At 42.4% G+C, this 143747-nt stretch overlaps 6 protein-coding genes and 1 long non-coding RNA gene across 19 annotated transcripts in view; 2 read left to right on the top strand and 5 right to left on the bottom strand.

The window, feature by feature from the left end:
- Positions 1 to 2022, bottom strand: part of tesmin (testis expressed metallothionein like protein) — a 12618-nt gene extending 10596 nt beyond the window's left edge. The window contains exons 1-3 of one of the 4 annotated variants that reach the window (XM_046353920.1): positions 1807 to 2022; positions 928 to 1363; positions 502 to 630 (exon numbers count right to left, since the gene is read on the bottom strand). In XM_046353920.1, coding sequence (XP_046209876.1) covers positions 502 to 630; positions 928 to 1363; positions 1807 to 1880 — 639 coding nt within the window. In that variant the 5' untranslated portion in view covers positions 1881 to 2022. Of the gene's footprint in view, positions 1 to 501; positions 631 to 927; positions 1368 to 1685 lie in introns of all 4 variants that reach the window. The other 3 variants (XM_046353929.1, XM_046353941.1, XM_046353947.1) reach the window with 3 other exon arrangements.
- LOC124038295 lies at positions 1901 to 6066 on the top strand. 2 transcript variants are annotated; one of them, XR_006839337.1, is made up of 5 exons: positions 1901 to 1949; positions 3241 to 3370; positions 4645 to 4800; positions 4974 to 5073; positions 5202 to 6066. It is a non-coding gene; the product is annotated as an uncharacterized LOC124038295 (long non-coding RNA). The 2 variants fall into 2 exon arrangements; XR_006839338.1 differs by having other exon boundaries at positions 5178 to 6066.
- On the bottom strand, positions 5611 to 9977 carry LOC124038287 (galanin peptides-like). 2 transcript variants are annotated; one of them, XM_046353960.1, is made up of 7 exons: positions 9841 to 9977; positions 9657 to 9737; positions 9142 to 9196; positions 7332 to 7403; positions 6351 to 6437; positions 6120 to 6191; positions 5611 to 5849 (listed from the first exon to the last, which is right to left on the bottom strand). In XM_046353960.1, exons 2-7 carry the CDS (start codon positions 9735 to 9737, stop codon positions 5788 to 5790), a joined length of 429 nt encoding a protein of 142 aa, XP_046209916.1. In that variant the 5' UTR covers positions 9841 to 9977; the 3' UTR covers positions 5611 to 5787. The 2 variants fall into 2 exon arrangements, with proteins under 2 accessions (XP_046209916.1, XP_046209925.1); XM_046353969.1 differs by lacking the exon at positions 7332 to 7403.
- Positions 9978 to 12017: 2040 nt separating this feature from the next.
- LOC124008437 (sodium/hydrogen exchanger 10-like) lies at positions 12018 to 42848 on the top strand. 2 transcript variants are annotated; one of them, XM_046319753.1, is made up of 29 exons: positions 12018 to 12148; positions 20982 to 21047; positions 21350 to 21518; positions 21704 to 21804; positions 23593 to 23721; positions 23879 to 24044; positions 24130 to 24246; positions 24342 to 24503; positions 24619 to 24718; positions 24805 to 24945; positions 25058 to 25229; positions 25354 to 25435; positions 26019 to 26200; positions 26393 to 26533; positions 26993 to 27090; positions 34567 to 34686; positions 34811 to 35006; positions 35131 to 35325; positions 35995 to 36144; positions 36369 to 36420; positions 38262 to 38410; positions 38560 to 38685; positions 38801 to 38899; positions 40617 to 40769; positions 41204 to 41341; positions 41619 to 41807; positions 42046 to 42175; positions 42422 to 42462; positions 42652 to 42848. In XM_046319753.1, exons 3-29 carry the CDS (start codon positions 21374 to 21376, stop codon positions 42709 to 42711), a joined length of 3534 nt encoding a protein of 1177 aa, XP_046175709.1. In that variant the 5' UTR covers positions 12018 to 12148; positions 20982 to 21047; positions 21350 to 21373; the 3' UTR covers positions 42712 to 42848. The 2 variants fall into 2 exon arrangements, with proteins under 2 accessions (XP_046175709.1, XP_046175788.1); XM_046319832.1 differs by lacking the exon at positions 20982 to 21047 and having other exon boundaries at positions 12039 to 12148.
- Positions 42849 to 48892: 6044 nt separating this feature from the next.
- Positions 48893 to 66111, bottom strand: ppp6r3 (protein phosphatase 6, regulatory subunit 3). Of its 6 annotated transcripts, none has more exons than XM_046353865.1 (26): positions 65882 to 66111; positions 61978 to 62127; positions 61612 to 61845; positions 61176 to 61362; positions 60906 to 61043; positions 60741 to 60806; positions 60546 to 60658; positions 58912 to 59025; positions 58704 to 58833; positions 57057 to 57209; positions 56660 to 56812; positions 56514 to 56578; positions 56231 to 56346; positions 56032 to 56117; positions 55771 to 55857; positions 55388 to 55485; positions 53576 to 53630; positions 52780 to 52910; positions 52525 to 52640; positions 52194 to 52401; positions 51893 to 51990; positions 51627 to 51801; positions 51303 to 51320; positions 49979 to 50101; positions 49771 to 49854; positions 48893 to 49653 (listed from the first exon to the last, which is right to left on the bottom strand). In XM_046353865.1, the coding sequence occupies exons 3-26, from the start codon at positions 61836 to 61838 to the stop codon at positions 49602 to 49604; spliced, it is 2793 nt and encodes a 930-aa protein (XP_046209821.1). In that variant the 5' UTR covers positions 61839 to 61845; positions 61978 to 62127; positions 65882 to 66111; the 3' UTR covers positions 48893 to 49601. The 6 variants fall into 6 exon arrangements, with proteins under 6 accessions (XP_046209821.1, XP_046209830.1, XP_046209836.1 ...); XM_046353874.1 differs by having other exon boundaries at positions 55388 to 55467; XM_046353880.1 differs by having other exon boundaries at positions 55388 to 55434.
- Positions 66112 to 69126: 3015 nt separating this feature from the next.
- On the bottom strand, positions 69127 to 125912 carry LOC124038240 (low-density lipoprotein receptor-related protein 5-like). The gene is made up of 24 exons (XM_046353854.1): positions 125679 to 125912; positions 116881 to 117075; positions 116401 to 116617; positions 111516 to 111713; positions 108486 to 108682; positions 107502 to 107633; positions 104649 to 105045; positions 104202 to 104373; positions 81281 to 81497; positions 80796 to 81085; positions 80372 to 80598; positions 79596 to 79780; positions 77373 to 77696; positions 76431 to 76627; positions 75916 to 76130; positions 74075 to 74265; positions 73039 to 73248; positions 72757 to 72882; positions 72396 to 72632; positions 72119 to 72229; positions 71714 to 71962; positions 71445 to 71587; positions 71153 to 71250; positions 69127 to 71041 (listed from the first exon to the last, which is right to left on the bottom strand). The coding sequence occupies exons 1-24, from the start codon at positions 125761 to 125763 to the stop codon at positions 70780 to 70782; spliced, it is 4875 nt and encodes a 1624-aa protein (XP_046209810.1). The 5' UTR covers positions 125764 to 125912; the 3' UTR covers positions 69127 to 70779.
- A 2711-nt stretch (positions 125913 to 128623) lies between these two features.
- wu:fa25f02 (uncharacterized protein C11orf24) lies at positions 128624 to 143437 on the bottom strand. Of its 2 annotated transcripts, none has more exons than XM_046353831.1 (4): positions 143255 to 143437; positions 140400 to 140635; positions 130528 to 130653; positions 128624 to 130326 (listed from the first exon to the last, which is right to left on the bottom strand). In XM_046353831.1, the coding sequence occupies exons 2-4, from the start codon at positions 140536 to 140538 to the stop codon at positions 129386 to 129388; spliced, it is 1206 nt and encodes a 401-aa protein (XP_046209787.1). In that variant the 5' UTR covers positions 140539 to 140635; positions 143255 to 143437; the 3' UTR covers positions 128624 to 129385. The 2 variants fall into 2 exon arrangements, with proteins under 2 accessions (XP_046209787.1, XP_046209794.1); XM_046353838.1 differs by lacking the exon at positions 143255 to 143437 and adding an exon at positions 141926 to 142107.
- Positions 143438 to 143747: the final 310 nt, after the last annotated feature.

The following is a 143747-nucleotide window of genomic DNA, read 5'->3' as shown; positions in this document are numbered from 1 at the left end:
TTATAATAAAATGCCTGGCATTTCATAGCTAAATATGCATATCACTGAGAATCCACACAGTAATGATCTTGAGTTATGGTTGTTATGAAAGGACCTTCACATATCCTCGTTAGAATTATTGCTTAACACAAACTAACACACCATTTGACTCTTGTAAGGTCATTGCGATCATGTTTATAATACTGCTCTATCTTTTGACTAAGAGAGCCCTATTCAATAATAACCATTCAATTAGGTTTCCAAGGCTAGATAATTTATATGATTTTATCTTTGCTATGCAAGACTGCATATTAAAATTGTCATACTGACATTTAGCCTGTTTTTCACAATCAACCCCTTTTCATTGATCACATGAATCAAAGAATGTGTCTATTCCTGCAGTGCAAAATTTATGAAATAAATGCTTTCTGGTAAAGGTTGTATATGGTCCTGCATTATACATTATTTGTAGGTTACATGTACACTTGTACACATCAGACAGTAAGTTGGAAATCCTCTCACAGACTGACTGATGTCCATTTGATTCTGAGGCATTAGCTCGGCCATAGTCTCCTGTTTGCGATAGGACTCTGGTCCGTGGTCATCCTTGCTGTCTGGGCAAATGCTCGCCACAGCATCATAAATTTCACCCTGGACAAAACAAAATAATATGAATATGTAACATAACACAAACTTGAAATAGAGCAATATACTGTACCACCTCAATAATTGATAGTGATGTCAAAATATCCAATAAAATATCAGTGTATTGGGTAAGTACATTCTGCATCGCCGGATGCCCCGGGTTTGCACCTTTTAGACCATTCTATTGGTAATTTAAAAAATCTCCACCCACTCGGGGTGCCAGGCGTTGCAATACGAACTCACCCATATTGAGGATTGGAATGTGATTTCTAAGGTTTGTTTTTGGTTTGAATTAGCACTTACTGACAACATATTGCTGTGGACTGGGCCCTCAGATGACCACTGGCCACCAAGTGAACTGAGATGACTGTTATTAGCTAAACTGGGGTTCATTAAATGGAACGGGCTAGACTGGGGGAGCACATAATCTCCATGAGTAGCAAATTGGTATTGAGGGAGTGAGGGCTCAGCATCATGTGGAGGTGGGTAGAATCTGTAGTTGGTACAGTGGTGGTCCATCCTGCTGGACCCAGCTTCTCTGCTGTACCCTGACCACTCTCCACCTGAACAATGGGGCATCACTCCTGGCACACTGAAGTCAGTGTGATCGCCTGAATCAATGTTGACGTCCAATTTTCTTAGGTGGCGACCATAGTTCTCAGAGGAATAGACAGCGGAGGTTTCGGATCCATTGTCCAAACTTCTTTGGTTTTGGCAACTCATTCTGAAAACAAGGCTCCTACCTGACAGAAGCATAAATCAGTGACAGTGGTGTTAGCCTGGATAGTTAGTAAAACACTGGCCCAGAGATGCATTTTAGGCTGACTTCATGGTTAGAATCAATGAGCATGGTTCTAACGATTAAATTTAGCCTTAAGATGCTTTTGGGAAAGCAGCAGTTAAATTAGCTAGAGAATCAGTCAGTTCACCATTCAATAATACATTTGACATATAGCTTTCCTTCGTCATGATTTTAAGCGTTAGCATAGCTAGAATAGATAGTTGAGCTAATTACTGTAGCTAGCTATCTTAGTACAATACTATTCATATAAATATTTTACGTTTTTTTCTCGACCTCTCTTGTTCCAATAGCTATTAGTTGGACAGTTCACAACAAATAACAATATGCTGGTGTTTCAAAGCTAATTAGTATTAGCTAGCTACCTCCACCAATAACTTTACCTGACAGTCAGCTGTGGAAGAACCTTTCCTGAGGCGAAGTGACTGGAGGGAGGGGCGGTGCGAGCCACATCCATCTTTCAAAATGGATGCGTTCGATGGTTTGGCTAGTGCCATGGGGGGATGTTTTGGATTTGCACTCTGGGGTTAGTAATAATGTTATATAATTTAAATGAGTAGTGAATAGGGATTGGACTGATTTAAGAGGGAAATCATTTTTGATTGGCTTGTATTAGTTTACTAATTCTTTGGGGTTTGCCAAAGACCTTTGTGTTTTTACACATCTAAATAGAATAGATCTTTGTTATTATTTAATATTATGTTAGTGTCCTATGGCGGGCGATCAGTGTCAGTTCGAAAATGCATTGCTTAAACGCTAAATATTAATGTGAAAATTGTAAATGAGTTTGTATTTTCAAATCAGTGTGCATGATTCATGCCACAATTAAATTGAACCTGCTCTAATCACCCTACCTGTGTATAAAATATATTATATATTATTATATTATATATTCTTTCAAAGTTGCTGAAAAATTAAATAAATAAAAATGACACATTTAGAAGGCAACAGGCAGGTCAAACTGACATTTTTTTCTGTAAAAATGGCAAGAAATAAGAAGAGCTGACAGACACCCTTCATTGGTTCAGTCGGGTTGTTTTATAACCACACCTTCAGATTGTAACGCTACTAAAGTTCTGTCTGGACAGGCCTATCATATTTCCTAATCATCAAACAAAGTAAACTGATAGACATATTATAAATAGTATGAATCGACATTTTTGAAAATGTCATTCTGTACTAATTACTGGGGCGTGCAGAGGCCTTGGTCTACAAATGGTGAAGGACCTGGCTAGAAGCATCGAGCGACCGACCACAATAAGTGACTGCGCGCAAACCACCCCGCAGCACAAGTAGGAGAATATCATGTTCAACTTGTTTTATGAATTCCATCTAATGGGAATACACGTGTGAGGATATGTCTTGACTGTAAACCTAGGGATGCATGATAAAAGTTGTTCTTCATCGGGATCTACATAACATTGCCAAATCCTACAAAGGTGTTTATATTGTACGGCTTGGTGAGTAGCATAGCCGACATAATTACATAAAAGAGAGCGCAGAGTAATGCGGATGGATTCATTATTTTGTTGGGGATATGATCCATGTGCCATGTTTAGTATTCCAGCAGATGGCGCAAGAGGCACTGTATTGGGTTTTGGCTTGAGGTTCCTCAAAGGGCTTCTCTTTAAATTAAAACATTCAAGTAACTTTGATTACATGCTCAATTTTATGTTTCAAGTACTCAACAGAACATGAAGAGATGCCAAACTGAAATAACCATTAGCTAATTAAACCTTATCCTCTTAAATAAAAACAAGCAACAACAAAAATGGTTTGTTTCTTGTTTTAAATGGTCATGCTCTCTTTGTTATCAGATGTTGTCAGCCAGTCATGTATAGACTCAGCATTTCACGAGGTGGCATCCATACTGGGAGGTGATGGGCTCAACTGCCTCATAAACAACGCAGCTGATCTGAAGACAGTGACACCTGACGACTTTCGAGAGTAATACTGTTTCTATTATTTTTGCCACCAAGGTTTAGTTTAGTTTATTTTATTTTTACAGGGACAGTGCACATTAATCAACGTTTCAGTAAAAGTGCCGGTTTTAGCCAGCCGGCTAATTTTCAACCGCAGTCCCTGGGCAGGTTATTAAAAACAATTACAATATAGACAATAGCACCATAGAACAAGCAAGACATAGCAACATAGGACAAGCAAGACATAGCATACAGACAGAGCAACATAGAACAAAAAGCAGCAAAACAAAATTCATAAAAGCAACAAAGTGTTTCCACACCTCACAAGCTACAGACAACAGACAACATGGAAAGCGGCAACACACAGCTAGGGACCATGTTCACAAATCTGATTGACCTTTAGCCAGGTCTTCAAGCATTTTGTGAAAGTGTGATATGTGGTGCAGTTATGTGTGTCTGATGGCAGTGTATTCCAGACATGGGAAGCTCTCACAGAGAATGCAGATTTACTAAAGGTGCTTTTCCTTAGGGGAACTATACAGTCACCTCTCATGGCAGACCTTGTGGATCTGCTGCCATATGTCTGGGTTTTCTGTTTAACAAAAATATTGAGTGGAGGGGGAGCCAGGCCATTAAGGATCTTGAATACAAGACATGCGTCGGTGTATTGCACAAGATTTTTCCAACTCAAGAGCTCATGCTTTCTAAGGATGTGACAATGATGATGGCTATTGGGCTTCCTATCAAGCACTTTGAGGGCCTGTTTGTAGACAGACTGAATAGGTTTTAATGTTGTACAGCAAGCTTGGGCCCAACTAGTCAAGCAGTATGTTAAGTGGGGGAGTATCATAGAATTGAAGTACAGTTTTGCTACCTCTGTAGTCAAACAATTTCGTATAAATCGGAAATTAGCTAGGTCGAATTTGGTTATTTGAATTACCTTTTTCACATGCTTTTTAAAAGAGAGGTTGGAATCAAGTATGATGCCAAGGTACTTAAAATCGGATACCACCTGGAGCTTCTCCCCTGACACATAGACATCTGGCTCAGTAGCATCTGTTGCCCTCTTTGTGAAGAACATGCAAACAGTTTTTTTCACATTGAGATGCTAAATGTATTTGTTTCACCCCTAGAAGAGCATGAATGAGAAACCTCTTAATTTTGTTGGAGTACAGAGGATCTTCACATACCCAAGTTTTATGACCGGTTCCCTACTTCATCTAAGAAACCTACATTGTAACTGTCCAGATCACATTGTCATGTTTTTGACTGAGTTGTTTATGTTGTTGGCTCTTGTAGGCATTTCTGCCATTGCTCCAGGCAGCTGCTGCACGGACCACTGTAATGGGGATCAATAGGGCAGCTGTGATAAACATCTCTTCCATACTGGGCTCCATTAAGGCCAATTGGGGAGCCGGAGCAGCCTTCAAAAGCTATGCTTACAGGACCTCAAAGGTGAACAGCAACAGTAATTGTCCTTTCAACAGAGCCCATATAAACATTACAGATCATCTCCGGTTGCAATATTGGCCATAGGATGTTTGGGTGTGAAGATAATTAATCTGACTGTTTGTATGTGTACACAGTCATTACATGTCCTATCCATCTCATTTTGTTTACATATGTAGGCTGCCTTGAACATGGCGACAAGTTGTCTGGCCATTGACCTGGAATCTGTGTATAGCCCTTCACCCTGGCTGGGTGCGCACTGATGTAGGTGGCCCATATGTGAGTGTCTCATACTCTTGGTTGAGGTGTTTTATGATTGGGTCCTTAATATGAATACATTATAATATATTTCTGTGTATCTCAATAAATTGACTGTTATGCAGCATTTCCTGTCTATTATGGAATAGGCGGATTTGAGTGCGGAGGATCATCTTTGCTGTCTCTGACAGAAAAGCATCATGGAGGATTCTTCAACAACTCTGGAAACAAGCTACCATGGTGAAGCTCAACTTTGAAACAGTAACTTGTGTAATGTGCAGTTGTACTGCCGACAATTCACTGGGACAAAACACTGTGCAGAGATCATAGAATACAATGCACAATTGCAACATCATGCTGTTAGGTTGCTCTGCAATCTCTGATTTCTTTGTATTTAGTTGGCGTGAGAGAGAAGCTGGAGACTTGACATTTTAAATGTGGGATTTAAAAAACAAATCTGAGTTGTTTGGGTTGTTGCACTTTCTAAGGTAATCTCACTGTTTGCATAGAACAACTATATACTGTATAATCAATATATAGAAACAAAAAAGTCTTGCCATTCAAAAAGTTTTATTCAATACATTTCTTTCAAATTATAATAGGAACATGTTTACTCTGTATAGGAGATTGTTGTAAATCATGACACCAGTATCCAGTATAATGGGATATGCACAGACAATGTACTTTGCAGGCTTTTGAAGAGATGAGAATAGATCAATGAATGTTGAAGTTGAACTAGGGCTGACTCATCTCTTCTGATGTGAGCAAGGAAGGCAGGGTATCCAGAGCTCCGATTTCTGGAAAGTAGATGAAAAAACATTTGAGTGAGTACAGTCAGATGGTTATATCTGATCAGTACTATGCTAGTAAGTTGTTCTGTTCCAAATATGTTTTTTAACTATATACTGCCAGGAATCTGACTACAAATGTAAATACTACATCAAAATATGATCATTTTACTCTGGAACATGTCAACATAACCGTTTATGATATGAATAAAACTCCTGATGGAGTACGCAGTCATATATTTTGCTGTAATTAAACATTCATAACAGACATCAACTCACCTTTAAGTTGCATGTATGATAAGAAGTCAATGACATTGTGTAATACATCCTCGTCTGTTATTCTCAAGGAACCTGCAAAATTAGAGATCCTCATGAGGTGTAGAAGACGTACACTGAGTAAAGCAGACTTACTGTACTGCAGCACTCTGAACGTTGGATTCTCCCTCTCATAGGGTCTATAAACTGTAGGCTACAAGCCCCAGGTTTTACATGGCTGTTAGAGCCTCTCACCTGATTTGAAGTCATAGTCCCGGGGCATGTCTCTCTTACCAGCAAGGCCATGCTTGTCACTGAGCGTCCGGTGACCATCGATGCCATCTGAACAACAAGACAAAATCATAGTTTGCACAGCTGACTTTCACCCATTCCCTAGATGAAATCCCCTTCATTGCACACCACGCACAAACACCACAGCCCTGCCTAAAGCCTCAAGGCACCCTTGTAATTTAAGGGGCGTGCGTTTTTTCCTTTTATCTGTCATGAGTCTGAAAAGCAACCTGCAGGGCTTGAGTCTCGGAATTGCTTTACAACTTATATTCACCAATGGAATAAGTGAAGGATAGGCACATACACATTTGAGAATGGATACAGAACCTAAAAAGGAAATAAATATTAAGGAACAGTCCAACCACATGATAAGAAAAAATACAAATAAAAACCAAGAAAGCTAGGCTAAATGAACGTTTGGAGAGTAATTTAATTCACTGTGCATCTCAGAGAGCACATTGCTTATGTTTTTAATTTATAGCCAAAGGGGCAAGGTGCAGACCAGAAAATGGTTGCAATACCACTCCCCTTTCACAACTTTAATAGAGGTTTAAGTCAAGACGGCTAGGAAAAATGGACTGAACAATCATGTAAGTGCACTAATTATCTGAATTGTAATCCTTGAATGTTTACCTTAACCCATCGCCTCAGTCATCACACATCAAGTAGAATTAAATACTAAAATAACATTAGCATCATTGTCTTTGTTCTCACAGTGCCTTTCTGAGATTTAAGCTCCTGTATGACAATTTAATCATTCATAAACAGGTAGAAAAATAAACTAACAAAGGGACCATGGCTGTGATAAAACACCTCTGCTTGGTTGTTTAATACATTATGAGACATGAAATATGCTTAATCTGGAAACAGTAAATAAGCACACAGAGCGATGCGTCACAGAGCAATTCCTCCGTTGACTCCAATGTCCTGCAGGAGCTATCTTACATTGACTTAGCAGTTCTTCTCTCCCCCTTACGCTGGGATTATCCTTTATCTGTATTAGGTGATCAATACGACCTGAAACACAGGGATGATGGCATTTTACCTGAACTTACAACACTGACCTGTGTCTATAAAGTAGTGTACACTGAGTATTGAGATATTTAAATTAACATTGTGCAGTTAACCACTTACCATCATTGGCATTCAGCAGACAAATTGGATTAAATGTGATATTTAAATAAATCCTCAGTTAAAAGTACAAAGTTGCATATGACAGAGGTACTGCATATTGCATTTGTGTTTGAAAATTAAACTAGTTTAGGACATATCCTCATTCTTTGTTGACAAGAATCGATTAACCTTTGGAATGAATAGGTTATCCTGTTTAAAGCAGATACCTTCCAAAATATTATAATATAGTGGATATAGTCAGGGATGACAACTTAAAAGTCCAATAATTACACAGAACAAGTATGTTGGAAACCATCATGCCACATCACACAGCCAGGTGAAAGGTGAAAAAGTATACAATGGGCAAACAAATATGAGGTTCAGACGAGGAGAAAGGAGTTGACTGTTGTGATTGAGAGGCTGTACATGTATATATTGTTAATAAGTTAGAAGCGGGGTTGGGTACTTTCTAAATGTAATCCGTTACTAGTTACCTGTAGAAATTTGTAATCGGTAATTTAACTTTTGGATTACCCTAACTCAGTAACGTAATCTGATTACATTCAGTTACTTTTAGATTACATTCCCCTTAAACTGCATTAGAAGAAGACAAAAATGTATGTTACCAATTGAACGACATCTATTGCAGGATAAATTATTGTTAAAGTTTACATAGCTGGCCATACATGGATGTTACATTTTACTTTATGTGTTGGTTATGTATACTTCTTCTAACCCATCGCTTTCTACTGCATCTTTACATTAAAGTATATCATTTATAAATCCAAAAATTGATGTAGCAACTACAAATTGCCCCTTTTAAGTCTATCAAAAAAAGTGTGTGAGTTTGAGCATGTGTCCATTAGGCCTATGGATTTTTTTTTTAAATCAGCATGGATTAGATTGAGCAATAAAAACCCTACATTTATCCATAGGCTGGGATCCGCACTATGCAGCTGTTGCAAGAGCGCATTTTTCACTGGCTGTCCACTGGTTTCAAAAACAAAGATTGATAGGCAGCTTACATTTATTGAATTCAACCATTGTTGGGTTCAAATATACTTTTAGATTTGTGAACAGCCATCCTCAACAACCACAATCCGCAAGGCGCAAATCGCTAAATGAGAGCAGCAGTGTGATTCACATCACTGCGCAATGTAGATATCATTAATAAGTGATATCCGTATCGCCCTAGACTACACCACTGCTGTCATCCTTACCTCTAAACATTATTCAAATTGGATACTCGTTGGATGCCGACAGCAGTCGCACCATTGGAAGAAATGTTTGGACTGTAGCCTACAACAACCTATTCCTGCTCTTTTCCCGCGATCCATCAAACACCGTGTGTCATCACAGTGGCATCTGACTTGTGGTCAGACTCCCTCAGGTGGAACAAATTGAAACTTGAGCCTTTTTTCGATGCTGATTTGAATGTCATTGAGCAATCAGAAGTGTCAAATAATTTTTTCGCAAACATCCTTTGTGAATTTAAAAGTAATCGTCTATTTTTCCAATAGTATCTGTCATTACAATATGTTTTGTTTGTATCGGATTACAGTTACCGTTTTTTGTAATCCCTTACATGAAACGTTACATTATGTAATCTGTTACTCCCCAACCCTGGTTAGAAGTCACTTACGAGGACCCAAAAGGTAGCCAGCACTGTTCAGTGTCCATCCTCGCTTCTCTTTAGCCTGCGATCACACACACACACACACACACACACACACACACACACACACACACACACACACACACACACACACACACACACACACACACACACACACACACACACACACACACACACACACACACACACACACACACACACACACACACACACACACACGCTTAAATCAGATTCCTTATACACACTGTATACTCACTCATCAGTTAACTCAACACACACCTCACACTACAGTATTTCACTTGTTAATAAATTACATTTTTGGAATGCCAATTGCTCAATTTAACTATATTGCAATAACTCGATTCTCTCAATGCCACGTTATGGTGTTAATTAAGTCATTAAAACGTTAATATAATTTGTATGTTGTTTGCAATAGCCTATGCCTACTTCTAGTTAAAACAACGAGAAAATCACAGCATTTTAGACAACATTTTTCCAAATACAATACAACGTTGACCTACCGCAATCACTAATCCAATTGTTTCTGACAGAGCTGCGCAGAAAATGAGTGATATGCAAACTACTCCAATAGACTTCTGCATCTAAGGCAAGATATAAAAACATTTTAGTTGTAGAAAACCTAAAAATGGTAGAAGTTGAAAGTCGCAAAACAAACATTTATAAAGAAGTCTTAAATCTGCTTACCTTTAAAGTTTTGTTCAACGGTGGAAGAGAAAATATAATGTAAACGTCTATAAGGCTTTATTCAAAATAGGTATGCTCATAGATGAGGAGAGAACTTCAATGTCCATGTAGTGATTCTCGTTTGGGTTAGGATGATTCTGGTAGCCTTTTATAATCCCCAAGCAACTACAAAAAAGTGTAGGGGGGATAAAGCGTAGGGGGGTCCTACCTGTTCCTCAAATTCAGACGTCACAACCACCTACCCCCTCCTGTAGGCTTAGTTGTCATGTCACGATGAAATTACAATAACATCGTCATGTACTTTTTGCAACCTGAAACATTGAGTTGGACAGTAGTTCTGAAAGTCGGATCAATTTTCTCATTAACAGAATCTCACGTGATATAATTTGTAGAAAAAAACATTTATCGTGTATGTCTAAACTAAAACTGCTATAAGATCAGTGAATCAATAATATTTATTTTAGAGCCTCTCAGAGTGGTTAAAATGTCAAAATACAAAACCCTTACAGACAAGGAGAAAGTTAGAATCTTTCCATGGATTTGTGGACTGGTCCATTTCAATTATGAAAGCAGGAAATCCTGAATCAAAGGGCGATATCTATTTTGTGACAATAGATTGGAACTTTTCTGTAGCCTTTATCCATAGATAGTTGCCATAAAATATTAGCTTGAAGGTGTTGAAATAACACTTGTCAGAAATGGTTATAGGTTACATGTATATGAGATCAATAAGAGGGATTTAAATGAAGTTATTTCTTTAATGAACAGATCTGAAATAATGAGAGCATGACTTATATGAACATGTTATTCTATCATTGAGATTAACTAGTCATACTGGAGGATGGTAGTCACAAGCTACACTAGATAACAGACTAGAAAAGCCACTCTCAGGGCACCATGACCTTCCATTCCAATGACAGTACAGGTCAGCAGCCACCAACAGAGAGCAAAATGGGACAAAAACAGTGTGTAACAAAGGCAGGAACCTTAGGGCTCTTTGTAAAATGGTTTGTCCGTTTTTAGATGTTCGGTCTGATTCTGCAACAGGCATGGGCAGTTCGGTAAGTTCTTCTCTCCATTTGTCATTGGTCTGTGTGGGAAATCCTCCATTGTAACAAGCATCACACCTTGGGCAATGTTCTGATCCATTATGACATGAGGAAGGAACTCCATCCAAAGAACTCAGTGCTGAAGATCTATGGCTGTCTCCTTTCACATTGATGATCGGAGTATTTATCACACCACCACACAATCCATGTGTTGATGTTTTCTGCAGGGAGAGGTTGCTGAATAGAAAATCACGTTTTTATGAGCACTGTTCTGACCCAACACCTTGTATTATACAATCTACACTCCATCCTGTACCAACCATACAGGACAGATCTATTTGGATACAACCACTTTTCCAGCTAAAGTCCAGGCCTACCTGCTTTCGATGTTCTTTCCTTGCCTTGTCTTTAATTGCAAAGTCCTATCACAGAATGGCCTTAGCTCCTGGACTCCAGGTAGGGCTCTTGCACAGGTAGGGTTCTTGTCTGGAAGAAACAGTGCTATAACCCCATCCTTGGTAATTGCAACACATCCATATCTGCCGTCACTGTTTAACTGGACTACGCATGGTTGTGCTTTAGAGAAACGTGCAACTTCTGATGCAGGTAATGGTCTTTGTTGCTCCGAATCAGAGGTCTCTCGCCGTAGTTCACAATGCATTCTTTTAGCAGACAATCCATTGGGCAACATTTCAACCTCTGCAAGTTGACCATTGAAGCCTGACAGTTTTCTTCTGACTTTCTACAATATTAAATATCATAGATGAAGTTAAGGAAAGTTCCTAACTCATTTATAAAGTAAAGTATTCCCAAAATACATGATTTGCATCAATGACGTCACGTGAGTCTGCATACATTTGCACTAACCCTTATTTTCTTTGAGACTCCATGCCCTCTGTGTCTGCAATGATCGCACATTTTTACAGTTATCTTACAAGGGCTAAATTAATTACACAAATTCTGGATTTGTGAAAGACAGCTTATTACAGATTATAGCAGTGGCTAAATGTCTATTTTCGCAATGTAAACGGACAGCGTACTAGCCTTGCTTGTCCGAGACAGCTCCTGTGTGGAGCGCACTGTCGCGTAGCGCACTGGCTGTTCAACCAAAGGTGACCAATGACGTCACGCGATCATAAAGCTCGAAACATCGTTCTAGCCTAGCAACGTTAAATTGAAACGTTTACACTGGTCTCTCGGAAATTTGGATGAACTTGGAGAAAAAAACGTTGTCTCAAATCCCAAAATAAATCCATGAGGTAAGTTTATTTGAGTAGTGTGTTTAGCTTGCTAACGTATGCTAACATAGCTAACGTTAGCAAGCGTATTTTGCCCACAGAAGCCGTTGATCAGCGCAGTGGGAAAGGGGCTCGATCTCGTATGTTTGTGTTTTCATAGCTACTGTAGCTAACTGCTGCAGTGGTTGGCTAGTTTCTGGCTTCGTTGCCACGCAAGTTAACCAGCAGTGTCGTGTAGTAGCTAGTGATCTAAAGTTAGCTAACTAACGTTACATGTAGTTTAACTAGCTAACGTTAGCTAATATTAGTCATTTCTGTAATTAGCTAGCTAGCTACATTTTTTGTAGCTTGGCGGTAGTCAGTATTGAGGAAGCTACCCACTGGGCAGTGGCACACCACTTCATTTCAACGTGGATAATTGGGTAATATTTAGTTGAGACATTGTAGATCAATGCGATTACAACCTATATTCACCCACTCAAAAAGCTAGTTGAATTTCCAATTCCAATGTGTTATCACTATGCTTTCGACCACCTAAAAGCACAACCAAATTCCAATGGAAAAACAATGTCTGATTTTTGGTTAGTTGTTAACATTACCCAAATGTTTATCAATGCGCGTTTTGACACAACCAAATGTCAGCATTTTAAAGGATGTGCTTAATCTAGTGCTTGAATAGTACCATCTGTGCCACATACTTGGCTTGCTTTAATTCCAGTTTGTCTACAAATTAATCAAATCAAATTGTATTTGTCACGTACATGTGCTTAGCAGATGCTATTGCGGGTGTTGCGAAATGCTTGTGGTTCTAGCTCTAACAGTGCAGTAATATCTAACTGTAATATCTAACAATTTCACAACAATACACGCGCATCTAAAGTAAAGGAATTAAATTAAGAATATTTCAACATTTGGGAGAGCAATGCCAGAGCGGCATAGACTAAGATACAGTAGAATAGGATAGAATACAGTATATACATATTAGATGAGTAATCCAAATTTGTAAACATTATTAAAGTGACTAGTATTCCATTATTAAAGTGGCCAGTGATTCCAAGTCTATGTATATAGGGCAGCAGCCTCTAATGTGCTAGTGATAGCTATTTAACAGTATTTAACAGTCTGGTCTTTTTGGCCTTCCTTGCGACATCGGGTTTCGGTGTCCTGGAGGGCAGGTAGTTTGCTCCCGGTGATGCATTGGGCAGAATGCACCACCCTCTGGAGAGCCCTGTGGTTGCGGGTGGTGCAGTTGCTGTACCAGGCAGTGATACAGCCTGACAGGATGCCCTCAATTGTGCATCTGTAACATTTTGTGAGGATTTTAAGTGCCAAGACAAATTTCTTCAACGTCCTGAGGTTGAAGAGGCGCTGTTCCACCACACTGTATGTGTGGGTGGGCCATTTCAGTTAGTCAGTGATGTGTACGCCTAGGAACTTGGTCGACCGATTATGATTTTTCAACACCGATACCGATTATTGAAGGACCCAAAAAGCTGCTGCCGATTAATCGGCCGATTGAATATATATATATATATATATATGATTTTACATTTGTAATAATGACAATTACAACAATACTGAATGAACACTTATTTTAACTTAATATAATACATCAATAAAATCTATTTAGCCTCAAGTAAATAATGAAACATGTTCAACTTGGTTTAAATAATGCAAAAACAAAGTGTTGGAGAAGAAAGTAAAAGTGCATTATGTGCTATGTAAGAAAGCTAACGTTTCAGTTCCTTGCTCAGAACTTGAGAACATATGAAAGCGGGTGGTTCCTTTTATCATGAGTCTTCAATATTCCCATGTAAGAACTTTTAGGTTGTAGTTATTATAGGAATTATAGGACTATTTCCCTCTATACCATTTGTATATCATTAACCTTTGACTATTGGATGTTCTAATAGGCACTTTAGTATTGCCAGTGTAACAGTATAGCTTCCGTCCCTCTCCTCGCTCCTCCCTGGGCTCGAACCAGCAACACAACGACAACAGCTATCATCGAAGCAGCGTTACCCATGCAGAGCAAGGGGAACAATTAGTAGAAGGCTCAGAGCGAGTGACGTTTGAAACGCTATTAGCGCGCGCTAACTAGCTAGCCATTTCACTTCGGTTATTTCACAGCCTCATCTCGGGATTTGATAGGCTTGAAGTCATAAACAACATAAGTTTAATGCTAGCTAGCAACTTACCTTGGCTTACTGCATTCGCATAACAGGCAGTGTCCTTGTGGAGTGCAACGAGAGAGAGGCAGGCCGTTATATTGAGTTGAACTAGTTGTAAGATTGGATCCCCCGAGCTGACACGTTGAAAATCTGTCGTTCTGCCCCTGAACAAGGCAGTTAACCCACCGTTCCTAGGCCGTCATTGAAAATAAGAATGTGTTTTTAACTGACTTGCCTAGTTAAATAAAGGTACAAATATTTTTTTAAATCGGCGCCCAAAAATACAGATTTCCGATTGTTATGAAAACTTGATATCGGCCCTAATTAATCAGCCATTCCTATTAATCGGTCGAACTCTATTTTTCACCTTCTCCACTGTGGTCGCATCGATGTGGATAGGGGGGAGGCTCCCTCTGCTGTTTCCTTGACATGTTTCCTTGATATGTTGGATTCATGTCTCAATCAAAAGTCTAACTTAAATGATAGTACTAAATAAAATCAAACTTTAAATTAGACTTTAACTTGAATCCAAAATATAAATTATTAATATGTAGGCAAACTGGAATTAAAGCCAGACTAAGTCAGTGGCATAGATGGCACTATCCAAGCAGAAGATACATCTCCATCAAATGTTGATATTTGGTTGCGTTAAAACCCTGGATGGGAGACTATTTCGAAATTTGGTAACCATGATGACATAATTACGTTGAAACAACGTTGAGTCTGTGTTTGTGCCCAGTGGGTACTCTGAAAATATAGATAGCTAGCTAGTTCAAAGTAATGTTACATGCTACCAAAAGAAGTTAAGCTGCACCAGAGAGGAAGAAGCAAAGCGAGAGTATTTACAGTACTCTGGCCAGTACTCTGTTCGCATGAGATAAGCAGACCAAGTGGGGATTTACATTTTTATTATTCTAATATTTTTTTCTACACTTTACCCTTTTTTACCCAATTGGTAGTTACAGTCTTGTCCCATCGCTGCAACTTGAGTACAGACTCGGGAAATGCGAAGGTCAAGAGCCATGCGTCCTCCGAAACACGACTCTGCTACACCGCACTACTTCTTGACACACCGCTCGCTAAACCTGGAAGCCAGCTGCACAAATGTGTCGGAGGAAACACCGTACAACTGGTGACTGTGTCAGCGTTCATGCGCCCGGCCCGCCACAGGAGTCGCTAGAGTGAGATGGGACAAGGACATCCTTGCCGGCCAAACCTTCCCCAAACCTGGACAACGCTGGGCCAATTGTGCTTCTGCTCATGGATCTCCCGGTCGCAGCCGGCTGCAACGCAGCCCTGGATCAAACCCGGATCTGTAGTGACACCTCAAGCACTGCAGTGCCTTAGACTGCTGCGCCACTCGGGAGGCCAAGTGGGGATTGTTTTGTATGGAGGTCTATGAGAGAGTTTCCAATAACATGAGGCTTATTTGATCTAATAGAGGTTTCATAATGTTTAGCTGTTACAAATAATGTACGTTAAGTGGATGCATGTGGCTTTCTGGGCAACTTTGAGAAAAATGACTTAGTTGTGCCTGTTATTCACACGTGTATCTGCCCTTTCATTGGCTAGAATGGTCCTATCTGATCTCGCCTCTCGTCTGCCTTCCATCTTTGTGGACATGATTTTCCATTGTTGAATTTCTTGCCAATATAATAGATATTCCGATGGAATTGAGGAGTACACCACATCAGTCACTGGCTTCATCAATAATTGCATCGATAATGTCGTCCCCACAGTGACTGTACGTACATACTCCAACCAGAAGCCATGGATTACAGGCAACATCTGCACTGAGCTAAAGGCTAGAGCTGCTGCTCTCAAGGAGCAGACTACAAAGGGAAGCACAGCCGAGAGCTGCCCAGTGACACAAGCCTACCAGACGAGCTAAATAACTATTATGCTCGCTTCGAGGCAAATAACACTAAAACATGCATGAGAGCATCAGCTGTTCCAGACGATTGTGTGATCACGCTCTCCGCAACCGATGTGAGTAAGACCTTCAAACAGGTCAACATTCAGACGGATTGCCAGGACATGTACTCCGAGCATGCGCTGACCAACTGGCAAGTTTCTTCACTGACATTTTCAACCTATCTCTGTCTGTCTGTAATACCAACATGTTTCAAGCAGACAACCATTGTCACTGTGCCCAAGAGCACTAAGGTAACCTGCTTAAATGACTACCAACCCGTACCACTCACCTCTGTTGCCATGAAGTGCTTTGAAAGGCTGGTCATGGCTCACATCAACAGTATTATCCCAGAAACCCTAGACCCACATCGATTTGCATACTACCCCAACAGATCCACAGATGATGCAATCTCGATTGCACTCCACACTGCCGTTTCCCACCTGGACAAAAGGAACACCTATGTGAGAATGGTATTAAATGACTACAGCTCAGCATTCAATATCATAGTGCCCTCAAAGCTCATCAATAATCAAATCAAAGTTTATTTGGCACGTGCGCCAAACTACTTACAGGCCCTAATCAACAATGCATTTTTAAGTAAGAAATTGCTATTAGGTGAACAATAGATAAGTAAAGTAATAAAAAACAACAGTAAAAAGACATTGAAAAATATTAGTAGCGAGGCTATATACAGGCACCGTTTAGTCGGGCTAATTGAGGTAGTATGTACATGAATGTATAGTTAAAGTGATTATGCATATATGATAAACAGAGTAGCAGCAGCATAAATGAGGGGTTTGTGGGGCAGTACAATGCCAATAGTCTGGGTAGCCATTTGATTACCTGTTCAGGAGTCTTTTGGCTTGGGGGTAAAAGCTGTTGAGTAGCATTTTGGTCCTAGACTTGGTGCTCTGGTACCGCTTGCCATGCAGTAGTAGAGAAAACAGTCTATGACAGGGGTGGCTGGGGTCTTTGACCGGATGGTGTAGAGATCCTGGATGGCAGGCAGCTGCCCCAGTGATGTACTGGGTCGTACGCACTACTCTCTGTAGTGCCTTGCAGTCGGAGTCTGAGCAGTTGCCATACCAGGCAGTGACCACTCGCATTAACATTTGCTAACTATGTGTATGTGACCAATAAAATTTAATTTGATTCGATGCAACCCATCACGATTCTCTCTGTTGCAGCTGTAGAACCTTTTGAGGATCTGAGGACCTATGCCAAATCTTTTCAGTCTCCTGAGCGGGAATAGGTTTTGTCGTGCCCTCTTCACGACTGTCTTAGTGGGTTTGGACCATGTTAGTTTGTTGGTGATGTGGACACCAAGGAACTTTGAAGCTCTCAACCTGCTCCACTACAGCCCCATCAATGAGAATGGGGGTGTGCTCAGTCCTCCTTTTCCTGTAGTCCACAATCATCTCCTTTGTCACTAAGCTAAGGGCCCTGGGACTAAACACCTCCACCTGCAACTGGACTCCTGTGCTCCCTGTTCACTCATGACTGGACGGCCAGGCACGTCTCCAACACCATCATTAAGTTTGCCAATGACACAACAGTGGTAGGCCTGACCACCGACAACGACAAGACAGCCTATAGGGAGGAGGTCAAAGACCTGACCGTGTGGTGCAAGGACAACAGCCTCTCCCTCAACGTGATTCAAGACAAAGGAGATGATTGTGGACAACAGGGAAAGGAGGACCGAGCACGCTGCCATTCTCATCGACGGGGGTGTAGCCACTTTAACGATACCTACGTGTACATACTACCTCAATTAGCCTGACTAACCGTAGCCACGCTACTGTATATAGCCTCACTACTGTTATTTTTCACTGTCTTTTTACTGTTGTTTTTATTTCTTTACTTATCTATTGTTCACCTAATACAAATCAAATTCAAATCAAATCAAATGTATTTATATAGCCCTTCGTACATCAGCTGATATCTCAAAGTGCTGTATAGAAACCCAGCCTAAAACCCCAAACAGCAAGCAATGCGGGTGTAGAAGCACGGTGTCTAGGAAAAACTCCCTAGAAAGGCCAAAACCTAGGAAGAAACCTAGAGAGGAACCAGGTTATGTGGGGTGGCCAGTCCTCTTCTGGCTGTGCCGGGTGGAGATTATAACAGAACATGGCCAAGATGTTCAAATGTTCATAAATGACCAGCATGGTCAAATAATAATAAGGCAGAACAGTTGAAACTGGAGCAGCAGCATTCTAGCAGCCGTATTTAGCACTAACTGAAGTTTATTTAGGGCTTTATCCAGGTAGCCGGAAAGTAGAGCATTGCAGTAGTCTAACCTGCATTATTTTTGGACAGAAAGTTTCTGATTTTTGCAATGTTACATAGATGGAAAAAAGCTGTCCTTGAAATGGTCTTGATATGTTCTTCAAAAGATAGATCGGGGTCCAGAGTAACGCCAAGGTCCTTCACAGTTTTATTTGAGACGACTGTACAACCATTAAGATTAATTGTCAGATTCAACAGAAGAACTCTTTGTTTCTTGGGACCTAGAACAAGCATCTCTGTTTTGTCTGAATACCTATTTCTTACTTAAAAATTGCACTGTTGGTTAGGGCCTGTAAGTAAGCAAGGTTTACACCTGTTGTATTCGGCGCACGTGACAAATAAACTTTGATTTGATTTAGTGGAGCAGGTTGAAAGCTTCAAGTTCCTTGGCATCCACATCAACAACAAACTAACATGGTCCAAGCACACCAAGACAGTCGTGAAGAGGGCACGACAAAATCTATTCCCCCTCAGGAGACTAAAAATATTTGGCATGGGTCCTCAGATCCTCAAAAGGTTCTACAGTTGCACCATAGAGAGCATCCTGATGGGTTGCATCACTGCCTGGTATGGCAACTGCTCGACCTCCGACTGCAAGGCACTACAGAGGGTAGTACGTACGGCCAGTACATCACCGGGGCCAAGCTTCCTGCCATCCAGGACCTCTATACCAGGTGGTGTCAGAGGAATGCCCTAATTGTTGTCAAAGACTCCAGCCACCCTAGCCATAGACTGTTCACTCTGCTACCGCACGACAAGCGGTACCGGAGCGTCTAGGTTCAAGAGGCTTCTAAACAACTTTTTAACAAATCAAAATACATTTTATATTTGAGATTCTTCAAAGTAGCCACCCTTTGCCTTGATGACAACTTTGCACACTCTTGGCATTCTCTCAACCAGCTTCACCTGGAAGGCTTTTCCACATATGCTGAGCATTTGTTGGCTGCTTTTTCTTCACTCTGCGGTCCAACTCTTCACAAACCACCTCAATTGGGCTGAGGTCGGGTGATTGTGTCATCTGATGCAGCACTACATCACTCTCCTTCTTGGTCAAATTGCCCTTACACAACCTTGAGGTGTGTTGGGTCATTGTCCTGTTGAAAACAAATGATAGTCCCACTAAGCGCAAACCAGATGATATGGCGTATTGCTGCAGAATGCTGTGGTAGCCATGCTGATTAAGTGTGCCTTGAATTGTAAATAAATCACAGACAGTGTCACCAGCAAAGCACCATCACACCGCCTCCTCCATGCTTCATGGTGGAGCACACATTTGGAATTAATCCGTTCACCTACTCTGCGTCTCACAAAGACACGGCGGTTGGAACCAAAAATCTAATTTGGACTCATCAGACCAAAGAACAGGTTTCCACTGGTCCAATGTCCATTGCTTATGTTTCTTGGCCCAAGCAAGTCTCTTCTTCTCATTGGTGTTCTTTAGTAGTGGTTTCTTTGTAGCAATTCGACCATGAAGGCCTGATTCACACAGTCTCCTCTGAACAGTTGATGTTGAGATGCGTCTGTTTCTTTAACTCTATGAAGCATTTATTTGGGCTGCAATTTCTAAGGCTGGTAACTCTAATGAACTAATGAAATTCCACAAATTATTTTCTAACAAGGCAGACCTGTTAATTGTAATGCATTCCAGGTGACTACATCATGAAGCTGGTTGAGAGAATGCCAAGAGTGTGCAAAGCTGTCATCAAGGCAAAGGGTGGCTATTTTGAAGAATCTCAAATATAAGATATTCTGATTTGTTTAACATTTTTGTGGTTACCACATGATTCCATATATGTTATTCATATTTTTTGATGTCTTCACTATTATTCTACATTGGAGATAATAGTAAAAATAAAGAAAAACCCTTGAATGAGTAGGTGTGTCCAAACATTTGACTGGTACTGTATATATTTACTTAAACCAAGCAAATATATACAACCATTAAAAGATATCTGCCTGCTTCACCTATATTTTGTTTACCCACTGGTTGAATCAATGTTTTTTCCACATCATTGAAATGAAATTACGTTGAACCAACGTGAAATAGACGTTGAATTGACATCTGTGCCCAGTGGGTAGCTATGTAGTTCCAGTTCTAGTTAGCTTACTAACTACACCCCTACATGGCAATCAAGTAAGCAAGTTAGCTAGCTAGCTAATTGACTAGCTAGCTAACTACTGAAAACACTAGCTACCAATATTTTAATTTAGCTTGTTGAACAACCACCAAGCTACTGCAAAATGTAGTTAAATTACTAGCTTGTTGAATAAGCTTCATGTAGTTCACTACTCCCCAACACTGAGTAGTTGAACTAAATTCAAATCTAGGTACTGTTTTTAGTAACCTAGTTAATAAATTTTTTGCCATGTAGGGGTGTAGCTAGGCAATGTACTACATACTACTTTTTTGTACAAAAATACATAAATATCAGAGAAGTGTTTAATAGACTAAATGACAAAATGATCTGTTCTTGCATTTCAGATTTACACTGTACATGTGATACTTTTCAGGAAGTAGTTTGGATGTATTCAAAGTAACTTCAGTTAAGTAAGCTATATTTGTCTTGAGGGTAGCTTTAGTGTAGCTTAACTTCTTTCATTGTGATGTACCTGCTAGCTTGGAAAACTATAGGCCTATTTTCAGAGTAGCTTCCCCAACACTGCTAGCCACACCTATTTTGTCTAACCACCAGATATCCAAAAGAAGCCTGATGTCTTTTGAACAGTTTGACCTGGCTGAGTATCTTTAACGTTAGCTAGTGTGATTTGTAACCCGTCCGAGCCCGCTGACAATGCCCACCCGTTGTCAACGATGGGTGCAATAACCTTTTTCCTGTCCCTCCCTCCCAGTCTACATTCAGTTTGCATGCAAAAATGGCTTTCCTACACACCGAATCCCATTCAGAAATCAGCAATATGATGTCTGATAATGACACCAGCCTCATGCCCTGGATTCTTTTAAGTGACCAGAGTCAACCAGGGATCATACTCACTGTGTTTGGAGCATGTCTCTTTGGAGGTAAAGTTAGATAACTAGCTAGACCGTATACACTAGACACTTCTTGTGCACAATCCAAAACTAAATGCAATATGTAATTGCAAACCATGTCAGTGCCGTACAATTATACACTACCCCTACAATTACCCGTGTTACCCGAAATCCCTCACAAACATGACAACTTTTTTTCCCTCTGGTTTCTACAGCTGTTGTCAGAACCCTCTTGCAGACTCTGAAGCTGCCATATACTGTACTATTAGCCCTTTGTGGGATGTTACTAGGAACACTCAGTTTCCAGTATCCAGAGGTATGGACATACATTTGAACTTGGTAGTTTACATACACCTTATTTGGCTAAGGTGTATGTTTTTCACAATTCCTGACATTTAAACTTAGTAAAAATTCCCTGTCTTAGGTCAGTTAGGATCACCACTTTATTTTAAGAATGTGAAATGTCAGAATAATAGCAGAGAGAATGATTTATTTTAGCTTTTATTTATTTCATCACATTCCCAGTGGGTCAGAAGTTTACATACACTCAATTAGTATTTGGTAGCATTGCCTTTAAATTGTTTAACTTGAGTCAAACATTTCGGGTAGCCTTCCACAAGCTTCCCACAATAACTTGGGTGAATTTTGGCCCATTCCTCTTGACAGAGCTGGTGTAACTGAGTCAGGTTTGTAGGCCTCCTTGCTTTCACACACTTTTTCAGTTCTGCCAACAAATGTTTTATAGGATTGAGGTCAGGGCTTTGTGATAGCCACTCCAATACCTTGACTTTGTTGTCCTTAAGCCATTTTAACACAACTTTGGAAGTATGCTTGCGGTCATTGTCCATTTGGAAGACCCATTTGCGAACAAGCTTTAACTTACTGACTGATGTCTTGAGATGTTGTTTCAATATATCCACATAATGTTCCTTGCTAATGATGCCATCTATTTTGTGAAGTGCACCAGTCCCTCCTGCAGCAAAGCACCCCCACAACATGATGATGCTACCCCCTTGCTTCACGGTTGGGATGGTGTTCTTCGGCTTGCAAGCATCCCCCTTTTTCCCCCAAACATAACGATGGTCTTCATGGCCAAACAGTTTTATTTTTGTTTCATCAGACCAGAGGACATTTCTTCAAAAAGTCTGATCTTTGTCCCCATGGGCAGTTGCAAACTGTAGTTTGGCTTTTTTATGGTGGTTTTGGAGCAGTGGCTTCTTCCTTGCTGAGCGGCCTTTCAGGTTATGTCGATATAGGACTCGTTTTATTGTGGTCCTTTGCTGTTGTTCTGGGATTGATTTTCACTTTTCATACCAAAGTACTTTCATCTCTAGGAGACAGAACGTGTCTCCTTCCTGAGTGGTATGATGGCTGTGTGGTCCCATGGTGTTTATACTTGCGTACTATTGTTTGTACAGATGGAACGTGGTACGGTACCTTCAGTCATTTGGAAATTGCTCCCAAGGATGAACCAGACTTGTGGAGGTCTACAATTTTTGGCTGATTTCTTTAGATTTTCCCATAATGTCAAGCGTAGAGGCACTGAGTTTGAAGGTAGGCCTTGAAATACATCCACAGATACACCTCCAACTGACTCAAATGATGTCAATTAGCCTATCAGAAGCTTCTAAAGCCATGACATCATTTTCTGGAATTTTCCTAGCTGTTTAAAGGCAGTCATCTTAGTGTATGTAAACTTCTGACCCACTGGAATTGTGATACAGTGAATTATAAGTGAAATAATCTGTCTGTAAGCAATTGTTAGAAAAATTACTTGTGTCATGCACAAAGTGGATGTCCTAACCGACTTGCCAAAATTATAGTTTGTTAACAAGAAATTTGTGGAGTGGTTGAAAAACAAGTTCTAATGACTCCAACCTAAGTGTATGTAAACTTCTGACTTCAATTGTATCATATTTATCCAATTATTTAATATCTAAAAGTCTAAAATATACTGTTGAGAAAAGTTGTGTTTTATTATTTTTTTTTATGTTCTGCCTTTATAGACTGGCTACAACCCAAAATTCTGATGTTAATCATAGGTCATATGATCAGAATCAGAATTATGATACCTTTGCTGATATGGATTTGTATTGCTGTCCAGGTCAGTTATTACACAAAGGAGATTGCACACATCAGCCCCAAACTGTTGATTCACACGTTTATGCCCGTGTTGATATTCAGTAGTGCCTTCGAAATTGAATCCCACATCTTTTGGAAATCTTTAATACAGGTGAGGTCTTCCCTGCACTGTTGTTATTATGAACAGGTTGCAATACAATTCATTTTGTGGTGTTTAAAATAAACATAAGTTAACAACACTAAAATACGTCACTAGAAATGACTAAATAAATAACATAAACAGATTATTTAAACTTTGTGTTAAACAGGTACTACTGCTGGCAATACCTGGATTTTTGCTCAGTTCTTCTATGATTGCATTGCTAGTTGTGAAAGTGTATGCTTACAACTGGGACTGGTATGTTGGCATGATGTTTGGAGCCATTGTAAGCACCATTGACCCTTTCATATCAACGGCTTTGTTACGCAGTCTCGGTAAGAATACACATCTTTCTGCAGAAAAATGCAATTTAATGATATCAGCTGTACTGGTAGGAACTCACTATGTCCCTCTCTACAGGAACAGCCAAACCCCTCATACTTCTGATAGAGGGAGAGTCATTGTTCAGTGATGGCGCCTCTATCATTACATTTGATGCATTCAAAGACCTTGCCACTGATCTTAGTCATTTTGAAGGTACAATGTACAGTATCTGTGAAATTACAGTTGTATCTATTTTGGGGTTCAAAGAAGGAATATTCTGTAATCATGTGAATGTTTTCATCCCACAGCAACAACTTTCACCATCAAGCTGATATTGAAAGTCTTCGGGAGCCCTCTGTTAGGGTTCATCATGTCTAAAATCATTATGTTTTGGCTGTCCTACATCTTCAACGATGGACTGATTGAAATAACCATCAGCCTGGCAATGACGTACATCACATTTTACTTCGGTAAGGGAGTTTTTGTTACGTCCTTTTAGAAATGACGTAATTTTGTTTGTTCAATAGCAAGAAATGTATCTTAAATAAATAGAATTTGTTTAATGAACATTTTCATGTCATTTAGCTGAATGGCTAGGCATGTCTGGGGTCATAGCTGTCCTCATTATGGGGCTTCTCTTGGACACTGTCAACTTCAGCCCGGAAATTGAAGTGTTTCTTTTACGGTGAGTCTAGATAATTAAATCCACTTTCTGTGGTGTTTTCTGAATTTAAAATAGTTTCTAAAGACAAGATTCTAATTTTTCTATAGGTTCTGGGAGATGCTGACCTATTTGGCCAACACCTTAATTTTCTTCATTGTTGGTATTGTGGTAGCCAGAGCATTTCAACACGTGGGAGTCAACGATTTTTTCAACATTGTAGTGCTCTACTTTGCTATGTACATCATAAGGTAAATAACATCACTGTTTTAATGAGTTTACATCAGGCATTTAACCAGTTTTTCTACCATGTGCTAATGTTATGTATCAGTTTGGTTTGGGACTCTTCTTTCTCTATTACAGACTTGTGACTGTTATTGCACTGTCACCCTTTCTGGTACGCACTGGCTATGGCTTCAGCTGGCGGTGGGCAGCAGTCTGTGTCTGGGGCGGGACCAAAGGGGCCTTTTGTCTAAGTCTTACACTCATGGCTTTTCAGTCAGACGATTTAGATGAAGAGCAAGTGAGAGAAAAGGTAGGGATTTTTTTGTATTTGCTACTTTCTACCCCTTTAGCAGGCTACCATGATGATAGCAGTGTCTTATGGCCCCGGTTAATGTAATTGCAATCTTGACAGTTGAATATCATCTCTGTTACAGATTTTGGTCCTGTCTTCTGGAATGGTGGTCCTAACACTTCTTATCAATGCATCATCGATGACTTGGTTCCTTAGACTATTAGGTGAGGTATACTGTGTCAAGTAGTTTCTCTTCCTTGACAGCTTGTAGTCCTCTCAAATCTGGTTCGGCCAAAAGAAACATCCAAAAACACCATTCATTTTCCTCGTAGGCTTTGTCCAACGAACCATGTTTGTGAGGCCAACTAAACTGCACTTAGGAGCACCTAGGCAGCAAGAGGTTGTCTCTCTCTGACAATGCATCTTGTGTTCCCAGGCCTGTATTATGTGTTTGTGCCCAGGCCTATATAATGTCTCTTGTGTTCCCAGGCCTGTATGATGTGTCTGTGCCCAGGCCTATATAATGTATCTTGTGTTCCCAGGCCTGTATGATGTGTCTGTGCCCAGGCCTATATAATGTATCTTGTGTTCCCAGGCCTGTATGATGTGTCTGTGCCCAGGCCTATATAATGTCTCTTGTGTTCCCAGGCCTGTATGATGTGTCTGTGCCCAGGCCTATATAATGTATCTTGTGTTCCCAGGCCTGTATGATGTGTCTGTGCCCAGGCCTATATAATGTCTCTTGTGTTCCCAGGCCTGTATGATGTGTCTGTGCCCAGGCCTATATAATGTATCTTGTGTTCCCAGGCCTGTATGATGTGTCTGTGCCCAGGCGCATGGCCATGTATAGTGCGGTGCAGCGGGTGCGGGAGAGCTCGCAGAACACTTTCAGTTTGTTGAAGATTGACAGGTTTTTAGCAGATGCTAACTGGGAAATGGCAGAGCAGAGAGTCCTCATAGAGGACCCCTATAAAACACCCAATGAAAAGGTATTGTGTGTCTCTTTCTGTTTTCTTTAACACGAAGAAGTAACCGATTTGAAACAAAGACGACATGCATATCATCTGTAGTCATTTGGCACTGTGTTACAGTGTAAACACCCAAATCAGTATATCTATATTTTACTCCTACTTTGACATATGAGTGAAAATATATGTCTTTGCCTGTGCCATTTCTTCCAGGTTAGCATTGAAGAGTTCTCTCCCACAGCCAGGATGACTAAGTGCCCAGACTGTGACAGGGACATTCCCTATACACCATCACCACAGGAGCTGGAGGACATGATGGAGGAGGCTCGCATGCGCATCCTGAAGGCTCAGAAGGTATGGTTCACCCCACTGGATCCTATTGACCACAATGTTCATCATAGTCACCCTGACCTTGCGTACAGAGATGGGGCCTAATCGCTCATTCAGCCTGTTCAATGTACAACACATGGAAGCAATGCTCACCTAAAAAGAGGATGAGGTCGAATGTTCTGTTCTTTTCAAATATGTAAAATCAATGTGGTCGTTCGATAGGATATTACGTTAGAAATGGTTTTTGTTTCTTTAATCACAGCCTGTACCTCTGCTTTTCCTCACTTAGTTGTAGCCTTGTTGATACACTTCTACAATTTGGTTAGGATGACCCATAAGAATATAATTAACTTTTTAGCCCACAGGGAAAGAACTATTGACTTTGGTGAATGTAATGGGTTTAGCATGAAGTTGACCGATGAATCATTAAGAGTCCAGAATGAATGGTGCTTAAACTGGAAACTGATGTTGGTTTCCTACCAGACAAGCTACTGGAAGCAGTACAGCGCTGGAATGCTGAACCGAGAGGCAGCCAGGACCCTGATCAATACAGCTGAGAACATGACAGACCACAAGGGAAAGTAAGTGCTGCTCTCATTGACCTCACTCAAAAAGATATAGGACCACTTGGTTCAGTCCGGGTCTATGTGTTTATGATGAGCATCTTCCATTGTTTTTATAGTAATTGTGTAAGTGTGTGGCACCCTTTGGAAAAGGGGGCACCACTTGGAAGACTCTAACCTCAGTAATTGCACCTTATTATGTACTTAGATTAAGCACCCCTTAAATATTTGACATCTCTCTGGGTTATGATTCTATTATTGTCCTAGAGGTTTATTGGCCTATGGCAATGTTAATAGGCCAAGTAATATACAGTGCATTCGGTAAGTATTCAGACCCATTGACTTTTTCCACATTTTATTACGTTACAGCCTTATTCTAAAGTGGATTAAATAGTTTTTTCCCCCTCGTCAATCTACACACAATACCCCATAATAACAAAGCCAAAACAGGTTTTTAGAATTAAAACATAAATCAATAAAAACGGCCAAAATCTGTTCACATGAGATAAGCAGACCAAGTGGGATTGTTTTGTATGGAGGTCTATGAGAGTGTCGAATAACATGAGGCTTATTTGATCGAATTGACGTTTCGTAATGTTTATGCTGTTACAAATAATGTACGCACATGCTGTTACAAATAAGTGGATGCACATGACATTCCCGCAACTTTGAGAAATATGACTTAGTTGTGCCTGTTGTTCACACACGTATCTGCCTTTTCATTGGCTAGAATGGTCCTACCTGATCTCGCCTCCTCTCGCCTATAATAGATCATCTTTGACTGCGATAAAGTTACCATTAAGATACATATTGGTAACATTAGTTTACTTAGCTAGCGAACTAACGTAACTTTGAAAAGTAGCCAGCTAGTTCACTAACATAGTAATGTTAGTTACTTCCAAACTACTTTTTGATAAATTATCATATCTAAATGTGAATTGTTAGCTAACTAGACTAATGTTAGAAATTGCAAGTACAGATCACTATCAAGTCAAATGTTACGAGAATGTGTAATTTAGTTTATTAAACACCAAACTGTTTCGAGTGAGAATTAGGCAGGTCTGATGCTGAAAAACATATAATAATTTATTCCATTTGTAAAGCGATTTTCATTATACAAGATTCTCAAAGTGCAGAAAATAAAAGTATTGACATTACCAGTCAAAAGTTTTAGAACACCTACTCATTCAAGGGTTTTTTGTTATTTTTTCTATTTTCTACATTGTAGAATAATATTGAAGACATCAGAACTATGATGTGGAACACATCTGGAATCATGTAGTAACCAAAAAAGAGTTTAAAAAAGACAAATATACAGTGCCTTGTGAAAGTATTCGGCCCCCCTGAACTTTGCAACCTTTTGCCACATTTCAGGCTTCAAACATAAAGATATAAAACTGTATTTTTTTGTAAAGAATCACCAACAAGTGGGACACAATCATGAAGTGGAACGGCATTTACTGGATATTTCAAACTTTTTTAACAATTCAAAAACTGAAAAATTGGGCGTGCAAAATTATTCAGCCCCCTTAAGTTAATACTTTGTAGCGCCACCTTTTGCTGCGATTACAGCTGTAAGTCGCTTGGGGTATGTCTCTATCAGTTTTGCACATCGAGAGACTGAAATTTTTTCCCATTCCTCCTTGCAAAACAGCTTGAGCTCAGTGAGGTTGGATGGAGAGCATTTGTGAACAGCAGTTTTCAGTTCTTTCCACAGATTCTCGATTGGATTCAGGTCTGCACTTTGACTTGGCCATTCTAACACCTGGATATGTTTATTTTTGAACCATTCCATTGTAGATTTTGCTTTATGTTTTGGATCATTGTCTTGTTGGAAGACAAATCTCCATCCCAGTCTCAGGTCTTTTGCAGACTCCATCAGGTTTTCTTCCAGAATGGCCCTGTATTTGGCTCCATCCATCTTCCCATCAATTTTAACCATCTTCCCTGTCCCTGCTGAAGAAAGGCAGGCCGAAACCATGATACTGCCACCACCATGTTTGACAGTGGGGATGGTGTGTTCAGGGTGATGAGCTGTGTTGCTTTTACGCCAAACAAAACGTTTTGCATTGTTGCCAAAAAGTTCCATTTTGGTTTCATCTGACCAGAGCACCTTCTTCCACATGTTTGGTGTGTCTCCCAGGTGGCTTATGGTAAACTTTAAACAACACTTTTTATGGATATAAATAAGAAATGGCTTTCTTCTTGCCACTCTTCCATAAAGGCCAGATTTGTGCAATATACGACTGATTGTTGTCCTATGGACAGAGTCTCCCACCTCAGCTGTAGATCTCTGCAGTTCATCCAGAGTGATCATGGGCCTCTTGGCTGCATCTCTGATCAGTCTTCTCCTTGTATGAGCTGAAAGTTTAGAGGGACGGCCAGGTCTTGGTAGATTTGCAGTGGTCTGATACTCCTTCCATTTCAATATTATCGCTTGCACAGTGCTCCTTGGGATGTTTAAAGCTTGGGAAATATTTTTGTATCCAAATCCGGCTTTAAACTTCTTCACAACAGTATCTCGGACCTGCCTGGTGTGTTCCTTGTTCTTCATGATGCTCTCTGCGCTTTTAACGGACCTCTGAGACTATCACAGTGCAGGTGCATTTATACGGAGACTTGATTACACACAGGTGGATTGTATTTATCATCATTAGTCATTTAGGTCAACATTGGATCATTCAGAGGGGGCCGAATACTTTCGCAAGGCACTGTATTTATATTTGAGATTCTTCAAATAGCCACCTTTCGTCTTGATAACAGCTTTGCACACTCTTGGCATTCTCTCAACCAGCTTCATCTGGAATGCTTTTCCAACAGTCTTGAAGGAGTTCCCACATATGCTGAGCACTTGTTGGCTGCGCTTCCTTCACTCTGTGGTCCGACCCATCCCAAACCATCTCAATTTGGTTGAGGTCGGGTATTTGATATTTGTGGAGGCCAGGTCTTCTGATGCAGCACTCCATCACTCTCCTTCTTGGTAAAATAGACCTTACACAGCCTGGAGGTGTGTTGGGTCATTGTCCTGTTGAAAAACAAGTGATGCTCCCACTTAGCCCAAACCAGATGGGATGGCGTATCGCTAAAGAATGCTGTGGTAGCCATGCTGGTTAAGTGTGCCTTGAATTCTAAATAAATCACAGACAGTGTCACCAGCAAAGCACCCCCACACCATAACACCTCCACCTCCATGCTTTACGGTGGGAAATACACATGTGGAGATCATCCATTCACCCACACAGCGTCTCACAAATTTCCAATGTCCATTGCTCGTGTTTCTTGGCCCAAGCAAGTCTCTTCTTATTATTTGTGTCCTTTAGTAGTGGTTTCTTTGCAGAAAAAGGCCTGATTCACACATCTCCTCTGAACAGTTAATGTTGAGATGTGTCTGTTACTTGAACTCTGTGAAGCATTTATTTGGTCTACAATTTCTGAAGCTGGTAACTCTAATGAACTTATCCTTTGCAGCAGAGGTAACTCTGGGTCATCCATTCCTGTGGCGGTCGTCATGAGAGCCAGTTTCATCATAGCGCTTGATGGTTTTTGCGACTGCACTTGAAGAAACTTGAAAAGGTCTTGAAATGTTCCGCATTGACTGACCTTCATGTCTTAAAGTAATGATGGACTGTCATTTATCTTTGCTTATTTGAGCTGTTCTTGCCAGAATATGGACTTGGTCTTTTACCAAATAGTGCTATCTTCTGTATACCACCCCTACCTTGTCACAACACAACTGATTGGCTCAAACGCATTAAGAAGGAAAGAAATTCCACAAATTAACTTTTAACAAGGCACACCTGTTAATTGAAATACATTCCAGGTGACTACATCATGATGCTGGTTGAGAGAATGCCAAGAGTGTGCAAAGCTGTCAACATTTACATTTACATTTAAGTCATTTAGCAGACGCTCTTATCCAGAGCGACTTACAAATTGGTGCATTCACCTTATGACATCCAAGTGTGGCTACTTTGAAGAATCTCAAATATAAAATATATTTTGATTTGATTAACACTTTTTTGGTTACTACATGATTCCATATGTTATTTCAAAGTTTTGATGTCTTCACTATTATTCTACAATGTAGAAAATAGTAAAAAATTAAGAAAACCCTTGAATGAGTAAGTGTGTTCAAACGTGTGTGTATATATATATATATATATATATTTACTTATACGAAGCAAATATATTTAACCATTAAGTTTGAGTATGCAGTGCATTCCGAAAGTATTCAGACACCTTGACTGTTCACATTTTGTTACGTTACAGCCTTATTCTAAAATGTATTCAATTGTTTTTTTTTCTCTCATCAAACTACATACAATACCCCATAATGACAAAGCAAAAACAGGTTTTTAGAAATTGCTTCAAATTTATAAAAATGTAAAACCTTAAATATCACATTTCCCTAAACTTTCAGACCCTTTACTTAGTACTTTGTTGAAGCACCCTTGGCAGCGATTACAGCCTTGAGTCTTCTTGGGTATGATGCTACAAGCTTGGCACAGCTGTTTTTGAGGAGTTTCTCCCATTCTTCTCTGCAGATCCTCTCAAGCTCTGTGAGGTTGGATGGGGAGCATCGCTGTACAGCTACTTTCAGGTCTCTCTAGAGATGTTAGATTGGGTTCAAGTCCGGGCTCTGGCTGGGCCACTCAAGGACATTCAGACTTGTCCCGAAGCCACTCCTGCGTTGTCTTGGCTATGTGCTTAAGGTCGTTGTCCTGTTCGAAGATGAACATTCGCCCCAGTCTGAGGTCTTGTTGCGCTCTGGAGCAGGTTTTCATCAAGGATCTCTCTGTACTTTGCTCTGTTCATCAGGGATGCAAACTAGTCACCTTTCAGCGAAATTCGCCGTTTTGAATCCAAAATAGGTGACCTACGTGAATCATGTAGATTCGATGAGAATAGTTTGAGGGGGGGGGGGGGTCACTTGGAGCACTACTGGCTGGAAACAAACGAGTGATGCGCGTTTGTAAGCAAACAAGTGATGCGCGTTTGGAGCAATACTGGCTGTATCCAAGGCTCAGCCAATCTTTCACATGACAACAGAATGCAGCACGCGACTGAAGAGAGAAATGACAACCAGTTTGCTAGTTACAGAATCAGCGCTCACTCCGGAAAGACAGCAGTAGGGTGCAAAGGCAGTTTGCCAGTTACAGCAGTTCGTCCCTGAACGATAACGAAGTGGTAGGTGAGACGCCTGACCACTGAGACGGGGGTGAGAAGGTGATGAAGTGTACTTCATGAGCTGTAACCGAAAAACAACGGGCATTTGGAAAGTTTGAGGTGAAGGAAAAAGTGTGTATTGTTAGCATTGAACTCATGTTTTCCCGCTACAGTATGTGGTTAATTTTCAGAGTGAGAGAATTACATAAAAAAGAGGCGTTGCTTGTTGGAGGAGCCGACCCTTTCACATTTTTTTTGTTGCCTAAAATGACATACCCAAATCTAACTTCCTGTAGCTCAGGAGCTGAAGCAAGGATATGCATATTCTTGATACCATTTGAAAGGAAACACATTTTGAAGTTTGTGGAAATGTGAAATTAATGTAGAAGAATATAACACATTAGATCCGGTAAAAGATAATACAAAGAGAAAATCTGTTTTTTTAGTTTTTTTTGTTGCCATCTTTGAAATGCAAGAGAACAGCCATAATGCCTTATTCTAGCCCAGGCGCAATTTAGAGTTTGGCCACTAGATGGCAGCAGTGTATCTGCAACGTTTTAGACTGATCCAATGAACCATTGCATATCTGTTCAAAATGTTGTATCAAGACTGCCCAAATGTGCCTAATTGGTTTATTAGTTGTGCACTCTCCTCAACCAATAGCATGATATTATTTCACTGTAATAGCTACTGTAAATTGGACAGTGCAGTTAGATTAACAAGAATTTAAGCTTTCTGCCCATATCAGATATGTCTATGTCCTGGGATTTTTTGTTTTTTTTTGTTACTTACAACCTCAGGCTAATGTGATTAGCATATGTTAGCTCAACCATCCCACAGGGGGGACTCCAATCCCATAGAGGTTAAACAAGTGGATTCAGGTATCAAGTGGAGCTGGGCCTGGCTTATGCTGGATGCCAATACAGGTGCCAATACAGGTGAAAGAAATGCCACACACTTTCCCTCTTTCAATACAGTGGATAAAAGGGGTATGCCGGGTGTACTCTCTGCCTGAAAGAGATCAATTATGCCAACAAAGGATATCATGCTCTGCTGGAACATTGTAGAACAGATGTCCACAGGCAGAAAGTGAACAATGTAATAACGTGCAGTGTAGCCCAAAGATATTGCTTTTATTGTGTGGAACTTGACAGTAACACTTGTGTGAGTGAGGGTGGATTATTACATTTTTTACTCAGTGCACGTTATTTTTGTAGCCTTACAAAGTGGCCACTATGATAGAGCAAAAATAGAATGACTGTTTGTTTCATTCTATATCTATTTTTCTTTCTTCCCCCAAGTGCAATATTTAGATGTGTGTGTGGTCACAAGCATTCTATAATAAAGGCTGTCATGGCTAACTGCAATATTAGTGTATTGTTTTTTTCTCAAGACTTGAGTGTCATTTGCAGTCTAGCCAACAAATAACATTGGATTGATTTCCTTACATTTTTTGCTGTGAGATAGGTTCACATTAACCACTTTTTTATTTTACATACAGAGACTGATCATGTAGATCACATTATTTGTTGTTTAATCAGTTAAAACCTGCATTTCCCCCTAGCAGGGATTTTTTTGCATGTTTCAGTGAGGAGGGAAAAAAGTGTCACTTTTTTGGGCCTTCACCAGTTTGCATCCCTGGTTCATCTTTCCATTGATCCTGTCTAGTCTCCCAGTCCCTGCCGCTGAAAATCATCCTCACAGCATGATGCTGCCACCACCATGCTACACAGTAGGGATGGTGCCAGGTTCCCTTCAGACGTGATGCTTTGTATTCAGGCCAAAGAGTTCAATCTTGGTTTCATCAGACCAGAGAATCTTGTTTCTCATAGTTTGAGAGTCCTTTAGGTGCCTTTTGGCAAACTCCAAGTGGGCTGTCGTGCCTTTTACTGAGGAGTGGCCTCTGTCTGGCCACTCTGCCATAAAGACCTGATTGGTGGAGTTTCGAGTCTCATAGCAAAGGGTCTGAATACTTATGTAAATTAGGTATTTCTGTTTTTATTTTTAATAATTTTAGTTTAAATTTAAAACCAAAATTTTTTTTTTTTTCATTTTGCCATTATGGGGTTTTGTGTGTAGATTGATGAGGACCATTTTTTCTTTAATCCACTTAAGAATGAGGCTGTATCGTAACAAAATATGGAAAACGTCAAGGGGTCTGAATACTTTCCGAATGCACTGTAGCTATGATGTGTGGTTTATTTTTAGAAAGTGGAAATATGAGTTCATATGCAGGTACATGATATACATTGAGGACTGTTTAAGTATAGAAGAAGATATGTTTGCAAAAATTGGGAGAGCAATGCATACGTTTATGTCTTTGTTTAGGTTCATGAGTGTTCAGGATGTCAAGAAATACTGGGAGCTGAAAGGGTTTTTTGTGTCTCTTCGGAGGAGTCTAGAGGACTGGCTGTACAATGTCAAGCTTGATAAACTTAAACCATCAAGGTAAGAAAGCACAGCTGAAATTTACTGTAAATTAATTTAGACCACCAGGTAACTCAGTGAAATAATGGTGTTGTATAACTGCTCTAATGACACATAATGTACGCAACGATATGTTGTATTTCAGGAATGCGATGCTCAAGCGGTGCTACCAGGTTGTCTTCAGCCTCCCCTTTGAGTATTTCATCTACGCATTGATTGTCCTCAACATCTTCCCCATCATCCTGGAGTTCATCCCAGCGATCAGTGACAAACATAACCTAGAACTCAGTATTATCAACTACATTTTCTTCAGCGGCTATCTTGTGGAGGCTATACTGAAGGTAGGACATAGGCCTACACTAAAATACATGTAAACTAAAAATAATCTAATACACAATGCCCTCACATAATGTCAAACATTTGGGTTTTAAGACCCTCTGTGACACATTTCCTCTTGTTCTACAGGCTTTGGCCATGAGGAAGGCCTATATCTTCAATCACTGGAACCAGTTTGACCTCTTCATTATCGTCTTGGCTTGTGTTGACATATTCCTGGACCATTATTTAGAAACCACAGCATATGTTGTCAATATTCACATGATAAAAATTGTGAAGGTGTCTAAAATGATCCGCCTTACCAGGGCACTTCGTTTGGTGAAGGTATGCTATGCTTTGATGGGACCATAAAATCTATGATCAGTGATATACACTGAGTGTACATTTTTACATTAGTAACACCTTCCTAATATTAAGTTGCACCCCATTTTGCCCTAAGAACAGCCTCAATTTGTCAGGGCAAATAATTCCACAGGGATGCTGGCCCATGTTGACTCCAATGGTTCCCACAGTTGTGTCAAGTTGGCTGGATGTCCTTTGGGTGGTGGACCATTCTTGATACACACAGTAAAGTGTTGAGCGTGAAAAACTTAGCAGCGTTGCAGTTCTTGACACAAACCAGTGAGCCTGGCACCTACTACCATACCCTGTTCAAAGGCACTTAAATATTGTCTTGACCATTCACCCTCTGAATGGCACACATACACAATCCATGCCTCAATTGTCTCAAGGCTTAAAAATCCTTCTTTAACCTGTCTCCTCCCATTCATCTACACTGGTTGAAGTGGATTTAACAGGTGACATCAATAAGGGATCATAGCTTCCACCTGGTTTCACCTGGCCAGTTTGTCATGGAAAGAGCAGGTGTTCCTAATATTTTGTACACTCAGTGTAGATTTGACATAGCTTTACAGCACATTTTGTAAGGTTATCCAGTTACATTTAGCAAGGCTGTGAATCTTAATAATCTATTGTTGAATGTATATGTTTCAGATCATCATTCCCAAGCTCATAGAAATCATAAACCGGCAGATCCATAAGCAGCTCAGCTTTGGGTATGACATCGGGAAAGGCTATGTCATCGGAGAGGAGCACATAAGCAAGATCATTGACCATATCTCTGATGACAAAAGCATATCTAAGGTGTTTTTAAATGACATTTACAATACAGTATACAACAACAGATGTTGATCTTTTCACAACATGATATCATGTTTAGTTCTCTCATAGTAAAGAAATCTTAGGTACTTACCTTTTTTTGTGTGTTTTGTTTTGCAACACAGAGATGTATCTAGCCAAATAATAATTACTCCATAGCCCTATAATGTGTTGGGATCATGTACATCACACCACATCTTGTGTTGCAGAAATTGAAAATAATACTGGAGAGAAACTGCCAGCAGGCTGTCAGGGAGATTGGTAAGAGAGTAGGGGAGACAGACAAGCAATGTTACTGCATGTACACTGTGTCTTCAGTATATCAGTCATGCTGAATAAAGGCCGTCACTTTAACCAGGGTCACTGAGATCACAAATATAGTATAGTTAGTTGGCTTTAACTCACCTACATCTTTCACAGCAGCAATCCTTCAGTCCTATTTACATGTCAAGTATCCTACATTAAACCTCCCCTAAATTGATATAGATTAAAAACATATTCAATGAAACAATGACAGAATCCTTCAATGGACTGATGTTAATACTCTTGAGTGGCCGGTATAGTAAGTAAGGGATAACCAACGAGGGGCTGGCTATCAGTTCTATCGAAAATAATGAACAACGTGTAAAGTGTGTTCCGCTATACACTAGCAGAGTGGAACTGACGTGCATTATTTTCCAGAGAACGCATAGAGCCCCCAGTTTATTATCCCTTTTATACCATGGCTATAATTTAACACATGTGCCGATATAAATGTGTTCATATTCCTGTAGAAATGTGTTCAACATCCAAGAGTAGCTAGCAAGTTTACTAGATACCTACAGTAGTTGCCGTGGTAAACAAACATACCTGCTAGTTTAGCTAACCATACCATCCATCAGTCCTAGCTTGCCATTATTAAAATCTAATTCAACAATGCCGATAATGTTTTCAATTTGAATTTTGTTTTCAAAAGCAACTCAAACATAGAACATGTAAGAATAAATTACAGCCATTGAATTCTACAGTACATTATAGGCAAATAATGCACGCTCTACAATGCCCATCAAGCCAATTCAGAAACAAGTATTCATCAATGCCATGGCGATTTTTTTCCCGAACTATTGCAAAGGCGAAAGTCTACAAAACTTAGTCCACTCTGTTCATAACAGATTCTCGTTTTGGGAACAGAAAACTATTGAGATCAAATGTTTCATCGATGAGAAAATGTGCAGAATGTCAGCCAAAATCCATCGCGTTCCATCTTCTCATACCCGTGGTATACGTCTGATATACCACAGCTGTCAGCCAATCAGCATTCAGGGCTCGAACTACCCAGTTTAGAATGTGTGATATTCTAATTGTGTACCTTGGTTAATGGAGGAAAATGCACTGCTAGCCAATCATGCTTTAAAGACGTACAATCATTTAAACGTATGTATAGTTGAAGCTGTTCTGGTCATGCTTGTAGTGATTCTACGTACCTAAGTTCTGACCAAACTTACTTGAGAGGGAGAAAAAGGGAGCAGGCTGGGGGATCAAGTCTGTGTACTTTTAGAGCAACTATCTTTTTAGATACAACCATCAAAGGAAATGGGACACATCAGGAAATACTAATGATTGGGCCGCTGGTAACGGGAAGCTAGCAGGGCTTCGGAGAAAAGGTATGGGATGTAACTACCAGTCCATTGTACCCCATCAAAGACAGAAACAGGACATAGGTGACTCCTCAAAGTAGGGGACCTAAATGTGTTCTGGGAGAACACAAGGGCTCAGTAGGATACTGGTAATAATACCTCATGGAGTCATTTTCTCAGATTCCCAGCATGCTCTCCTGCTGGACGAGATTGATGCTTCTTTCTGAAAACTATATAACACCTTTCATTAGCATTTAGAAAGAGCAGATCTGTGGTGACCTTAGGGAGTCTTCACAGACGCAAAGCAGGATTACACACTACAAGTATATGTAAAACAGCTTGATTTTCTATTTGTGAAATAGAATTCTGTAGCCCTCAGTGCATCTCAGGTTCTTTTTGTTATTTGATGGCAAGCTTACGCACAGTGTGCTAAGTTCACAACTGACAGGAGTGTGACTGAGGACACCGTGTGGGATATTTTCTCAGGCTTGCTGCAGAGAGACCATCCTGAGATTGCCATCTCGGTGAAGACCAGACAGGCCATACGAGCCGTGCTGAACAGTGAGAGAGACGCCATCCATACACTCGTGTCCGGGGGGCTCTTAGATGACATAGAAGCATCAAAGCTGGAGAAGGTGCTTTCAGTTTGCTCCTCCTGCCATTTACAATGCCTCCAATGAATTTCCTCAAATATATACACATATTGTTACCTCTGACTATACAGAGAGTTAGGTTTATTATTGACAAATTAAATGAATGAATGTTACATTTTTCCCTTTGGCAGATGATTGAAATAAAAATGAAGAAATTGATCAAATTTCCACCAACAATCCCAGCAGCAACAGCAGAGGAGCTTCTGCAGAATTTGCCTTGGCTGAACAAAGACAGCACCCAGATTCAGTTCATCAAGGTAGAGCACACATCTCCCAGACCCTTGCCTTAGAATGACAATCGTTTTTATTTTCTGTATTATACCAATGTTTCTTTCATGCCATTTTTTCCTTCTATTTATCGTGTTATTTCAGACAGTGGCCAAGCTTCTTTTCTTTGACTTTGGAGACACCATCATACAAGAAAATGATGACCCTCAAGGAATACACTTGATTGTCTCTGGCCTGGTTAAGGTATGTACTGATACGCACAAATAGTAAAAGGGATAACTTACTACTGAGCTGAAGTTGTGTTAATCAGGGGTTACTGTTCTGAAAATGCATTCTCGTTTTTGTATCGAGCGGTTTTCATTTGCAATATGATCAGACACAAAGACCACAAACTTGAAACATCACTGCTAGATGTAATAGTTGGGAATGAATGTCTTTGGCATGACACATTATTTTCAGAGCCAACAAAATAATGACTGGCTGATATTCATCTGCCTACTACTCACCAGTAGTTTCTTTCCCAGTCTTCACCACAAACAAATTACCTCACTCCGTCACATTGTAGCTCTGTAGAACACAACATCAAGTATACAGTCAATGCTATTAATATTTGGAAATTACACTTAATCACTTGTCATTTTGGTCACCTTAAAATGGAACACAATGTAAGCTATTTCAACACATTACAGTGTGACAGTGCAATTATGGGTCATTTTGAAAGGCAGGGGATAATTGCGCTCTCTTTGTACAGACACCTTTACTTACCTTGTGATCTTACGCCGTTGTTCAAAATCAGCTCATTTTCTATACCAATTCTTGTTTCTTTGCCTCTGAATACAAAACTGGCCTTTTAAAATATTTTTTAAGTCATTGTCCCATTCATGTTGTTAATGCAGTATAAAGCATTGGTTTCAGGACCTGATATTAAACAATATTCAGAAACATTGATGAACACGTTTCCTACATTTTCTTTATATCGAATTTCTCATTCGGTAGATACAGTAAGCCAAAGTACCTTCAGGGACACTTTGTTTGTTGAAGCTTTATTAAGGATAGTAGAAAACAAACTAGAAAGGGACGTCTCAAATAGAAATATTGAGTGCAACAACAATCTCTAAGTAGTAGAAGGAGGGCTGTAATTGTACAGTATTTTATTCAAAATTATTTTTGTAATTAGCAAGGTCGTAAAATTTTAAAAGCACAAACATCCCTTTGTTACTTAGGGCTCTATTCAATCTATAACACTGAAGCTCTACAGATTCCGCGATAGAAATTTAAAGGGGATTTTCCGATTGAAACGACATATGCAGCGGTTACCGTGAATGCAGTCTCCACTAAGCGGGAACATTGCCTTTTACATCTCAATCACGCTGTAAAGCTGAACTTCCGCAATTACTGTATTAAGAAATTGTCTTTTGCTACATTTTTTTGTTTGATCTCCTCATCCTAGAATGGTTTAAACTTACCAACGTCACAGGTCATTTTCACATTGTATGAAGACGGAGTGTGTAATAAGCTCTATGACTCTGTGAGTCATGGAGCAGCACGATGGGCATAAAAGCAAATGCTTTGTTACCTATGAGGTAGACCAGCTGTCACACTTACAAACTGCAGTATCCTCTTCTCAGAGCTCCCATCCTTATTCCCCGGGTCACATTGATGACGCTGGTTGATGCATCTTCTTCAAGAGGTGTAATTAAATGTACACATCCCCAGCTTATGTTTTTACATTATACTTTACATGGAAGGGTTTCCGGTTGTTGAAATGGAAGCTGTACCTTGAAATGATCTCTTATGTTGATGCTATTTGTATTTTTTATGAGGTAATTTAAATCAAATGCTGGTCTTATAGCATAAGCTCCCCTAATCATCAAACAAGCACAAAATCACCTGATTGACGCTCTGTGGTCATAACCTTATACTGTATGGATGTGAATCTCTGAACCGTACTGTATCGCAGATGACTGGAGGAAGCCCAAACCTTGGAGGCAAGAGGCCCAAGGAGAAGACCAGGCTGACAGACTACAGGAGCTGCGGGGCCATCATGGGAGAACTCAACTGTCTCACCCAGCAGTCTATGGAGATGACGGTCACCTGTGAGACAGCCACTCAGGTCTCTTTACAGTTCATTTACTAAACTTTGTTCGCATGAAATTGCCTACGTATGTCAGTGAAGACAAGTGTTTGAGAACCTTATTCAGTCTCAAAGGTCGGATCAGTACAAATGTAAAGGAGAATAATAGTATGGACAAAGTGGGCAATATTATCAAGGCTCTTTCCAGAATGGCCCTGTATCTGATGCAGGGTTTTTGGAGAAAGCCCAAGTAACTGAATATCCACTCCTCTGTCTGATAATAGCTATGTCAGACAAGGGTGTGATCTTTCACGACATAGATAATTGTGTGCAAAAACGTCACTGTGAGGTTGATAAACCAGCCATAAGGCCCCTTCTCCAACTGTTCCATGTAACCATGGAGACAATTGTTATCTGCCATTTTTTCCACTGTCTATATTTTTCCTGATTGTTTGTCCATGGTTTCTCCCCAGACCTGCTTCATTGCTATTGAATCCCTGTTTGAGGCGTTTGATGTTTTCCCCGAGTTCCCGTCTCTGGAGTATATGATCTGGCGCTCCCTGGCAGTGAAAATCAGCACCAGCACTTTCATGGAGCACATTATCTATCAGGTACTACCAACTTAGCGCTCTATGGTGCAATATGTAGTAAAGATCCAAACTGCTTACGCCCCAGGTTTCATTGAAATAAATGAGTCTCACACTCTGCAAGTTACACATCCACTGTAGCATTCCTATAAAGTTAAACAACAAAGAAAATGGCCCATAAATCGCAGCACAGATTGAGAGCGTGAGTTGCGTTACTTTGCATTCTGTATAACCAGCGGACAACAGACAGTTTTGTTAGACAGTTCCAAAATCATTTGAACAAAATCATTTTCCCTCACAGGGCTGGAGTTACCACAGGATTTGTTCTCATCTGGCCCGGGCCTATCTGGTAGACGTGGAGGTGAACAGGAAGTTTGACGTGTACGACGGCACCATGGAGGACGTGGTGGTGATCTATGGGAGTTGTGATGACCTCGCATCCCAGTGCTCCTACAACGCCCCAGCTCTCATCAGCAGGACTACTCACCAGGTTACTATACAACTCAGATGTCACCTTCTCATACTGTGGCTACACTAGTCAACTTGACATTCACTGACTAGGAAATACTGCCACCTGCTGGAGACATTATAAGTGCAACAAGTGTCATGTTAAAAATGGCCGACATCCTCAGATAAGTTGCGCTATTGTATGTCTTTCTATTGTTTTTACCTCTTCATTCAGATGCAGAAAGTGTTAACTTATTTTGTTTTAACTCAACTCGGTATAGGTACTGGGCACAGCAAACACCACCAAACTGTTGATCGTGCCAAGTGAGCATTCTGAAATGAAGCAGACCGTCTCAGAGCTTCCAAGACAGGACAGTGTTCCCTGTCTGAGACATGCAGCTCATAGGAGAGGTGAATGAGGGCTTTACAGTCAGCCTCAGGGTGATTACGTGGGGTGTCCCTGCTCTCTTTTGAACCTAGAATGATGCACGTCTTTGTAAGATGGGCAGAATGCTAAACTAACATTATGACCAAGCCCTTCAGTAGTATTATTTCAAATGGGCTTGATTGATATTTTAAGTACAACGACCAACGCTGCTGGCTTTACAAGTATTGCAAGTGAATTGACATCGGACTCTCCTCTTTCTCTCCCGGCAGCATCTAGAGATGATCGATCAGGGCTGCTGAGAACAGTAAGCGTAAGTTAATATAATGAACTGTATCTTATTTATTTTACCTTTATTTAACTAGGCAATTCAGTGACGGCTTAGGCTTAGAAACAGTGGGTTTCTAACCACTAGGCTACCCTGCCGCCCCTTATCATGTTTAACACATTAATGAAGTGAAATAGTGGCCCCAGAGAGGAACATCCGTCTTTCTTTGTGAAGGTGACGTCTAAGGAGGGTTCTTCAAAGAGAAGTTGTTCATCACTTGACAAGCCCACGTGATGATAGGGTATGACTGTGCAACTGTTGGCCATACAGGCCCAGACACAACCTGCCAGGCAACCTGAATCTGTAAAACTTATATAAGCAAATATTTTCAAATGTATCATACTGATTTAATATTAAACATATTTATTTCATATAGTGTTTGTGTGTTACTGTTTTAAGCTTAAACCTACTTGTCATCCAAGCTGTTCAAGGCTCAACTATTGTGCAGTGGCTATACTAACTGCCGTTTGATTCATCCAAAATCGACTCTGGGAAAATAACACTGTACTAGCAAAGCACATGAGCATTTGAACACCTAGATTAATTGAACAGAAAAGGCCCCCAGGTTTGTTTTGAATTGAATCCCTAAAGACCGTTGTCAAACTCTTGAATCAATGTCATGTTAGGAGTAATTATTTTGAGATTAATATCTGAGAAAATAGGGTAGAATAGTGCTTATATAAACAGTTTATCCCCTTTCCATTGCTGGCACAGATACCATCTACACTACATGACCAAAAGTATGTGGACACCTGCTCGTCAAACACCTCATTCCAAATTCATGGTCATTAATAGGGAGTTGGCCCCCCCTTTGCAGCTATAACAGCCTCCACTCTTCTGGGAAGGCTTTCCACAAGATGTAGGAACATTGCTGTGGGGACTTGCCATGAGAGCATTAGTGAGGTCGTGCACTGATGTTGGGCGATTAGGCTTGGCTCGCAGTTGGCGTTCCAATTCTTCCCAAAGGTGTTCAATGGGGTTGAGGTTAGGGCTCTGTGTAGTCCAGTCAAGTTATTCTATGACGATCTCGACAAACCATTTCTGTATGGACCTCGCTTTGTGCACTGGGGCATTTTTTTATGCTGAAACAGGAAAGGGACTCCCCCAAGCTGTTGCCACGAAGATAGAAGCAATCGTCTAGAATGTCATCCAATGTATGCTGGAGCATTAAGATTTCACTTCACTGGAAACTAAGGGGCCTAGCCTGAACCATGAAAAACAGCCCCAGACCATTATTCCTCCTCCACCCAACTTTACAGTCGGCACTATGCATTCGGGCAGGTAAGTGTTCTCCTGGAATCCACCAAACGCAGATTCGTCTGTCGAACTGCCAGATGGTAAAGCGTGATTCATCACTCCAAGGAATGCATTTCCACGGCTCCAGAGTCCAATGGTGGGGAGCTTTACACCACTCCAGCCAACGCTTGGCATTGCGTATCTTAGGCTTGTGTGCAGCTGCTTGCCTGTGGAAACCCATTTAATGAAGCTCCAGACGAACAGTTATTGTGCTGACGTTGCTTCTAGAGGCAGCATGAACTCAGTAGAGTGTTGCAACTGAGGACAGATGATTTCTGTGCTTCAGCGGTCCTGTTCTATGAGCTTGTGTGGCCAACCACTTCATGGGTGAGCCGTTTTCGCCCCTAGACATTTCCACTTCACATTAACAGCACTTACAGTTGACTGGGGCAGCTTTAGCAGGGTAGAAATTCGACGAACTGACTTGTTGGGAAGGTGGCATCCTATGACGGGACCACGTTGAAAGTCACTGAGCTCTTCAGTAAGGCCATTCTACTGCCAATGTTTGTGTATGGAGATTACATGGCTGTGTCCATTTTATACAACTGTCAGCCTCAGGTATGGCTGAAATAGCCAAATCCACTCATTTGAAGGGTTGTCCACGTGTGTGTGTGTGTGTGTGTGTGTGTGTGTGTGTGTGTGTGTGTGTGTGTGTGTGTGTGTGTGTGTGTGTGTGTGTGTGTGTGTGTGTGTGTGTGTGTGTGTGTGTGTGTGTGTGTGTGTGTGTGTATATATATAGTACCAGTCAATTTTGGACACACCTACTTATTCCAGGGTTTTTCTTTAGTTTTACTATATTGTAGAATAATAGTGAAGATGATCAATATTATGAAATAACACATGGAATTATGTAGTAACTAAAATTGTTAAACAAATCAAAATAAATGTTATATTTGAGATTCTTCAAAGTAGCCACCCTTTGCCTTGATGACAGCTTTGCACTCTTGGCATTCTCTAAACCAGCTTCATGAGGAAGTCACATGGAATGCATTTCAATCAACAGGTGTGCATTGTTAAAAATTTCCTTAATACATTTGAGACAATCAGTTGTGTTGTGACAAGGTAGGGGTGGTATACAGAAGATAGTCCTATTTGGTAAAATACCCATATTATGGAAAGAACAGCTCAAAAAAGCAGAGAAATGACAGTCAGTCCATCATTAAGGCAATAATGAACATTTCAAGAGCTTTGAATGTTTCAAGTGGTCACAAAAACCATCAGGTGCTATGATGAAATTGGCTCTCATGAGGACCGCCACAGGAAAGGAAGACCCAAAGTTACCTCTGCTGCAGAGGATACATTCATTAGAGTTACCAGCCTCAGAAATTGCAGCCCAAATAAATGCGTTACGGAGTTCAAGAAAGAGACGCATGTCAACATCAACTGTTCAGAGGAGACTGCATAAATATGGCCTTCGTGTTAGAATTGTTGCAAGAAACCACTATTAAAGGACACCAATACGAAGAAGAAACTTGCTTGGGCCAAGAAACCAGAGCAATTGACATCAGACCAGTGGAAGTCTTTTGGTCTGATGCGTCACTTTGTGAGACGCAGAGTAGGTGAACGGGTGATCTCTGCATGTGTGGTTCCCACTGTGAAGCATGGAGGAGGTGGTGTGATGGTGACAACGTCTGTGATTTATTTAGAATTCAAGGCACACTTAACCAGCATGGCTACTACAGCATTCTGCAGCGATACACAATCCCAGCTGGTTTGCGCTTAGTGGGACTATCATTTGTTTTTCAACAGGACAATGACCCAACACACCTCCATGTTGTGAAAGGGCAATTTGACCAAGGAGCGTGATGGAGGGCTGCATCAGATGACCTGGCCTCCACAATCACCCGACCTCAACCCAATTGAGACGGTTTGTGATGAGTTGGCCCACAAAGTGAAGCTAAAGTAGCCAACATGTGCTCAGCATATGTAGGAACTCCTTCAAGACTGTTGGAAAAGTATTCCAGGTGAAGTTGGTTGAGAGAATGCCAAGTGTGCAAAGGGTGTCAACTTTTGAAGAATTAAAAATACATTTTGATTTGTTTAACACTGACACAATACCTCATGACAAAGCGAAAACTGCTTTTTCAAAATATTTGCAAATATAAAACTGAAATACCTTATTTATATATTCAGACCCTTTACTATGAGACTCAAAATTGAGCACATATGCATCCTGTTTTCATCGATGATCCTTGTGATGTTTCTACAACTTGGAGTTCACCTGTGGTAAATTCAATTGATTGAATATGATTTGGAAAGGCACACACTTGTATATAGAAGGTCCCATAGTTGACAGCGCATGTCAGAACAAAAGCCATGAGGTCGAAGGAATTGTCTGTAGAGCTCCGAGACAGGATTGTGTCAAGGCACAGAGCAGGATAAGGGTGCCAAAAAATGTTTGCAGCATTTAAGGTCCCCAAGAACACAGTGGCCTCCATCATTCTTAAATGGAAAAAGTTTGGAACCACCAAGACTCTTCCTAGAGCTGGCCGCCCAGCCAAACTGAGTAATTGGGGGAGAAGGGCCTTGGTCAGGGAGGTGACCAAGAACCAGATGGTCACTCTGACAGAGCTCTGGAGTTCCTCTGTGGAGATGGGAGGACCTTCCAGAAGAACAACCATCTCTGCAGCACCACCAATCAGGTCCTTATGGTAGAGTAGTCAAACGGAAGCCACTCCTCAGTAAAAGGCACATGACAGCCTGCTTGGAATTTGCCAAAAGGCACCTAAAGACTCTCAGACCATGAGAAAACAAGATTATCTGGTCTGGTGAAACCAAGATTGAACAATTTGGCCTGAATGCCAAGCGTCATGTCCGAAGGAAACCTGGCACCATCCCTGCGGTGAAGCATGGTGGTGGTAGCATCATGCTGTGGGGATGTTTTTCAGCAGCAGGGACTGGGAGACTAGTCAGGATCTAGGGAAATATTAACAGAGCAAAGTACAGTCGTGGCCAAAAGTTGAAAATGACACTAATTTTCACAATGTCTGCTGCCTCAGTTTGTATGATGGCAATTTGCATATACTCCAGAATGTTATGAAGAGTGATCAGATGAATTGCAATTAATTCATGCAAATGAACTGAATCCCCCCCAAAAACATTTCCATTGCATTTCAGCCCTGCCACAAAAGAACCAGCTGACATGTCAGTGATTCTCGCTTGTTGACGAGGACAGGGCTGGAGATCACTCTGTCATGCTTGATTGAGTTCGAATAACAGACTGGAAGCTTCAAGGAGGGTGGTGCTTGGAATCATTGTTCCTCTGTCAACTACGGTTACCTGCAAGGAAACACATGCCTTCATCATTGCTTTGCACAAAATGGGCTTCACAGGCAAGGATATTGCTACCAGTAAGATTGCACCAAAATCAAACATTTATCGGATCATCAAGAACTTCAAGGAGAGCTGTTCAATTGTTGTGAAGGCTTCTGGGCACCCAAGAAAGTCCAGCAAACACCAGGACCGTCTCCTAAATTTGATTCAGCTGCAGGATCGGGGCACCACCAGTACAGAGCTTGCTCAGGAATGGCAGCAGGCAGGTGAGTGGATCTGCATGCACAGTGAGTATAAGACTTTTGGAGGATGTCCTGGTGTCAAGAAGGGCAGCAAAGAAGCCACTTCTCTCCGGGAGAAAGATCAGGGACAGCCTGATATTCTGCAAAGGGTACAGGGATCGGACTGCCGAAAAGCGATTTTCTCTGATGAATCCCCTTTCCGATTGTTTGGGGTATCCGGAAAAAAGCTTGTCCGGAGAAGTCAAGGTGAGCACTACCATCAGTCCTGCGTCATGCCAACAGTAAAGCATCCTGAGACCATTCATGTGTTGGGGTTGCTTCTCAGCCAAGGGAGTGGGCTCACTCACAATTTTACCTAAGAACACAGCCATGAGTAAAGAATGGTACCAACACATCTTCCAAGAGCAGCTTCTCCCAACCATCCAGGAACAGATTGGTGACGAACAATGCCTTTTCCAGCATGATGGAGCACCTTTCCATAAGGCAAAAGTGATAACTAAGTGGCTCAGGGAACAGAACATTGATATTTTGGGTCCATCGCCAGGAAACTCCCCAGACCTTAGTCCCATTCAGAACTTGCGGTCAATCCTCAAGAGGCGGGTGGACAAACAAAACCCCACAAATCCTGACATACTCCAAGCATTGATAATGCAAGAATGGGCTGCAATCAGTCAGGATGTGGCCCAGAAGTTAATTGACAGCATGCCAGGGCAGATTGCAGATGTCTTGAAAAAGGGTCAACACTGCAAATATTGACTCTTTGCATCAACTTCATGTACTAGTTAATAAAAGCCTTTGACACTTATGAAATGCTTGTAATTATACTTCAGTATTCCATAGTAACATCTGACAAAAAATATCTAAAGACATTGAAGCAGCAAGCTTTGTGAAAATTAATATTTGTGTCATTCAAAACTTTTGGCCACAACTGTAGAGATCTTTGATGAAAACCTGCTCCAGAGCACTCAGGAACTCAGACTGGGGCAAAGGTTCACCTTCCAACAGGACCATGACCCTGAGCACACAGCTAAGAAACCATAGGAGTAGCTTCGGATCGAACGTCTCTGGAGACCTGAAAATGTGCAGTGGCTCTCCCCATCCAACCTGACAAAGCTCGAGAGGATCTGCAGAGAATGGGAGAAACTCCCCAAATACAGGTGTGCCCAGCTTGTAGTGTCATACCCATGAAGACTGAAGGCTGTAATCACTGCCAAAGGTGCTTCCAAGTACTGAGTAAAGGGTCTGAATACTTGTAAATTTGATATTTCAGGTTTGTATTTAAGAAATGTTCTAACATTTCTAAAAACCTTGGGGGGGGGGGGGGATTTACAATCCATTTGGACTAAGGCTGTAACTTAAAACGTGGAAAACGTAAAATGGTCCAAATACTGTCCAAATGTACTGTATAAAAATAATCAATGGTTGATGCATGATTGAAGCAATAACAAGAATATTCATTACACACGCATCATTTTGCAGGTAGAATGTTTGACTTGAGTGGTACTGTAACAGTTGTAAAATGGAACCCATTTACCACAAAACTTCAGACAGTTAACACTCACTAGATACGTGCAACTGGAAACCATTTTCTACAGGTTTTCACCTTGGGTTTGTACAGTTTAATGTTGTCAAGGGGGAGAAAACATGTGTATGGCACTAACAGAACATTATCTACCTTAATAAATTAAGTTAAAAACTATACCAAAGGTTTTCAAATCTTGCTCATGTTGAAAGTATACAAGAAACATTTACAAATAATAGCGGTGGCAAAATAAACCTTTGAATATTTAAAATTATTTTGATTCCTACCAACAAGCATACTGATAAACATACCAACATGGGTTGCCGATTAACATTGCATGGTAGCTGGAAATAAAATTCTGATTTTGTGCAGAAGGAAAACCCTATCAAAATCACACCAAGTTTTCCAATTGGTATATTTCAGTTATCGTCTGTTTCTGTATACATTTTCTTTTTATAAAATATTTTATTCATACAATCATTTTAACTATAGCAACATTACTATTTAACTTGGAGTGGCAAAATATCAGACGGATCACCTCATAACAATAGTATATAAACGAATGCAAAAAAATAATAACTGTATCCATTAGAGTATCTCTTCATTCAGTTCCAACTTCCTGTACAACTGTCTGTAATAGCCTAATATTAATATTGCTGGTCCTGATCTGGTGAAGTTAGTGCAGCAGCAGCTCTGACTCTGGACTTGCACTGCCCTCTACTGGTGGCCCAGGGAGAGAGCTGTGCGTGGCAGGAACAGGCTGGCAGGAACAGGCTGGCAGGAACCACACATCACCCTGGGCCGTTAACAGCTGCCACCGGTGAGGCCACGCTCTGCTCTGTTCTGTAGGCGGGCAGACAGAGGACACAGTGTAACATACTGGATGACACACACTTCACAAGTGATAAGACATGCCAGACTGGAACCCCACAGCACAACCTCATTCTAGCTGACACTTACTTGGCTTCGTCCATTGCTGTTCCTTCTAGGGGACCATTAACAGCGTCACTGGGGACTTTTGATTTCTCATCTGAATGGTGTGCACTGTGGAAGGGAAGAAATAAAGATAGGTCATCATGAGAGAACCGGTACAACAGCATGTCTGTAAATAGCTCACTAGTACGAGACAGTTCCAGTGAAGGCATAAGTTGACAACATGGAGCCAGACCCTGGTTTGGAACAGTTGCTGACAGGCTGGACAGATGCAGGGACCCTCTTCTCTGGTGTTCCACTCTCCCTCACCACGTACTTTGCAGATGCGTCCTCTGACGTAGACAACTTCACATCCTCACTGCAGAGAAAAAGGGGACATTTACAGAGCTCTTGCCATTTCAAACATTCAGAATGACAATAGACAGAAACCCACCACTGTTTAGACACAGAACGGAGAAGACTAGCGCATGCAGAATGGGAGACAGACAACATCAAAGCATTGGGCAAACGAGTGTGTCGAAATGCGTATGGCGGTTTAAAATGGATGCAAGGAACAAAATGGACAGCAAATGGACAGAAGCAGCAAGAGTCCATTTAGATTTTCTGACCATCCACTTACAGCAGTTTCCTCTTTTTAAGAGTGAGCTTGTTTCGAAGAGCAGAACACGAGGAGATGACAGTTTTGAAACTCACCGAAATGATTCAAAGTTTTCAGCCATCGGTCTTGATTTGTCATTAAAACCACCACGACTATGTCGTCATAATTACTAGGCAAAACTAACGCACTCCAGGATATTTGGGTATTTTTACAGGTCTTATTCATTTTCTGTTTGAGGCAGCGGTTATGTGCGATTTATTTAACCTTTAAGAAGGCAAGTCAATTTAGAACACATTCTTATTTAAAATGACCTGGCAAAGTTTTTTACATTTACAACTACCTAGATGGCATTTTGAAAGTCTGTTGGACTTGAGATTCAAGCTTAAAAACAAAGCTCACTGCTAGTAGAGCTGAATCTTGCATGACAACAGGACTACTGCTAGTAGAGCTGAGTTTTGCGTGACAACAGGACTACTGCTAGTAGAGCTGAGTTTTGCGTGACAACAGGACTACTGCTAGTAGAGCTGAGTTTTGCGTGACAACAGGACTACTGCTAGTAGAGCTGAGTTTTGCGTGACAACAGGACTACTGCTAGTAGAGCTGAGTTTTGCGTGACAAGATTCATCTCTCTCCAGTTTATTCCAGCCACCTCACAATGCCATGAGCTACAAACCAAAGCCAATGAGACACCAGCACAAGGAGGTGGTGGATAAATTTTGAAGACTGCCTCCACCAATCCACACCTGGACATCGACAGAAAGGAGAACAAGGCCAACTCAAAGCCTGGGAGTGGCTAATCCCGAGGGCTGATGGCCAATTCACGACGAGCGACGACCAAATCAATACATCTGAGATATACATGCAAATGGAGATGGCAAAATAATTCATTTAAAAAAACTCAGTGGCTGACATGAAAACAAGAAACGGCAGATGTCTGCCACCCCCGACTGGCTGTACATACCGATAAGATTTCAACACTCTGAAGCCACACGCACGCCAGAGAGAAAGAGGAAGCTCATGTTGTAAGTGTTGCAGTTAAAGTGAAGGACAGTTTCTCAAACACAGACAGCAATGTAGGTTTGGTGATACATAAATGGTATATAGATATTTATACAAGTCTACTGGAGTGTCCCTGCCTTGCATGGATTTAAGTCACTCAGTGCAGGAGGGGGAAAACGTGGCAAGACACAGAGGTCAATTCCACATGCTCTGAGGTGAATGGCTGTTGTAAAGGAAGGATTGGTGACCAGAGGAACAGGGTATGGTGAGTCATCAAAAGCCTTACCTCTTGAAAATGGCAGTTTCAGTTTTGGCATCTACAGTAAGGCTAACTGTTTCCTTCATGGATCCATTGGTGACCGTCTCAGTGGTGACGGACTCCTCTGCATCCGAGCATCCGGCTTTCCCTCCAGGGGAGCTGGCTGGCTGGGCTGCCTCATCCCCTGGCCACTGGTCAGAATCTGCGACGTCACACAGGGACAGCATCATAACAGTGACCACAGAGTTGGCCGTAACACACTTATTCCTGAAAAGCTCAGTGGAAAACCTCACCTTCATGCTGCATTGGTGCGTTGACACCCAAGGGGTCTCCTGTCTCTATACAGGTCTCCATTGCTACTGGGGAATTGCTCCTCAAAGGATCTTTGGGTCTGGAAGAAAAGGTCTTGAATTTGTCCTCTTAAAATAGCCAATCTCGAATATTAGACATGGGAAGCCAGGGGAATGAACAGAACACCTGTCACCCACATCCTTATTCATACTACATGGAAGGATAACGCAATATGGAAATGTGTGGCAATAGTGTCACCTAAGGCCTTGGGAATGAGGGTGGTGTGATGATATGAAACCTTACCTAACTGGTGAGAAGTTGCTAGAAAAGTCTGCCCAGCCCATGGCTTTGCCAGGGGAGGCATTGGGGGAGCTCCAGCCAGCAGACTCTGGTATAACCGCAGGGGTGGAGGGGGAGGCTGGGGCAGCAGAGGCTGGGGCAGATTCACCCATCGCCGTAGAACTCCCGGTGTCCATGGGTATGTCGTCAAAGTTAGCTGTCCACAGAGGCCCTGAAACAACAGGGCAGCCGTCACAAAAAAGCAATGCATCATCTCGAAAAGATCATACCAGACCGACCTACCCAACGAACCACTAACCCAACCCCAGTGCGCAAACCCGGAACAATCACTCACCAGTGTCCACCTCCATTCTGTCATCAGAGCTGGCGTTGTTGGGGTCAAAGGGATCACGTTTAACATCCTCCTCCTCAGAGTCTGTGCTCTCCTCACTATCTGTGCTGCCAGAGCTCCTAATGGGAGGCACAGAATGGACAAAAGTCAAGAAAATGTATCAAAATCACCCAAACTGGTGCTTTGAACCAGCCTCAGAAGATATGTTAGTCATTTAAAACATGTAATTTACATATCCGCCAAGAGGCGCTGCCGTACCGAGGACGTCTCTGAGCGTCTGGTGCGAAAGTAACATCTTTCTCGTCCCAGATGTCCTCCTCATCAGAGCCTGCATCTTCAAACTGCTGGATCTTCTCCTTACAGCAGGCCTCAAACAGAGCTATATTCGCCTGGAAGACAACACCAGTACCAGGGTAAAGCACATGATACACAAAAAGATACGCTGTGATGCCTCCACTTCCTCATTACTGTAAATGGAAAAGGGAAGAAAATATGTATGTGCATCATTTTCATAGGTAACAGAACTTCAGACGTCTAGAGTGCAGCATTAGTTAATATGTACCAATCCTTTTCAGGATGGTAAAACGTTTTCACTGTAAACTTAAAAACGACTAAAACCAGAAAGATTGTTGAAAAGATAATGGAGCAACTTTTTAAAAAATCGGATTATCCTTGAGAACTAACAATTACCAAAGTAAAAACTAGTCTGGGAGAATCTGAAATTCCAAAAATGTCATGTGTTTGAATCACTTAGACAGCATAAGAACAAGAAATAAGCCATAGCAAAATGTGTAGGCTTGCAGGAAATTAGCTTCAAAACAGACGTTCTGTCGCTGAGGCTGAAAAAAAATTCCAGGGTAAAGACTAACAGCATTATAAAAATGGTAAACTTTAAAACTTAGGGAGATAATAAAGTAGCAGTTTGAGGAAAATTATCTTACTAATTTCCACTAGAATTGAACAGATCTCCAGTACAAATGGAAGACAACATGGCATTCATTTTAACATCCTTTCACTACCTTTGAAATGCATTAAATTATATTAAAATACTTACACTTTCATTTGTATTCAAGGAAAAATTGATGTCTGATATTCTATCAAAGGGAATACTGAAATGTTAAAGAAAAGAGTTTAGTTTAGTTATATTAATTAGACAATGACTACAAACAATGACTAAACACAATGGCTTCAGGACGCCTACCTACAGAGGCCCATTAACAGGAAGAAGAATGTTATTGACATGAAAGCAGCTTTATGCAGAAACTCCAGCCAGCCATTCCCACCTGGTCATTCTACTCAGGGGCCCAGCCACCAGCAGATCACCCACATAACAAGAAGAGCCAGAGGCACAGAACAGGGTTGAAGTGCGCTACTTATTCCAAACTAACTGAATTATGCAGGGTTTTTACACTGCATAGAAAAATCTTGTCCAAACAGTAAAAAAAAAAAAATACATAGAAAGACGTTTCAGTGTAAACAAAATACTAAAACCAGATAAAGTAAGTAGGAAAGATAACGGACCTATATACTTTTAAATAAGATCTTTGAAAACGATCAACCCCCTAAGTAAAAGCTAGACAGTCAGGGAGAATCAAAAATTCCCAAAATGATGATTGGTGATTTTAGAATATTCTGCTGCTTTCACACAGATATGGTATTTAAAATATATATTTTTTATTTAACTAGGCAAGTAATTGTATCCTAAACAATATTCAAAACAGATTTTAAAAGTTGATTGATTTACCAAGATGAGTCCCCACACTTGTCTCAAAGCAGAGCGATTATGCCGTCCCAATCAAAACAGTGCTGAAATTAGAATCGAGTAGGCTTTTGCTTCAAATTTATTACAAGAATTGGATGACTTTGGGACGTTTCAGTAAGCAACAACTTGATACATGCCTTCAATTGCATGTACTTTAATCCAATAGTTTCATCATTCAGTGATATTTATTCCCACAGTAATTCTTTATGTATCCATCCGGTTATGTTTAAGAAAACAGTGCATGTGGTGGGCTATGAGAAGAGATGGGTGAAGTGACATGTCTTGCAAAATGTATAACTGGCTGTCTAGCAACCATCAAGAGTTTAAGAGTGTAGTGCGTGCCAAAAACCGCCTCAGCATTACAGCTACGTTTCATACTATGCCGTAGGCAGAACTTTACTGAAATGATTAGTAGATCGTTTGGCAGAAAATAATTTGGGCTTTGATACAGGCAATACCTTTCAGATAAAGAAGAGGGGGTAAAAGTTGGCAGGATAAGGTTGGCGGAAAAAAAGGGAAAAGGGATAGCAAAATGTGTAGAATTGCAGGAAGTGAGCTTTAAAACAACTACATTGTCAATGTGGCCAACAGGAGGGCCTCTAAAATGTTTGGTCAAAGGCCACCACACCCATACCAACCACAAGCCCCATTTTGATCAATAAAAAATAAAAATAAACTGTTTTGCAATTACCAATTACAATCTGGACTCTGGTCCAAGCAAAGCATCAGTCTTGATTGACAGTGACACAGGCAATCTACTTTAAAATGGTTTATAATATGAGCAACTTAAATGTAATAATAATATTTGACATTCATGGGTTGCTGAATTCAGACTGGCATCCAATTAACCTACCACTTACTTTCCCCAGACTAGAGATATCATTATCCAAACAGTGGCATTTTATTTTCATATGTAAATGTTAATTGCAAACATGTATGTAACCTAAACCTTTGTACAGAGAAAGAAACTGATTCCCAGTCCTTTGTTAAGGAAGCAAAGAATGTATTAACAGAACACCAGTCTAGTCACCCCACACCCTTATTGAAATCCCCAAACCAGTAGAATAGCAGGTTATGAAGAAAACATGCAGGATCAGTACTCACTCCACAACATCATCCTGATCGGCAAACTCTTCGTCATTGAAGCCAAACTGCTCAATAAAATTGGACGTCATTTGTTGCATCTGATAATCAGAAAAGGCCTGGCAAACCCAGGACCAACGATAATGATATAGTCTTGGCACTACAAAAAACTTCAAGTACTTCAATTCAAAACAATTGACTAATACTGTAGCTATAGGTTCATCGTTTAAAGATTAAGAGCACAAGCATACTTACAATTGGAAGACACATTTAATATTCACAAAATCAGTACTACTATTACTAGACAAGTATAATAATGTTAACAATTTTTTTTATTTTTAAGTATCAATATGGAGACTTTTATATAGGAGCATTTATATAGTCTCATCCAGTTACAGACTTACTTGTTGTAAAGAGGAATCCTGGTGGAATCCGCTGTCCTTGAAGTCTACCTCGTCATCACTGGATGAGTGAATATGGTGTGTGTTCACCTAGTGCACAGTGCAACCAACCTTATTACTAAGAGGACAACCACGAGACATCCTTCAAACAGCTTCGGCATTACTGGCACTTCACCTTCCAGTACGTCAGTGTAAATACTGTGTAACAGTGTACTCTGAAAACATTATGACATTAAGTAACTGAGGTGTCTGTATCAGACTTACTAGGTCTACAGTGTTTCTCTTGTTTGTGTCAGCTAGCTGACCAGAAATAAAGGTCTCCCATCTCTCTCTGTCTTCTTCTGTGAGCTCTGAAATAACAGAGAAATAACAAGATGAGTCTATTCCACCTCATTTCAGGATATAGAAAGGATTGTTTTCGCTCCAACAACCTCATTCCTTATGGGTGTCAAAGCCCACTCACCTGAGATGAGCTGCTGTATCTGTGCACCATTGGGGCCCTTGTCGCTGTTGTGCACTATTGAGTTGGCTATTCTGGTCAAGTGGCCCATGTAGCCCTGTCTACGTCCACCCTCAGCCCTGCAACAGGAAACACTTACTGAAGCCTACCGGCACATTGTGGTGACTTTTTTGTGCGCCGTCGCAAGGGGAAAAACCAAAGAGCTCACAAGAGATTTAAAAAAAACAAATCTGCAATGGTCTAGTAACAACTAGACACATATATCATTAATAATAACAGTACTTACTGCACTTTCTCATTGGAGCTCCATGCATCAAGAATTCTCTGTATAAACTGGCACTTCTGAAACAGCTAAAACGCACAAAAAGAGTTGATTGACTTGTCTGACATGAGTACCATTCTAGATGTAAAAAAAGGGTGATGAAGTCTCACATGATTGATGAGGTGGCTTTCTCTGACAGGCTCCTGATCACTGTTGATTTTGAGGTTTTCACTTTGGGCTGGGGGCATCGCTAGGATCATTGCAGTGCATATTTCAACTTGTAAATGCAGGAAGTTATTCCATATATATTTGAAGTACATGTCCTGAGAATAAACAGATTGTTTTTTTTTAAAGCATACATTTATTTAATAAGAAAATGTTCCAAACCAAGTTGTTGAAGTGAGCATCATCCCTGTTGACCTTAGTTATGAGAAGGGGGTAGTAAAGGAACTAGTGTCATGAAAGACAGAAATCCCTGTGCACAGCAGTCTAAATCCAGATGCTAATTAAGACAGGAACAACTAGTACTAAAAACCATGTGTAAAATATAAAAGACAGGCAACTTACAAGTATGACACCTAGAGTGTTGAGGTTAATCAGCTCCATGTTGATGATATGAGTGTTGGTCTGCAGGAGGCTGGCCACTAGACGGACCACATTCAGCCGGGTGTTGCCCACTGGGGGGTCTAGCACTCCCCATGTGGTTTTCATGATATTCTTCTGCAAATATGGGGATGAAAGGAACAATCAGGCTCTCATTCAGTTGGTAACTCAAACACAACCGCCATTGGAGTGAACTTGTAAAGTCAATTTAGAGGAAAGACCACCCACTCTGAAGATAAATATGACTCAAAGTTAAACCAAGATTAAGATACCAGGATCACAACAAAAACAGAGAAATGTAGTAATAGTTTATTTAAAATATTGTGGTTGTCATATTTATTTCAAGTTAATAACAAAGAGAAAAACCTATACTTAGCTCACTGAAATATCTGCAATGTTTAGTGTGTGTGTAAGACGATAGGTACACTACATGACCAAAGGTATGTAGACATCTGCTCGATGAACTTCTCATTCCAAAATCATGAGAAATATGGAGTTGGTCCCCCCCTTTGCTGCTACAACATCCTCAACTCTTCTGGGAAGGCTTTCCACTAGATGTTGGAACATTGCTGCAGGGATTCCCCTCAGCCACAAGAGAATTTGTGAAGTCGGGCACTTATTTACATTTACATTTAAGTCATTTAGCAGACGCTCTTATCCTGGGCAATTAGGCCTGGCTCGCAATCGGCGTTCCAATTCATTCCAAAGGCGTTCGATGAGGTTGAGGTCAGGGCTCTGTCCAGACCTGTCAAGTCCTTCCACACCAATTGACAAACAATGTCTGCATTAACCTTGCTTTGTGCACTGGGGTTTTGTCGTGCTGAAACAGGAAAGGGCCTTCCCCAAAAGGTTGTCACAAAGTTGGAAGCACAGAATCGTCTAGAATGTCGTTGTAAACTGGAACTAGGGGGACTAGCCCGAACCATGAAAAACAGCCCCAGACCATTATTCTTCCTCCACCAAACTTTATAGTTGGCACTGTGCAGTCGGGCAGGTAGCATTCTCCTGGAATCCACCAAACCCAGATTCGTCCGTCAGACTGCCAGATGGTGAAGTGTGATTCGTCACTCCAGAGTCCAATGGCGGTGAGCTTCACACCACTCCAGCCGACGCTTAGCAGTGCGCATGGTGATATTAGGCTTGTGTGCGGATGCTCGGCCATGGAAACCCATTTCTTGAAGCTCCCGTCGAACAGTTATTGTGCTGACATTGACTCGGTAGTGAGTGTTGCAAACGAGGACAGACGATTTTTACACGCTACGAGCTTCGGCACTTGGCGATCCCGTCCTGTGAGCTTGTGTGACCTACCACTTCGCGGCTAAGCCGTTGCTGCTCCTAGACGTTTCCACATATAGTTAATCGGGGCAGCTATAGCAGGGCATAAAAATGACTTGTTGGAAAGGTGGCATCCTATGACAGTGCCACGTTGAAAGTCAGAACTCTTCAGTAAGGCCATTCTGCTGCCAATGTTTGTCTGTGGAGATTCCATGGCGGGGTGCTCGATTTTACACACATTTTAGCAACAGGTGTGGCTGCAACAGCCAAATCCACTAACTCGAAGGGATGTCCGCATACTTTTGTATATATAGTATATGTAAAGTACTGTATTACCTTTGGGGGTTCCAGCAGCAGTTGATGGAAGTCTTTGAGCCTAGGTCTGACAGCCTCCAGAATGCTCTGATTGACTGAGAAGGACGGGTGGCTCATACCAGGAGGACAGATTTCCAAATGGCCTTCGAACCTGCAAACGACAGAACCGTACATCAGAAAAAGTCTCCCAAAACAAATAAAACTTTAAAATGGGATATCGTTAACTTACGCTGGTCTTCGTGTCTCAAAGAGTGTCAGGAGAATCTGAATTACACTGACTATTGCAGAGTCATTTTTCTCTTTGTCAAATATGTTGGACAGCAACTGCTCCACAGTCTCTTGTCTGAGAGAAAGGAAGGGGCATGTACAGTACCAATCAGAAGTTTGGACACACCTACTCATTCAAGGGTTTATCTTTATTTGGACTATTTTCTACATTGTAGAATAATAATGAAGACATCAACACTATGAACATACGGAATCTTGTAGTAAGCAAAAAGTGTTAAAACCAAATATATTTTTAAAGTAGCCACCCTTTGCTTTGACAGCTTTGCACTCTTGGCATTCTCTCAACCTGCGTCACCTGGAATGCTTTTCCAACAGTCTTGAGTTCTCACATATGCTGAGCACTCGTTGGCTGCTTTTCCTTCACTCTGTGGTCCAACTCATTACAAACCATCTCAATTTGGTTGAGGTCAGGTGATTGTGGAGGCCAGGTCATCTGATCCAGCACTCCACTCTCCTTAGTCAAATAGCCCTTACACAGCCTGGAGGCGTGTTGGGTCATTGTCCTGTTGAAAAACAAATGATAGTCCCACTAAGCGCAACCAGATGGGATTGTGTATCGCTGCAGAATGCGGTGTTATCCATGCTGGTTAAGTGTGCCTTGAATTCTAAATAAATCAGACAGTGTCACTAGCAAAGCACCCACCTCCTCCATGCTTCATGGTGGGACCACACATGCAGAGATCTGTTCACCTACGCCGCGTCTCACAAAGACACGGTGGTTGCAACCAAAAAGCTCAAATTTGGACTCATCAGACCAAAGCACAGATTTACACCAGTCTAATATGTCCATTGATCACGTTTCTTGGCCCAATCAAGTCTCTTCTTCTTATTGGTGTCCTTTAGTAGTGGTTTCTTTACAGCAATTCGACCATGAAGACCTGATTCGGAGTCTCCTCTGAACATTTGATGGTGAGATGTCTCTTACTTGAACACTGAAGCATTTCTTTGGGCTGCAATCTGAGGGATATTTAACTCTAATGAACTTATCCTCTACAGCAGAGGTAACTCCAGGTCTTCCTTTCCTGTGCCGGTCTCCATGAGAGCCAGTTTCATCATAGCGCTTGATGGTTTTTGCGACTGCTCTTGAAGAAACTTTGAAAGTTTGTACATTTTCCAGATTGAGTGACCTTCATGTCTTAAATTAATGATGGATTGTCGTTTCTCTTTGCTTATTTTAGCTGTTCTTGCCATAATATGGACTTGGTCTTTTACCAAATAGGGCTATCCTTCTGTATTCCACCCCTACCATGTCACAACACAACCGATTGGCTCAAACCCATTAAGGAAAGAAATTACACAGATTAATTTAAGGCACACCTGTTAATTGAAATACATTCCAGGTGACTACCTCGTGAAGCTGGTTGAGAAAATGCCAAGTGTGTGCAAAGTGTGTGCATTTCATGGTTTTGATGTCTTCACTATTATTCTACAATGAAGAAAATAGTAGAAAATAAAGGAAAACCCTTGAATGAGTAGGTGTAAGTTAGTAATGACTTTGGCACAACAATAAAATATGATGACAGTAATAGAGTATTCCTCCTTGAAAAAACAAACAAACAGGTTGTAGAGACTTACTTTTCTAGTGTGGCCAGTAATGGGTCAGGCTCTGAGCAGCCCTGCACTTGGAACATCTGATCTCTGCTGAGGCGGATGATTTCACACAGAGACTGGGATGCGTTGGAGTGCCTCTAGATGATGAACAGAGAGACTTTAAATCACTGTAAAAGAGCAACAGAACACCAAACAAACTGCTGATTAAATGTGACTTACATCCTCATCCTGAGAAGGCTGGACCATATCAACAAGCCTCTGGATCACCTTCTCCTCGTTCAGCCACTGTGGGAGGAGAAGATAGAGGTCGGTAATTGAACACACACACAAAAAAAAAAAAAGACCTAAATGCTAAAACAAAGTAAACCACATAACAACACTGACATTTAAGACATCTTGTCTGAGCTGCTGTGGTTCAACGCAGGTCAGCATTCTGAGCAGCAAGTCCATGATGGCGGAGGTCCCTATGTGTTTAATCATTAAGTCCACAAAGTCTTCCCTCTTCCGCAGAAACTCCACAATCTGCAAAAGATAGTTGAAGTTTAAGGATGTGTCAAAGGACAATCTTTTCTCCCAGAGCATTCATGAAACCCTGCAGGTCATACACTTTTTAAAACCTGTGTGGTTTATACAAGCGTTTTGTATTGATCTCACCTGTTCCGGTTTCCTACCGATGAGGATGCTCAGGACCTTGCTGAAGAAACTGGCCAGTAAAGGGTTGAGTGGAGATTCATTTTGCAAGAAGCCATAAAGTTTCATTAGTAAACGTTCATCTTCTCCCAGTCTGTCATTGATCTGTCCAACATCCGAGGTAAGGAGTTCACACGATATGTTGGGGTACCTGAAAATAGCATAGAAGTCCAACATTTAATGATCAATTAATACAGTACCACTACCACACAAAAGAGCGCATCAAAGGTGTTATATAATTGAATGTCTAGCAAGTCATGTTTGCCCCCTTGTGATTGTAGGGGGAATTCCCTTGAATTAAACAAATGCAAGGGAAACTGAAAGAAAACAAGAAATCTTTCTCAGAATTGGCATATATCCGTAAGTATATCCTGGCCTAGTGTGTGTGAATCCCACTTACTTGTACTTGATAGTCTCCTCCACATCATCACTTGGCTCCTGCGTGATGTAAGTTACCAGGTCCTCCATGTACTGAGGCCGTACCAGGAAGTCCACCAGCTTGTGGTTCTGGGCCTTGCACTCCTGCAGGACATCCTCCTCGTCCATCACCTCTGTCAGAGTCACATCTTCCTTCTCCAGGAGGGTGTCGATGTGGGACGTCGTGTGTAAATCAAACTTCCAAAACATGATGCTTCTACAAGGAAGGAAAACATTCATAAGACAATGGGAAAGCACTCACAGTGACACAAAGTACACAATGTGGGTTGAGATGAGGTGGTCAAATAGAAAGCAGGTGGTGGTCAAACAGACAGCTTCACAAATGTACCTGACTGGGATAGAGTCCAGAAGTTAAAAATAAAATAATGATAGTGCTCTTTGGGAGCTCTGGCCCATTACAGGCTCCACAGGCAGCAGTGACAAGACAGGCTTTTTGACACATGCAGCAGAACGACCACCTCAACAGATCAACGCACACCTGAAACAAGCAAAAGATAAATTAGCATATTACTAATTGTAATGGAACAACATTTTCTTACTAACAGTAACATTTCTTACGTGAAGGTCACATGCTACTGAAACAAGTAGTAATATAAGTGTTTTTTTTTTTTGTCACATTACCTTCTAAATAATAAGTGTTAACCAGGTGAAAACAAATACTTAGTCTAGGTCATGAGACAAACTTTAAATCTCTGGCAAAGAGCCGGTAAACCATAGCTTTTCCATCATAGGAAAAGAGTTAACTTCCTTGTTGACATGTCAGCATCCCAACAAATCTCCCCAAAATCAGTCTAAACTTCAAAGCATTAAGACAAGCACTACTGGGCTAACCGCTCCACACTCAAATACTGGCAAGATCATTGCTAGTTCAGAACACTGTGCTTAGTCAAATCACCTTGTGCCACATCTTAAGTGGCAATATAGAACACTGTCAACAACTCACTCACCGTAGGAACAAAGCAGTGAAACATGTTCAGTGCACACACTAGGCATATGCCTCAAAAGATAAACAGAATTTCCCACTGTGTACACCTGGCCCTCAGGTAAAAGTCTAAGTATTTGCTAGGAATTCCCATCTTGTGGGGAAGCCTGGGAGAAATAGGGTTAAAGGTTACAGTGAAGCCATCTTGGCTTATGCTAAACCAGCACCTCAGACAAGTGAATGGCTGAGAAAAGAAAGTGTATTAATAGACTGAGCATCGGGGCTGTGCTGAGGGACCATTGACATTGGTCCCTGTCCAGGCACATTCTTTGATGAGTGTGCAACTCATTCATTGCTCTATAAAATACTACAATAAATTGAAGATGTCAAAATGAATGTCATGGAAAAACATTGAATTGTTGTCTGGCATTAAATTGTCTACCACAGGTGACCAAATAACAACAGGAAAAACTTTTATCACCACCCAAGAGCGCAACATTGGCCTGAACAAAGTCCTGTGTCACTAACAAAAAATAAGCACTTTCAGCTGCTTGCTTACATTGGTTATATGGTTATTTATATGGTTATGGCGTGGTGCTGAAGTGTTTGCTCTACCAGCTACTGAGAAAGCTTATGAACACTTAATTCCATGATTTAAGAAATAGCCCCATCTGTCTCAATTGACAAAAAATATGACAAATGCTGAATAGCCAATCTCCAGTGGGTGAAGACAAAAACAATTTGTCAACTAAATCACAACCATACAACACAGTAATGTATGGTTGGTTACTCAAATATACACGTATGACTATTCCAATGACAGTGTAAAACTGAAACCCAGGGGTTGCCCAAGGTAACATTCTGTTTCATGTAAACTAAACCAGAATGCGTCATAACTTGATGTATTTTTGTATAGGCCTACCTTCTTTTAGTACACCATTGTTTGTCAAATGTAATGCACTGCCTTGGGAGCAAAGGGTTACATTGCCGTTTAGCCACATTTACTGTTGTGTTGTTCTTACTGTATTAGCTAGATAGCTAGCTAACGTACAAAAGTATGTAGTCTAACGTAAGCTAAGTAACCAACAGTCATGTATCAGGACAGCCTGGGACTAACTAGCTAGCCAAGTTAGTTGTGGTTATAGGGGTCAGAAACCAAACTAACTAGCTAAATTCAACACTTAGCCTGACCCGGAGAATCCTGAAACTATACCAAAAAAATAAACAGCACCTTTTTCAGGACTCGGTTTTTCAAAAATAATTTGTAAAAATCCAAATAACTCCACAGGTATTAATTGTAAAGGGTTTAAACACTTTTTCACATGCTTATTCAATGAGCCATAAAAAAAATGAATGAACATGTACCTGTGGAAGGGTCGTTAAGACACGAACAGCTTAGAGACGGTAGGCAATTAAGGTCAGTTATGAAAACTTAGGACACTAAAGAGGCCTTTCTACTGACTCTGGAAAAACATCAAAAGAACAGCGTCCCAAGGTCCCTGCTCATCTGCGTGAACGTGCCTTAGGCATGAGGACTGCAGATGTGGCCAGGGCAATAAATTGCTATGTCTGTACTGAGAAATGTCTAAGACAGAACTATACAGGGAGACAGGACGGACAGCTGATCATCCTATCATCCTCAAAGTGGCAGATCACGTGTAACACCTGCACAGGATCGGTACATCCGAATATCACACCTGCGGGACAGGTACAGGATGGCAACAACTGCCCGAGTTACACCAGGAACGCACATACCCTCCATCAGTGCTCAGACTGTCCGCAATAGGCTGAGAGGGGCTGGACTGAAGGCTTGTAGGCCTGTTGTAAGGCAGGTCCTCACCAGACATCACCGGCAACAAAGTCGCCTATGGACACAAACCCACCGTCGCTGGATCAAACAGGATTGGCAAAAAGTGCTCTTCTCTGACGAGTTGCGGTTTTGTCTTGTGTTACACTGAGGCATGTACTCTGGAGTGGGAATGATTTGGAGGTGGAGGGTCCGTCATGGTCTGGGGCGTTGTGTCACAGCATCATCAGACTGAGCTTGTTGTCATTGCAAGCAATCTCAACGCTATGCATTACAGGGAAGACATCCTCCTCCCTCATGTGGTACCCATCCTGCAGGCTTATCCTGACATGACAATGCCACCAACCATACTGCTCGTTCTTTGTGTGATTTCCTGCAAGACAGGAATGTCAGTGTTCTACCATGGCCAACGATGAGCCCGGATCTCAATCCCATTGAGCATGTCTGGGACCTGTTGGAACAGAGGGTGAGGGCTAGTGCCATTCCCCCCAAAATGTCCGGGAACTTGCAGGTGCGTTGGTGGAAGAGTGGGGTAACATCTCACAGCGAGAACGGGTAAATATGGTGCAGTTCATGAGGAGGAGATGCACTTCAGTAGTTAATGCAGCTGGTGGCCACACCACATACTGACTTACTTTTGATTTTGACCCCCCTTTGTTCAGGGACACGTTATTCCATTTCTGTTCTTCACATGTCTGTGGAACTTGTTCAGTTTATGTCTCAGTTGTTGAATCTTATGTTTATACAAATATTGACACGTTAAGTTTGCTGAAAATAAACGCAGTTGACAGTGAGAGGACGTTTATTTCTTTGCCGAGTTTAGCTAACCAACACAATAGACAGCTGCTGAATAGCTAGCTAGCTTCGCTGCGGACAACTAACTTAACGTTCGTTTACCAGATAGTTATCGAAGTAACGTAGTTACAGCTGACGTGGTTCACAAACTACTAACATTAACGTTACCCAAAATGCTAACGCTTCCTAGGTAGTCAACTAACGTTAGCGAACACAAAAATACTTGACTAACGTTAACCAGTCCCCGTCAACAACTTGACGCCTCTAGATGGCTATCTAACGATAAACTGGCAAAAAAAATACCAAAGCCAACATCTAACCATATAACGTTAACATCAATATCCAAACAGTGGGCGCATGCTGGATAACGTCAGTTAGCATTTTCCAGTTAACCAACGCAGACAGGCCAAACCGTGTCGACAATACTGGTCTGAAATACGGCTAACTAACGTTATCTAGCAAGCAACATAGTGCATTTCAATGGACCCCAGTGCAGTGGCTTTTCACACACAAAAAGACTAAACGTATCGCAGCTATCTATCGAGTACAATATAACAAGACGATTCGTACTTATAAATACATCGGTGTAGCTAAGTTACCGGTAGCTAAAGAGAAATGGGTAGTTAATGTTGCTCTAGCTAGCTAGCTAGCTAGCTCAGTAGCCGTTCCTTTCTCCTGAACTGCATGCACCAGCTAGCAAGTACGTACCAACAAACAACGGTAAATGGTGAGTCCCCGACATGTAGCTTATTGGGCCATTAGCCTAAAGTGTCAACAACAACAAAAAAGCCACGAATCCTAAGAAGGAAAAAAAGTGTTTTCAATGGATTCTGACAGGCGAGAAAATGTAGCTAGACTGTCAGATGGCACTTTTCAAGATGGCGGCACCATCAACTCCAACGACCCTTCCCCCACCACCATAACCAGGCAGATAAGCAGGTTACCAGGTCTTCTGGTCGTCACTAGTTACCACAGCCGCAGAGACTTCATCACGGCTAAACCACGCCTGCTTCTACAATTGGTCTTCTTAAATCTAGCCTTAAGCATAGCCTTAACCACACGACTGACCTTAAATTAAGACCAAAAAGCACATTTTTGTTTTAATTGGTGTGGCTGTGCTAGTGACAACAGTATTTTTTGCCACAACTAAACTACCAGTCAATCAAACAGACCGATTGAGCTCTATTGGCTAATTAATCACGCCAATCAGACTTCTTGCGAGATCAGTCTTGTGATTTGGTACTGTACAAGTCATTAAATGGTCGGTGCTTGGGATGTCCCTATCCCATTGAACTTGAGAAGTAAAATGGTTCGGGTTTAGGGTAGGGACGTCCCATTGATTCCGGGTTGCACTGACCGTCTTTAAACTGCGTCCACTCCATTGCGTAAAACGTAAAAAAACGTCGCGTCGAGAAACTCCCATTTTCCGCAGATAGAACAGGTTCAGTTACCATCGGTCTAAAATTCCTCCTCATGTCCATCACTGCGGCAGTCAGAGGATTGGTGGCATCAAATGCATGCCCTGAAAACATACTTTTCTATACATTTATGAGTTTAGGCAAATATGCGTTAGGGCAGCATGTGCAGCATTTGCACATCCATTATTTTTTACTTTTATTTAACCAAGCAAGTCAGTTAAGAACAAATTCTTACTTTCAATGAGTGGGTTAACTGCCTTGTCCAGGGGCAGAAGGACAGATTTTTACCTTGTCAGCTCTGGGATTTGATTTTACAACCTTTCGGTTACAAGTCCAACGCTTTAACCACTAGGCTACCTGCCGCCCTGACTTTTAGAAAAATATGTTTTGTGTGAACTTATTAAGTATGTTCCCTCTAATTCTCCCATCTCTCTCTTTCTCCCCTCCCGGAGGACCTGAGCTCTAGGACAATGCCTCAAGACTACCTGGCCTGATGACTCCTTGCTGTCCCCATCCCCAGTCCACCTGGTCGTGCCGCTGATCCAGTTTTGCCTGTGGCTATGGTACCCTGACCTGTTCACCAGACGTGCTACCTTGTCCCGGACCTGCTGTTTTCGACCCTCTCTTTCCCTCTCCCACCCCTCTCTCTCTCTCTCTCTCTCTCTCTCTCTCTGTCTCTCTCTGTCTTGACCTCTGAATGCTCGGCTATGAAAAGCCAACTTACATAACTTCTGAGGTGCAAAGCTGTTGCACTCTCTACAACCCTGTGATTATTATTCGACCTTTCTGGTCATGAATGTTTGAACATCTTGAAGAACAATCTGGCCTTAATGGACATGTCCTCTTATAATCTCCATCCGGCACAGCCAGAAGAGGACTGGCCACCCCTCAGAGCCTGGTTCCCCTCTAGGTTTCTTCCTAGGTTCCTGCCTTTCTAGGGAGTTTTCCTAGCCACAGTGCTTCTACATCTGCATTGCTTGTTGTTTGGGGTTTTAGGCTGGGTTTCTGTATAAGCACTTTGTGACATCTGCTGATGTAAAAAGGGATTTATAAATACATTTGATTTGTTGTTGTCCCCGTGGTTAAAGTGTGTGTGTCATGAGTATTCTGTTTTTTTGTTCTCTGAAATGTTTTTATCTTATTGTGACATACCGACCTGTAACCTTAGGGACTGAAAATGGAAACATCTGGTGATGTATTGCAGGCCTTCAGTATGTTATGTTACAAATGCAGAGGGAGACGTGAACAGAGTGCAGAATAACGACTACCTATAGGTGTGGTCATGTTTAAATCCTGCAGACACTGGACCTCCTTGGCCCACCCGTCTCTTGCTGTTACTCCCTAAAACAGTGATTGGGTTATCATTGGTAACATCAGGGATAATGTAAAGGAGAAGTATACCTTTGTCATCATTGAGCAGAGATGGAAGACATCCAAATGAGCAAAACAAACAGTTTAGACCTGTCATTACATGCTTGTACTTGAGTAACTTCACCTGGAGACTTTAGCAGTTTCCCAATGTGCCCCTACCATTCACTGTTAGTAACATCAAATGCCAGGCACCAAATGCTAAAGTCTTACATAGTTGTTTCTTCTCCTCAACCAACCTACTCAAACGTTTCCCAGGAATCTTTCATGTATGCACAATTATTTCTGCAATGTAGAGCAAAATGAGAACGAACATAACATTTATTAAATAGCAACTTGTTTCCTCATATGAAGTTTCCTTCAGTTTTACATACCCAAGTGATGCGAGTTGAAGTTTTAAGGAGTTGTCCATATTCAAAATAACAGTCTATAATCCTTGTTAATATAGGGTCACAGAGTAGTTTACGCAGGTTGTTAATGTGTTTATGAGGGTGACATACCACACTGGCTCAGCAATGGAACAAAGATATGGACATACTGTATCTTATTTGAACTGCAGACTGATGTGTTATGCTGAAGAACTTTGTATGCAGCAGCAATTGCTCCCCAGATGTGTTTCTTGGACAGTCAAGAGTTCACCTGCTGCATATTCTTCTTTCAGCCGTAACTCAAAATACTGTGCCATACCTTTTCTTTAATTAGGGTAGATTGATATGATTTTTGGACACGGATGTTCACTTGTGAAAAGTGAAAATGAGACAAATTAAAGCATTTATTTACATATAAAAAGGACGGCCCAACTTTTCTCCATATGGTGGCAGCATTTAGCTACAAGTCATTCAAATGTATTTTTTTTAAAGCCCTTTTTACACCATTATCACAAAATAGCCATACAGATACCCAGCCTAAAACCCTAAAGAGCAAGCAATGCAGAAGCACAGCAGCTAGAAAAACCGCCCCAGGAAGGCAGGAACCAAGGAAGAAACCTAGAGGAACCAGGCTGACAGGTGGCCAGTCCTCTTCTGGCTGTGCTGAATAACAAATTCAGTAGCATCTCAACAGTAATGTGAACTCCATTTGGCTCACCAACATGGAAATTAAAATCACACTTCATGTGACTATATAAAACAATGACACCACTTATTTATTAGATTAGGCACACAAGTATTCCTTAAAATATAACCTTTATTATATAAAAATGCTTTGGATACAAAAATGATCACAAGTGTAAATTACGCAAGGCATTTAAAACACAAAACAGAGTTTGTTCGGGGAGCATCTATATACTGGCACAATGAAATAGAGCTGAAGTTTTCCCTATCCAGCAACATGGCTTAAAATGGGCAGGGCAGCATGTGGTGGTCTGGGGAACCTATACAACCTCTCTGGTAGAAGCCAGAGGTGTTCAACATAAAGATGGAGGCCTGACACTATCATAGCACTAATATTGAACATGATTTAATTTCACTTCTTATGTCAGCGTCATTGTTAATTGCTTATACACAAATATCCAAATGACAGAGAAAAAGCTTGGAAATAAGCTTCAAAAGAGGTATGAATTTAATATACATTTCCCTCTGCACGTCCCACAGTCATTTTACATTCACATTTCATAACTGGTTGGATAGTTCATTTTTAAGTAAGTGCTCAATTTGGCAACTGACAGCTTGCTGAGCGTACACATAAACCTTCAAAACAGGACAAGATAATAGAGCCATGATTTTACAGGTGCATGATATTCAATCTATATAATTAAATTGAATTAATTAAATGGTATGTGAGGATAGTAAAATTGTTTAGAGAAGATGGAACAGCTTTTTTTTAAACTAAAAACTCAATTGACAAAAGCTGAAATACCAACCTTATTGGCATCTATTGTTTAATATATATATTTTTTAAAGGAATAGTCAGTCTAATATGTCATATGTAATTAGGGCACACTGACATGGCATATCAGTTTAATGATAAAGTGAAGAGATTCACGAGAGAGTTAAAAGGTTGTGTCTAGCCTTGTCATTTCTGGGTGACAACTGCATCAATGATGAAGCCGTTCTTATGAGTTATATCATACAGACTCCTTCAAAACAATGAACACAATTTCACAAATGCACATGTGAATACTGTTCTACACACAAAAAATAATTGCAATGTTCCTAGACAAATAAAAGTCAAATAGCTTCATGATCTATTGTCAGTCTTAATATTGTAATTGTTTGGTTGGGCGCTTTTTAAAATTTGTTTTAAGTGTTTTTATAACTCAGTATATATGTACAGTAGCAGCAAACACACTTTTGGTATATTGTAAAATAAACATATGCTTGGGACAATTTCAAATCACAAATAAAATCATTAATAAGAACATATGGCTGTTATGAAAACAATTATTTACTTAATTACAAATATTTACAATATAATTATTTATTTATTTAATTTTTTATTTTGGCTGGCCACATTACCAGCTTAATATTTTTGAATAGAGTACATCCTCAAACCAATATTGGTGTCCGCTTGTTAAAAATGTCACCGTAAATAGGTATCTGTTTGAAGGAAGTTCTAAGGTTGAAAAAACAAAGGCCAATAGAATAGAGTCAAATTGAAGGTATTCTCTAAATTAGGACGACACTCCATCTGAAACGAGGGTGGGAAACATGAAAGATAAAGTGATACATTTCACACTGTACAACAATTTCACACTTGATCTGGCCCTATTCCATTCCATCCCCACTTTATCCCATGGCAATCAGTGGAAATGAATAAAATAGAATTATCTAATTTGCTCATATTTAAAATTATTTACAGACATGGCTATTTCCCCGGGTGTCATGAAGAGTCAGTGCAGGGTGAGGGGGGAGGAGGACAGAGGTGAAAGTAACTGCGCTCTGTGGATGGAGAAGGGGGGCAGCTCTCCTCTGCTGATAGGTACTGGCTCCGGGGGGTGGGGGGAGGAGGGTAGGGGTCAGAGTCTGAGTTAAGGTCCATGTAGTACTTGTTGCTCTTCCAGCGACTTGTGGTGTAGTCGCTGTCACAGACATCAGTGCTGCAGGGGGTGGTGGGGGGTGCCACGCCTCGCATAAGATAAGGCCTTTCAGGAGCAAGCATGGAGGAGAGAAGACAACATTGTTTTATTTTACAACAGGTGCCTAATAACAAAGTTGACTGTAGCATAATGCAAAGAGAGAAACTGATCTCTTACCTGTAAGACCTGGTGGTGGAGGGACTGTTAGAGGAGTAGAAGACGTCTGCGTTATACAGGGAACGATCCGTGGCTGGAGAGGGAGGAGGGTTGAGCATCTGCAAATACAGAGGATAAAATGCATATCTTTAGCAATTCTCCATTTGTAATTTAACATTAACTTTTCTTCAGTATGGGAATTATGTATGAGAGTCAACTCTGAGAGAACAGACAAGGTGGGTCCCCTACGTGCAGGTAAAAGAGGGTGGGTCCCCTACGTGCAGGTAAGAGGGTGGAGAAGGTGGGTACATACCTGTGGATAGAAGGCTCCCTTGGCGCTGGATGAGCTGCTGGAGGAGGCCCCTGTCACATGGTTCCTGTCGTAGAGCGGAGTTCCACTACTGCTGCTCCCCATCAGACTGACAGAACTCATGATAGACTTCCCACACGAGATACCTAAGAGAAACAACAAAACACAGTCTGTCAGAACAACTACCTGCTTCAGCACGTTAATAACAACCGTCACAGTACAGGCAATCTCTGTACACTTTACACAATTTTCAGTGTTGTGTAATAGCTGACCTTCTTTACCGGTGAAGGTTCCGTTCTGTGAGCTGCTAGGGGCGATGAAGTTGAGGGGTACGTGGGGAGTGCCACTGATGTACTCGTGGGGAAAGGCTCCGTTGGGACCTTTGTAACGGCGGCACACAACCCGCTGGCACAAAAAGTACATCCCTCCCATCACAAACACTGACAGGATGATGCCAATCACAGGGCCTATGGTGCTGGTGTGAGATGAGTGAATGTCGTTTGACGAGGGGGTGAGGAATTCTACAACAAAAAGGCAAAGACATTACTATACATTTAACGGACAGCTGTCCATTCTGAGCAAAATTACACAAAATACAGGTATGTGTAAATTCTGAACGGACAATTCTAAACTCCCTTGATTTTCGCAACAGCGACAGTGAGTGAAGTTAAACGCACCACAGAAGAGCTCGTCAGAGTTGTCAGCACAGTCGCTGTAGGAGTCACACTGCTGTTTCTTCAGGATGCACTGGTTGTTGTTACAGCGGAACTGGTTGGGCAGGCAGATAGCTGAGGGGAGGAGAGCAGAGCAAAGTCCTCGTTTCAAGGTTTATCGTCACAATCCACACAAGGTCGCTGTTGCTCCCAGTCTAAATCCCAACCCCATTAGTCCATGTTCACTAAACTGGCCCAGTGTCAATATGTAGTACACAAAGTCTGAGTTGAGTGAGCGTACTGTCACAGTCCTGTTCATCGGAGTTGTCTGTGCAGTCTGCCTCTCCGTTACAGCGTAGCTGAGCATCCACACACTGGCCCTTGTCACACTGGAACTGGAAGGCCGAGCACACTGGGCACCTCTCCTCGTCACTGTTATCATCACACTCGGCGAAGCCGTCACAGCGCCACGCCATGGGGATGCAGTCGATGTCGCCTGTGGCACAGGTGAACTGCTCTGTGGAACAGGTGGGCGGCTCTGAGGTGGTAGAGGAGCAGAGGACGTTTAGATTCACAGCAAAACGCCTGGTGGAGGAATAATGCACCTGATATGGTTCACTCAAAGCCTTATTGGATTTGTTAAAGCAGCAGCTGTGCTGTACCTCCACAGACGAGCAGGTTGGGCAGCAGGACCAGGTGCATGGGACAGGAGCAGCGAGGTGTCCCATCTCCTTTGGCGATGCAGATGTGTGAGCAGCCTCCGTTGTCACGGGAACAGGGATGAGAAGCTTTGGGGGAGAGAAAGGAGAAGACTTGGACGGTAGGCTTTGGCCACTGGAGAGTATAAACCGAACTCTGCTGTACAACATACAGTACTACATATGCAAAGGTACTGTTATAAACTGTGGCAATGGAAGTGACTAAACAAAGCCCTGTTGCCTTACCAAACTCGGCAGGGTCCATGTCTTCCACAGCGTGGATGCTGGTGAGGTAGGAGATGCGACCCTGGATGCGGGTCCTCTTCTCCCCCGTGAGCTTGTCCACACGCTCGATCATCTGCTGCTGTCTGTCGATCCAGTACAGGTGCTCTCCCAGCACCGTCAGACCCATGGGCTGCAGGATGTTAGAGTCCTGGAGGACGATCCGATTGGCTCCTGGGAGGAGGAAAAGAAATGACCTCATCAGAAGCAGGGTCGTATACACTATCCTAATCATCAAAGACTGTGCATTCTCTCAAACATATTTACTTTCCAGACCCTTAGGTCTTACTCTAGAAGCTCTAACCTTTATCATACCAAATATAGGTAACTTCAGACGCCATCACTAAAACAAGTTTGTTTGAATAATATTCAATATCTCTGACCAAACATGGTCTGCCAAAGTAAAGATACACTCTTATATAACTCGACAGTCTTCGATGGTTCATAAATGGCCTGGATAAATCAGTCTGGGTGCCTGTTCCTATCCATTCCAGACTTCAGAGGCCAGGCAGAGGGAGTGAAGCTAAACATGTATGTGCACAGTCAGATAAAGGTGAGCTCAACAGCCAACAGGCAGACATCAAACCTTTCTCTCTGCACCAGGACCGGAAAGGATCACAAGGCCTTGGCTAGCAGCTGTCTGACAATGATAGAGCTTAACCAGACAACCTTGATGTCTCTGCTCGTGTGAGGGAGGGACTAGGAGGGACCAAGGATTACATTGAAAAAAGGCCCACATCCGTTCTGATTACCTACTATTTTCCTATGATCAAACTCAGCTCCCCCCTATTTGACCACAAACTGTGTTTGGACTGGAGGAACATTCCGTGTCATTTTCTGTAGTATTGCGGTGTACTTCAGTGACTATTGAGAATGAGAGCTGTAAATAAATACCGTCAAAGCAGATGAAAAGAAAGGGAACAATATATTTTCAGCTGTGTTTAGAAGTGCTGGTGCTCTGGATCTAGAATGGTTGTTGTTCTTTAGCCCTGGGACTCACCAGTGAGGTCACTGCTCTCGATGCGTTTCAGGTCAGCGTCCACCCAGAAGAGTTTCCCCAGCTTGTTGTCCAGGGCCAGGGCTACAGGCCGGATCAGACCTGTGGTGAACAGAGACTCCCGCTCCGTCCCGTCCAGAGACGCTCCCTCGATCTTAGCAGAGCGATCCTGCATGGTGGTGAAATACATGTACCTATAGGAGAGATGAGCCAGTCCAAGGTTAGAAAACTAAAACGACCAAGACAAAAGCATACTGCCAGACATTATCAGTTTCTAGCCTAACCCCCCCCAACTGTGTACAGTACTTTAGATGTATGTTAATATACAGTATCTATCAACGTTATCACATCGGGGCGGCAAGTAGCCTAGTTAGAGCGTTGGACTAGTAACCGAAAGGTTGCAAGATCAAATACCCGTACTGACAAGGTAAAAAAATCAAGGCAGTTAACCCACTGTTCCTAGGTCATCATTGAAAATTAGAATTTGTTTATAAATGACTTGCCTAGTTAAATGTAAAATTAAAAAAATGACAAAACATTTGAAATCAGCTAGAGATGATGGATAGTATAATACTATGGTATGTGTTTTGATGGGTGGGCAGGGCTATTCAGTTAGCCCCCCTCTCCCTCTCGGAAAGCCTGGCGGAGTAGAAGCTATTGTCTGTCTGTGTGGGCCTTCCCTTGTTTGTTATGTCTCACGCCAGGTTCTATCAGCTCTGATAAGAACCTCCCTAACACTTGGACTGAGAAGTCTTCGAGAAATAAATGCTATTGCTCAAACACTCATCTGTTTGTAATTTGGTTCTGCTTCTTCAAGGGAAAAATGGTTAAATGGCAGTCTGTGAGCATAATCAATTGACATATTAATCTAACACCAGAATGCGTCGAGTAAATCTGGAAGACGTCACTTCAAAAGGAAAGTGGAAGAAAAATTCATCCTGACAGATTCTCAACCTGCCTGTAGCCTTTACTGAGCAAAATATCTTCGATGTTTATCTACTGCTTTCCAGGCCCAAAGAGACATTTTAAATTTGCATTTGATTCCCTAACATACAAACTAGAAGACCATGTCAAATTCTCAAAATTGTCAGCTGGTTGTCAGCTGGTTGCCATAAGTTTTAAATGTGTTCCTTTCTGGCCATGCTCGTTGAGATAATAAACACGTCTCATGTTGATTCGTTTACTTCTTTGACTTTGGGTTACTCCTATGGAATAAGTCCCCTCTGTCACATCCAGGCCAAGCCACAAAGAGTCCAAAATAGAAGCTAACATGGAGGGCAGCCGCATGAACAATGGGCATCACAATTACAGTGCAGCTTGCCAGGGCCTGACCATACCACTGCTCCAGTAGGCTAGAGGTGAGGAGAGAAGAGCACAATATACACAACCATCTGCTGCACACATGGCCCGATAGCTCAGCCTCATACTTACTTAGGGCTGTGGTTCCTTCCCTGCCCTATGGAAGGAAAATAAACAGAGCTCCACGGAGTGTCTAAGTCAAATTGTCACCACATCACTAAACACCTGATCACCCACTAATTACTCTGCTGCTTGGAGGCGTGCCACGCCCTGTCCCTGATATATTTTGGAAGTCCTGCCTGGCCTCTTTTCAAAAGCTTTCGAGTGAGTTCCCCCTGTTTTCCATTCCCAAGTTCACCACTTATGGGGTAGATTTCAAATAGAAACGTTGCCATCTCTAAATGCAGTTATTGAGTCAGTCTGCCTCAGTCACAGTTGCCTCAACCAGTGTGACAGTATGAAGAAGCAGTATTTTGTTTTATCCAGTCTCCACCATGATACCCTCCACTCTACTCCTCCGCCACGACTCCAACCTCCCCTCTCACCCTTTCTCTGCATTGACAACGATGGCTCTGGGTTTGTCGTGTTCGTCCCTCAGCACCACGCCCACAGCATCTCCGTCTAGGCGCTGGAGGTTGATGGTGTTGGTGGCCTCACAAGTCCAGTAGACAGTACGGCTGTAGGGGTCCAGGCTCAGGTCGTGGGGCTGTTTGTCAGGCTGCTGCTGGTGGGTGGAAGTGGTGGACACCACCACTGATGACTGGAACAGGAGAAAGGAGAAACAGATACACATCAGAGAAAGGGGCCTACAACAGTTTCACACTGTCAAAGTTATTTCCAGTGTTCATACAAATTCATGTGTGGCTGATGGCTGTACTGATGTCAATCAAATTAAGTGCTATAACTCAGTCATAGCATTGATACAGTAGCCTGCTCTGTGTCAACTGGGAGGTGAAAAGCATAGTGCCTGTTGGAAATCACATGACATAGTATCTTATAATGTGCTGTTGGTACAAGCAGGTTAACATTCTGGCCTGTGGTCCTGTTAATGCTCTCGCACCTGTGTGCCGTCATCGCGGGCCCTCCTGATGTTCTGCCGTCCGTCCACCCAGTAGACCAGGTGGTCCAGGGGGTCATAGCTGATGGCCCGGACGGTGCGGAGGACGTGGATGGGCAGGATGATGTCGGGGCTCTGCTCCCCCAGAACCATGCGGCTGATGGAGGCCTTCTGGCTGAACAGGAGGAAGCTGGAGGGGGCTAGAGAGAGAGAGCCGGGGGGGGGGGTAGAGGTCAGCAGGCACAATCCAAACAAATCTTTCTCGTTCCCCCTTCTCCTACCAACCTCTCCATGACTGTAATCAGCTTACTAGAATGCAGTAATCAGTGATCCCCAGAGGCCAGGGAAGTATGCAACAGTAAGAAAGAAAAACAACTCATGTAGAAAGACAGAGCCTTCATCCCCTGCCAAGTGCAGAGGAATGTTCGAGCTGGGATATGTGCACAGCAACCTCCTTTCTAACACTTGTGTCCACATCAGGCCTCAGTGAAAGTCTGAGGTTTGCTCATGGCATGATTCAGACAGACATGTGTTTGGGGTTTTGCATGGCCGAGGGCTGTACACAGACATGCGTTTGATTTAGACAATACATCCATCTACAGCGGGCGGAGGGATCGAGGGCAATATCGGGATTTTTAAAAATTCAGTGGAGGACCATTTTTTTTTTTGGGGGGGGGGGGGGATTATTTGGTTGTCAAAAGCAATTTGCGGGCTAGAGAGGGCAGTTATTTGAAAAGGTATAGGTCCATTCTAATTTATACATATTTCGATCTAGATTTAGACGTTCAAGAGCGGCCTGGAGCTTTAACCCAAAATAAATCTCTCCTTCCCCAAACACACAAACTATGACTGTTCAATACAACACTGAACAAAACTACATTTTGTTTATTAAACCAAAACAACCCCCCAGCCAAGAGCCCACATGCTCCCAGTTTCTCAACTCACAGCTGCAGTTCCTGCTGTTGGAATCCAGAGTGTAGTGGGAGGCACAGCGGCACTGGGCGCCGGCGGGCGACGCCAGGCACAGGTGGGCACAGTTGCCGTTGTTCTGGGAGCAGTCGTTGGCACCATCCTGGCGGGAGGAGTGGAAGACCAGGATGTCCATGACGTACTCAAGGTGTCCCTGGACCATGGTGCGGTTGAGGCCGCTGCGCTTGTCGGCCCGCTCGATGCTGCGCAGTTTCCAGTCTGTCCAGTAGATATAATCCCGGTACTGGGTCAGACCAAACGGGTGGAGGAGGTCGTCAGCCACTATCTCCCTCTGCAGACCTGGGGGAAATATATCATTATCAATGTGGACTAATGAAAATGTATGGGTGAGGGTATGGTTTTAAACCACAGCAATATGAAAGTAATATTGTACAGTAATATGAAAATAAGTATATCATCAATATACACCATGTATCATTAACGAAACAGCAGAGGGGGGTTGAAAAAGAGATGGACTATGATGAAACTGGCTCCCATGAGGGGTGCCACAAAAAAGGAAGACCCAGAGTTACCTCTGCTGCAGGGGATAAGTTCATTCGAGTTAACTGCACCTCAGATTGTGATGCATTTATTTGGGCTGCAGAGTTTAAGTAACAGAGACCTGGCCAGGTGGTGCCAGAATTACAACCTTTCCCTCTAGCATAACCAAGACTAAGGAGATGATTGTGGACTACAGGAAAAGGAACACCGAGCCCGTCCCCATTCTCATCGACAGGGCTGTAGTGGAGCATGTTGAGAGCTTCAAATTCCTTGGTGTCCGCATCACAACAAACTAGATTGGTCCAAACACACCAAGACAGTCGTGAAGAGGGCACGACCAAACCTATTCCCCCTCAGGAAACTAAAAAGACTTGGCATGGGTCCGGAGATCCTCAAAAGGTTCTACAGCTGCAACATCGAGAGCATCCTGACTGGTTGCATCACTGCCGGGTATGGCAACTGCTCGGCCTCCGACCGCAAGGCACTTCAGAGGTTAGTGCGGTCGGCCCAGTACATCGCTGGGGCAAAGCTGCCTGCCTTCCTGGACCTCTACACCAGGCGGTGTCAGAGGAAGGCCCTGAAAATTGTCAAAGACACCAGCCACCCCAGTCAGGCTGTTCTCTCTACTACCGCATGACAAGCGGTACCGGAGTGCCAAGTCTAAGAGCCAGAAGAACAACCATCACTGCAGTACTCCACCAATAAGGTCTTCATGGTAGAGTGGCCAGACGGAAGCCCCTCAGTAAAACGCATGACAGCCTGTTTGGAGTTTGCCAAATGGCACCCAAATACTCAGAGCACGAGAAACAAGATTCTGGTCTGATGAAACCAATATTGAACTCTTTAGCCTGAATGCCAAGCGTCAGGTCTGGAGGAAACCTGACAACATCCCTACGGTGAAGCATAGTGGTGGCAGCATCATGATGGAGATGTTTTTCAGCAGCAGGGAGTAGGAGACTCATCTGTATCGAGGCAAAGATGAATGGAGCAAAGTACAGCGAGATCCCTGAAAACCTGTTCCAGAGCGCTCAGGACCTAAGACTGGGGCGAGGGTTCACCTTTCAACAGGACAATGGCCCTAAGCTCACAGCCAAGACAAAGCAGTAGTGGCTTTGGGACAAGTCTGAATGTCCTTGAGTGGCCCAGCCAGAGCCCAGACTTGAACCCGATCAAATATCTGTGGAGAGACCTGAAAATAGGTGTTCAGCAACACTCCCCTCCAACCTGACAGAGCTTGAGAGGATCTGCAGAGAAGAATGTGAGAAACTCCCCAAATACAGATGTGCCAAGCTTGTAGCGTCATACCCAAGAAGACCGCTGTAATCACTGCCAAAGACGATTCAAAGATTAGAGGGTCTGAACACTTATGTGAATGTGACATTTAACATGTTTTTTCTTCTAAAAAACAGTTTTTGCTTTGTCATGGGGGTATTGTGTGTAGATTGATGGGGGAAAAAATAATTTAATACATTTTTGAATAAGTCTAACGTAACAAAATGTGGGGGAAAAAAGTCAAGGGGTCCGAATACTTTCCGAAGCCACTGTACAAGAGTAATTAGGGTTAAGTGCCTTGCTCAAGAGCACATCAGCGTATTTTTCTCCTAGTTGGCTCGGGGATTCAAATCAGCGCCCTTTCAGTTACTGGCCCACCTGCTGCCATTAGTGTTGGAAAGGAGATTGACGACAGTATGCGTTTACCTTGCATGTTGGTTGACTCTATCATGCAGGTGTCCAGGTCGGTCCAGTACAGTCTCTGGTCAATGTAGTCGATGGTGAGGCCATTTGCTCTGCCCACTTTGTCCACTAGGGTCACTATGTTGCTGCCGTCCATGTGGGCCCTGGCGATCCTGGGCTTGCCTCCCCACTCAGTCCAGTACATGTAACTGAGGAGAGAGAGACAAAGAACTGCTTTTTATATCCCCCCAAACACTTGTTGCCAGCCAAGACCATGTCTGCATTCTTAAACTAATTCAATAAGAACTAGTACATTTTAAAATGGCCACGGCCCCAAGTACGGGGACAATCACTGTGGAATAACTCAGTATTGTATTTCAGAGAGGAAACAATGCCAATGGGTGAAGCTACGTGGTAAAAATGCATCAGAAACCACAGGAATGACTTCATACTGCAGAGTGACATGTAGAAGCCGTGGCAGGTTGGCACAAGAGTGTCGACAAACTCCTCACACGGAGGACTAGCCGCAGTGCTGTGCCACTGACGCAACCTCTCATTACACTCACTGCCTGAGAGGGAAAATATCATTTGTGGGGATTCACCCAGCCAGACCGCTCTATCAGTACTGGTGAAGAGACAGTCTAGCCTGGTTTCAGAGCTTTGTATGGTTTTTCCCACTCCTATGGTCACGGTCACATGTTCAAAGTTGGCAAGACCGCACAAACAGATCAGCGACCAGGCTAAGGTCAGTCAGACATGAGTTGCGTCATGCAGATGGGACGAATCTCAGTCAGTCTTACCCGTTGGCGGGGTCGAGGGCCAGGGAGCGAGGGTTGTCCAGGTCCTTACACACCAGGACCTGCCGGTACTGTCCGTCCAGCCGGGCCACCTCGATGCGGTTGGTCCCGGTGTCGGCCCAGTACACGTTCCTGCCCATCCAGTCCACTGCCATGCCCTCTGGGTAGTCCAGGCCAAACTCTATCACATGCTCCACAGAGCTGCCGTTCATGAAGGCCCTGCTGATGGTCTGGGGAGGCAGAACAGGGGAGTAGAGTCAGACACTTGAACAGTCAGGCACAGAGCTCATAGGAATTTTTAAAAGCCTGGAGCTTAAACAAATAAACCAGGTGGCTAATTCAACCCAAAACAAACCCCCAAAATTATACATGGTAACTCAAATTAACAATGACTAGAATAGAATGACAGAAAAGCAGTCATCCTCACCTTGGTGCTAACGTCAGTCCAGTAGATCCTGTTCTCGGAGACGTCAAAGTCAAGGGCGGAGGCCTCCTTGACCCCGGTGAGGGGGATGGCCACGTCGTTAGAGTTTGTGCCGAGAGAGATGGAGCGGATGTCAGCCCGGTTGGTGAAGAGCAGGAAAGCCTCGGGCACCACACACATCCTCATGTCACTGAGCAGCTCCAGGCCCATGGGACAGGCACAGCGCAGGCCCTGGGGCCGGTGGAAACACAGGTGGCTGCAGCCGCCGTTGTCTTCCGCACAGCCGTTCGTGCCTTTTGGAGAGAGAGACACTCAGTTTATCTGCAGTAGACAGAATTCTGGTCTCTTCAAGTATGGACAGTTGTGGATATCCATACATGAAAATTAGAAAACATTTACATGAGTATTCGTAATTATTGTATACTACTTCTACTAAAAAAAAAAGCTGTGTCCAGCCTCATGTCAAACATTAACATTTTGTCTCCTACCGGAGGTCTCTGTGACTCTGGTGGCCTTGAGACCCATAAGGTCAGGCAGCTGATCGATGATGATCTCTCGGATAGCGTTGGTCTTGTGGACCCTCTCGATGCTCCGTCTCTGCCAGTCCGTCCAGTAGATGTAGTCGCCCAGCAGCGTGAAGCCAAAGATGTGGGGAAGCTTGTCCTCCAGCAGGGTCACCCTGTTGGAGCCGTCCACGTCAATCACCTGAGGGAGAGCAAGGAGGAGGGTTTAACCGTAAAAAAAATGGGCAACCCAAGCGGTAGCCTGTGCCATGTATGAAAATAAAGTTTTATTTCAACACACCTGGCGCAGTAGGGTGATTTGCTCAAGGGCAAAATGGTAGGAACTGGCAACTAATAGGCATCCTCAGTGTGCCAAGTATGAGCAACAGAGTTTGATTTATCCTCAGGCTCTTGTTCTGTTAGACACGCATCCACTCACACCCCATAGATGCTGTAGGCATCAATAAGAGTTATGCAATCTAGTACATGATAACCTGGGGTAAATAAAAAATAACAGGTGTGACCAGGTTTCTGACAACTGAATACATTGCACTGACAGTGACCCTCACATAATATTTGTTGAGTTCACCAAGGGAGTACTAATTTCAAGACGTTCTTGCTGCGTGTATTAAAGCCAAATCATGGAGACATTTCAAACCAAGAGAAGTCCAAACTGCAAACAGACAAACTATTGATTTTCGTAGATTACCATTAACCATGGAGCATAACTGAATATCTCCATCTAGGAAAAACATTGTGGGAGACAGCACCAATAAATCCTTATTTGTATCACGTTTAAAAATGAATAAATGTGACAGTATGTGATTCCTGTCACAAGTGTTGCATTACAGAGGGGGAGGAAACCGAAGTACACGGATGTAAGGAGTGGTGCCAAAGCATGCTTCGCTCTTTTACAGTGCAGAAAGAGAACTGAAACCGAATGTTCCTTCCTGGGAAGTGAACTGTGCTTATTTCAGAAAAGACTGCAATTACACTCGACAAATCCTAGACTACCCGGCATTACCATTACACAAAACTGTGCCTCTGAAAATAGAGCAGTTTTTTTCTTTTTCTTTTTCTCCGCAAACTGGTGTCAGCTCCAGGATATATTTCCGTCTGACCGAAAATTCTGGAGTGTGGCATCTTATGGCAGCCACTACTACGTGACTTGGTGAGCATATTCTGCTCCAGGAGAAACCAAACGCTATGCAGATCAGCTTGCATGGAGGTATCAGTGGGTTCACGTGGGTGTAATTCAGTCCATGCAACCAACAAACCCACCCTAGGTCTTCATTTTGGTGGGAGACAAACTGAAGTGGTTCAGACACGCAGTATAAAAAAAATGTTTTAAATGGCCTGCTCTGGATGAAAACAAGATGTCCACAAGCACACAACCCTACAGGAATTGAGCACAAAAGGCACCAGTACACCTTTATGTCCTGATCAAAGCAAGTATTTAACAAAATGGCAACTTGTACTTCTAAGATCCTGTGCTCTTACAGATGACTTTGGATTGCTCGAGTTAAGGCAAACTTAGGCCCATATTCAGCAGTTATCGGCTGACGTGTAGATTTGTATTTAGATATTCTGCCAGGTGACGGTCATAATAATGTAGAGTATTGTTTTACAGAGAAGGAGCTCTTAAAACAAAGACTTCCTGTACGATGTGGTTCCCATCTCAAGCCCTTCCTGTGTGGAGCAGAGCAGAGCGTGCAGACGGAGATTGGGTTAGGGCTAGGGATTGGGGCTGCTGCCCTGGAGGGGAGTCCACTTGATGCATTACTGAAATTCAGTCCCTCACTTCCTACAGCTGGTGGAGCGACTGACTTCCTCCCTCTCCTAATATAAAGAAAAACTGGGTGCATTGCAGGCAGCACACTGAGGGGGACTGGCAGAATTTGCCACCACAGAGAAATGGTGTCGCTTTTGAGGAGGAAAAAAGGTGAGATGGAAGATCATCCGGTTCACTAAACTGCTCTGACCACATGGCTGACAAACTCATGGGGTAGATTGGGTTCACTTTACACCCAGCATTCTTTATTGGACATTTGTACCGCGTGACTAGGTTGTCCCCACCACGGTTTCAGTAAAAAGCTGAGCGATAAGGCTGGAGAAATGTTAAGTCAAATTCACAGACAGAGCTAGGGATGTAAAGAATGACATCAAAATGATAGATAATCATGTTGAGGCTATAGTGTTTGTAAACAAACATTGGCGTAAAACAAGCACATATTTTAAGTTCTGATGGGGTACTACAGTTAAGTTAAGGAATTTACAGTGCCTTGCGAAAGTATTCGGCCCCCTTGAACTTTGCGACCTTTTGCCACATTTCAGGCTTCAAACAAAGATATAAAACTATTTTTTTGTGAAGAATCAACAAGTGGGACACAATCATGAAGTGGAACGACATTTATTGGATATTTCAAACTTTTTTAACAAATCAAAAACTGAAAAATTGGGCGTGCAAAATTATTCAGCCCCTTTACTTTCAGTGCAGCAAACTCTCTCCAGAAGTTCAGTGAGGATCTCTGAATGACCCAATGTTGACCTAAATGACTAATGATGATAAATACAATCCACCTGTGTGTAATCAAGTCTCGGTATAAGTGCACCTGCACTGTGATAGTCTCAGAGGTCCGTTAAAAGCGCAGAGAGCATCATGAAGAACAATGAACTCACCAGGCAGGTCCGAGATACTGTTGTGAAGAAGTTTAAAGCCGGATTTGGATACAAAAATATTTCCCAAGCTTTAAACATCAAGGAGCACTGTGCAAGCGATAATATTGAAATGGAAGGAGTATCAGACCACTGCAAATCTACCAAGACCTGGCCGTCCCTCTAAACTTTCAGCTCATACAAGGAGAAGACTGATCAGAGATGCAGCCAAGAGGCCCATGATCACTCTGGATGAACTGCAGAGATCTACAGCTGAGGTGGGAGACTCTGTCCATAGGACAACAATCAGTCGTATATTGCACAAATCTGGCCTTTATGGAAGAGTGGCAAGAAGAAAGACATTTCTTAAAGATATCCATAAAAAGTGTAGTTTAAAGTTTGCCACAAGCCAACCTGGGAGACACACCAAACATGTGGAAGAAGGTGCTCTGGTGACAGATGAAACCAAAATTGAACTTTTTGGCAACAATGCAAAACGTTATGTTTGGCGTAAAAGCAACACAGCTCATCACCCTGAACACACCATCCCCACTGTCAAACATGGTGGTGGCAGCATCATGGTTTGGGCCTGCTTTTCTTCAGCAGGGACAGGGAAGATGGTTAAAATTGATGGGAAGATGGATGGAGCCAAATACAGGACCATTCTGGAAGAAACCCTGATGGAGTCTGTAAAAGACCTGAGACTGGAACGGAGATGTCTTCCAAAAAGACAATAATCCAAAACATAAAGCAAAATCTACAATGGAATGGTTCAAAAATAAACATATCCAGGTGTTAGAATGGCCAAGTCAAAGTCCAGACCTGAATCTAATCGAGAATCTGTGGAAAGAACTGAAAACTGCTGTTCACAAATGCTCTCCATCCAACCTCACTGAGCTCGAGCTGTTTTGCAAGGAGGAATGGGGAAAATTTCAGTCTCTCGATGTGCAAAACTGATAGAGACATACCCCAAGCGACTTACAGCTGTAATCGCAGCAAAAGGTGCCGCTACAAAGTATTAACTTAAGGGGGCTGAATAATTTTGCACGCCCAATTTCAGTTTTTGATTTGTTAAAGTTTGAAATATCCAATAAATGTCGTTCCACTTCATGATTGTGTCCCACTTGTTGATTCTTCACAAAAAAAATACAGTTTTACATCTTTATGTTTGAAGCCTGAAATGTGGCAAAAGGTCGCAAAGTTCAAGGGGGCCGAATACTTTCGCAAGGCACTGTATATGTTATATTCATCAAGAATCGATGGGTACATATCAATTTGTAAGTCCAAAAATGGATGTAGAAACTGCAGCTGGACCTTTTTTTAAAGGGGCAATGCACAACTCAAGCCACCCAATAAAGAGTGCAAAGTCTTAAAGGGGAACTAGCAGAAAGTTATTTTTCACACATCATTCCAACTTGTCTTTGAAGTTGAACAGTGTATTGAAGTGCAGTAACACTGTGGGGGAGAGGGTGGGTCATCTCTGGGGTGGGTCACGTGACTCTCAACAAACAGGTTTCTATAACAGCCACAGCTAGCAGAGATAATACCTCAACTGAACTTTCCTGGAAGCTTCACACAACGTGTGTGGTATTCCAAGTTCCATGAATGTTATGATTCCCTGTTTGAGGGAGACAGATCATTTTAAATGTTTTTGTCTTTGGAATGTAAATATTTGTTATTCTGTAGTTAGGCCTTACTAGTGCGTTATCTTGTCCCAATTAAAATATGGATGACCAGTTATGCTTTGGAAGCAGACTTTCGACTTTGGGTTCTAACAATCTGTACAGAACACTGGGAGTGTTGTTGAACACAGGATGGGGTTGATGTTTGTCTCATGGTTTCCTAGGAGTTTGGCATGAATTCTTTCCACTGGTGTAATTAGACATGTTATTGGATGGCATACCTTTCAAAACGTCTGTTTCCCCCCTTTGCTTTCAGTGGACAACAGGACGTTGTTCAGGCGCTCACCCGCGTATTACATTACATTTAAGTCCACCAAAATCCCAGCAATGGAGGAAACCGCCACAAATCTGGGATGATTCCTCCCCTCTACCTTTTCCCTCCGCAGTCTAATCCAGGTAGGATTACTGCTCTGGAGTCATGTTCCTCCCTATCCTGACAATTCCACATAATCCTTTGATGCGCTGCAAGGCGAGCGGTGTAAGTGCGCAGCTTATCAATTTTTGGCCCTGGATTCCAGCAGCACAGCCACACTTTCTCCAGGTTAACTCCTTCTGGGGCCAGCCTGGGAGTGGAGGGGAGAAAGGAAGGAGTGGAGGAGGGGAGGGCCTAGACAGCAGGCTCGGGTAAACGCATGGCTGCCAGTGCATACTGGACCCTTTTGTGTTATTAAAAACGTGCCAGCTGCCTAGGTAAATTGGCCCAGAACAAACCTAAGCAGGCCTCTGGAGGTCATTCAAACATATGCCACAGGGTGAAGAAAGTGTTTAAGGAATTGACCTCCCCTTTCCACCAAAAAGGAAAAATCTTGCAAACAAACAAAAATGGACTCAAAACACCCAAACACACATTCTTTTGCTAAACAAAAAAATGAAGGTAAAGAGTTGGCAATTACAACAAGTAAGGTTTGTTAAATAAGTTGGATCTGGCTCATATTATGCTAGATCTATAAATGTGGATTCCACGGGATTTAGGAGCAACAGAGAAAACACATTGTTGATGGCAATTCTATGAGCAGAAATCTTTTCCAACCCTTGGGAAAATTATAAAAACTAGTCTCATCAGCAAGTCAGAGAAAGTTACTTTTTATTTAACTAGTCAAGTCATTTAAGAACAAATTCTTATTTACAATGCCGGCCTACCCTGGCCAAACTAACGCCGCTGGTCCAATTGTGCGCTGCCCTATGGGACTCCCATCCACAGCCGGTTGTGATACAGCCTAGGGTCTGTACCGATGCCTCTAGCACTGAAATTCAGTGACTTAGACTACTGCGCCACTCGGCAGTCCCTGCTTGGGACTTCAATGCCAGCCAATTTTAAATATCCCATTTGTGCCTTAGTGTCACTGAGATGCCACACAAATTCTGTGGGCAGGGGCAGTGTGACAACGGGCCACATGGCCTCCAAAGACCAGTCTCTACTAGCGAGCCTAAAGCTGCTCTGGAGTATGACCGAGGCCTTACCAACACAGAACAGGCCATTTCACTCCCACATTACACTAGATTAACAAAATCAGGAGTGACATTTATTTCTTACCACTTAGTCTCTGAATTACAAACCATCATTCCCTACAGACCCTGGCCCTTTAAAATGTCAAGCACTAGTTTTTTCTAATTTAAATAATTAGGCTATAAAGCCAGCATTCTGCAGAAGTTAGATAGATTTGTAGTAGTGGGAGCTGGGATGCGTTTGCCTGGGTTTGTTACCCATCATATTATTGGCTCAGCTTTGGGATCACCATCAAGATGCATAACCTTGTGGACTGCATTATATGGAGAAATCTAGGAGAATTGCACAAATTCAAATCTCCACACGAGCGAGCTCCCCCCCCACACCACCTCTTACCTGCCAGATCTGACCAATTACCCCACTCCCGAATACAGCCCCCCCTCAGACCGCTTCACACGAAACAACCTCCCTATTCACCATTGGCTTTGAAATATTATAGGGTTTCGCTTGAGGTTTGGCCAGTTCTTCTGAAGGCCCGACTCGGCAACAAATGATATTATCTTTTTATCTGCCGTTTTCTATGTAAGGCCAAGAACAGCGCTGCCTTAATTCAAACAGAATGTCCATACTGCTTTTCTTCCCCCTCCAATTCTCCTTTACCCCCCCAAACAATGTTCCATGCACCCCCCCAGCTCCCTTTTCAAGCCTCTCACTCACCCTCCCTTATGAAGGTTGACCACCTCCACAGGAAATAAGCAGGAGAGGAGAAATGCTATATTCTCAAATAACATTTGAATTGTGTCACCCAATATACAACGTTATGCTTCTGTTTGAAGCCTTTAACAAAATTTGGTTTAATGGACTACTATTGGTCATATGATCAAATTCTTGTATAAGACTTAATCTGAACATTTTAATTTGCTTATACATGTTGACGTTTGGTCTGAAGACCATCTTAAAAACAAAAATGGTGGATCTGAGTTGGTGTCATGTTTACAAAATATCTAAATAGAAAAGTTACATATCAATTCCGCAATTCAAATGTCTAATATCATAATTGGAACCGTCCTCTGGAACTCAACAGGAGTCTAATGTGATGCAGAACACAAATTCAAATCAAATGTTATTTGTCACGACTCGTAAAGAACCAGTGTAGACTAACAGTGAAATGCTTATTTACGGGCGCTTCCCAACAATGCAGAAAGAAAATAACGAGGAATAAATACACAATGACTAACGTGGCTAGACACACACGGGGTACCAGTATCGAGTCGATGTGCAGGGGTACAAGGTAATGGAGGTAGATGATATAGGTATTGGTAAAGTAACTAGGCAACAGGATAGATAATAAAACGGTAGCGTAAGTGAAGAGTCAAAAAGTTGGTGCATAGAGGGTTCATGCAGATAACACTAATAGTTACAATAGCTGCTCGGACTGAGTGATAACCAAAACGGTTATTTTGGTTTTTAAACTAATTGATAGACTTCGGTTCAATTATTTAAATTCCATTTTCTTTTTCTCCCTGTGAGCTCAATGCGCACATTGTACTGCATTTTCTCTAGAGATAATACATTGCACAGTTTGGGCATTTAAGGGGCTGTAGTTTCCAACAGGCCAATGTTCCACATGTTAACTTAACGTAAGAATTAAGTGATGCAGAAAATGTGATAAACTACAATGACCATAATCCATTGTGCAGCTACTTGGCTGGTCTTGGTTTCTTTCACGCCTCCTACTCAGAAGAATGCGCGATCAAGGGATACAGAGCAGTTGCTTTGCGAGGTATTCAGCAGTTATGAAAGTACGCATTATGTACTTTGAAATACTACTTAGTTATCGTCAGACAGCAGTTCTATAGAAATTATTAAACAATTAAGTCAATAAATAACACACAACTGAAATATTTTATTAAAGTAAGGTAATGCGAATAACTGATTAATAAGGGATCAATAGGTCATGGGCAGTCACTACCATTGTGTTCAACCCACATGATGCATGTAATGTTAAAAAAAGTTTTTTTTACTAATCAAACTTAAAACAGAGCGGGGTAACTTGGGTGGCTAGATTCTTTGACCATTTTTATGGCCTTCCTTTGACACCGCCTGGTATAGAGGTCCTGGATGACAGAGCTCGGCCCCAGTGATGTACTGGGCCGTACGCACTACCCTCTGTAGCGCCTTGCGGTCGGATGCCAAGCAGTTGCCATACCAGTCATAAATTTGAGGAGCCGAGGGCCCATGCCAAATCTTTTCAGCCTACTGGGGGAGGGGGGGCGTGGTCATGTTTTCTTCACTACTGCGAGGAACTTGAGGCTCACGACACGCTCCACTACAGCCCTGTTGATGTGGATTGGGGTGCGCCCGGCACTTCGTTTCCTGTTGTCCCATGATCAGCTCATTTGTCTTGCTGATGTGGAGGTTGTCGTTCTGGCACCACACTGTCAGATCACGGACCTCCTCTCTATATGTGGCATTGTCTGTGATCAGGCCTACCACGTGTCATCAGCAAACTTAAATGATGGTGTTGGAGTCGTGCGAGGTCACACACTCATGGGAACAGAGACTACAGGAGGGGACTTAGCATGCATCCCTGTGTTTAGGGTCAGCATGGCAGATGTGTCGTTGACTAGGCCAGATTTTCCAAAGGGGGGGGGGCCTTGTTACGCATTTCTGTGTGTAGACTATTGCTGATCTACAGTTGTTGCACAGGTGACACGCTGGTGAAGACAGAGGTAAAAACGGATTTCAGTTTCCCTGCATTAAAATTGCAGGCCACTACGAGCGCCACCTCTGGATGAGAATTCTCGTTTGCTTATGGCCCTATACAGCTCGTTGAGTTTGGTCTTAGCGCTCGCGTCGGTCTGTGGTGGGAAATATACTGCTACTAAAAATATAGATAAACTCTTGGTAAATATTAAGGTCAGCAGCTTATGAGGTATTCCATCTCAGGCGACCAAAAACTTGACTTCGGTAAGATTAGTGATCGCGCGGCAGCAGCTGTTAACACACCCTCAGCGCAAACAGCTTTTCCACATAGTACAGTAACCGGAGAAGTTTAAATTGTGGATTATTGCATTTTATAAACAGTCATTTTCTAGCAATCATTTGGTTATAAAGGTGTACCTTCAAAAAGGTAGATGGAGTTATTTCCTAGCTGAAGGAGACTCATTAGCGCCACAGGTTCAAGTTGATATATTGTGATAGAGTGCATTGCACAAAGTCCATATTTTCTTTATAGCCATATAAACATTATTGTTCCATATGGGCATACTCCAACACACACACCCAGACAGAGCAACAGAAGGGTCTAGCTTTAGCTGAACTCTTGATCCATGGAACGTCATCTTCTCCTGATCCCTGCAACTCACCAGGAAATATGGGGAGCTGGTGTCTGGAGAGGATCACGGACAATAAATCTCACCCACCCGTCTATAAACATTGAAGTATTCTCCAACCAGGCCTGCCAACATTAGGTCCAGTTAAGCCAAAACATAATTACATTTACATGGCGGAACGGCTTTCACACGCAAAGACAATCCTGCTGATCCAGTAAAACGCACAACTTGGGTAACAAGAGCTTGGGGCTCATTTAGGCTGTTCATTCACAACTGTTAACCTCTTGAAGCTAGGGGGCACTATTTTTATGTTTGGACAAATAATGTTCCCAAAGTAAACTGCCTATTTCTCATGACCAGATGCTAGAATATGCATATAATTGACAGATTGGGATAGGATACACTAATGTTTCCAAAACTGTAAAAATTTTGTCTGAGTATAACAGAACTGATATTGCAGGCGAAAGCCTGAGGATAATCCAATCAGGAAGTGCCTCTTATTTTGAAATCTGTGTTCCTATGCGTGCCTGTCCTTCATTTAAAGGGATATCAACCAGATTCCTTTTTCTGTGGCTTCCCTAAGGTGTCAGTCTTTAGACAGTTTCAGGCTTTTATTTTGAAAAATGAGCGTGAAGGATCACATTGCATAAGTGGAGAGGTGGGGGCTCTGAGTTTGTGCGCAATTGAGTAAACCGGCCATTGTTCCTCCCGCTGTTATGGAAAAAGCTACACACTTGGTTGATATATTATTGAATATATACATTTTAAAAACTACCTGAGGAATGAATATAAAAAAACGTTTGACATGTTTGTGGACATTATGAAAACTATTTGGAATTTCCGTCTGCGTTGTCGTTACCGCTCTTTCCTGAGGATTTCTGAACGTGACAAATGTCAGCATTTTGGGTATAAAAATAATCTTTATGGAACAAAAGGGACATTTGCTGTGTAACTGGGTGTCTCGTGAGTGCAAACATCCAAAGATCAAAGGTAAACAGTTCATGTGATTGCTTTTCTGATTTGTGACCAAGCTTCCTGATGCTAAGTGTACATAATGCTATGCTCGGCTATCGAGAAGCAATCCAAGAGTTTGTGTAAATTCTGTGTAAAGCATAATTTCAAAATCTGAGACGAGGTGATTAACTAAAGGCCAAGATGAGTTTCCAAATATTGCACTTGTGATTTCATAAATATTAATATTTTCTAGTAATATTATTTGACTGTTGCGCTATGATATTCAGCGGTTACAGACGGAAATGATCCCGCTACAGGGATTGGTAGCGTCAAGAAGTTCAAGCAAAGACTAGTGAAAACAGTATACAAAAACATTGCCTTTATCTACTATGTCAGTCAATCGTTGAGCCAACCTACACACACGATGCAAAAGTGATGGGGGGGATTTTTTTAAATACAAAAATCAACCCGTCAAGCACCATATTCAAGGACAAAGTAAACAAAAATGTACAGTGCCTTAAGTATTCACACCTGGACTTTTTCCACATTGTGTGTTAATGCCTGCATTTAAAATTGATGAAATATATATTTTTTTATGTCACTGTCCTACACACACACAATACCTCATGTCAAAGTGGAATTATGTTTTTAGAAAGGTTTACAAATTAATGAAACCTGAACAGCAGAAATGTCTTGAGTCAATTATTTAAACCCTTTGTTATGGCAAGCCTAAATAAGTTTAGGAATAAAAATGTGCTTAACGAGTCATAATAAGTTGCATGGGCTCATTCTGTGCAATAGTGTTGAACATGATTTTTAAATGACTACCTCATATCTGTACCCCACACATACAAATTGTATGGTCCCTTAGTCGAGCAGTGAATTTCTAACAGACTCAAACAAAGACCAGGGAGATTTTCCAATAACTCCAAGGGAACATATTGATAGATGGGTAAAAATAAAATATCCCTTTGAGCATGAAGTTATTAATTACACTGTAGATGGTGTATCAATACACCCAGTCACTACAAAGATGCATGTGTCCATCCTAACTCAGTTGCCAGAGAGGAAGGAAACCACTCAGGGATTTCACCATGACGCCACTGGTGACAAACAGTTTAATGACTGAAATAAGAGAAAACTGGAGGATGGAGGAGCAACAGTTACTCCACAATACCAACCTAATTGACAAGAGTGAAAAGGAAGCATGTACTGAATAAAAACAATCCAAAACACACATCCTGTTTACAAATGAGGTACTAAAGTAATACTGCAAATGTGGCAAAGCAATTCACTTTGTCTTGAATACATAGTATTGATTTGCCCCAAACATAACAGAGTACCACTCTCTATATTTTTCAAGCACAGTGGTGGCTGCATCATGTTATGGGTATTCTTGTAATCGTTAATGACTGGGGAGTTTCAGGATGAAAAATAAAACCGAATAGAGCTAAGCACAGGCAAAGCCCTAGTGGCAGGACAATAACTTAAAACAAGGCCAAATCTGAGTTGCTTACCAAGAAGACAGTTGGAGTAGCAGAGTTAGTTTTGACTTAAATCTGCTTAAATCTATGGCAAGACTTAAATGGTTGTCTAGCAATGATCAACAACCTATTTGACAGAGTTTGAAGAATATATATATTTTTTTTAAATGGGCAAATATTGTACAATCCAGGTATGCAAAGCTCAGACTCACCCAGAAGCACTCACAGCTGTAATCACTGCCTAAGTTGGTTCTAACATGTATTGACTCAGGGATGTGAATACTTACATAAAACGCAATATTTCGTTCAATACATTTGCAAAAAATGTATAAAAACAAGTTCACTGTCATTTGGGGGGCATTGTGTGTAGTAGATGTTTGAGAATGAAAAAAATCAATTTTGAATTCAGGCTATAACAAAATGTAGAATAAGTCAGGCACTGTAAATGCAGCCAGGAACTATAACAGGTGCTTCCGGTCTTCTCAACTGGGTTTAGAAAGGACGGTCTGAACAGGTTGGCTGTCTCAGCGATGTCTTTGAACGCCACACAGGCCTATTTGCCTGTAAATTCCAACACAATGTGGTCTTTGGGATACATATGGGATGCATTGCGAACAGACAAGTCGACAGCTGCTGGCAACTCCTCACCGCAACACTGCTACGGAGAAGAGAGATAGACACAGCACAATCATGTTAATAAGCCACAAACATGGCCAGAACAGGAGCAGAGGAGCTCGCAGGCCCCCTGCCTGCTGACAGATGTGAGACAGCAGTGCACATCCCTCAGGAAATGAGACATTGTCGTGCAGCGCAGCGCTGGAGCTGGGACTAAGGCTGCTTCTCTGGCTGAATATTACTAGACCAGGCAGTCTCAGTGCTGGAGCTAGGGAGGAGAGCCAGACAGCACTCTGTAAAGGTTATTGTTAACCTTTGAAGACGCCGATCTCATCCTCCCCTCTAGCAGGGCTGTAACGTCAAAAAGAAAAACAGACGTTCTTGTTGATTCAAGACACTCTCCAATTCATCATTCCCTTTCCTTTGTAATTTCCAAAGGTGCACCGCCACAAGCCATCAAGAAGATGAGCGGTTACCGGCGAAGTCTCCTGGAAAATTGCAAGACACCTAAACACTTAGGCTAATAGTTCTCTTCCCGGCAAAACATTTGATTAACTTAATGTATTGGAGAACCTGGAGTTTAATAGGTCTAACAGCTGTTTATCATCAGCCTGAGCAAACAACTAACATCAATGAAGGCAAAAAGCGACACTTGCCACTAATGAGTCTTTCACACCTAGATGTGTTTTCGAATACAGCTTTGCCCATGATGTACGGCCCAAGTGAGTGAAAAGTTGGACGGCAGAGTACTGGCCGATGGGGGTGGAAAATATTACGAAACTCAGGTGTCTTTCATTCCCCTCAAATGTGTATCCTTCCTCAGAGCTTGGCACAAAGTTAAAACATCACTGTAGAAGGCAACAGCAACAAACAGTTGTTACCAGGCAAGTAACTGATTGGCTAAGTGAGATATAAAACGTAGCAGTGGAAACTAACCAGCCAACAAGGCCAACACAACAAGCTTTTACAAAGACTTACTGGACACCTCTGAAAATTAGATGCATGGCATCCTGCCCCTTTATAAAAATAGGGAGTTCCATAGTAAACGTGGATAACCTGTAAGAGCAGAGCATTCAGCAGGCTTCATTCCAGAAAATTGTGACCGAATGAAAGCACAGAAATGGCAATGATGGCAGATGAATCCATAGCGGAATGGGAGTGTAACTTATTTCCTACAATTTGAGTTGTGACTCGAGTTGGTTTGATCTTACTGACTGTGAAGTTGGTTGGACAAGGATTATGAGAGCGAGTCTGTGTGATTCAACTCAGCTGTTAAGACTGATCGGCCACAAGGCTGTGTGTGCGGGGATGGCTGTCGAGTGGCTCAGTGCTCTATGGCTTACTCTGCTGCTGTCCCCCCCACCGTCCTCCATGTGAAGAGGCTTGAACGGGTCACTTATACTGAGACTAAAGCTGTCATTAGCATGGCCAATGTTTTAGAGAGGGGCCCCTTGTTGGAAAATCCTCTGCAAATCAAGTTTCACGGCTCAAGACGGCAACAATGTGGTGAGGGCATCTGAGCGACGCTTCGGGGGAACATTAAAGAAAACATTATTGATCCCTTTCAGACGAGAGGGGTTTCAGCCAGCATCCATCAGCACCACGGCCTTCAGCTGGTCAGACTCGGATCTCAGGCCTAAATAAAGACTTTCTTTCACAGCAAGGCTTTTCATTGTGGTGGTGAAAACAGCCCTGGTTGCCACTACCTTGGCTGTAATGTACCGAAAAAAAACCTAAAGTAATCAGATGCACTTAAGGCTATTCATTGTCGTTTGTGCTCTTTCTCCACTTTTTATAGAAATAATAGACCACTTCACATAATGATTTATTTGACAAACAGGCAATTCAGCATTTATTTAGTTCATTTTGCCCAAGTTATTTTAAATGAGATTCATGGCTCAGCAATAAGCCATATACCAAAAAAATAAAGTTATTCACACATGGGTTCAAAGTTGCCTCTACTCTTTTCTCACCAGCACATAGATGGGTATTGGGTACAGCTGCTGAGATCACAGGAGGTCTTTGAGGTTCCGTTTCTGAGAACCAACACCCAGTTCCCGAGAAGCTCATATTTTTCATTCCGCTCATATTTTTCTGGAGGAAATTCGATCACCATACCATTTACTTTCCTCTACCTCACAAAATGTACCATATGGAACCACACACTACACACATGGCAATGAAGAGTGACTAAACACTCCACGGAAGGAGAATCTGCATAATTGTACAACAAAGCATGAGTTTCTGTATAGAGGACTAGCACATCAGTCAAATGAGTTATCCTCAGGATCTCACCAGTTATTGGGTGAACGAGGGGGTGCGGCAACATCAGAGGATTTCACAGGGGGGGTGGGGGCGAGGTTGCAGGGGGAGTCAGATTCCTCAAAGAGGCTAAAACACATGGCGAGAGACTGAAATAAAAGACCACAATTCCTTTACTGTTTAAGGAAAAACCTTCCAATCCGAGTGCCAATAACTTAGCCTTCTTTCAGACGTGCGGGTCCCGAGATGAAAGAGGACCTTCTTGGACTGTATTCAAAACGGAGCTTTCAACAGCACATTTAAAAGAAAAGGAGGCAGTGGACTCAGATCAACATTTCAAACTCCACTGTATCTCAGCAAAAGGCCTACTTCGTAGCTCGTCAGTAATGAAAAGCTTCGTCAAAAATATTTTAAAAACTTTGTCCCTACTATTTTGTCTTAGTAAATACTCTGATAATAATTAATCTAATAGTATTGCAACTTCACTTCAGAACACTGATACGGACACAGGAAAACAAATGACTAATTTACTTAATTGAAAGTGCAGGACTTACTTGATTTGCTCAACAAGCAAGCAATGGAAAATGCCATCTACAAATATTTCTCCATTTTGAATTAATGTGAAAAGGCACAACCTCTGAAGATGGCTTAGGGGACTTTCAAACCAGAACTCTTAAAAACACCAGAGTAAAAGTGGTATAATAGCATTAAACATCCCCAGAAACATCTGATGATAATATACATAGAGTCAGATCCACACTAGGGATGGGAGTTTGAAATAATTTTACTACTCGAATAGTATCAGTCATCTTTGGCCGGATATTCGAAATACATGTTTTTTTTAAACATACTTTAACCAGAGCACTGCTGTGCGATTGGGAGGCTGGCACTATTGCTGCAGGTGCTGAGGTCATATGGGGCAGAGTGTGTAGCAAGCAGCGGATACAGTCACGGCTAGATAACTGGAGGCAGCCAAAGTTAATCATCCCATATAAGCTAGCTGCGCTTTCTCCTCGACCCCATTCAGATAAAACATCCTACCTGTTGGTTGCTCGTTGTAGCCGACCTCTTTATTTCGCCAACTTCATTCCATTCAATCTTGCATTGAGTTAGCGAACTCGCACATCGAGCCTGTTTGCCACTTTGATTGGCCAACATAAACAGGCTACATATGTGAAGGCTAGTGGTTAGATACTGGTCTTTAAATGGGGCACACTGTGCATGGCATAAAAACTACACTGCTCAAAAAAATAAAGGGAACACTTAAAACACCAATGTAACTCCAAGTCAATCACACCTCTGTGAAATCAAACTGTCCACTTGAAAGCAACACTGATTGACAATACATTTCACATGCTGTTGTGCAAATGGAATAGACAACAGGTGGAAATTATAGGCAATTAGCAAGACACCCCCAATAAAGGAGTGGTTCTGCAGGTGGTGACCAGACCACTTCTCAGTTCCTATGCTTCCTGGCTGATGTTTTGGTCACTTTTGAATGCTGGTGGTGCTTCCACTCTAGTGGTAGCATGAGACGTAGTCTACAACCCACAAGTGGCTCAGGTAGTGCAGCTCATCCAGGATGGCACATCATTGCGAGCTGTGGCAAGAAGGTTTGCTGTGTCTGTCAACGTAGTGTCCAGAGCATGGAGGCGCTACCTGGAGACAGGCCAGTACATCAGGAGACGTGGAGGAGGCCGTAGGAGGGCAACAACCCAGCAGCAGGACCGCTACCTCCGCCTTTGTGCAAGGAAGAGCAGGAGGAGCACTGCCAGAGCCCTGCAAAATGACCTCCAACAGGCCACAAATGTGCATGTGTCTGCTCAAACAGTCAGAAAACAGACTCCATGAGGGTGGTATGAGGGCCCGACGTCCACAGGTGAGGGTTGTGTTTACAGCCCAACACCGTGCAGGACGTTTTTCATTTGCCAGAGAACACCAAGATTGGCATATTTGCCACTGGCGCACTGTGCTCTTCACAGATGAAAGCAGGTTCACACTGAGCACATGTGACAGACGTGACAGTCTGGAGACGCCGTGGAGAACGTTCTGCTGCCTGCAACATCCTCCTGCATGACCGGTTTGGCGGTGGGTCAGTCATGGTGTGGGGTGGCATTTCTTTGGGGGGGCCGCACAGCCCTCCATGTGCTCGCCAGAGGTAGCCTGACTGCTATTAGATACCGAGATGAGACCCTCAGACCCCTTGTGAGACCATATGCTGGTGCGGTTGGCCCTGGGTTCCTCCTAATGCAAGACAATGCTAGACCTCATGTGGCTGGATTGTGTCAGTAGTTCCAGCAAGAGAAAAGCATTGATGCTATGGACTGGCCGGCCCGTTTCCCAGACCTGAATCCAATTGAGCACATCTGGGACATCATGTCTCGCTCCATCCACCAACGCCACGTTGCACCAGACTGTCCAGGAGTTCAGGAGCATGCCCACGCGTTGTAGGGAGGTCATACAGGCACGTGAGGTCATACAGGCACGTGGAGGCCACACACTACTGTGCCTCATTGATTGTTTTAAGGACATTACATCAAAGTTGGATCAGCCTGTAGTGTAGTTTTCCACTTTAATTTTGAGTGTGACTCCAAATCCAGACCTCCATGGGTTGATAAATTTGATTTCCATTGATAATTTGTGTGATTTTGTCAGAATATTTCATTCAGATCTAGGATGTGTTATTTTAGTGTTCCTTTATTTTTTTGAGCAGTGTATATTGAAAAGTGTTTCATTAAATTAGTAATTTGAAATGTCGTATCTGTGTATGTAACAATGTCACATGGATATTTTAATTTCAAAAAAATATTTCCAGTGTTATGATATGTTTTTTCCCCTTGCAAAGAATGAATACTCACAAGTATTCAAATAATAACGTCAATTCATATAGTCAAATAACAGTGCACATCCCTAAGCCACACATGGCAATGCATGATAGCTATATGCAAAGTGTGAAGATGACAAACATTCAGGGAAGTGAAGAGCTATCCCCTCACACACTGAAAAATGTCTTCGGACCCAAAAGGGTTTTCACAACGCAATAGAAAATAAAGAAAATTCAGACAGGCCCAGTCACCAGCACAGAAAAAGAAGGGGAGGGGGGGGGGCTGGGAGGAGGGCTAAAAAGCCTCCAGACCTCTATTTATAACCATTCAGCCAGTGAATTGACGCATTCCAAATGCCAGAAGGCACTTTTCAAAAACATTTAATTCAAGACCTAATGCTGTTGTCATCTAAAAAGAAAAAAAAAGTGTAGGCAGTAGCAACTAAATGCACCCTTCTTTAAGGAAAAGATAGTCTTGGAATTTCAAACAGCCATTACAAAATCACAAGGGGGTTTTCAAAACAAAAACGCTTAATTATGTTCAAAAACTTTAATGAGAAATGACTGATGTCTGAGCAGCGCCGGGATTTCTCCCCATTAGCACTTCAAGCAGTTCTGTCCCCTTCAGCAGCTAAGTGGGTCCGTGGAAGAATGGCCGGGGCCTCCATTAGGTGAAGCTGAAGAACCCTTGTGAAAAGAGCAGAACAGAACACACTTGTCAGCTGCTGGGAGCCTCTGGAAGCAGGGCTGCCACCAAAGTGGGCATCTGGTGCAGGAGTGGGGGCTGCTGAGAAGGACTCTACAAGGGCTGGCCCGCCACCATTCTATGCACCCATTGTAAGGACCAGGGCAAGGGTCACGGCAGAAAACAGGGCTAGGGGCTTCCCTTGTCAGTCAGCACATTGGTCAGGCGTGCTGTGATGTGAGAAGAGGCAGTGCTGCCCAACCCCCTCTTTGAATCGCTCCACTACCCTCGTTTGGTTTCTCCATCTGCTCTACACAGACAGAGAGTCAGGCAAGGAACTCTGGGCTGCTGGGTCCAGACTCCAGAGCAAATAAACAACTCTTCACCAGCCACAAAGTTATGGAATGTACGATTTCTGGAAACACTATTGTATGATGCCAATAGCAATTTTTTTTCATCTAAATTATCCAGTAATCACTAAAAGTATTCATCTGGAAATAAACCCAGCATATGATTCCCAGAACTGGTCACTCCCCACTCTCAGGACCTGCACACACAGATGGATTCAACATTTTGGACATCTCCATCTGACAAAGGGCTCTTTCTACTTCTCCGTGTGCCCTGAATCCTTTGCTGTGGGGCTCGAGAGACGACGCAGTCACTCTTTCAGGAAAGAGTCGCCCCACGGCTCTGAGTTGACAACTGATTCAGACAGGAGAGAACATTTCTTCACTGTGCCCCTGGACAAAACCCAAGGCTCGCTGGAGCCTGGTGCTAGCCAAATCCAGTGCCAGCCAAAGCCCCAGCGAGGGACAGATGCCTGGTTTAAGGCGAGGGGAAAGGGGAGACAGGGACGTTACATGTTGACACGTCTGTGGCCTCTCGTGGAGCTCAATATCTTAGTGGGAGCTCCCTATTCCCTGCTCATTCATCCCAGCCTGCATGCCCGACTCCGTTAATGATAATCAACACTTTGGCCACAAACAAGCCAGCTTCAGAGCATTCTAGCTAGACTGTTAAACTGTAAATCATTTTTACCTAAGAGTTTTAGAGTGGATTTGTAAATGGATAGTCTTCCCCCTACCTCCCCCCCTAAGGGTACTTTATGCTTTCTGAGACTGAACAATGCCCCTGCAGGGTGCCAGGCAACAGAGGCGAGCTAAAAAAAAAAGTGGTTAGGAAACTTCCCAGGGCTGATGAGGCCAGTCAGACAAACTGCTCCTAAACGAACAGAACCCCAAGTGAGTTCACTAACCACGGGTAAAGGCATAGTTATGATGAGCAGGGGAATAACCAACCAACAGGAGACACACAGTCACAGGGAAAGAGAAGAGTGAGAAGGGGGGAGAAAACAAACTAATTCCCACCAAGTGCTGTGTTTAAGCTCATCTGGGAGGTGGCTCCAGCTCTTCCTGTGTTTACATATTATATGGAGCATGTGACTGGAGAAATATGGCCACCGTGGTATTCAACACCCTGGGACCTGTGCATGCAGGTAGACGATAAATCATAAAATACAGTCAGACCTTGAAGACACACACACAGCTCTTCCTCTAAAGATATGATCACCCGCAAGCTAACAAAGGAGCAGCCTAGCACAGTTTCTAGCCTCTCAAAATAATTCAGTCTTTCACATGGAAAATTACCCCCACTCCCCGATAAAATAACACAATATTGAGCAATATAAAGAGCGGGAAATTGGGTAATATCAGGGTTTTAAAAAAATTGGCTTTGGACAGAGGCAAGCAGGAAATAAGTACAGGATAAAGTCCTAGCTGTTAGAATCCAAACAATATTAAACTGTAGTGTGTCTGACAGGAAATCTAGAGTTGCTTGTCCAGGTATTATAACAGCTCTGACATTCCTCTGTAGCTCACACAGGATCAACGGTCAGATTAGGGCTGTAACAGTCATGGAATATTAGAGGACGGTAATTGGCCAGCCAAATGACCTCGTTAACCGCAATCATTTTTTAAAACCCATTTTCTCCTCTCCGCCACTTCTGACTGCATGTGCTGCCATAGAAATGAAAAAGACTGGCATCCCCATTCAAGTCAATGGTGGCATAATGGGTGGACTGATGGCCGTTGCAAGTGTACCCATAGGAGCAAGGCAATAAGTATATTAAGTAAAATACTGTATGTGCTAAAATATGCGCCATGGTTTGTTGATTCAACTCAACTGACATTACAAAAAATACATTCCATTGCATGAGCCACATCAGTTAACGGGATTTCAGCCATAAGAAGTTAACGGGATCGATATGACAACAGCCAGTGAAAGTGCAGGGCGCCAAATTCAAAACAGAAATCTCATAACTAAAAGTCCTCATACATACAAGTATCTTATATCATTTTAAAGGCAATCTTGTTAATCCCACCAGTGTTCGATTTCAAAATAGGCTTTACAGCGAAAGCGCCACAAACAATTGTTAGGTCAGAGCCAAGCCCCGGAAAAAACAGCAATTTTTCCAGCTAAAGAGAGGAGTCCAAAAAAGCAGAAAGAGATAAAAATGAATCACTAACCTCTGATGATAGTCATCAGATGACGCTCATAGAACTTCATGTTACACAATACATGTATTTATATTTAAAAAATCTCAGTATACATTGGCGCATTACGTTCAGTAGTTCCAAAAACATCCAGTGATTTTGCAAAGAGCCACATCAATTTACAGAAATACTCATTATAAATGTTGATAAAAGTAGTATTATGCATGGAACTTTAACTACTTCTCCTTAACCTCTTCAGTCGACCCTCTACTTTTTCAAACATTCTGTTAAAAATCGCGCAACATTTCAGCGCCCTGCTACTCATGCCAGGAATATAGTATATGCATATGATTAGTATGTGTGGATAGAAAACACTCAGACGTTTATAAAACTGGTTAAATCATGGCTGTGACTTTAACAGAACGTGCGTTTCATTGAAAAGTGCAGGAAAATCTGATCACTGAAAGTGGAAAAATATATCCATCCGCCGCTTAAACCCATTGTTATGGGCGAAAGACATTAAATAGGGCTGAGGTTGCAGTACCTACAGCTTCCACACGATGTCAACAGTCTTGTCATTTGCCAATTGTTTGTTTCTTGGTCAAACGAACAAGAGACAGGCTTTTTCTTCAGGTCTCCGACCGGATATTTTGGTTGAGAAATACACGGACAGTATTTCAAGACGGACCCCTATAGAAAACACTTTGTCTAGTGATTAATTTGATCGCTTATTAACGTTTACTAATACCTAAAGTTGCATTACAAAAGTATTTCGAAGTGTTTTGTGAAAGTTTATCGTCGACTTTTTGAATTTTAAAAAATGACGTTACGTTATGAAACGCTATTTTTTTCCATTTATCACAGTCTTCATAGATCGATATCTAGGCTATATATGGACCGATTTAAATCGGAAAAAAAGACCCAATAGTGATTATGGGACATCTAGGAGTGCCAACAAAGAAGATGGTCAAAGGTAATGAATGTTTTATATTTTATATGTGCGGTTTGTGTAGCGCCGACTATGCTAATTATTTTGTTTACGTCCCCTGCGGGTCTTTTGGGGTGTTACATGCTATCAGATAATAGCTTCTCATGCTTTCGCCGAAAAGCATTTTAAAAATCTGACTTGTTGCCTGGATTCACAACGAGTGTAGCTTTAATTCAATACCCTGCATGTGTATTTTAATTAACGTTTTGAGTTTTAACTAATACTATTAGCATTTAGCGTAGCGCATTTGCATTTCCAGAGCTCTAGATGGGACGCCTGCATGCCAGGTAGGAGCAAGAGGTTAATGCAACCGCTGTGTCAGATTTCAAAAAAGCTTTACGGAAAAACAGACCATGCAATAATCTGAGTACGGTGCTCAGAGAACAAATATATCCGCCATGTTGTAGTCAACAGAAATAACATTATAAATATTACACTTACCTTTGATGATCTTCATCAGAATGCACTCCTAGGAATCCCAGTTCCACAATAAATGTTTGATTTGTTCGATAATGTCCATCATTTATGTCCAAATAGCTACTTTTGTTAGCGCGTTTGGTAAACAAATCAAAACTCACGACGAAATGTCAAAAGGTTCCATTATAGTCTGTAGAAACTTGTCAAATGATGTATGGAATCAATCTTTAGGATGCTAACATAAATCTTCAATAATATTCCACGGAGAATTTCTTTATCTTCAGAAAAGCAAAGGAACGGCAGCTACCTCTCATGTGAAATGCGCGTGATCAGCACGTGACTGCTGACTGCTACCTCAGACTCATTCCCCTCTCATTCAGCCCCCCCTTCATAGTACAAGCATCAAACAAGTTTCTAAAGACTGTTGACATCTAGTGGAACCCTTAGGAAGTGCAACATAACCAATATCCCACTGTAACTTCAATAGAGGCTGAGTTGAAAATCAACCAACCTCAGATTTTTGCCTGGCATAGGAGTTCTGTTATACACAGACATTATTCAGTTTTAGAAACTTCAGTGTGTTTTCTATCCAAATATACTATAATAAATGATATGCATATATTAGCAACTGGGACTGAGGAGCAGGCAGTTTACTCTGGGCACCTTTCATCCAAGCTACTCAATACTGCCCCCCCAGCCATAAGAAGTTAAAAAATTGAATGATCATTGTACATTAACATGGAATTGATTGTCACAATGACATGTACATTTGAAATCTTTAAAAAATTAAAACAGTTTTGGCGGCTATTTCATTTCCATGACAGGTCTTCATCCATAACATGGTTATAGGGTAATTGTGCCAGCCATAGGTCAGATATATTCTCAGGTTTGGGCTTCCTCTCCTCATCCAAGAATGTGCTCCTGAAGCACTTCTCAACATCCACAGGCAACACAAAACAACCCAGACAACATCAAACATACTTCCACAATCAACAGCAGTAAACCATGGGAATATTGTAGTTACTCCATAGACAACTATTTGGTACATAAGAAGCACCAAACATACCTCAATTTTGTCCGTCTTGGCATCGCCCCAGTACAGCTTTCCTGCTTCATAGTCGATGGCTAAACCGTTTGGCCAACCCAGCGAGGTATTGAGCAGCACGATACGCTCAGTTCCATCCAGGTTAGCTCGCTCTATCTTGGGCTTCTCCCCCCAGTCTGTCCAGTACATGTAACTGTGGAGAGAGACGGGAACAAAATTCAAACTCAACTAGAAGCACAAGCATTTCGCTACACTCGCATTAACATCTGCTAACCATGTGTATATGCCTAATAACATTTGATTAGATGTATAGTGTAACTTGAAGTGAAATCATTCAACAGGTGTTTTGTAGAATACATATGGAATGAAAAAGGAATACATCATTTTTGTTGTTGCTGAAATGAGTTAACTTGATTGCTGTGATCAAATAAGAAAACAAATATCTAAATCTATAAAACACACACATACCCATTGACAGGGTCCAGCACAATGGCCCTTGGTTCATCCAAGTTCTCTGAGATCAGAATACGCCGGGAGGTTCCGTTCAACCTGGTAACCTCAATACGGTCAGTGCCAGTATCTGTCCAGTACAGGTTCCGGGCCACCCAGTCCACCGCGATGCCATCTGGGTGGTTGATCTCCGTGGTGACCAGGGTCTGGGCCTCAGTGCCGTCGATACGGGAGCGGCGGATGGCTTTGACCTCATCATCAGTCCAGTACACGTATCCATCCACAGGGTCGTAGTCAATGGCGATGGCATGGCGGATGTCATCCACCTGAAGGACGATGTCGGTGAAGTCTGGGAGGTCCAGAGAGATCCTCCTCAAGTCAGTCCTCCGGGCCAGCAGCAGAACCTGCTCTGCACCTGGGGAGGTAGAAGTGGACATTAGTGGGGAGAGAGTATGCCAGGCAACTGGCATGTGACTTAACAGAGCTCATTGGAGACCTATCTGGAGGTCCTACAAAGCCATACCTGACAAACAGAAATTAATATGTTTTAGTAAAGACGAACCTTCAGAGGACAATTTATAGTTGCAACTTAATTATTGTATTCTATTTGTTTAAATCGTTATTTAGTTGATGAATAGACAATTTGTTCACTTTTATCCAAACAAAAAAAGTGAGAACAGGCTTTAGATTAGAAACAAATCCAAAAAACTAAATTATGCCTTTTAAATATCAGCCTATCAAAAAAACAGTTGTGTATAAATGTTTTCCTGAGGGGACACCTAGCTGCCACGGAGCCTGGTTTAAATAGCAGCTGCATTTGCTCACTAGAGCCACACTCTGCGGAGGCAATTAGGTCCAACTTTTTCCTTGCCTAATCTCACGTTTTAGCCATGTACGCTCCAGTGCTCCCAAGACCAGCTGCAGACTACCGACGCCCAATCAGAAGAGGGCATCAATCAAGGGTGACACCAATCAGTAATGACAGTGAAAAAAAACGGCTCTTCGTTTTCCATCAAGGGGAGAACGCCACGCCTTTGATTTAAATTCACTCCTCGGTCTGCTTCACATTTGACAAAGTGACAAGACTTCCCCTAAAACCACAACAAACGCCCTCAATTTAGCCACCCAAGCTAAACAAATGAGGAGCGTGGACACTAGCTCTCTTTAATCTTCACACAGCCACCCCCCCCGTCCTGCTGCTTTCCCCCTAATCGGAGCTGATACAATGGGGTATTGTTTTACATTCTGTTTAGTTGTCAACACTGCTGGAGGTCGGCTTAATCCTATAGTCATTCTGAATACATCCATGTTCTATCAGGCCTGGATAACTACTCCCCCCCCCCCCCCCCCATACATACACTATGGTTTTACTTACTTCCCTGGAATGAGGGCTAGAAGAATACAACTCATTGTTCCCTGGCCTGGGAATACACCGCCTCAATTTCAAATAGAGGATCTGCTGCATCCCTGGCCTGGGAGAGGAGTCTTTTTTTGAGGCAAAGAACAGGACTGGTGCACAGAGACGATGGTGTTTTCTGTCCACCAGAGAGGGGTGAGAACCAGGACGGCCAGGACTGAACTCGGATTTCAGAATCAGCACTGACCTTGGCTTGACGTCGAACTGTTTCATTCCAACAAGGAGGTATCCCAGGTCAAAACAGCCTCCAGCAACTAAACAAGCAAAGGAATGTCACTCCTCAAGCAAGGGTTGATGCCAAGAAATCCCCCAGAATTTTTTTTCTTCCCCTCTAGACAAGTATTTGTCACCTTTATGAGGGTTATGGGTGGGGTGGGTCTCTCCTTAGTCATGGGCAGGCAGGGAGAAATATCAGGCCCTCCAGAGAGAGACCAGAGGGAATGTAAACACCCTGGGGCAAGTCAAACAAACAGGTTTCATTTTGCAGGATGGGCCCGGGCTGTGTCCACTAAACACACAAACGGCGCAGTGACCTGATTAGGCCTGGCTTCCTACGTAATTGCTCTCTCTGCCCAGAAGTAAGGCGAGGAGATTGGAGTGGCAAGGGAAATGACCGCAGCAGCAACACAACACATAAACAGGAGAGGTCCAACCTTCCTGAATTTCAGTCAGTTACATCTATGGCCTTTGGTAAACTCTGGAAAGTAGGGAATGTGGGGAGAGGGGGTGGAGTAGTAGGCTTCTAGGCTAAATGTAGCTGTCTATGTGGGGGCAATAGAAATTAAGAGCAAACGGCAGGGTAAATTGTGCATTGAAGAGCTCGCCGTGTGTAGCAGCCATCTGTCAGAGATTAGGCCCTTTTAATAGCTCTCTCGTTAGGCATTTTGATGTTTTGGTTGAGGAACAGGATGCCAATACACCCAATAAAATTATCTTAATTGAATAATTGTATTAAAAAAATGAAAATCTAACATTTTAACTGAATTTAATGCTTAATTACTGTACACGTCGTTATGAAATGAAAAATAGAACTTGGCATATTTCCTAATCGGTTTAAAGAAATTGGGACAATATGACTTTTGGTTTGTGTGATTAAGGGCAGCGCTTGCAGTTGAATAGGCCTAACTCAAGAGTCCATAAATAAAATAACCTCAGGAATGTCAATAATGTCCCGTACACCAGATAGGAATGTCTAATGTGAAACCGCGACACATGTACAGTAGCATTAGGAGGACGTCGTCACTGAGGGGGAATTGTGTGGGCTTGATTCTCAAAATGGCACCCTATTCCCTCTAAAGTGCCCTACTTGTGACCAGAGCCCAAAATCAGTGCAACATATAGGGAATAGTGTGCCATTTGAGATACACCCATTGTGTAGTCTTTTCAAAAGGGGGGCTCGCTACTGAGAAACCCATACCAGCTGAGGGTAGTGGCCACAGCGGCTAGTCTCTTACCTGGGCGGCAGGTCTTCCCATCCTCCTTGAGCTTAACTCCAGTGGGGCAGGCACAGCTGTAGAAAGGCTGCATGGGGGACAGCAGGCACAGGTGGGAGCAGCCTCCGTTGTCCACACTGCAGGGAGTTTGGACTGAGGGAGCAAAGAGCAAAGTCAGTAGAGAACACTGAAAGTCGGTGAAACTGTCCCTAAAACTGAAAGCCACACTGCGAGCGTCTTCCGTCGAGAGAACCATTCTGACAACATAACAATTGATGAAAAACTTGAAAACCGAAAAAAAAAACATTTTTCAAACTAAACCAACTGATATTTTTGTTCCACAATAAAAAAGGTCGCTGCTCAGACAATAGCTGTGCCACAAAGTTTGATGTCCTGTGGCGTGATTTTCCCTGTCTACTGGGTCACGCTCTGCCAATCTCAGCAGGGCACTACAGAGCTACAAAGCCCAAGCGGCTGGCACAGTGGACCAGCAAACACCAACGCTCCCCTTTCTCACAGCACTAACGGAGGATTACAACCAGGCCACAGTCAAAGGCCAAATTGCTTAAACTCCTCACAAAGTCTAAGCCAACCCATTTTTGGATTGAATTTATGGCGGCTTGATATACAGGTTAGGGGATTTATTGGTGAATGTTTATCTAAATGTCCTACCTACTAAATAGCAATGTCGTCCTCTCTAAAGTTTCTTATCGAAGCCTCCTAGCTTTCTCTATATCACCTGCCCTCCCCAAACTCCTTGCGAGACACAACCCACCATAATGGTGGCGTTCGTCATCATTCACTCCCCAAACACAGGGGTGCCAATGTTTACACACTGCCAAAGTCATCAATTTCTTCATTACCTCCCAACACACAACCATAGACACACAGATGGGAATCATAACGCAGACAATCTGTTATGTTGTGCTCTCTAACATTAATTATGAGTACCATAGAGATATTCAAGAGGCACTACAGACTGTGTCTGGACCCAGCACTACTTACTGTCTGGCTGTCTATCTGGACCCAGCACTTGGATGTCCATGGGGGAGTAGATTCCACTGAGGATCTCCCTCCTCTTGTCTCCAGTGTGTTTGTTGCAGGCGTGGATGGAGCGGGTCTGCCAGTCTGTCCAGTACAGAGTCTCCTCTGACAGGGTGAGGGCAAATGGGTGGGTGAGGGTGCCCTCCACCACAGTCTCCCTGTGAATTCAAAACACCATTTATGGATCAGCACACCTTTTTAGCCATCAGTACCAATCCATGCTTAGACGGTATATTTGTAAAGAGTAACATTGGAAAGCAATGAAGAGGAGTATCAGTTGAGATGTTGAGTTGTGCGTCTCAGTCGTTCTACAAGTGTGAATGTCATGACACCAAACAGCAGTAAATGGCAAAGACTAGGGCCTTCAAAACCAGCAATACTTCTTCCATAGCAAAAATGAACCCGAAGCAGAAACCTGCTGCATGTAAAATAGTGTGCCATTGCTTGGAAAATAAACTGTGACACTGGATGACAATGTTTGTTTCCAATATTAGAGCCGTTTTCTTAAAGAAGTTCAGTGTTTTGTTACGATACTAACGAGTATTGCGAAACAGGTATAGTCCTGGCTATAGCAAAAATCCAGACTGTCTGAGTAGCAATGAATTCATACCAAAAATAACAAGTGGCAGTGGAAATGAGTTAACAACGAGAGAGAGCCCCCTGGTTGGGATTTCAGTCAGACCCTAAAGAGGGTGCGTTGGAACACGTAGTGACGTCATGGAACAGTTCAGGAGCCGCACCAAGCCCTTTCCAAGGGAAAATTTAACAAATCAGCCTGTCATCAGACTTTAATGCAGCATCTGGTAAACTATTTAACAGGGGAACGTTAGCCACGGCCCTGTATTAACGGTCCTGATTCAGTGAGGAAGTCAGTCAGAGCAGTAGTCTATCAAAGCCAGAGCAGCACAGAGCACCGAGCGCAGCCTCATCCAGTAGGGCGCCCCTTCGCGCCGCCAGACGACACACAGTCAGGCCAACAGCCAGTCAGCTCTGTGAGGACATAAATAAAATGCAGGATCAAAGCGTGACATGCCATTGCACAAGTGTTAAGAATCCTGATACAGAAAGCAGAATTCTGTTGAGGCCCTCATCAATCACCAGACTGTGGAGGGTTGGCTGGTAGGTAAATGGATTCCTTTTCAGAAGGGTAAGGTCGAGGAGGGCGACAGCATGTTTTCTCCAAAACTTTAATAGCGTGTGAAGAACGAGGGGTTGGGAGAGAAAAAAAATATATATAATTACACCAGATTTCACAGCTATTTCACATTCGACGTACTTGGAAGTTGGAACGTGTGCATGTTTGAAGCCGCCGTTGAAATCATACTACAAACTGCTCCATTAATCAGACGTGTCAAGAATGTGTTGCACATGAAAGGCAAAAACGTCTCGCTTTTAGAGGTAAACTAACAGAAACTACTTCTGGGGTGAAGTTGACTTTCCTCTGAGAGTGCTTACGATAATTCCGAGTACCATTACTGGAGGCATGCAATTAGATTACAGTTGGCAAGAAACAGTTCCACCATGATGCATCTTATCCTCAAGTTAGAAATTACAACTTCATTTCAAATTCACAAAACACACTGGGCAATCTGGTCCTGAGGGAGTTAAACAAACAAGGGTATTGCAACTGCATTGATCTTGAGAAAACCGGCATCCACTCTCCACCTGAAGAAAGCAGTCTTCTCACGAGAGAAGGGCTCTCTTTAGGGTTGGGCAATATGGCCAAAATGTTAGCACAATATTTTTCACATTTGACCGTATTTTGAGTTTTTTAATAATAAAAACACTAAATATGCTTTGATTAGTTCATGACCCTAGGGCGGAAACGCATAAATTACACATGATTTAAAAAATGGTGCTTTCGCCATTCTAATTGTTTTATAGTGTTCCATTTTCTGCATTTCCGTTATCATTTCCACACTGTGCCACACGATATGGACAAAAAATACCTAGGCTTAGTTAATAGGTGAACTGTTGGAACCTTGGAAATATAATGATTATTAGCGCTGAGCGATTGACCAACATGTCTTTTTTTTCTTATTAAACACCTAATTGACCAAAGTTGGTTCAATTACATGAATTACATTTAGTTTTTTTTTTGGTGAGCCCAAGGAACCGTCTCTAGAATTAAATCAAATGATTCACGAGAGAAATCATGTCAAGAACTGTGTTGGACACTGGGCTGAATGGCGGTGTAGTTTTCATCAAGCAAATATTCAACCTAGTTAAAAGCAAGAACAATGACCATAATCCATTGTGCCCGTTTTTATCCGTCTCAGACAGATGGATACACTTTTATTCCTGTTAAGTTAACACAGACTGCATGAGAGGAACATACACAACGAGAAGGATAGAGACAGTGCATGAAAGTATGCCTTATCTATATTGAAGAACTAGTGCTCGAGTAGCTGCCCTCTCCTTGAGTGACAGGGGGCAGGGCTTGGTGTGGGAAGCAGCATGCAGCAGGAGCACAAAGACTTCAATAGCAAACGGAGTAAACTATAAAAACAGATATTACACATGCTGGAGTTTAGCATCACATTTAACAAATCAAACAATGAAATATGGTTATAAAACTTTAAGTAAAAACCCAAACCGGTCCATCCATCAATACCGGTATATAGTAAAATACGGTATACCGCCCAGCCCTACCTCTCTTTATGAACACTGCCATTAAATCCAAGTTACACAAAGGAAAGTCAACCCATGCCCCGAGGGCCCCAATCACAACTATAATGCCAAGTCAGATAGGGTTTCAACAGTATGGCAGAGGTAATCTCCAGTTTAGAGAACCAGGGGGAGGGGGTCACAACTGGGCCTACATGCAGAGCCAATGTTTGGATTGGGACCTCCAGAGTCAAATGTGTTTGGATTGGAGGTTTCAGCCGTCTCATCCTCTGAAATTAAGTTGAGTCCAGCGCTATGGTTCAGTCAGATCCCTGGCTGCTTTTGCACAAAGGGTGTACAAACTAATAATGAGAACAGACTGACCGTGAGGAGCCATCCAAGTTAGCTCTGTGGATGAAGCTCAGCTTAGCGTCGGCCCAGTACAGTTTCTGTTCGTCCAGGTCAATGGTGAGACCGTTCGGCCAATAGATGTCCACCTCCACGATGATCTTCCTGTTGCTGCCGTCCATCCCCGCCCTCTCGATGCGAGGCTCCTCCCCCCAGTCTGTCCAGTACATATAGCTGAGGAAGAAAATTAGAGTCAATAAGTAAACAGCACCGAACACACCCAATGGTCCTTGAGGACATGTTTTTATTGAAACCCTGGACAAACACACCTCTTTCAACTCAATGAGGCCTTGATGATGAGTTGAATCAGGTGTGCTTGTCCAGGGTTTCAATAAAAACATGTCCTCAAGCACCCCCAACAGTACACACCTTCATTGCACTTCCCACTGTATCATTTATGCTGCTGGTGCTCTTGCTTTTCACAAGAGAGTAGTGCATGTAGCTTGTTCCTGTTGTCGTGAAAGTCAAACCGGCACTAGGCTACAGTCGGAGCTAGAGCCTCCATGTGGCAAGTTATTATTAATATATATATATATAGGCAATTATTGGAAGACTGAATTAAAATGACAGAACGACAAGTTAATTGAGAAAGACAGGCTACAACACCAAGAGCCAACAAGGAGGCTGCTACGTCATCTGAATGGAGTTCTTTACTGTAGGATTCGGACAGGGAGAACGCACACGCACACAGTCGAAGTTATGAAGTCTCAATTAGCCTAGCTAACATTAATTAGCTTCTCTCGGTTTAATAAAGTCAAGACAGGTACTATTGCTAGTTTACATTGCATAAGTCGACTTGGTTGCCATCTCTGCTCCCCTCGTCACTTTAGAGCCGCTCGATCTAAAGAAGAAAAATGACATTTTTTCTCCAACTAACACATCGTTGTGTTAGGTATTTGTAAAAAAATAAAAATTTAAAAGCTTTCTGATCGGGACTTGTTAGTGGTAGTTGTGTGAATAAAAATAATTTGAGTTATGGATTTTTCTTAACGTTTAGGATCAATTTAGTTTACAACGTTCTCACCTTTAACACGCGCACACACACATTCTCATGTCCTCTGATAACGCCTGATAGAAATCATAAAAGTCGATCTCCAAGTCGTAGTCTGCATGTTGTTCCCAGAGTACCTGCAGTGGCTCTAATGTGCACTGCATTGAATGGAGGCTACATTAAGCATGTTACATTTATATTCATAGACCGCTGAGGTGGTGGATGGACAGGTTAGCCTACCAGCAAATATAAATTACCCTACGTACACTACATGGACAAAAGTATATAGACGCCTGCTCGTCGAATAGCTCATTCCAAAATCATGGGCATTAATATGGAGTTGGTCCCCCCTTTTGCTGCTATAATAGCTTCCACTCTTCTGGGAAGGTTTTCCATTAGATGTTGGAACATTGCTGCAGGAACTTGCATCCATTCAGGGTATTATTAGTGAGGTCAGACACTGATGTTGGGTGATTAGACCTGGCTCGCAGTCTGTGTTCTAATTTATCCCAAAGATGTTCGATGGGGTTGAGGTCAGGGGTCTGTGCAGGCCAGCTAAGTTCTTCCACACCTATCTCGACAAACCATTTCTGTATGGACCTTGCTCTGTGCACTGGGGCATTGTCATGCTAAAACAAGAAAAGTCCTTCCCCAAACTTGGAAGCACAGAATTGTTGAGAATGTAATTATATGCTGTAGCATTAAGATTTCACTTCACTGGCACTAAGGGGCATAGCCTAAACCATGAAAAACAGCCCCAGGCCATTATTCCTCCTCCACCAAACTTGACAGTTGGCACTATGCAGTCGGGCAGGTAGCATTCTTCTGGCATCCACCAACCCAGACTTATCTGTCAGACTGCCAGATGTTTAAGCGTGATTCATCACTCCAGAGGACACGTTTCCACTGCTCCAGAGTCCAATTGCGGTGAGCTTTAAAATCACTCCAGCCGATGCGCATGGTGATCTTAGGCTTCTGGCGGCTGCTTGGCCATGGAAACCCATTTCATAAAGCTGCCGACGAACAGCTCGTGCTGACGCTGCTTCCAGAGGCAGTTTGGAACTCTGTAGTGAGTGTTGCAACAGAGGACAGACAATTTTTACATGCATCAGCACTCTGCAGCCCCTTTCTGTGAGCTTGTGTGGCCTACCACTTTGCGGCTGAGCCATTGTTGTTCCTAGACGTTTCCACTTCACAATAACAGCACTTAGTCGACTGGGGCAGAAATTACCAACTGACTTGTTGGAAAGGTGGCATCCTATGACGCTGCCACGTTGAAAGTCACTGAGCTCTTCAGTATGGCCATTCTGCCACCTATGGAGTTTGCATGGCTGTGTGCTCAATTTTATACAACTATCACTAACGGGTGTGGCTGAAAAAACCGAAGTCAAATATGAAAGGGTGTCCACATACTTTTGGCCGTGTAGCGCATGTTAAAATGGACAGGATCAAAATTATGTTAGAACTGAAAAACCGTCGTAAAATAACCTGGCACAAACATGGAGAATTTTATGAACAATGTATGAGCTGCCTCCAGGTTTCCCAGTTGTCCTGGTCTATGGCTTACTCTGTTTTTCCATTTAACAAACTGTCTAGAGAAACTATTGGGTGTGGTAGACTGTCTTACTACTACTCATAATAAGAAGACAGACACTCAGAGGTCAGTTTTGGGTCACTAACATCAGTGTTGTACAAGGTCAGCTAGAAAGCAGATACACTGAGTATACATTAACTGCCGTTTCCATGACAGACTGACCAGGTGAAAGGATTTTTAAACCTCGAGACATGAATTGTGTATGTGTGCCACTCAAAGGATAAATGGGCAACAGAATATTTAGGTGCCTTTGAACTGGGTATGATAGTATGTATGTGTGTGCCAGGCGCACCGGTTTGTGTCAAACTGCAAAACTGCAGGGTTTTTCCACACTCAACAGTTTAGTGTGTGAATCAAGAATGGTCCAAAGGTCCAGGAATGAGAGGGTCATAATGTTTGGTATACTTCTGTAACATTAGGGATAGCTCCATGTTCCCAGAGCCCCCCTGACGCGCATTAGTCAGGATGATGTGAATTCCTTAACTCTAGGCCCTGTGAGAGCAGAGCACCTTGTGGGTTTCAGTTGCATTCCAAACGCCCCCAAAAATGGATATACTGTACGAGCAACTAACTCTCAGACATCACGTTCCAACAAGAGCCAATAAAAGCAAAGATCTTTTTAAAATTCCATGTCTTTTGATAGGAAAAGTCTGACTTGTAGATTTGTGCCAGAATGGATGGCCTACGTGTCAGGGACCCAGTAGCTGATTAGAATGTAACACTGTGCACCAACTGACACGGTGAACAGCCACAAAACAGCATTCCTTTGTCCAGCCGGGTAGAAAATACAATTAAGGCGTCAGGAAACGGGAGTTTGGAGAAGCCTGATTATTCAGTCATTCATTTAGCATGTGGTACGACAGCAAGCATGTCACCCACCATCGGAAACTCTTAAACCTAATGCCAGCAGGGAGACCAAGCGGTAACACCCCCCCCCTCCCCAGAGACCTAACATATTAGTTTGCCAATAGTGCCAAACTCAAACTCAGCTAGCACATTTTTCACAATTAAGAGCTTCCCTGCTCCTATACCTCCATTAGAATTAAGTTATTGGTTGAACAAAGAGCATGAAGAACAATGGCTGTGCTGTCTAGGAATTAAACTCTTAGCCTCATGAGGGCAAAGCAAGGACAGAAGGGAAAAGCAACACATGTCAACTCTCATTTGAGACACATTCAAGACAGCCTATTATGCATAAATGGTTGTTAGGTACACGCATAATTGATAGTATTTGTGAAATAAAAAAAAGTTTCCTCTAGAGTTGCTTCTAAACTAATAATCAACGTAATGAAATGAGTATCAACATGGGACATAAATCGCACCTCTAAATAATGATCTCATATTAGGTGATGTGGTTGAGAACGTCCTTCCACCCGGCACCACCTCAGCTCATCACAGTAAGTAAACTTTGGCAAATCAAAATATATGTCAGCTTAAAAACACACAATCCACCAGCGCTAGCTGAACTAGGCTATAACTGGATCCTGGCCTACCAAGGACTGAACACCTTCCCTCTCTCCCGGGCCCCACTATTCCACCCCAAATTTAAAAAACACTACTGAAGGCGGCAGGAGCTTTTCTCAAAAGGAGAGATCTCAAAACAGAAAGACTGCAAGAACCTAAAAATGGCTAATGTATTGTGTTTTTGTGCTTCAAGATGAACAAATGTCTTTCAGAGAAAGAATTCAACAAACGAATAACTCAAACCTTACTTGGATTATCATACAGCATTTCAGTGATATGTATTTGAACTGTATGAAGCCAACTTAATACGGAGAGTTAAACTCTTGACACCATAATCTGTTTTAGTTTTTATATCGCTATGCTAAAGAGATAAAAATATATTATTTTAAAAAACAGGTTATTGGGGTTTAAAGTCCAAATGTTAATAAACCATACACATTCAAAAATAGCACCGACTTGCACTAAATCCATCAACTAAAAAGTTATTCCTGCATTAATTTCCACTGACTGAGGTGGAATTTCACTGACTCAACAATGCTAACAACGGATACACAACCTTAGTCCCTGACATAGAATTAGAAACAGTGCCCTATGAGAGAAAAGGGGTCAACTCCAGAGGATCTACGCAACACAACAGGAAACAGACCCAACTGAAAAGGTTTTCCACCCTCGCTCTTCAACCAACGGATGCATGTATGAACCAGAAATACACATGGAGGGGAAGGGGAGGCTAGTGCGGATACATGACCCAGGAACCCACCCTGAACCATGTCCCAGTCAGGGGAGACAACGAGGTGAGGCCAGAGACTCACCGGTGGGCTGGGTTCAGGGCGATGGCCCGGGGCTGGTCCAGGTCTAACCAGAAGAGCACTTTCCGAGAGGTGCCATCCAGATTGGCCACTTCAATGCGGTTGGTCTCCGAGTCAGTCCAGTATAGTTTACGGCCCAACCAATCACAAGCCAGTCCGTCGGGGGAGTCGAGGCCCGACACGACAACAGTCTGCCCTGTCCCCATGGCCTCTTTCACAGCTGGAAACAAATGCCAATATTTCAGTGGGAACACTTAGGTCTACACTTATCAACATCCCTCCATTAATAGTGACATTCTTGTGCGATTTGCTAGATTTAGCTTAGGTTGTATCCTTTTTCCAGTTCATCTATGCTTTGCAGAATATATTAAATGTTTAATTATATTTGCAACCAACTTAAAAACAACACATATTTAACACACTTACAAATGGAAGCCAACACAACATAAGTCCCTAACTGGCATGCGGCGCTGTAATGCTTACAGTGGGTGGACTGATTATAGTAGGTTTGCTTGATGGCTTCCTCGCTGACGTCGGTCCAGAAGATGAGTCCTTCAGAGTAGAGGAAGTCCACGGCAGCAGCATCCTCCAGATCACTGACCACCACCGCCGACTCCGGCCTCCCCACCTCCACCAGCCTCACATCCCGCCGGTTGGCAAACAGCAGCAAGGGAGATCCTGAGGAAAATGAAAATACATTTTTATTTTAACGTTTTATTTTATTTTAAATAAGGTACACAGCCATTACACCCTACTCTCATTTAGGTTGAAATGTGACGAAGAGAAGCCCATGACCTTTCATGTTAGTTATGTTTAGAATCAAGTTACATATTCCACAAGGAGAGTGAAAGCCAATAGCAAAAGCTGGATTGCATAATGTGCCACCCAGTAAGCAAGTGGTGACTCAGTGACTGCTGATTGGGATGGGGGCATTGGATGCATACACACAGACTGAGGTCATCACTGGCAGAAAGCACTGACAATGCTTGCGGAGAGGAGAGAGGTAGCCTAGTGGTTAGAGCATTGGGCCAGTAAGAAAAAGGTTGCTGGATCAAATCCCAGCGATGACAAGGTAAAAATATATGTTGTTCTGTCCCTGAACAAGGCAGTTAACCGACTGTTCCCCAGCCGGCCGTCATTATAAATAAGAATTTGTTCTTAACTGAACTGCCTAGTTAAATAAAGGTTAAATTTAAAAAATGTAATAAAAAGATGCCACCGTCAGCAATGTTTTACATACAAAGTTGTCAAAACATGTTCCAACTTTCTCTTGTTTAACCTTCAGTCCAAACCTGTAGGCCTAACCGACTAATCATAGACCATGTTGGAGCTGTTGTGAAGCTGCTGTGGACATCAGCTTGTTGCTGCTAAGGAGAACTTCCTCTCCCTGAACAAGATTAAAACCCAGACTAACCACAATTTACTGCCCGTCTACACATCCTCAGAACACAACTCCTCATTATTGACTACAAAAGGGCTGTGAGGCAAATTAACTGAGATGAGCTACACGTTTAAATGTGATGGGAGACCTCATACTTTAGTTTCTCCCCCATCCTCCCTATATCTAGGCCTACATGTCCAACATAACGGTTTATCCCTGTTCTCTCCTCTCTGCACAGACCATACAAACGCTCCTCACCGCGTGGCCGCGGCCACCCTACTCTGGTGGTCCCAGCGCGCACGACCCACGTGGAGTTCCAGGTCTCCGGTAGCCTCTGGAACTGCCAATCTGCGGTCAACAAGGCAGAGTTCATCTCAGCCCATGCCTCCCTCCAGTCCCTCGACTTCTTGGCCCTGACGGAAACATGGATCACCACAGACAACACTGCTACTCCTACTGCTCTCTCTTCGTCCGCCCACGTGTTCTCGCACACCCCGAGAGCGTCTGGTCAGCGGGGTGGTGGCACCGGGATCCTCATCTCTCCCAAGTGGTCATTCTCTCTTTCTCCCCTTACCCATCTGTCTATCGCCTCCTTTGAATTCCATGCTGTCACAGTTACTAGCCCTTTCAAGCTTAACATCCTTATCATTTATCGCCCTCCAGGTTCCCTCGGAGAGTTCATCAATGAGCTTGATGCCTTGATAAGCTCCTTTCCTGAGGACGGCTCACCTCTCACAGTTCTGGGCGACTTTAACCTCCCCACGTCTACCTTTGACTCTTTCCTCTCTGCCTCCTTCTTTCCACTCCTCTCCTCTTTTGACCTCACCCTCTCACCTTCCCCCCCTACTCACAAGGCAGGCAATACGCTCGACCTCATCTTTACTAGATGCTGTTCTTCCACTAACCTCATTGCAACTCCCCTCCAAGTCTCCGACCACTGCCTTGTATCCTTTTCCCTCTCATCCAACACCTCCCACACTGCCCCTACTCGGATGGTATCGCGCCGTCCCAACCTTCGCTCTCTCTCCCCCGATACTCTCTCCTCTTCCATCCTATCATCTCTTCCCTCCGCTCAAACCTTCTCCCACCTATCTCCTGATTCTGCCTCCTCAACCCTCCTCTCCTCCCTCTCTGCATCCCTTGACTCTCTATGTCCCCTATCCTCCAGGCCGGCTCGGTCCTCCCCTCCCGCTCCGTGGCTCGATGACTCATTGCGAGCTCACAGAACAGGGCTCCGGGCAGCCGAGCGGAAATGGAGGAAAACTCGCCTCCCTGCGGACCTGGCATCCTTTCACTCCCTCCTCTCTACATTTTCCTCCTCTGTCTCTGCTGCTAAAGCCACTTTCTACCACGCTAAATTCCAAGCTTCTGCCTCCAACCCTAGGAAGCTCTTTGCCACCTTCTCCTCCCTCCTGAATCCTCCGCCCCCTCCCCCCTCCTCCCTCTCTGCAGATGACTTCGTCAACCATTTTGAAAAGAAGGTCGACGACATCCGATCCTCGTTTGCTAAGTCAAACGACACCGCTGGTTCTGCTCACACTGCCCTACCCTGTGCTCTGACCTCTTTCTCCCCTCTCTCTCCAGATGAAATCTCGCGTCTTGTGACGGCCGGCCGCCCAACAACCTGCCCGCTTGACCCTATCCCCTCCTCTCTTCTCCAGACCATTTCCGGAGACCTTCTCCCTTACCTCACCTCGCTCATCAACTCATCCCTGACCGTTGGCTACGTCCCTTCCGTCTTCAAGAGAGCGAGAGTTGCACCCCTTCTGAAAAAACCTACACTCGATCCCTCCGATGTCAACAATTACAGACCAGTATCCCTTCTTTCTTTTCTCTCCAAAACTCTTGAACGTGCCGTCCTTGGCCAGCTCTCCCGCTATCTCTCTCTGAATGACCTTCTTGATCCAAATCAGTCAGGTTTCAAGACTAGTCATTCAACTGAGACTGCTCTCCTCTGTATCACGGAGGCGCTCCGCACTGCTAAAGCTAACTCTCTCTCCTCTGCTCTCATCCTTCTAGATCTATCGGCTGCCTTCGATACTGTGAACCATCAGATCCTCCTCTCCACCCTCTCCGAGTTGGGCATCTCCGGCGCGGCCCACGCTTGGATTGCGTCCTACCTGACAGGTCGCTCCTACCAGGTGGCGTGGCGAGAATCTGTCTCCTCACCACGCGCTCTCACCACTGGTGTCCCCCAGGGCTCTGTTCTTGGCCCTCTCCTATTCTCGCTATACACCAAGTCACTTGGCTCTGTCATAACCCCACATGGTCTCTCTTATCATTGCTATGCAGACGACACACAATTAATCTTCTCCTTTCCCCCTTCTGATGACCAGGTGGCGAATCGCATCTCTGCATGTCTGGCAGACATATCAGTGTGGATGACGGATCACCACCTCAAGCTGAACCTCGGCAAGACGGAGCTGCTCTTCCTCCCGGGGAAGGACTGCCCGTTCCATGATCTCGCCATCACGGTTGACAACTCCATTGTGTCCTCCTCCCAGAGCGCCAAGAACCTTGGCGTGATCCTGGACAACACCCTGTCGTTCTCAACTAACATCAAGGCGGTGGCCCGTTCCTGTAGGTTCATGCTCTACAACATCCGCAGAGTACGACCCTGCCTCACACAGGAAGCGGCGCAGGTCCTAATCCAGGCACTTGTCATCTCCCGTCTGGATTACTGCAACTCGCTGTTGGCTGGGCTCCCTGCCTGTGCCATTAAACCCCTTCAACTCATCCAGAACGCCGCAGCCCGTCTGGTGTTCAACCTTCCCAAGTTCTCTCACGTCACCCCGCTCCTCCGTTCTCTCCACTGGCTTCCAGTTGAAGCTCGCATCCGCTACAAGACCATGGTGCTTGCCTACGGAGCTGTGAGGGGAACGGCACCTCAGTACCTCCAGGCTCTGATCAGGCCCTACACCCAAACAAGGGCACTGCGTTCATCCACCTCTGGCCTGCTCGCCTCCCTACCACTGAGGAAGTACAGCTCCCGCTCAGCCCAGTCAAAACTGTTCGCTGCCCTGGCCCCCCAATGGTGGAACAAACTCCCTCACGACGCCAGGACAGTGGAGTCAATCACCACCTTCCGGAGACACCTGAAACCCCACCTCTTTAAGGAATACCTAGGATAGGTTAAGTAATCCCTCTCACCCCACCCCCCCTAAGTTTTAGATGCACTATTGTTAAGTGACTGTCCCACTGGATGTCATAAGGTGATTGCACCAATTTGTAAGTCGCTCTGGATAAGAGCGTCTGCTAAATGACTTAAATGTAATGTAAATGTATAACCTTCCTTAGACCATGATTTTATGTGCACATGTTAGACAGTGAGAAATACAGAAGATGGCTATCACACTGGTACTAGTGGAGAAATAAAGATGGAGAAGAAGCTTTAAAGCCACAAGTCACAGCCTAATTCTCCCATAAGGCCACGTGCGTCTCTCTTTCCTTTCTCTGAATCACAAGGTTCATAGGTCAATAGAGTTGTGACCTGGAGGGGAACAGAGGACCTGGAGGGGAACAGAACACTATCACTGCCTAAAGGTACAAGAGAACTCTGCTACAAAAATGCCACAATCAGAGAAAGTCTCTAGAAACTAGGCCTAGTCAACATGTGGCATACAACAAGTAGACTACTTACTCATTATGAGATCTCAAGGATGTAGCTTGGAAGTAAGTAGCCGTGTGTATTGGACATTGGAGTGTTGAAAACAAATACGCCCCATTGGTAATCCAAAGGCATTCCTAAAAAGATAGCAGAATGTGGAGGCCCAGAGAGAGTGCGAGAGGGACCACCGAAAGCCATCAGGGAGGATTCTTGACACCTCAGCCCCCAGTGGATACATAACAGTGGGGATTACAAAACTCAACAGCTGCACTTTTTATGAGATCTGAGCAGAGGCCTGTCCACTCCACATGCTGCAAAGCAGTCGCTCTAGGTCTCTGCCCCAAATGCACAATCCCAAGAGGCAGGGCCAGAAGCCAGTCTACCAAACAATGCCAGCTCTTTCCTAAACATCCATGACTGGCTCCCAAGCACGATCCTTCACTGACAAGAATGTGGTTCCTTATTTGCCTATCATCATGGTCAAGTGGCTCCAACAGTTGGATTATCAAGCCAGCTAATACAGACATAGAAACGAACAGCCTATAGGCCACATTTTCATTTGGGGCTGTAGCTATAAGGATATAGTTTAACAGCCTTGAAAAATATCTTGCCGGTGAGGCAATCAGCAACTGTATACACTGGAAGGCTAGTTTATATCAAAATGGCTGACCCTAAACAAAAACACTATAGAGCTAGTCCCTGTTCAGGTCCATCTTCAAAGCTTATGTTTCTGTCCCCCCTCGACAGCATTTCATTTTCTTTCTCAGCAACACTCAATGAAGAACTTTCCATCTGTATAAAACAGCAGGAGGAACCTGGAAACTTCCTTGAAAACGCACAATGAAAGCTCTGGCACTCAGGAGAAATGCACTCTCCGAAGATGGGCCCACCGTGAAGAGAGAGATTAAGACTGGGTATATAAAAATATAGGGTTCAGAAACTTAAATGCACTATGCCTCACATGAATTTTACACTTAAAGCTTTTTTTAAAAAGATGTCTCAAAGAGGGAGGAAAGTACAGCCTATCAGATAGGCTACTTACTACCTGAATAAGAAACTCAATTCTGCTCAAGGGCACACAGCTTGGGATACGATGCATACCAGAGTCTGCTCTGTTTTACTTTTACACAGGGTCCAAAAAACCTAAACCTATTTATTAGTAAGTCTAACTAAGTCAATAGCTGCCCTGCCATTTTTCTCTGCCAGTTCAAATGACTTATCAACATTGCATCATACCAGCTTTTCCAGTCAGTCATTTGAAAAGGGGGTGAGTTAGGAACACCTGGATCGTTTGTGGAAGAGGGAGCACAAAGGAACAGCTGAGGAGTCTGAGCTTGTCACCAGGATTAGCTGGCCCTCCACTGGGAGGAGAGACAGGGGGTGACGGGAAGGGGGTGTCTACTCTACGAGCTTCAGAAGTGTCCTGAAAGGAAGGAAGGCAGAAAGCCTCCATTGCTCTAGCACTGTGCTCAGCTTGAGAAGTGATTCCCTCCCACTTATTTTCGTGTTCTGGTTGGGAGGAAGAACAGCTCCCTGGCTCCAAAGCCTTATCAGAGTGCTGTGCTGTGTGTGGTGTCTGAGGTTGTGAGGAAGAGTAGGTGTTAAGGAAAAGGGAGTGGGGGACCCATGGGAAATCTAGACTGCCTGTTACAGTGTACAGACTTCAGCTAAACGTCCTCTCCACATCCCCAGCTGAAATTAAACAAATAAGCTACTCATATTTCAAAAACTGATGTGTGAAAAAGATTAAATCTATAGACTACATTCTTCACCCATGGAATGGAATAACATTCACACCTCAAGTCGTGCAAATCTTCCCATACACTGCAAGGCTTTATTTTCACAGCAGAACAATTAGCCAAAACTGAGATCTATTGGAAAAATAGATCTGAAGGGATTGATTTATGATATGCAGTCACAAGAAAGCAACAGTTACTGAACATGGTTGAACCTAGTTTTTACATTTTAAACACTGAAGTGACTAAATGGCTGAATCTTACCTTGGATGTATAATGCAAGTGTAATTTAAATTAATACAATCATACATAAAAATAATTATTTCATTTTTGATTGATACTAGTCAGAGGGTAATATAGGATTACAGTGCCTTCATAAAGTATTCACACCTCTTAGATTTAATTATCATCAACACAAAATACTATAATGTCAAAGTAGAAGACTCATGTTGCATTCATGTTGGAAAGCAGACAACCAGGTTTCCTCTAGGAAGTTGCCTGTGCTTAGCTCCATGCAGTCTCTTTTTATACAAATAAAAAACTCCCTAGTCCTTGCCGATGAAGAGCATATCCATAACATGATGCAGCCAACCCCATGCTTAAAAATATGAAGAGCTATGCTCAATGTGTTGGATTTGCCCCAAACATAATGCTTTGTATTCAGGACAAAAGGCAATATCTTCGACACATTTTTTGCAGTATTACTTTAGTGCCTTATTACAAAACAGGATGTATGTTTTGGAATATTTTTTATTCTGTACAGACTTCCTTTTCAGTCAGTCACTTAGTTTAGTATAGTGAAGTAACTATAATGCTGTTGAATCCATCGTCAGTTCTCCTATTACAGCCATTAAACTGTTTTAAAGTCACCATTGGCCTCATGGTGCAATCCCTGAGCAGCTTTCTTCCTCTCCGGCAACTGAAACAGGAAGGACGCCTGTATCTTTGTAGTGACTGCATCTATTGATACACCATCCAAAGTGTAATTAATAACTTCACCATGGTCAAAAGGATAGTCAGTGTCTGCTTTATAAAAATACAAAAAACACTTTACCCAACTACCAATAGGTGCACCTCTTTGCGAGGCATTGTACAACCACCCTGGTTTTTGTGATTGAATCTGTGTTTGAAATTCACATCTCTGCTGAGGGACCTTTACATGTAATTGTATGTGTGGGGTAAAGAGATGAGGTAGTCATTCAAAAACCATGTTAAACACTATTATTGCACAGTGTCAGTCTATGCAACTTATTATGTGACTTGTTAAGCACATTTTTACTCCAGAACGTATTTAGGCTTACCATTAGAAAATGGATTGAATACTTTTGACTCAAGACATTAACGCTTTTAACTATAAACATAAATCTCAAAACAAAATTCCACTTTGACATTGTGGGTTATTGTATGTAGATAAGTGGCACACAAGCTGAATTTAATACATGTTCAATTCAGGCTGTAAAACAACAAAATGTGGGGAAAAGTCCAGGGTCTGAAGGCACTGTATATTGATAACTTGCCCAAATCAATGCTGGGGAAAAGGATTTTTAAAATTAAGTGGGCATTAATATGCCATTTTCCATTTAAAAGAATGGCCATAAAACCAAAAAAAGATTAACTCTTTCTACTTCTTTCAAACTAATTGTGTACAATCATGCTAAACTGCATACAGAAATATTGTATTGATTTATTTCTAGGCATAGCCAGCCTATATTCGATAAAAGGTGAACTAATAATTGAATCTATATATAGTCCATTCAGCCCTAGTCAACCTATTGGAAACACCTGGCTAATAATGTACACACAAATCAAGAACATCTTTAGAACTAAACCCACTTGTAGACGTTTAGAGATGTTTGTGTGTGATTTCTAGTATTTACAAAAATATGTAAGTAAAATGGTCAAATGCATTTTGTTAGTGGTTTGACGATCCATCTTACAAAATATGTGTTTGCCTATTCATTGGTTAAGGATTTTTTTGGGCACCTTCAGAAAAACACTCATCTCATTTGGTATTTGTGGTTAGCTACTTCAACAAGTTTATAAAAAAATAGAAACTTGTCCTTCACTTTCCCACAAACTTTCTCGCACTTACAAGCAGAAAATCAAGGACTCCCAAATGACACCCGACACCGGCGATCAATCGCAGTACATTGAGGCCTCGGAGTATAGGCTCTAAAATGAACTTTTGCAGTTCCCCTCAATAATTAAGTAAAGTTGCGCAGAATAAAATGTCTAATTTAATATTTGGGGTTTTGAACGTTTCACTATTGCTGATACATTGTGAAAGCAAGAGACAGTTTCGGCTTGAGTGAACTCCTGCGATTGTCTTGCCACACAGTCAGTATCAAACTTGGAAAGAAAAGACTCAAACGTATAATATTTAAAAGGAAATACACGCCAAGACATGCTAGAGTCTATTAAACTCTAAAATATTAAAATATAAACTTATGGCTACTATAACTACCGACCTCTAGCGAGATACATTCACATATCACGTAGCTATAGCCACATTGCTTCCCAGAACTTTGCAGAGTCCGAGCAGAAACACGCTACTTACCACGAACCAGAGAGAGCAAGCTGCTATAAAACAGTAATTCCACAAGGAGAACGTCCATTGCTAGTGGTCGTGGCTTTAATTCCATAACCCCGACTCCATTATTCGGGTTATTTGTGCAAAAGAAAGTTTAAAAATCCGAGCTGGAGTCTTAATCGATACTTTTTATACTCTTTTTGGAAAGCTACTCCAGTCTGCCTTAATAGGCAGAGGCACTGGAAGAATGGAAACGGAAATTAGATGATGTCACTAGACATACAGTTACTTTATGCCGAGAGGAAGAGGCAAAGCGAGAGGAGTAAACTGGGCACAATATCTATCTTCTCTAGCAGGTGGCGTTTTTTCCGCTTACCAAGCGAGGAGTTTTGGTATGGAGGTCAATGAATGCCGAATTTGGCTGACAAAAAATGTAACGGCTTATTTGCAACGTGTGGCTTATTTGATCGAACATAAGTTTCGTAATGCGTAGTTTCTTACAATTATACTGATATAAGTAGGACACTTGACATCCCGGCAACTTTGAGAAATAACACTTTATATCGGACTTGTGTCTGTTGTTCCACAAGCGTATCTGCCCTCTCATTGGCTAGAATGGTCCCACCTGATCTTGCCTTCCATTTTTGAAGACGTTTATTTTCATTGTTACAGTGTACACTGGAGTATCTGCTCCATGTAATGGATCATCTGTGATTTGTGCGAGGGGTGCCCAATTACATTCAGTTTTCTTGATCGGCAGGTCGGGAGCCGACCAGGAACATGATTATAAATCATGTGTACTGCATATTGACCGCAAGAAGCGCAAACAGATATAGTACAAAACATAATAATTTCAAATCTTGATTACATTTGGATGTGATCACATAATGCTACTCTATATATGCATGGGAATAATTGGGTACAAATTTCCTACATTAAAACCACTTTGAGCTGATTTCCTGGTGATTTAACAGTCTTTGCAATGTAAAACTTGATTTTTTTTTAAATCACCTGACAGCTCCAATAAATATACTTCCATAACAAGCTACGTTTCTATAAAGTGTCCGTCAAATATCTACTAAAGTAGCATACAATCGTAGCTTGTATTGAAACGATTGGTGTGTTTAGGCTTAGAATCAAAGATAATGTACATTTTATGTGACAGTGAGAATACTTTTGACCTGTAAAATATATTGTGTAGGCCACAGTGGATGTCAAAACATCAGTGACAAAGTGAGTCCATCTTGGTCCAGTGCAGGATGATTTATCTACAACATCTGCTCCTCAAGAAAAGTAGGCTATAGAAGGGTATACACTTCCTTACAGAAAATGGCCAGTAGGCTATACTGCATCAGCACAGAGGATATTTGGCATGAATAACCCTTTACTATTAGATTAACCTATATTATCTATCTCTATCAGTCGCCAAATGCCTGTTGGACTTTGATTTGCTTAGCTGACACTGCACTTAGCCCATAATGTGTCTGAGGCCGCAGAATGTAAACAAGGCATTTTGAACAAGGCACACGCACTTGGTCACTTCTACCCATGTTCTCCATATTATATATAATGCAATAACAGAAAAGTACTTTTATGAGAAACCATTTGCTCTTCGCTCTTTCACAAGACTCCAGGCACTGCAAACAGGATTAGGCCATAGACCTGGCAGAAAAAGCACTCCTCTGGTTGAATGCTAAGGTTCTCCAACTGGCCTGAACTCGAAAGAGGGAAAGTAGAAGCATATGTCCCTCTCAGTGCGTGTGAGTAAGGCAGGAAACCATTCCCAGCCCAGAGAAATATGCTGTAATGAAACCTGCCTTTACAGTCACCTGCACCATATAGCCTGTGGCATTCCCTTTGATCCACTGGGCCCTATCCACAAATAAAAAAAATCTGCCTTTCCATTGGTCTTTGTTGCTTATAAATATTGGGTTTGCAGTAATATACCCACGCCTCAGTGTAACAAATACCCCTCACACAGTAATGAAGTCCATGAGGGACAGGCCCTCTCAAAACAAAAGGCTTATACAGGCATCATGTCAGTGAGCTTATCACTAAACCCCTAGCTACCAGCTTCTTACCAGGTATTCATATTGCACATATTGCAGACGCATGTACTGGAGGCTCTGATTTCCTGAGCTCTCCGATTTGACAGTTACAGCGCAATACTGAGAACAAAACACCCACAACTAGAGCAAATAGAACATTCCCAAACACCAAAGTAAACCAAATATATGCATATTGGCAGCAATATATTGGGGTATGGCAGATACTGTAGTAACCAATTCTTAGTTATTTTTCTACTAAAAGCAATGTTCTTTGGCAGTGATGTTGCATGAGGCAAAAAGGTGGTTTTATTGCCAAAATATTCTCAGAAATTGAGAAACTAGACCCTGTGTGGACCAGGACTTTCACTGGAAAACTGTGTGGGGAATGGGGATAAAGTCCACAGTAACGGTTGTTTGAACAAGAACTTTTAGAAAGCATTGGCATGAAGAGAGAAGTCAGCAGAGAAGCAAACGAGAAACATAACTTAACAACCTTTGGCACCTCAAGGCAGTTCTCTCCTAAATGTTACTCTAATGGAATCCATGTTCTCCCTTTTCAGCTTTTTCCCTCAAAATAAATGCTGCCCTGGCGTGTGCTTTGTAAATGTGTCGGACCACCTCCACGCTCATTTTCTTCTCTGCCAATTCATTCCTAGTCCAGACCTTCGCTACAAAAACACACATTACATGTGCATCATATTCCCAGGAAGCTATTACTGTTACACCCCCAGCTGATTGATATGCCCTTCTAAAAACACATTGAATCTCTCCCTGAAACACAGCATATACACAGTCGTGCAGACATGTTAAGAGTCTTACAAGAGTTGAGAGAATCAAAGACTACTAATGCATCTCACTGAAGTGCTGATTAATCCTTACATAACTTTTTTTTTTTTTTGGGGGGGGTTGAAAGAAAAATCCATATCATTCTTAATTGTTTTCTTTACTGGAAATAACATCTCATAGCACATTAGTAAGATTTAAATTGGCACATAACAGGCCTTCAGACCCGTTTCCAACCTTGACAGAAGTTCCTCCACATTGGAAAGTCTCTCTTGGTTATCATATAACCGTTCCTTCTTCGTCATGGAATGGAGTTCAGAAATGGCTAGACAATTCCCTTGGCTTTAACGTTAATGTGCTTCAGTGCTACAGTGATCATTTTGGCCTTCAATCTTAATCCAAGGACAGGAATGGTAAACAAAGGAAACATGCAAGTCATGAACAAAGGAAAATAGCATGAAAAAAAATATACAAAAAACGTACACAAAGCAATGGATACATAAGTGAAAAATGTACAATAAATGAAACACCAGAGATGTAAATAAAGCTACATCAATAAACCTTTTCCACAGAACTCGGAATGATATTCACCATTTTTTTTTTTACGGAACACTTAACAGTCTATGGCCATAATCCTATTGGTTTGAGGTGGAATACTAATCTGCATAGAAATGTAAGACATAGAAATATAGGACTAACAAACCAATGTGGTGATACAACAGCAGGGGCAACTTATATGCTGGAGTACCTTTAAGACAGAAATGTTACACAATACTAGGGCAAAGGCTGCTGCAACATTAACAATCTCTTAACTCATGTATGTTATTAACCATTTCCGATAAATAAAATGTAAAAATAGAAATAACCGAACCATGTTGAAATGTAAACACTCAACTATCACTTTTAAACGCCTGAATCAGAATACATTCCATTGATGAGATAGTCCACCTGGTTGTAGTCTTTCCTCCTGTAACTCTTATAGGCCTGTGTGAGGAAGAGAATAACTGTAACTAGGAAGAAGAGGAGGCCAAACAAGAGAACAGCCAATAGAGCGCTTGTGTCCACCAACTGGCGAGTCAGAATCTCGCCGGCAACAACATCTATAATGGCTCTGTTGGGGTCTTCGTCCAGCCTTTTTGTGCTGACCTCAGCAGTGGCGGTTGAAGGAACCATGGCATTTCCGGAGGTAGCTTGAGAGTTGGGGGCCTCCGGAATGGTTGGTGACGGCTTCTTCTCCTCATCTGTAGGCGTGTCTGCGGTGGTGGTTGTTTTTGGAGTGGTAGTTGATGGTAATGCTGTCATTTTTATTGTGGTGGCAGTTGTTGGTATTTTTGTTTTGGTGGTAGTTGGTTGTGTTGTGGTGGTATTGGTAGTAGATGGCATTGCTGTTGTGGTGGTAGTAGTCATAGTGGTGGTTGCTGTGGTTTCTGATTCCGTTATTGTCATTATCTGTGTGATGGCTGGTGGAGTCATAACAGTAATAGATTCCAGCTTTACTGAAGTGGCTGTGGTTATTACTGGACTTTGGACCTTTGACTTGTGGGATGTCTCAGATAGTGTAGTTGCTGTGTCATTCTTGAGAGCTGGCAAAGGTGCTGCATTCATGGTGGATGCAGTTAAGACATCAGGAGAGTCTCCAGCAGTTGGAGCCTGACCAGCATCGCTGTGCTGTGAGGTAGAGCCGGCCTCATTGAGGGCAGAGGTTTGTGTAGTTTGATTGGCATTATTGCCGACTGTCAATTTATGCGCAGTAGGGTTCTTATGTTGGCTTTCTGACGGAGTTACGGAACTTGAAGACTGAGTGACATTTATAGCGTCGCTCTTAAAAACACTGATGTCTGTTTCTGGGGGGCAGAAAAACAGATTTAAAATACTGTGACAAATGTAAAGGCATTACACGACATGCATTTCAATCACAAAATTGATGGTTAATTTACAACCCTTGGAAAACAAAAGATTCAGTAACTAGATTAAATCAACAAAAAATATTAATATTGGTAATAAGAAGCTAATAAACATTCTCCACCCAAGCATTGTGTACACACCTTGTTCCCTTATCAGGTCAGCGACGGAGATACTGCTATAGTTGGTGCAATTTGGACATGTCAAGAAAAAGCAGGTGGACTTCTCTTTCCAAAAGACAGCATGATCACATGTCATATTGAGTGAGCCTGTGGAATAAAACACACAAAAAAAGTCATAATGTAATCTTACATTCAGTCAAAATCATATCCAATATTAAGCCAGAAATTGTACCAGTCAAACGTTGACACACCTATGAGTTTGACTATTTTCTACATTGTAGAATGGTGAAGACACCAAAACTATGAAATAACACATATGGAATCATGTAGTGACCAAATTTTTTTTTTTTAAATAAGAGATAAAAACAAAAATGTATTTATATTTGAGATTCATCAAAGTCGCCTTGACAGCTTTGCACACGCTTGGCATTTTCTCAACCAGCATCATGAGGAATGCCTTTCCAACAGTCTTGAAGGAGTTTCCATATGCTGAGCCCTTGTTGGCCGCTTTTCCTTCACTCTGCAGTCCAACTCCTCCCAAACTATCTCAATTGGGTTGAGGTCGGGTGATTGTGGAGGCCAGGTCATCTGATGCAGCACTCCATCACGCTCCTTCTTGGTCAAATAGCCCTTACACAGCCTGGAGGTGTGTTGGGTCATTATCCTGTTGAAAAACAAATAGTGCAAACCAGATGGGATGGTGTAACGCTGCAGAATGCTGTGGTAGCCATGCTGGTTAAGTGTGCCTTGAATTCTAAATAAATCACTGACAGTGTCACCAGCAAAGCACCCCCACACCTCCTCCTCCATGCTTCACGGTGGGAACGACACATGTGGAGATCATCTGTTCACCTACTCTGCGTCTCACGAAGACACGGCGGTTGGAACGAAATATCTCAAATTTGGACTCATCAGACCAAAGGACCGATTTCCACCGGTCTGAGGTCCATTGCCCGTGTTTCTTGGCCCAAACAAGTCTTCTTATTGGTGTCATTTAGTAGTGCTTTCTTTGCAGCAATTCTGCCATGAAGGCCTCATTCACGCAGTCTCCTCTGAACAGGAGACTGAGTTAATTGAACTGTGAAGCATTTATTTGGGCTGGAATTTCTGAGAATGGTATTTGAATTTATTATGGATCCCCATTAGTTCCTCGAAAAGCAGCAGCTACTCTTCCTGGGGTACAGCAAAATTAAGGCAGTTTATACACTTTTAAAAACATTACAATACGTTCACAGATTTCACAACACACGGTGTGTGTCCCTACTCCACCCATACTCAGGCCAAATACATTTAAACCAGTTTAACAATTCCACACTTAATCTTAGTAAAAATTACCTGTCTTAGGTCAGTTAGGATCACCCCTTTATTTTAAGAATGTGAAATGTCAGAATAATAGTAGAGCGAATGTTTATTTCAGCTTACACTTCCATCATCACATTCCCATTGGGTCAGAAGTTCACATGTACCCAATTGATTTGTCTTGCCTTTAAATTGTTTAACTTTCAAACATTTTGGGTAGCCTTCCACAAGCTTCTCACAATAAGTTGGGTGAATGTTGGCCCATTCCTCCTAACAGAGCTTGTCCTTCCTCACTCTTTTTGTTCTGCCATTTTCTAGGGCTTTTTGTCAATACCTTGACTTTGTTGTCCTTCAGCCATTTTTCCACAGAAAAATCCCATTGTCCATTTGGAAGACCCAGCAAAGCTTAAACTTCCTGACTGATGTCCCGACAACATGATGCCATCTATTTTGTCAAGTGCACCAGTCCCTCCTGCAGCAAAGCACCCCCACAACATGATGCTGCCACCCCTTGCTTCACGGATTGCAAGCCTCTCCCTTTTTCCTCCAAAAATAACAATGGTCATTATGGCCAAACATTTCAATGTTTGCTTCTTCAGAGCAGAGGGCATTTCTCCAATAAGTATGATCTTCGCCCCCATGTGCAGTTGCAAACTGTGGTCTGGCTTTTTTTAATGGCGGTTTTGGAGCAGTGGCTTCTTCCTTGCTGAGCAGCCTTTCGGGCTATGTCGATATAGGATTAGTTTTACTGTGAATATAGATACTTTTGTACAAATTTCCTCCAGCATCTTCACAAGGTCCTTTACTGTTGTTCTGGGATTGATTTGCACTTCTCACCAAAGTACACTCATCTCTAGGAGACAGAATGAGTCTCCTTCCTGAGCAGTATGATGGCCGCCTGGTCCCATTGTGTTTATACTTGCATACTATTGTTTGTACAGATGAACCTGGTACCGTCAGGCGTTTGGAAATTGCTCCTAAGGATGAACCAGACTAGTGAAGGTCAACAAAAACAATTCTGATGTCTTGGCTGATTTCTTTTGTGCCCCTCATAGTCTGTTCTGGACTTGGGGACTGTGAAGAGACCTCGTGACATGTCTTGTGGGGTGTGCAAGGGTGTCCGAGCTGTGAGCCAGTAGTTTAGACAGACAGCTCGGTGCATTCAACATGTCAATACCTCTCATAAATAAAAGTAGTGATGAAGTCAATCTCTCCGGGACTTTCAGCCAGGAGACATTGACATGCATATTATTAATATTAGCCCTCTGTGTACATCCAAGGGCCAGCCGTGCTGCCCTGTTCTGAGCCAATTGCAATTTTCTTAAGTCCTTTTTTGCGGCACTTGACCACACGACTGAATAGTAGTCAAGGTGTGACAAAACTAGGGCCTGTAGGACCTGCCTTGTTGATGTCAAGAAGGCATAGCATTGCATTATTATTGACAGACTTGTCCCCATCTTTGCTACTACTGCATCAATATGCTTTGACCATGACAGTTTACAATCTAGGGTTACTCCTAGCAGTTCAGTCATAAACTTGCTAAATTACCACATTATTTATTACAAGATTTAGTAAGTGTTTTGTTCCAAATACAATGCTTTAAGTTTTAGAAATATTTAGGGCTAACCTATTCCTTGCTACCTACTCTGAAACTAACTGCAGCTCTTTGTTGAGTGTTGCAGTAATTTCAGTCGCTGTAGTAGCTGACATGTATAGTGTTGAGTCATCCGCATATATAGACACTCTGGCTTTACTCAGTCAGTGGCATGTCATTAGTAAAAATTTAAAAAAGTTTTTAAAACAACAAGGGGCCTAAATAGCTACCCTGGGGAATTCCTGAATCTAACTGGATTATATTTGAGGCTTCCATTAAAGAACACCCTCTGTGTTCTGTTAGACAAGTAACTCTTTATCCACATCATAGCAGGGGGTGTAAAGTCATAACACATACATCTTTTCAGCAGCAGACTATGATCGATAATGTCCAAAGCTGCACTGAAGTCTAACAAGACATCCCCCCATCATTTTCTCATCAATTTATCTCCTTCCGTCAGTCATTTGTGTAAGTGCTGTGCTTGTTTAGTGTCCTCCCCTATAAGCATGCTGAAATTCTGTCATCAATTTGTTTACTGTGAAATAGCATTGTATCTGGTTAAACAAGTTTTTTCCCAGAAGATAGTAAGGGTTGGTAACAGGCTGATTGGTCAGCTATTTGAGCCAGTAAAGGGGGCTTTACTATTCTTGGGTAGGGGAATTACTATTGCTTCCCTCCAGGCCCGAGGGCACATGCTCTTTAGTAGGCTTAAAATGAAGATGTGGCAAATAGGAGTGGTAATTTCATCTGCTATCATCCTCAGTAATTTTCCATCCAGATTGTCAGACCCCGGTGGCTTGTCATTGTTGATAGACAATTCTCTTCACCTCTTCCTCAAGGACTTTAAAGAATGCAAAAGTACATTTGTCATTCAGAATTTGGTCCGATATACTTGGATGTGTAATGTCAGCGTTTGTTGCTGCCATGTCATCCCTACGTTTGCTTACCTTGCCAATGAAAAAGTCATAAAAGTAGTTTTCAATATCAGTGGGCTTTGTGATGAATGAGCCATCTGATTCAATGAATGAAGGAGCCAAGTTAGCTCCACCCCCCCTAAATTTAATTGAAGGTGTCCCAAAGCTTTTACTACACATATGTCAGAGTCAAGGCCCGCGGGCCACATCCGGCCCGCGAGAAGGTTTTTTACGGCCCCTGGGATGATCTTGATTTGTTATTAGAACCGGCCCGCAGACCGCAGCAAGCCGGCAGCCCGCAGATCTTTTACACGCACCAATACTACATTTCCCACAATGCAACGGTGACGCACCGAGCAGTAGGCTGCTTCATTTCAATATTTATTGGCACAGCAGTTGTCAGCATCACAGTAAAATTAACTTTCAGATACCCATCAAAAATGGCAAAACGGAAGGTGGACACTGAGAACCGGGGGTTTCAAACAAGGTGGGAGTCGGAGTATTTGTTCACGGAGGTAGCTGGAAAACCTGTGTGTCTTCTGTGTGGAGAAAGTGTGGCGGTACTGAAAGAGTATAATCTGAGACGACATTATGAAACGAAACACGCGGACAAAAACAAGAATATGGACATGGAACAAAGGCTACAAAAGGCAGAGGAATTAAAACGAGGCCTCAAATCTCGACAGGCTCTGTTCAAAAAAGCCAAATCACAAGGCCAGGCTGCTGTCAAGGCCAGTTTTATTTTGGCAGAAGAGATCGCTAAATCAGCCCGGCCATTTACGGAGGGGGATTTCATCAAAAACTGCATGATTAAAGTTTGTGACGAAGTTTGCCCAGAAAAAAGGCAACTCTTTTTAAATGAGAGTCTGAGCAGAAACACCATTGCCGAGAGAGTAGACCAGTTGTCCATCAATCTAAAAGAGCAGCTTGTGAAAAAGGGAAAAGATTTCATTGCATATTCCTTGGCTGTGGATGAGAGCACCGACATTTCTGACATTGCCCAGTTGTCAATTTTCATCCGCGGAGTGGACTCCAGCCTAAGCGTGACAGAGGAGTTTTTGGCTTTACGTCCTATGCATGGCACAACTACGGGGCATGATTTGTATGAAGAGGTGTCAAGATGTGTAAATGAGATGGAGCTGCCTTGGGAAAAACTCGTGGGTTTGACAACCGACGGAGCACCTGCGATGTGTGGACACAGGAGCGGACTGGTGGCAAAGATACGGGAAAAGATGCAAGAGGAAAACGCGACAGGTGAGCTGACAGCTTATCATTGTATCATACACCAGGAAGCGTTGTGCGGTAAAGCCTTGAAAATGGAGCATGTAATGAGCATCATCACGCGCACAGTTAACTTTATCAGAGCCAAAGGTTTGAATCACCGCCAGTTCAAGGCATTTCTGACGGAGTTAGAAACGGAGCATGGTGATTTGCCTTATCACACAGAGGTGCGATGGCTAAGCCAGGGAAAGGTGCTTCAAAGATGTTTCGAGCTTCGTGAGGAGATTTGTCTGTTCTTGGACAGCAAAGGGAAAGACACAACACAACTCCGAGACAAAATGTTTGTGTGAAATGGCTTTTCTGTGTGACATTACGAGTCATCTGAATGCAATGAACTTGCAGCTGCAGGGTCGGGATCGTGTCATCTCTGATATGTACAGTACAGTGAAGGCATTTAAAACCAAACTGACTCTGTGGGAGACGCAGATGCGGAAAGAAAATTTGAGCCACTTTCCCAGCTGCCAGACCATGAAAGAGAAGCTCTCTACCAGTGCGTTCCCGAGCGCACAGTTGGCTGATAAAATAGGTATGCTTGCCGCTGACTTTCGACGCCGATTTGCTGACTTTGAAGCACAAAAAGCAGGTTGGAACTGCTCGGTAACCCATTTGCTGTTGACGTGGAAAGCTCACCACCAAACCTCCAAATGGAGTTGATTGACCTCCAATGCAATGATGCACTGAGGGCAAAATATGCGGCAGTGGGTGCTGCGGAGTTCGCCCGTTTCCTCCCGACACAATGCCCCAGCTGCGCATCCAGGCTGCTCAAACGTTGTCTATGTTTGGCAGCACATACCTGTGTGAACAACTGTTTTCTTTGATGAACTTGAACAAAACATCACACAGAAGTCGACTTACTGCTGAACACCTCCACTCAATTCTGAGGATTTCCTCAGCTCAGAGCCTTACCCCGAACATTGATGAACTTGTGGAAAAGATGGGACACCACCAAGTATCACCCTCAACCTCAAACAAGTGAACATTACTGTGCAATCACATATTTAGAGTTTTTACTCAGTTCAAGTTTAAAAGTTAAAGTTTAATATTTGTTTTCACTGCATGTTACTTCTCCTTAAACAAAGTGTTGTTTTTGATTAATAGATTTTTGCACTTTATTTTATTGTATTTCAATCCAATTATATTTTAAAAATATTTCAGTTGAGTGGATGATAGAAAATTGCTATTATTGTTTTTTTCTTTGAAGTAAATTTAGCCCACTTTTGCTAAAATAGAAAATATAGGCTACTGATGGTGCCTTGAATACCGGTTTCTTTCATTTAATGTTCATGTTATGGGGATTTTTATATAAAGGAAATTTGTCTTTTGTGTCTGTTGAAAATTAAAGATTACTGACAGAGCCATAAGAAAATATTGCTTTATTTATCTGATCATATTGGAATATATTTGTTAGGTTTTCAGTAGGTTCAATTAGGTTCACTAGACTATATGCGTCATTTAAAAAATTTCAATGAACATTCGAACAGTCCGGCCCTCGGCTTGTAGCTAAATTTTTTATTTGGCCCTCCGTCCATTTGACTTTGACACCCCTGTTTTACTATCATTCATTCTTTCATAGTGTAGTTTCTTTATAAATGTAGTTTAGTCACATGGTTTCTCAATTTGCAGTACGTTTGCCAATCAGTTGGGCTTGCAGACTTAATTGCCATACCTTTTGCCTCATCCCTCATAACCATCAATACAAGGGGATTTAACAGTTTTTACAGTAATTTTCTTAAATGGGTGCGTGCTAATTAGTAACTGGAATAAGTAGTTTCATAAGTGAGTCATCAACATATGAATCACTACAAAACTGGTAACTAATAAACTTATCCTCTGCAGCAGAGGTAACTCTGGGTCTTCCTTTCATGTGGCGGTTCTCATGAGAGCCAGTTTCATCATAGCGCTTGGTGGTTGTTGCTCCTGAAATTGAAGAAACTTTCAAAGTTCTTCAAATGTTCCATATTGACTGACCATGTCTTAAAGTAATGATGGACTTGTCATTCGTCTTTGCTTATTTAAGTTGTTCTTGCCATAATATGGACTTGGTCTTTTACCAAATACAGCTATCTTTTGTATACCAACCCTACCTTGACAACACAACTGATTGGCTCAAACGCATTAAGGAAAGAAATTCCAAATGCATTCCAGGTGACTACCTCATGAAGCTGGTTGAGAGAATGCCAAGAGTGTGCAAAGCTGTCATCAAAGCAAAGACTGGCTACTTTGAAGAATATCAATTATACTTTTTTGGTTACTACATGATTCCATTTGTATTATTTCATAGTTTTGATGTCTTCAGTAGTATTCTACAATGTTGAAAATGGTCAATAAAGAAAAACCCTGGAATGAGTAAGCTTGTCTAAACTTTTGACTGGTACCGTATATTAACTCAAGACTGAAGAATGGAACATACCAAGAGCATAGTTATACAGGCAACATAAATAAAGCTGGTCAACAAATAACACTTCAGGAGTTATCCAAACATATCTCCCAAAAAGTTGCCGCAAAAACCCCTGGGAATTCTTTTAAAAATGTTCACCACAGGGACTAGGGTTGTCAGCGTGGAATGAAATAAGAGTAGGACTGAAAAATAGAGTAAAAACAGTCTCAGCAACCACCGTCCGTGTTTATCAGGAGATCTGGGATCCATTACAGAAACAGATGGGAGAAAAACAGGCCTGTTTACGCCTCCTTTGATCCCTTCCAAACTCGTGTGCTGGAGCTATCCTCTCAGTTACACACCTCTGCCTCAACATCCAGCCGTGCACGCCTGATGGCTCTCTTCCCACTGCAGAGCAGACCTACTGATGAGGATAACAGGTGGGGAAAAGCAGAAGAGCCGAGGCGGCCCTGGGCCTGCACCGAGGAGAGGAGCCGGCCCCACCGGGGAGTCAATGTGAGAGGAGGCAGAGCAAGTTGTGCGAACTCAAGTCTGTCTCCTCTCCTGCTTTATTTTAAAGCTGCTGCTAGGCGCCGAGGAATCAAAACTCCTTTGTGGTTAAAAACTTCAGGTGAAATGATGATCGAGCAAGAAAAGAGGAAAAAAAGTTTGTCCTAGAGAGCCATTCCTGGTCAGTGATGGCAAAAACTGGAAGGCCAGATGCTTTGTGTTTTTAATGATTCCCCAGCTGTTCCAAATGGGACGGGAAAAGAGTGTGGAGAGTTGGAAGTTGAGGAAAGCAGGGAGAGGGGGTAAGAATATCAATGTTGCATACGGCCCCTCACTCCCCTTCCTCTTAAGTTACTAGGGGGTCACCGAATGCTAGGGGCATGACGTGTCCCAAACATACAGGTCTCTAAGCTGGAATGCTAAATGATTATGTATTTATAGCTCTCTGTCATACCACACATTACATGCTTCCAGATGGTAATGGCGACCTTGTTTTCATGCCCTACTACTTTTCAAACCCACATTGCCTCTCGGAAACCCTGTCGCGTGTTTAGGGTGGATCATGTGGTGTAACTGGAAGGCTGGGCCAGTTACAACCAACTCCTCCCATGGAGATAACTGCCTTTGGGTTATATGTAGCGATGCATTTGCTGCATAAATCTGACCAGACTCAGGTAGTGCAGCAAGAAGTATTGTAAGATCTAATTTAAAGAACCTGTCATGACAAAGGCTGTATCAGCCTCCAGTATTTATGCTGCAGTAGTTTGTGTCTGGGGGCTAGGATCAGTTTGTTATATCTGGAGTACTTCTCCTGTCCTAGTCGGTGTCCTGTGTGAATCTAAGTGTGCGTTCTCTTTTTCTTTCTCTCTCGGAGGACCTGAGCCCTAGGACCATGCCCCAGGACTACCTGACATGATTACTCCTTGCTGTCCCCAGTCCCCCTGGCCGTGCTGCTGCTCCAGTTTCAACTGTTCTGCCTTATTATTATTATTCGACCATGCTGGTCATTTATGAACATTTGAACATCTTGGCCATGTTCTGTTATAATCTCCACCCGGCACAGCCAGAAGAGGACTGGCCACCCCACATAGCCTGGTTCCTCTCTAGGTTTCTTCCTAGGTTTTGGCCTTTCTAGGGAGTTTTTCCTAGCCACCGTGCTTCTACACCTGCATTGCTTGCTGTTTGGGGTTTTAGGCTGGGTTTCTGTACAGCACTTTGAGATATCAGCTGATGTACGAAGGGCTATATAAATACATTTTATTTTAATTTGATTTGGTTTACACAGGCAGCCCAATTCTGATATTTTTTCCCAATTAATTGGTCTTTTGAACAATAAGATCCAAAAAATATCTGATTTAAAGAGATGTGATTGGGCAAAAGACAAATTAGTGGAAAAAAATACATTGAATTTGGCTGTCTATGTAAATGCAGCCTTTACACTCATGGGGTAAGGCTCTCCAAAGCAGCGCCAAGCACATACACAACACAGCAAGGCCTAAGAATCTATTTCATCTTAAATCTGAAACACATGGTTGCTTTGAAATTATATGTCCTTCAGTAGAAAGATGTGATTTGGGGGGAAAAAAATAACATTATGCCTACTCCCATATCGGCAGCGTTCCTGCTTTATCCAAGAGGTAAGCTTTGAGATGTAGGTAGGTAGGTAGCATGCATGCAGCTTATCTTTTTCTATAAAAGAGCTTCCTTCAGGTTATGAGTGACTAACGTTTATACGAGAAGTAGTAAGACAATGTATCAAACAATGGTGAGCTTTAGTGGACTGGTGTACATTCCACAACCAGAACATATTTTATATGTTTTCAGTCAAATAGAGTTGGAGCAAAGATATATTTATGTGTGTTTTCACTTTTCACCTGTGGCAACACACCCGATTTGATGATTTTGATTCAAAACTTACATGCTTCAGAGCAATGGGTTTGCTCTGTCATTGTCTGGCTGGCCACAATGCTGAACTGGCTGGCCACATGGGATGACAGACAAGGTAGCACCAGGAGCCCAAGGACAGGGGACAGGACGAGAAGAAGATGCAGGGTCATGGTGAAATGGTGGCACACACACTGGGCAGGGAAAGGAAGGTGGTGGACACGAGTCACAATGAAGGCAGGGGACACACCACCATCACAGCTCTAACATCTACAGGAGGGCACAGAAATGGAAAAAGGTCTTATTAAAGATATTTTCAGCCGTCATCATCCCATAGAATTGCATATAATTTACAGACATGTGTTTGCATTTTAATGTTGTACTTTTATCTTCCATAAAGCCATGGTTAATGGATCACTTCCATCTCAATTTTATTCAAGACACGCATTGCCATTAAAATAATGAATTGTGAAGTTTCACATTTGTAGCGAAAAAGACAAAAAAACATGTTTGATTCTGGCTCCAGGTAGCCAATGTCTGTGCCATGAGCTGTTTAGAGACCAATTGCAAGTTTGACTCATGAGCAGCATCTAGCGGGATTACTACAAAACATACAACTGTTTTAAAATTCTATCGCCTGTTACAAATGGATGATATAGTTCAAGTTTCATGTAACATCTGAGGATATGTATAATGATTTTTCGATCTAGCCTAGTTAACGAAGAATAGACAGAGGGATAGATGCTTGTAGCAGAACACATATTTCACCGTTGTACTGGGCAGCGTAGTTATTTCTGATACAAACACAATTCTGATACCATAAATAGGCTATCATACACGTATATTTGGATACATCCCTAACAATGAGCTAATGATGAAGGCGCGATTTCACCTGGCATAGAAAATGTGCTCACTCGTCAAGACACTGTTGTTCGGAGGAGCTAGCTAACAATCACTTCAAACTGAAGCTGGAAAGACTGCAAACTACCTGCACTTCATTTTGACTTATTTTCATTTCTTTGTATATATCCATTAAAATTATGCCAGTTGATTCATGATTGACTGGCTAAGAAACGCTGTCAGCTTGTCTGTCTCGATCATTATAGCAATACAAGGTTAATACAAATCTCCGCTGTTGAAAACTAAATGTTAGTCTAAAATCATATGTGATAATGTCTAGATGCTTTTTATAGTAGAGATCAAGTTTATAAATTGCCTGGTTGGGCTGATGAGACAGTGGATTGCGCAGTGAGATGGAACAGTAAAATGGCACTTTAACTCACAGATTTAGCCAGAGGTCATTTGTGGTATAGACACCGGCTGGAATGCGGTGTTTGTATAAAATTCAGTTGTTCAACAATTCCGTGGCCCTCACAACGGTTTTAGCATTCCAGAATATTGTTAAATCCTTGAGGACACTCACTGTTTATAGAGTAAGATGACAGTTGACTATTCTGTATCATGTTATACAGTAGTAAGAAGCCAACCCAAATATCAAACCATTGTCAAACACCCAGAAAAGGAACATGCATACATTCTACAAGAAACAAAATCTCTCACCATTGCTGTCCTCAAGATATAATGGTTACATCTTTTCAGACCTCTTGTTGGCTCTGCCCTAAATGTAAACACCACTTAGCTGAACAAATTGCGTTAGTCCACTGCATGCGTGCCAACTTGGTGATCATGTGATGAACAGATTTCACTCCACTCTATTATCCACCCAACTTTCATTGTACAAATGGACAGTTTACAGAGTAGTTAACTAGTTACGTGCATGAAAAACACCAGGGACGTCTGGCTTTGTGTATTTATTACCAATGAGCATTGGCAATATGGTTAAACCTTAACGTCCCATCATCAAACCACACTAGCTAGCTATATTTGTTTTGTATGAGATTTTCCAGTCATCTGATGATTCTCAGTACCTATACTGTTCTCTTTGAAATATAAATAATACATCGATATAAGTTTAAATATTAGACATGTGTAAGCAGAATGAAGGCTGAAGTCCATGTGAGTGTACAAAGCTGGATCAACATCAAATTCACCATTGGACATGTAAAAACAAAACGCAAGCAGAATCTGTGTAGATGAGGGAAGGTAAACTAACAAGACGTGACTGGTCTGGGCTATATCTGATCTGGTGAAGGCTACTGGACACACACATGAGTTAATCACATAGACAACATCAGCCTGAACTTGTAAAGACCTTTGGACAGGAACATTAGCCAAGGGGTATGCATGTCACACCCCCAATATAATCTATGCCCCAATATCTGAACCAATAAGAGAATGGAAACTAAGTAAGACAACATGATTCGTAAAGTGGAGTGACAATGTTATGGAAGGGTAAAACTGTATAAAAGCCCAGCACTAAGAATGAGGCCGTTTTTCCATGGAATTGCTCAGCTTCTGTTACTTTTGTAATAAAGTCTAATTGAATTTACAAGCTCCTGTATCTGAGAAGTATTTGATCTAATATTTTCTAGAACAGTTTCCTGAACACTCAACAAACATCTGTCTTCAGACCTCTTCCCCCAGTCATTTTGATAGCTGCTAACTTAGCTAGAAGCCAACAGTTATGGAGTTAGCTATGAGCTAGCTAACAACATTGTGCTTCCTACAATTAACTTAACATTTTGGCTGTAGCTACGTTACTGAAATTAAGAGACAGGTGCTTGCTAAATCGAAAGCTAGCTGTCCATGTGGCTGATTGTGTAGCTAACAGGCCAGCGTTTCTAGATCGGCAACAGTTTGCCAATCAGGATAGATACCATCAAATCCACCATAGGTAGTCTAGCCACTACTCCCACTATTTGCTACCTAGTTGTAACGTAGTAGCTAGCGGCCATCTAGCTAACGTTAGCCAAAGACCAACTCACTCACCCAGGCAGGAGGAGGCTAAATGCACAACTTTTAGCCAACGTCTGTTCTTGTAGCTAACACCGTAGTAGTTAACGATCTACGTATGGTCTAAAAAGCTATGCCATGACACGCAGTCAAACACATCCTCCTTCCCAACACATACTATTTATCTAGCCAATAACCTCATAGATGAGAACAATGATAAAGACATTTCACCGGATGTATAACTGTGAAGCATCCGCCTGGCGTCCCCTTACTACCAAATATGGTGGTGAGGGGAAGCCCAGTTGTCGGCAGTGGGAGAAGATGGAATTTTGGCCGACATTCTGCAAATGCTCTCATCGATGAAATATTTGATCACAATACAGTTTTCTGTTCCCAAAACTAAAATCTATTGCGAACAGAGTGGACTAAGTTTGGTAGACTATGCCCTTTGCCAAAGTTTCCAAAAAATGGCGTTGTTTAGTAGGAGTGCAAGGGCGAATTGACTGATTGCACACGCGCACTTCACGAG

The sequence above is a fragment of the Oncorhynchus gorbuscha genome, linkage group LG01, assembly GCF_021184085.1.
Source record: "Oncorhynchus gorbuscha isolate QuinsamMale2020 ecotype Even-year linkage group LG01, OgorEven_v1.0, whole genome shotgun sequence".
Taxonomy (NCBI): domain Eukaryota; kingdom Metazoa; phylum Chordata; class Actinopteri; order Salmoniformes; family Salmonidae; genus Oncorhynchus; species Oncorhynchus gorbuscha.
This window is presented reverse-complemented; position numbering and strand designations above follow the sequence as displayed.

Excerpts from the sequence above, each read along its gene's own strand:
- LOC124038287 (XM_046353960.1), bottom strand. The coding sequence starts at position 9,737 with ATGCAGAAGTCTATTGGAGTAGTTTGCATATCACTCATTTTCTGCGCA. Across the intron at positions 6,192-6,350 it reads GGACTATGACTTCAAATCAG|GTTCCTTGAGAATAACAGAC; the intron begins GTGAGAGGCTCT and ends CTAATTTTGCAG. Across the intron at positions 5,850-6,119 it reads ATCATACATGCAACTTAAAG|AAATCGGAGCTCTGGATACC; the intron begins GTGAGTTGATGT and ends TCTACTTTCCAG.
- LOC124008437 (XM_046319753.1), top strand. The coding sequence starts at position 21,374 with ATGGCTTTCCTACACACCGAATCCCATTCAGAAATCAGCAATATGATG. Across the intron at positions 24,719-24,804 it reads ATTGAAGTGTTTCTTTTACG|GTTCTGGGAGATGCTGACCT; the intron begins GTGAGTCTAGAT and ends ATTTTTCTATAG. Across the intron at positions 41,342-41,618 it reads TGGAGCACATTATCTATCAG|GGCTGGAGTTACCACAGGAT; the intron begins GTACTACCAACT and ends TTTCCCTCACAG.
- ppp6r3 (XM_046353865.1), bottom strand. The coding sequence starts at position 61,838 with ATGTTTTGGAAGTTTGATTTACACACGACGTCCCACATCGACACCCTC. Across the intron at positions 61,044-61,175 it reads TCGGTAGGAAACCGGAACAG|ATTGTGGAGTTTCTGCGGAA; the intron begins GTGAGATCAATA and ends TATCTTTTGCAG. Across the intron at positions 60,659-60,740 it reads AGCCTTCTCAGGATGAGGAT|AGGCACTCCAACGCATCCCA; the intron begins GTAAGTCACATT and ends TTCATCATCTAG.
- LOC124038240 (XM_046353854.1), bottom strand. The coding sequence starts at position 125,763 with ATGGAATTAAAGCCACGACCACTAGCAATGGACGTTCTCCTTGTGGAA. Across the intron at positions 111,714-116,400 it reads GCCCTGAACCCAGCCCACCG|CTATATGTACTGGACAGACT; the intron begins GTGAGTCTCTGG and ends TTTCTTCCTCAG. Across the intron at positions 80,599-80,795 it reads GGACTGACGTTAGCACCAAG|ACCATCAGCAGGGCCTTCAT; the intron begins GTGAGGATGACT and ends CTGCCTCCCCAG.
- wu:fa25f02 (XM_046353831.1), bottom strand. The coding sequence starts at position 140,538 with ATGACCCTGCATCTTCTTCTCGTCCTGTCCCCTGTCCTTGGGCTCCTG. Across the intron at positions 130,654-140,399 it reads AACCCATTGCTCTGAAGCAT|GCTCACTCAATATGACATGT; the intron begins GTAAGTTTTGAA and ends TTTATTCCACAG. Across the intron at positions 130,327-130,527 it reads TGACCTGATAAGGGAACAAG|AAACAGACATCAGTGTTTTT; the intron begins GTGTGTACACAA and ends TCTGCCCCCCAG.